Source organism: Denticeps clupeoides, chromosome 18 (genome assembly GCF_900700375.1).
Source record: "Denticeps clupeoides chromosome 18, fDenClu1.1, whole genome shotgun sequence".
NCBI lineage: Eukaryota > Metazoa > Chordata > Actinopteri > Clupeiformes > Denticipitidae > Denticeps > Denticeps clupeoides.
The window spans coordinates 16,608,300-16,723,224 of record NC_041724.1 but is presented as its reverse complement, the minus strand read 5'-3'; the positions used below and the strand labels follow the sequence as shown (position 1 = coordinate 16,723,224).

At 42.9% G+C, this 114,925-nt stretch overlaps 8 protein-coding genes and 6 pseudogenes across 9 annotated transcripts; all 14 read right to left on the bottom strand.

Annotated features, from left to right (window-relative positions):
* LOC114768587 (protocadherin gamma-A2-like) overlaps positions 1 to 2,431 on the bottom strand; it is a 12,037-nt pseudogene extending 9,606 nt beyond the window's left edge.
* Positions 2,432 to 7,170: 4,739 nt separating this feature from the next.
* On the bottom strand, positions 7,171 to 10,134 carry LOC114768586 (protocadherin gamma-A11-like). The gene is made up of 2 exons (XM_028960940.1): positions 8,780 to 10,134; positions 7,171 to 7,217 (listed from the first exon to the last, which is right to left on the bottom strand). Exons 1-2 carry the CDS (start codon positions 9,915 to 9,917, stop codon positions 7,171 to 7,173), a joined length of 1,185 nt encoding a protein of 394 aa, XP_028816773.1. The 5' UTR covers positions 9,918 to 10,134.
* A 2,205-nt stretch (positions 10,135 to 12,339) lies between these two features.
* LOC114768674 (uncharacterized) lies at positions 12,340 to 12,482 on the bottom strand (annotated as a pseudogene).
* Positions 12,483 to 12,659: 177 nt separating this feature from the next.
* LOC114768585 (protocadherin beta-16-like) lies at positions 12,660 to 15,257 on the bottom strand (annotated as a pseudogene).
* A 1,707-nt stretch (positions 15,258 to 16,964) lies between these two features.
* Positions 16,965 to 19,619, bottom strand: LOC114768584 (protocadherin beta-16-like; annotated as a pseudogene).
* A 2,696-nt stretch (positions 19,620 to 22,315) lies between these two features.
* On the bottom strand, positions 22,316 to 22,467 carry LOC114768668 (uncharacterized; annotated as a pseudogene).
* Positions 22,468 to 22,711: 244 nt separating this feature from the next.
* LOC114768429 (protocadherin beta-16-like) lies at positions 22,712 to 29,393 on the bottom strand. The gene is made up of 2 exons (XM_028960698.1): positions 26,812 to 29,393; positions 22,712 to 22,845 (listed from the first exon to the last, which is right to left on the bottom strand). The coding sequence occupies exons 1-2, from the start codon at positions 29,212 to 29,214 to the stop codon at positions 22,840 to 22,842; spliced, it is 2,409 nt and encodes an 802-aa protein (XP_028816531.1). The 5' UTR covers positions 29,215 to 29,393; the 3' UTR covers positions 22,712 to 22,839.
* An 813-nt stretch (positions 29,394 to 30,206) lies between these two features.
* Positions 30,207 to 33,442, bottom strand: LOC114768583 (protocadherin beta-16-like). Its single transcript, XM_028960939.1, has 2 exons — positions 30,849 to 33,442; positions 30,207 to 30,221 (listed from the first exon to the last, which is right to left on the bottom strand). Exons 1-2 carry the CDS (start codon positions 33,258 to 33,260, stop codon positions 30,207 to 30,209), a joined length of 2,427 nt encoding a protein of 808 aa, XP_028816772.1. The 5' UTR covers positions 33,261 to 33,442.
* A 5,601-nt stretch (positions 33,443 to 39,043) lies between these two features.
* On the bottom strand, positions 39,044 to 45,500 carry LOC114768210 (protocadherin gamma-A6-like). 2 transcript variants are annotated; one of them, XR_003743024.1, is made up of 2 exons: positions 41,142 to 42,797; positions 39,044 to 39,212 (listed from the first exon to the last, which is right to left on the bottom strand). XR_003743024.1 is itself a non-coding variant. In XM_028960382.1 (2 exons), exons 1-2 carry the CDS (start codon positions 45,380 to 45,382, stop codon positions 39,207 to 39,209), a joined length of 2,379 nt encoding a protein of 792 aa, XP_028816215.1. In that variant the 5' UTR covers positions 45,383 to 45,500; the 3' UTR covers positions 39,189 to 39,206. The 2 variants fall into 2 exon arrangements, 1 of the variants encoding a protein (XP_028816215.1); XM_028960382.1 differs by lacking the exon at positions 41,142 to 42,797 and adding an exon at positions 43,010 to 45,500 and having other exon boundaries at positions 39,189 to 39,212.
* A 5,962-nt stretch (positions 45,501 to 51,462) lies between these two features.
* LOC114768434 (protocadherin alpha-8-like) lies at positions 51,463 to 105,503 on the bottom strand. Its single transcript, XM_028960706.1, is given in 6 exon segments — positions 51,463 to 54,083; positions 62,445 to 62,530; positions 66,444 to 66,502; positions 102,350 to 102,507; positions 102,510 to 104,024; positions 104,027 to 105,503. Coding segments are annotated over 6 exon segments (2,802 nt in total). The 5' UTR covers positions 104,715 to 105,503; the 3' UTR covers positions 51,463 to 53,787.
* Positions 67,979 to 70,751, bottom strand: LOC114768527 (protocadherin alpha-C2-like; annotated as a pseudogene).
* Positions 88,062 to 90,676, bottom strand: LOC114768437 (protocadherin alpha-3-like). The gene has a single exon (XM_028960725.1). The coding sequence runs from the start codon at positions 90,552 to 90,554 to the stop codon at positions 88,173 to 88,175; it is 2,382 nt and encodes a 793-aa protein (XP_028816558.1). The 5' UTR covers positions 90,555 to 90,676; the 3' UTR covers positions 88,062 to 88,172.
* LOC114768438 (protocadherin alpha-3-like) lies at positions 97,879 to 100,495 on the bottom strand. The gene has a single exon (XM_028960727.1). It carries the CDS (start codon positions 100,375 to 100,377, stop codon positions 98,005 to 98,007), a length of 2,373 nt encoding a protein of 790 aa, XP_028816560.1. The 5' UTR covers positions 100,378 to 100,495; the 3' UTR covers positions 97,879 to 98,004.
* A 441-nt stretch (positions 105,504 to 105,944) lies between the features above and the next one.
* Positions 105,945 to 108,368, bottom strand: LOC114768582 (protocadherin alpha-8-like). Its single transcript, XM_028960938.1, has 2 exons — positions 106,002 to 108,368; positions 105,945 to 105,956 (listed from the first exon to the last, which is right to left on the bottom strand). Exons 1-2 carry the CDS (start codon positions 108,366 to 108,368, stop codon positions 105,945 to 105,947), a joined length of 2,379 nt encoding a protein of 792 aa, XP_028816771.1.
* Positions 108,369 to 114,925: the final 6,557 nt, after the last annotated feature.

Below are 114,925 nucleotides of genomic sequence, written 5' to 3'. Positions count from 1 at the left end.
ATATGTGTGCTGTAGAGTAGCGGTGCCTCCTACATCTGCATAAAGAGGTGGATAATACGGAATAACAGGAAGATTCGCTCCAGATTTATAAAACAAGCGCTCACGTCTCCATCTGTAACACTTCACTGATATTATGGCTATGAGGGACATGATGAAGAGAAATGAAACTGCAGCCAAGGCCAAGATGAGGTAAAAAGTCAAGTCTTCATTGTGCAGTTTGTCTTGTGTAAAGTCAGTGAGATCAGAAAGCAGCTCAGGGAAGCCGTCTGCAACGGCCACGTTAACAGTGACAGTAGCCGAGCGAGGGGACTGTCCATTGTCCTCCACAACAACAGTGAGTTTCTGTTTGACTGCATCTTTATCGGTGACTTGTCGGATTGTTCTGATCTCTCCATTCTGCGCCCCCACTTCAAACAGCGCCCTGTCTGACACTTTCAGCAGTTTATATGAGAGCCAGGCGTTCTGTCCAGAGTCCACGTCAACAGCCACCACTTTAGTGACCAGATAGCCCACATCTGCTGAACGTGGCACCATTTCAGCCACTGGAGAGCCTCCAGTCTGCACTGGGTACAGGATCTGAGGCGCGTTATCGTTCTGGTCCTGGATTATTATTCTAACGGTCACATTGCTGCTTAATGGTGGGGAGCCTCCATCTTGCGCTCTAACACAAAACCTAAACTCCTTTATCTGCTCATAGTCAAAAGAGCGCACAGCCTGGACGACTCCACTATCAGCCAGAACAGAAACATATGATGAGACAGAGACTCCATTTACAGAAGAGTCTTCCAGCAGGTATGAAACATGCGCATTCTGGTTCTGATCTGCATCTCTAGCATTTATTCTGAATATGGACAGACCAGGAGTATTGTTTTCTAGCACTGAAGTTTCATATGAGCTCTTTTCAAAAACAGGAGCATTATCATTAACATCTGTTATCTGTATAGGGATAGTGATGCTGCTGGAGAGTGACGGCACTCCCTCATCAGCACATTTAATACTGATGTTGTACTCAGAATCTCTTTCCCTGTCTAAATTAAGATCTGTCACCAAACTGAAGAAGTTATTAGATGTTGATTTTAAAGTAAAGGGCATATTCTCATTTAATGTACAATAAACCTTTCCATTTTCTCCTGAATCTGGATCCTGAACATTTATCATTGTTATAACTGTACCAGGTTTAGAGTCTTCAGTTATCATATTTAATTTTGACATAATATTAATTACTGGACTGTTGTCATTTCTATCAACAACATCCACTTCAATTTTACATCGATCAGTTAGACCACCTTCATCACTTGCCTGTACAAGTATCTGATAACGATGAGATTTTTCATAATCGATGTTTCCAATTACTTGCAAGTCCCCTTCATTCTCACTTACATGGAATAATTCAGGAATGGCACCTTCTGTATTTTTTATAGAATATGATATTTTACTATTAGATCCCTCGTCAGCATCATTAGCACTGACTTTAATTACTGCTGTACCTATTGCTGTATTCTCGGTGATGGAAGTCTTGTAAACCTTTTGCGTAAAACTGGCGCGTTGTCGTTTGCATCCAGCACAGTTACGTGTATTTGCGCGGTTCCCGTTAACTGAGGATCACCTCCATCCAGAGCTGTTAACACCAAAGTCATCTGCTCTTCATTCTCTCTGTCTAAAGATTTTTGTAGAACCATTTCAACAATTTGCCCACCATCAGCTTGTTTCTGTAGTTTAAGAGTGAAATGATCAGTAGGATCGTAGCGAGTAGCTCTGAAGATCGTTCATTCCAACTCCGGGTCTACTGCTCTCCTCTAACAGGAATATCACACCGGGAACAGCCGACTCACTAATCTTAAATTTTATTTCATTCTTTTTGAAATCAGGAGGATTATCATTAATATCCGTCACCTCCACTGTTACACTGTAAAAATTCCATTGGATTTTCCAGAATGATCTGAAAATGGAGCGCGCAGGGCGTCGTCTGACCGCATAAAGCCTCGCGATCTATCTTCTCTTTGATTAACAGGAGACCTCTGTCTCGATTCAGCTCGATGTGTTCAGCGCTGTCTGTGGTGTAGATTCGAGCTTTTCCCGATTTCAGTCTTTTTATCTCTAATCCCAGGTCCTGCGCTATGTTCCCAACTACAGAACCCTCGGCATCTCCTCGGGAACAGAATAAGTGACCTGCGCGCGCACTGAACTGAAGGAGACGAGCGAGAAAAACAGGACCAGTACTTGCCGCGCCATTGTTCTACCCGACATTATCCACTGCAGCAGGAAACAAGCCGCCAACAAATATCCCCGTAATAAAAGCTGATCTTCACTCAGTGCTGGAGTCCATGGAAGAAATATTCCCTCAGTCTGGATCCTTGAAGTACAAGGCGATACTCGAGATGTCTTTGTTAAAAATCCTCCATGTCCGCGACGTTCCGCAGCGCGGCTGTTTCTGTCTTTAATATGTGGAGATAAGAGGGAGGTCCTGCTGGAAATATATTCTGCAAAACTGCAACCTGCTGATCAACAGCGGCACTCTGAGTCTATCAGCTTAACTACATCTTCTTTTGAAACGTTTAAAGTCTAGCATCCACGTGATTACGTCGTGTTTGTTGCTGAAAGGATACTCAATTTTTACATCAAGGAAACAAATAAGATTTCATGCATAACGATTAATATCACAGGATATATGTAAATATACATATATATATAATTAAAGGATTATCAAGTGAAGAAATATCAAGTATGGCAACAAAGAATACAAATTTCCAAGTATAAAAGTAATGATGCCTGTAGATATTGATCATGATTTTTATGATGAATGTTTTTTTTTTTTTAAAGAATTTCCCGTGCTTGATTAAATATGGACCACAGCAGTGTCATAGTCATCTAGTTTAGTTCTGACAAAATCGAAATGGAGGTCTTTACAAAAAACATTTAATAAAGTAACATAATTTATTTTATGTTTCTTTTTGCAGACAAGATTAGTCAAGTACATTTCAGTTGATTATCAAGAATGTTAACTATAGTAGATTCTTTCACATTGACCTCATGTTTGCCCACCACTGGAAATGGAAAAAGGCACCAAGAAGTGTCATTGGATCATAGGGCAGTCATAAGGTGTCATTGGATACTTTTGGCATCCTTTTGGCATTTAAACGTCATTGTGTTTTTTAGTAATTATTACAAGCACACAAAAACACTTCCAGTACAGAAATAATACTTAAAAGACATCTGTTAAATGGGTTTTTTGATTATTTAAATAAATTGCACAATCAACCCTCACTATAAATTTTTGCCTGCATCAGTGTTCTGGCTTCAGGTTGCGGCATATTAACCACCCGTGTCGTCAAAATTTCAAGATGTTGTTTTTAAGTCTACCATGACATGCATATTAAAGCCATATGCATATTTAACACACTCATGGCAACAATTGATGCAATGGATCTCATGCTTTCTTTTTTAATGTATGACATAAATATATTATAATGAGTAGGACCACAATATCGCTCTATTCCTGACACAGCCTGGCGCGATTTAGCTCATTTCTCCACCTCTTGGCATTTTTTTTACCAAACAGTGGATTATTTCAGTTGAATCAGCTTCAGTATTCAAGACTTATTTGCTAACATTGCTAATTAATTTCTGCATTTTGAATGTATTTTGTTTTCATCATTGACAATTAGCATTCATTCACATTCATTCTTTATGTGCTGCACTTTATGACATTTATCATGTTTTATTTTACCTGTACCTTTATGTAAAATATCACAAGCAGCTGGACACTGTTACATGCATTATCATCCATGAAACCTCACTTCACTAATCAGCATCACCACAGTAAACATTCTCTGAAACTTATATCATAGTGGGACCTTCAGATGACTTTTTTGGGGGGTACTTTTTATGGCAACCTTTTGTCATGAATAGAATAACAACAGGTGCCATCATTATTTTGAAATAAATAGAAACATTGTCAAAATAAATAACAATAAATATACATTTACAAATATTTTAAGATTAACTAAACTGTTTGCAGTATACAGGTGAGGCAAACAATTATTAGCAACTTTTATGTAATTAGACCAGCCTCTTTAAATACCAGCCTCTCAAAGCACTTGTGATGATGGGTGTAAGTGTCATTGGCCAGTAGTCATTGTGGCAGGACACAGTAGACTTCTTTGGCACTTGGGTAATTTTTGTGGTTTTGAGGCATGCAGGTATCACAGCTGATCTTAGTGATGTATTGAAAATGTCCATTAGGATGCCTGCAAGCAGGTCAGCACATTCCTGTAGCAACCGTCTAGGTATGTTGTCTGGTCCAGCAGCTTTTTGCAGCTTTACCCTGTGGAGAGTCAACCTGATGTCTGCTGTGTACAGACAAGAGTACTTGATCGTTGGGTGGGGTAAGCATCTATCTAACTGGCTCTGTGATTGCTGCCTCAAAATGTCAAAATGTGCAAAGAAGTCATTCCAGTCCATCTGGCTAGGAGAAATCACTGTTGCACATCTTTGAGTTTGTCCTTTTGAGTTTGTGAAGTGTGTTAATCTTCTCTGCATACTCCCAACATTATTCTTTACAACGCATCCTTTTCAAGGATATCAGAAACTTTATAAGTGTTCGCAGTCTTCATTATATTAATTCACTAGTAATAATGTAATTAATTCAGTAATCCTACCTCCCCACTCTGGACTTATGGCTAGTGCTTCAGTTTCGCAGTTTCCCAGTTAGGTGGTGTCACATCAACTATTATTTAAATTATATAATGTTATGTTATATGCCACACAATTCACTGACTTGATTATTAATTGACTTGAACAGTGGGTTTGCAGGCCAAGCTCAACATCTTGCCCTACCCATTTTATTGTCCTCATTTGATGTTACAAACCGCAAGCTCGTTTAAGTGAAAAAGTAAATTTTTTTTTTACACATTTAGCTGTGTTTGTTTTCAGAGCATTTCTCTTTTTAATTCTAGCATAGCATTCTCTGTGCAACCTAGCTACTTTCCGTCTTTCAAACACCACTGACCATGTGCTATATTAATGTATATGAAGTAAGAGAGTAAGGGAAAATGCAGTGAAACTCTGTTAATTTCTGTCGAACACAGGACCCACTAACTTACTGAGGTTACACTGACATGTTACGACAGGGTGCGTCTGCCATAAACAAACAAACAAATAAACAAACAACAAACATATATATATATGTGTGTGTGTGTGTGTGTGTGTGTGTGTGTGTGTGTGGATACACACACACCACACACACACACACATATATATATATGTTTGTTTGTTTGTGAGGGCATGCGGTAGCAGTGTTTGTAATCAACCCACTGCTAAGACTGAACACAGGCCCTTGTGGCCCATCAGATAGCCCCACTGGGAATCATCCGGTCCTCCTGATTAGCCACTCTGGGTCTCCTGATTAGCCACCTTATATAGAGGGACTATTGAGAGCATTCTGACCAGCTGCATCACTGTCTGGTTTGCAATCTGCACCCCATTGGACCCTAGAGTGGACAGTGAGGACAGCTGAGGAGATCATCTGAGTCTCTGTTTTCTCCATAATTGACATTTACCACACGAACACACTACAAAGACACCAGAAGGAATCTGCATGTAAACAATAAATTAAAATTTTAACTTCAATTTTACCAGTGTTGTTAATACCACTGTAACCCTAAGCCTAAAATATCTTGGTCATCCCTTATACAATTTGTATTCAGCAAATAAAATCAAGGTCATATGCAAAACAACACCAACATGAAATTACTGAACTGACAATTCTGAGCTAAACAAAACAGATTCTATGAGGGGAATAATGCTTGTTCACTGCCTTCTGTGTGGTGCCCAGATCAATTGCCCTCCCCTGTAAGAACTCTTCTGCAAACTGAACAGGTGGTTGAACATCAGAAGAGGAATGAGAGAGTAGGGGTGCTTTTCGTGTCAGGCAGGAAGCTCCCCCAAAAAAGTCTGCTTCCGAAAACTCTAGTATTATATACTTTCAGAGTATGTTTACTGTATTGAAAGTGATTAAAGGAGTCAGAAATGAGCAGATCTGGGCAGACTGTGTCATGGAACAAGGAGCAATGCTGTTTGTGTTGTTTCTTCTTACTTACTTACTAAGTTTATGTCACAGATTAAAATGGAAGCATGAGATCATTCAGCCATTGTTGCCATGAGTGTGTAAAACATGTGCATGGCTTTAATATGCAATGTGCTGGTAGACTTAAAGCAAATGTCTTGAAATGTACATGCCCGCACAAGGGTGGTGCAATCTGACAACAGAGGTGCTGAATATGCTACAACATCATATTGAGCCCGAATCACACAAGCGCTCTGAGACGTCGTTTGCACTCAACCACACAGGTTTAATCAAATCTGAGTGGGAGCACTCTAGTGTATGTTAATTGTTGTGTGTCATCATTTTAGGTACTCTCGGCACTTTCCCAAGACGCTTCCCATTGCCATGGTCTAAAATAAGTTGTGTTGGTGTAATGCATCTGCACCTCGGTCCGATCCCTTTGTCAACAAAAGCAGACTTTCTGTTTGTGTCATTACACAAGGTAATACATATTTTAATTTAATGTATTTTTCATTGCATTTTTTTTATTTTTGTTGCTATTACACTGATCAGGGTGAAACTTATTATACAATGTATATCAATTATACAATAATATTTTACACTGCACTTGTCAGGATTGGCTCAGCTGGTGGCTACAGCTGGAGCCAATCCTGACCACTGTTTAAAAGTCTGTGACTCCGCCCCTTCTAAGGCTTCAACATTACAGTAAACTCAGTTTGGGACCTTCATTTGTTACCTGGCAACCTATAGAGGTATGAAAACTGCCACAATTGCTGTGGGCTAGTTTTTTGTTTCTCCCCGTTATTCCCCCTGTTTTCGGTCCACTGTGCCTCGTTTATTTTTAGTTAATAATAAAATCATTGTTTCCCTTATGTCCCGCCTCTGCGCTTCCTTCCCCCGTCAGCCCACCGTCATGACAGCACTATAATGCTGCATGTGGCAAGCTGAAACAATCCTTTAATTTATAGCACAGGAGAAGGTGAAAACCACATTTTTTAAACCTAGGGATGGCACCTTGTTCAACTTTACCCCAGTGGAACCTTGATGATATGGAAATAGAATGTGCAACCTTACAGTTACAAATAACTTAATTCGCTGCTAGGCCACTATTGCTCCAAGTCAGGGGAGGAGAGTGAACAGAGTCCATCAAAACCTGAAAGTATTCACATTTGGAGAGTTTTACAGAGATCAGATCCAGCAAAGTGCAAAGGCAGAGCATCGTCCTGAGTGACCACCTGTTGTTTAATGCATCTCCCTTGCCTCTTAAGTATCCTAAACATGATACTGTCTTAAAATGCATCATCCATCAGTTTGTCTACATGTTCAAGTAAAAATGTAGATTGACACAACACATGTACACAGTGCATAACAAATCCTTAACGTTATTTGATGTTCTTCAAAAAATAAATTTGCTACCGTGTGATAAGATAAAAAGCAAAAGGTTTTCTCCTCACCTGATCTTCATGCTCTTCGTGTATCAGTCCCTCTCCATGTACTGTGGAAGAGTCTGAGTGCCACTAGAATCCAGAGTCATGAAACTTTGGCTAGACGGTTTTAAAAAGTTCATGTCGCTCTTTCTGGAGTCGGTTGTTCTACACACATCATAATTATATGTGTTATGTAGAGTAGCGGTGCCTCCTACATCTGCATAAAGAGGTGGATAATACGGAATAACAGGAAGATTCGCTCCAGATTTATAAAACAAGCGCTCACGTCTCCATCTGTAACACTTCACTGATATTATGGCTATGAGGGACATGATGAAGAGAAATGAAACTGCAGCCAAGGCCAAGATGAGGTAAAAAGTCAAGTCTTCATTGTGCAGCTTGTCTTGTGTGAAGTCAGTGAGATCAGCAAGAAGCTCAGGGAAGCCGTCTGCAACGGCCACATTAACAGTGACAGTAGCCGAACGAGGGGACTGTCCATTGTCCTCCACAACAACAGTGAGTTTCTGTTTGACTGTGTCTTATCAGTGACTTGTCGGATTGTTCTGATCTCTCCATTCTGTGCCCCCACTTCAAACAGCGCCCTGTCTGCACTTTCAGCAGTTTATATGAGAGCCAGGCGTTCTGTCCAGAGTCCACGTCAACAGCCACCACTTTAGTGACCAGATAGCCCACATCTGCTGAACGTGGCACCATTTCAGGCCACTGGAGAGCCTCCAGTCTGCACTGGGTACAGGATCTGAGGCGCGTTATCGTTCTGGTCCTGGATTATTATTCTAACAGTCACATTGCTGCTTAATGGTAGGGAGCCTCCATCTTGCGCTCTAACACAAAACCTAAACTCCTTTATCTGCTCATAGTCAAAAGAGCGCACTGCCTGGATGACTCCACTATCAGCCATAACAGAAACATATGATGAGACAGAGACTCCATTTACAGAAGAGTCTTCCAGCAGGTATGAAACACGCGCATTCTGGTTCTGATCTGCATCTCTAGCATTTATTCTGAATATAGACAGACCAGGAGTATTGTTTTCTAGCACTGAGCTTCATATGAGCTCTTTTCAAAAACAGGAGCATTATCATTAACATCTGTTATCTGTATAGGGATAGTGATGCTGCTGGAGAGTGACGGCACTCCCTCATCAGCACATTTAATACTGATGTTGTATTCAGAATCTCTTTCCCTGTCTAATTAAGATCTGTCACCAAACTGAAGAAGTTATTAGATGTTGATTTTAAAGTAAAGGGCATATTCTCATTTAATGTACAGTAAACCTTTCCATTTTCTCCTGAATCTGGATCCTGAACATTTATCATTGTTATAACTGTACCAGGTTTTGAATCTTCAGGTATCATATTTAATTTTGACATAATATTAATTACTGGACTGTTGTCATTTCTATCAACAACATCCACTTCAATTTTACATTGGTCTGTTAGGCCACCTTCATCACTTGCCTGTACAAGTATTTGATAACGGTGAGATTTTTCATAATCAATGTTTCCAATTACTTTCAAATTGCCTTCATTCTCACTGACATGAAATAATTCAGGAATGACACCTTCCGTATTTGTTATAGAATATGATATTTTACTATTAGATCCCTCGTCAGCATCATTAGCACTGACTTTAATTACTGCTGTACCTATTGCTGTATTCTCGGTGATGGAAGTCTTGTAAACCTTTTGCGTAAAAACTGGCGCGTTGTCGTTTGCATCCAGCACAGTTACGTGTATTTGCGCGGTTCCCGTTAACTGAGGATCACCTCCATCCAGAGCTGTTAACACCAAAGTCATCTGCTCTTTTTTTTCTCTGTCTAGAGATTTTTGTAACATCATTCCAACAATTTGCTCACCATCAGCCTGTTTCTGTAATTTAAGAGTGAAATGATCAGTAGGATGTAGCGAGTAGCTCTGAAGACCGTTCATCCCAACATCCGGGTCTACTGCTCTCTCTAACACGAATATCACACCGGGAACAGCCGACTCACTAATCTTAAATTTCATTTCATTCTTCTTGAAATGAGGTGGATTATCATTAATATCCGTCACCTCCACTGTTACACTGTAAAATTCCATTGGATTTTCCAGAATGATCTGAAAATGGACCGCGCAGGGCGTCGTCTGACCGCATAAAGCCTCGCGATCTATCTTCTCTTTGATTAACAGGAGACCTCTGTCTCGATTCAGCTCAATGTGTTCAGCGCTGTCTGTGGTGTAGATTCGAGCTTTTCCCGATTTCAGTCTTTTTATCTCTAATCCCAGGTCCTGCGCTATGTTCCCAACTACAGAACCCCTCGGCATCTCCTCGGGAACAGAATAAGTGACCTGCGCGCGCACTGAACTGAAGGAGACGAGCGAGAAAAACAGGACCAGTACTTGCCGCGCCATTGTTCTAATCGACATTATCCACTGCAGCAGGAAACAAGCCGCCAACAAATATCCCCGTAATAAAAGCTGATCTTCACTCAGTGCTGGAGTCCATGGAAGAAATATTCCCTCAGTCTGGATCCTTGAAGTACAAGGCGATACTCGAGATGTCTTTGTTAAAAATCCTCCATGTCCGCGACGTTCCGCAGCGCGGCTGTTTCTGTCTTTAATATGTGGAGATAAGAGGGGAGGTCCTGCTGCAAATTTATTCTGCAAAACTGCAACATGCTGATCAACAGCGGCACTCTGAGTCCATTCAGATAAATTACACATTCTTCTTGAAACATTTAAATTGTTGCTTCCACGTGATTACGTCGTGTTCGTTGCTCAAAAGTTTTTATTCTTTTTTTACGTCAAGTTAGCAAGTAAGATTCAAGCATATCGAACTAAATCACAGCTTTAATGTGAATACACATATTAATTATTTTGATATATTTCACTCCATAAATGCAATATCAAGTATGGCAACCAAGAATTCGGATATTCAGGATATATAGTGCCTTTATATATTGATCGTGATGTTATGGTTACTGTTTTCTACTGAAAGAATGGGCCCGTGACTGATTAAATATGGATCAATAACAGATGCTTCTATAATATTCTTATTTGGCGTGAATCAGATGTTTCAGCACCATGGTCAGTACACTGAGAGTTTGTTCACGTGATTTTTTTAGGCATTTAAATTCTTTGTGATTTTAGACAGTCATTAGAACAAAAAGCACAAAACATTTCCAAAAACATTTTTAGCTCAGACTTAATTATTAAAAGACATCTGCGTAAACGGGCGGATATACGGAATGACCGGAAGATCGCCGTCGGTTTAAAAGAAAGTGCGTTCACGTCTCTTTGTTTTTGTAATATTTAGCTGACAGTACAGTTACGAGGGAGACCGTGAGGAGAAACGAGAGAACAACCAATGACAACACGAGGTAAAAAAAAGTGAATTGCTATCCGTGTAGTGTATAAAAATGGTGAATTCGGAGAGGACTCCTGGGAATCTGTTCTTTACCAGTATTATAAACAACCGTTTATAAAAAGCGTCACTCACGCTGGTTCTTTGTTTTCTGAAAAGCTGCTGTCTTCATGGAATCACCTCACTGACTATTTTCTCCCGACATCAGCCTGACTTTACAGTTCCACTGTGAGTTAAACTTTAGAAGAATTAGAAATGAATTAAACATGAAGGAAAAATTGAAATAGAATAACGTCTAAGGCGTTCATAGTTCCATGTGGGTTTTGTTTTATTTATTTAAATCACACAATAAATCCTGCAACATGTTTTCATCTGTCTACATATATATGTTCTTATTTGGTTTAAAACATAAGTTAGTGTGAAGTCAGTATACAGAAATGATAAGCGCAAATAATAATAATAATAATTTTGTTCACAGTTACAAGGTGTCACGGCGGCTCCTCCCACGTCTTCGCGCAGCTGACAGGAGTTCCCGAATAAATGTGCGCAGGCCACGCCGACTCTTGATTACACGAATCTGGCTCCCTCACTATAAATGGTTGCCTGCATCACTGTTTCGGTATTGAACCTTGACCACACAAGCGCGCTGAGGCTCAGTTTGCGCGCCACCGCTATCGTTTAAATAAAAGTTGTCATGAGCCGAACGTTACCTGGCATTCCGGGCCAGGTTTCTTGATGTTCCGTGTTCTGTTCCCTGTCTGTTTGCATGGAGTCGTGCATTTGCATCCTTTCTGCTTGTGCTGCGGCGAAATAAGTCTGAGTGGAACACTGGTGTTAAATTGTGTGGTATCTTATCAGGGTCTTAGTTGCACTCTCAGCTGTGTCAGTGGGACTGCAGTGTGTGTGGTATGTCCCCAGTGAGAGTGATATCCTTCCCTTTCCCTGTGTCCAGTTTCTCTTTGTCCAAATGCTATTCCTATATTTGTTTGTTTGTCGCCATTGTGTAAAAGAAAGTGTCTTGGTTTAACATATAGATGCTCCTGAGTCTGACTACTTTTGTCCCTGTTTGTGTCGTAATACAAGGTGAAACATTATTCATTTAATGTATTTTTTATGTATTTCTTCTTTTTGTGAGAACATTTGTTGTTGATTAGATTGATCAGGGTAAGAGTTCTTATGTAATGTAAATCAATTTGTTATAAACATAATTTTTAGCAATCTATTTAAGAGCTGAAGTGAAAAAAGTTGCATTTTACAAGCCCATACCATCCTAAAGTTAAAGTGATTGGTTTGTTAGAGTGATACACAGTATGTCATAGCACAAGGTGCACACAAGAAACTTTTTGTAAGCCTGGAGAGACCTGCGTGGGAACGGTACATTGCTCGATTTACCCCAGTGGCACCTTTATAATTTGTCATTAGAACTTATCGTTTCTAATTATGAGTCCACTTCCTTAGCGGCTAGGCCAGCACTGCTCTACGCCAGGGGAGACAGTGGACACCATCCACCAATACCAGAAATTAGGCCCACTTGAGCAGTTCACAGAGTTCAGATACACCAAATCACAATTGTGGTGCCTGGGAGAACCACCTTATTGATTACTGCATCTCCCCTGCCAGGTAAGTATCCTAAACATGACACTGTCTTAAAATCAATCTCTTATAAAAGTGGCTACATGACAAGGTAAAGATGCAGACAGTCACAACAACTGTACACAGTGCATAAAAAATCCTTACTGATAGAAATTATTAGATATTCTAAAAAGAAGAAAATTCTAGAGTGTGTTGAAATAAAAAACAAGAAATTAACTCCTCACCTGATCTTCAGGTTCTTCATGTATCAGTCTCTCTCCATGTACATGTGGAAGAGTCTGTGCTCCACTAGAATCCAGGGTCATGAAACTTTGACTAGACGGTTTTAAAAAGTTCAGGTCGCTCTTTCTGGAGTCGGTTGTTCTACACACATCATAATTATATGTGTGCTGTAGAGTAGCGGTGCCTCCTACATCTGCATAAAGAGGTGGATAATACGGAATAACAGGAAGATTCACTCCAGATTTATAAACCAAGCGCTCACGTCTCCATCTGTAACACTTCACTGATATTATGGCTATGAGGGACATGATGAAGAGAAATGAAACTGCAAGCCAAGGCCAAGATGAGGTAAAAAGTCAAGTCTTCACTGTGCAGCTTGTCTTGTGTGAAGTCAGTGAGATCAGAAAGCAGCTCAGGGAAGCCGTCTGCAACGGCCACATTAACAGTGACAGTAGCCGAGCGAGGGGACTGTCCATTGTCCTCCACTACAACAGTGAGTTTCTGTTTGACTGTGTCTTTATCAGTGACTTGTCGGATTGTTCTGATCTCTCCATTCTGCGCCCCCACTTCAAACAGCGCCCTGTCTGCCACTTTCAGCAGTTTATATGAGAGCCAGGCGTTCTGTCCAGAGTCCACGTCAACAGCCACCACTTTAGTGACCAGATAGCCCACATCTGCTGAACGTGGCACCATTTCAGCCACTGGAGAGCCACCAGTCTGCACTGGGTACAGGATCTGAGGCGCGTTATCGTTCTGGTCCTGGATTATTATTCTAACAGTCACATTGCTGCTTAATGGTGGGGAGCCTCCATCTTGCGCTCTAACACAAAACCTAAACTCCTTTATCTGCTCGTAGTCAAAAGAGCGCACAGCCTGGACGACTCCACTATCAGCCATAACAGAAACGTATGATGAGACAGATACTCCATTTACAGAAGAGTCTTCCAGCAGGTATGAAACACGCGCATTCTGGTTCTGATCTGCATCTCTAGCATTTATTCTGAATATAGACAGACCAGGAGTATTGTTTTTCTAGCACTGAAGCTTCATATGAGCTCTTTTCAAAAACAGGAGCATTATCATTAACATCTGTTATCTGTATAGGATAGTGATGCTGCTGGAGAGTGATGGCACTCCCTCATCAGCACATTTAATACTGATGTTGTACTCAGAATCTCTTTCCCTGTCTAAATTAAGATCTGTCACCAAACTGAAGAAGTTATTAGATGTTGATTTTAAAGTAAAGGGCATATTCTCATTTAATGTACAGTAAACCTTTCCATTTTCTCCTGAATCTGGATCCTGAACATTTATCATTGTTATAACTGTTCCAAGTTTAGAGTCTTCAGGTAACATACTTATTTTTGACATGATTTTAATAATTGGAATGTTGTCATTTGAATCCATGACGTCTACGTCAATTTTGCATGTATCAGTAAGACCTCCTTCATCACGTGCCTGTACATGTATTTCATAATGGTGAGACTTTTCATAATCAATATTTCTGATTATTTTTAACTCACCAATATTTATGTCGATGTCAAACAGCTGTGAAATACTATCAGCTGAATTTGTTATAGAATAAGATATTTTACTATTAGATCCATCGTCAGCATCATTAGCACTGACTTTAATTACTGCTGTACCTATTGCTGTATTCTCGGTGATGGAAGTCTTGTAAACCTTTTGCGTAAAAACTGGCGCGTTGTCGTTTACATCCAGCACAGTTACGTGTATTTGCGCGGTTCCCGTTAACTGAGGATCACCTCCATCCAGAGCTGTTAACACCAAAGTCATCTGCTCTTTATTTTCTCTGTCTAAAGATTTTTGTAGGACCATTTCAACCATCTTCCCACCGTCGGACAGTTGTTTTAATTTAAGAGTAAAATGGTCAGTAGGATGTAGCGAGTAGCTCTGAAGTCCGTTCATCCCAACATCCGGGTCTACTGCTCTCTCTAAGGCGAATATCACACCGGGAACAGCAGACTCGCTAATTTTAAATTCCATTTCATTCTTTGGAAAAGAAGGTGGATTATCATTAATATCCGTCACCCTCCACTGTGACACTGTAAAATTCCATTGGATTTTCCAGAATGATCTGAAAATGGAGCGCGCAGGGCGTCGTCTGACCGCATAAAGCCTCGCGATCTATCTTCTCTTTGATTAACAGGAGACCTCTGTCTCGATTCAGCTCGATGTGTTCAGCGCTGTCTGATGTAAAAATGTGAGCTTTTCCCGATTTCAGCCTTTTTATCTCTAATCCCAGGTCCTGCGCTATGTTCCCAACTACAGAACCCCTCGGCATCTCCTCGGGAACAGAATAAGTGACCTGCGCGCGCACTGAACTGAAGGAGACGAGCGAGAAAAACAGGACCAGTACTTGCCGCGCCATTGTTCTACCCGACATTATCCACTGCAGCAGGAAACAAGCCGCCAACAAATATCCCCGTAATAAAAGCTGATCTTCACTCAGTGCTGGAGTCCATGCAAGAAATATTCCCTCAGTCTGGATCCTTGAAGTACAAGGCGATAGTCGAGATGTCTTTGTTAAAAATCCTCCATGTCCGCGACGTTCCGCAGCGCGGCTGTTTCTGTCTTTAATATGTGGAGATAAGAGGGGAGGTCCTGCTGGAAATTTATTCTGCAAAACTTTAACATGCTGATCAACAGCGGCACTCTGAGTCCAGAGACCTTCACTACAGACATAAAAATGTAAAACAATACACTTAATTCACGGCTCTAATATATATTTTTCTTCAGAAAATGAGTTAATGATAACCAAATATAATGATCAAAGTTAATATCAGAAACCGCTAATTGATATCAATTGAATAAGTAAATTAGCCTGAGATCAATTAAATGGCTTATGACGTCTGTTCTAACAATAATAATACTTATTTTTTGTTTATTAATAAAAATAACATAATAATTAATTTTATACTACAAGAAACAATAATAGATTAATTACAATTAAATAATTATGATAGTTGCTGAAGTTGTTTCACCAACATCGTCACATTATAGATGTTTCAGCACCACACTGAAACAAAGTGGACACATGGTCAATCTTAAAGAAAATACATATTTTACACCTAATGTTTTAGCATTGTCGTAATGTGAATAAACCCAACAAACCTGCTGTCAGTGGCATTATAATACAGTAAAAACATTTTTTTTTTTTAACATAAATTAGACAACTTAGTTTAAAAGAGTAACGGTAATAAAAACAACAGCTACGGTATACTCTTCTCAGTGCATCTATATACCTATATACTACAAAAAGTGAACAATAATAATCTGTCAAACCTAATATTATAACATTGCAGTAATGTATATAAACCAAACAAACCTGCTGTATCATGTTCAGTTACTTAACGTCAATGTTAAAATACTAAGTGTTACAGATCCCTTCATTTTTTTAGTTTTAGCCAGAGTTCACTTTTTTAACTGAATGTGAAACTTCTGATTAACTTAGTGGGAATCAATTTAAACTATTAATTACAACCAAGAACTGGATACTACTAATATCAGCAGTCATTTTCAATTACTTTGTATAAAAAGTATAATTTATAGTTTTATTTTACTTAAAAAAGGATAATTTATACCTCATACTTATGGTTTTTTTTAACGTTATTTTATAGTGGAAAAAAAGACTGTACTGAAAATATTTGTTACTCAGACGTACTTGCATCTGTTCCGGGATCATACGACATGTACGTGACGTCACTTCTGCTAAATTGCACTTTCAGCAGGTGGGGCATACCACCGACAAACGCAACGTTTATAAAACGAAGAGTAGCAAAATCAGACCAGCCCGATAAATTAAGTCACCAGAATCAAGAAAAAATATTTGCAAAGTCTTATGTTCAGTTTGGCAAATTGTTGCGTCACTTTGCTAACAATGTCAAACCCTACCAAGCAGCCATAAGAAAATCGATTGTTTAAGATAATATATCATCTAACAACAAAATAATACAAAAAAAACATGAATAACAACTTTGAAAATGTGTGATGTGCTGACATTAACTGTTAATGATAAAAATCAGATGCAAATAATATTAGGCAGTTCAACACACTCAATGTACTCTGAACGAAAATATATATAAAAAAAATAACTATCCTAAATAGATTAAGATCTTTAATAAGCATTTACTCTGACTCTAAAGCTCATTGGAATTTTGAAATCTATCAACATGAAATGTAAAAAAAATTAAATGAAAAGCATGCAATGAAACTGTGTATTCAAAACAAAAATGATTAAACATCCAGAATAATATACGAGATAAAAAAAAGTTTTAAAAGTAATTCCTCACCTGACCTTCTGGTTCTTCATGTATCAGTCCCTCTCCATGTACATGTGGAAGAGTCTGAGTGCCACTAAAATCCAGGGTCATGAAACTTTGACTAGACGGCTTTAAATAGTTCATGTCGCTCTTTCTGGAGTCGGTTGTTCTACACACATCATAATTATAAGTGTGCTGTAGAGTAGCGGTGCCTCCTACATCTGCATAAAGAGGTGGATAATACGGAATAACAGGAAGATTCGCTCCAGATTTATAAAACAAGCGCTCACGTCTCCATCTGTAACACTTCACTGATATTATGGCTATGAGGGACATGATGAAGAGAAATGAAACTGCAGCCAAGGCCAAGATGAGGTAAAAAGTCAAGTCTTCATTGTGCAGCTTGTCTTGTGTGAAGTCAGTGAGATCAGAAAGCAGCTCAGGGAAGCCGTCTGCAACGGCCACATTAACAGTGACAGTAGCCGAGCGAGGAGACTGTCCATTGTCCTCCACAACAACAGTGAGTTTCTGTTTGACTGCATCTTTATCAGTGACTTGTCGGATTGTTCTGATCTCTCCATTCTGCGCCCCCACTTCAAACAGCGCCCTGTCTGCCACTTTCAGCAGTTTATATGAGAGCCAGGCGTTCTGTCCAGAGTCCACGTCAACAGCCACCACTTTAGTGACCAGATAGCCCACATCTGCTGAACGTGGCACCATTTCAGCCACTGGAGAGCCACCAGTCTGCACTGGGTACAGGATCTGAGGCGCGTTATCGTTCTGGTCCTGGATTATTATTCTAACAGTCACATTGATGCTTAATGGTGGGGAGCCTCCATCTTGCGCTCTAACACAAAACCTAAACTCCTTATCTGCTCGTAGTCAAAAGAGCGCACAGCCTGGACGACTCCACTATCAGCCATAACAGAAACGTATGATGAGATCGATACTCCATTTACAGAAGAGTCTTCCAGCAGGTATGAAACACGTGCATTCTGGTTCTGATCTGCATCTCTAGCGTTTATTCTGAATATGGACAGACCAGGAGTATTGTTTTCTAGCACTGAAGCTTCATATGAGCTCTTTTCAAAAACAGGAGCATTATCATTAACATCTGTTATCTGTATAGGGATAGTGATGCTGCTGGAGAGTGAAGGCACTCCCTCATCAGCACATTTAATACTGATGTTGTATTCAGAATCTCTTTCCCTGTCTAAATTAAGATCTGTCACCAAACTGAAGAAGTTATTAGATGTTGATTTTAAAGTAAAGGGCATATTCTCATTTAATGTACAATAAACCTTTCCATTTTCTCCTGAATCTGGATCCTGAACATTTATCATTGTTATAACTGTACCAGGTTTAGAGTCTTCAGGTATCATATTTAATTTTGACATTATTTTAATAACTGGCCTGTTGTCATTCACATCGAGAACATCTATTTCAATTTTGCTTATATCAGTTAGACCACCCTCATCACGAGCTTGTACATGTATTTTATAGTGGTGAACCATTTCATAATCAATATTACCTGTTATTTTCAAGTTGCCTTCATTCTGGTCTATTTGAAAAAGCTGCCGAATACTACCAGCTGTATTTGTTATAGAATATGATATTTTACCATTTGATCCCTCGTCAGCATCATTAGCACTGACTTTAATTACTGCTGTACCTATTGCTGTATTCTCGGTGATTGAAGCCTTGTAAACATTTTGCGTAAAAACCGGTGCGTTGTCGTTTGCATCCAGCACAGTTACGTGTATTTGCGCGGTTCCCGTTAACTGAGGATCACCTCCATCCAGAGCTGTTAACACCAAAGTCATCTGCTCTTTATTTTCTCTGTCTAGAGATTTTTTTAGAACCATTTCAACCACGTTGCTGCCATCAGCCTGTTTCTGTAATTTAAGAGTAAAATGGTCAGTAGGATGTAACGAGTAGCTCTGAAGACCGTTCATCCCAACATCCGGGTCTTCTGCGGTCTCCAGAGCGAATTTAACACCGGGAAAAACTGACTCGCTAATCTCAAAATTTAGTTGATCTTTTAGAAAAGAAGGTGGATTATCATTTATATCCGTCACCTCCACTGTGACACTGTAAAATTCCATCGGATTTTCCAGAATGATCTGAAAATGGAGCGCGCAGGGCGTCGTCTGACCACATAAAGCCTCGCGATCTATCTTCTCTTTGATTAACAGGAGACCTCTGTCTCGATTCAGCTCGATGTGTTCAGCGCTGTCTGATGTAAAAATGTGAGCTTTTCCAGATTTCAGTCTTTTATCTCTAATCCCAGGTCCTGCGCTATGTTCCCAACTACAGAACCCCTCGGCATCTCCTCGGGAACAGAATAAGTGACCTGCGCGCGCACTGAACTGAAGGAGACGAGCGAGAAAAACAGGACCAGTACTTGCCGCGCCATTGTTCTACCCGACATTATCCACTGCAGCAGGAAACAAGCCGCCAACAAATATCCCCGTAATAAAAGCTGATCTTCACTCAGTGCTGGAGTCCATGGAAGAAATAGTCCGTCAGTCCGGATCCTTGAAGTACAAGGCGATACTCGAGATGTCTTTGTTAAAAGTCCTCCATGTCCGCGACGTTCCGCAACGCGGCTGTTTCTGTCTTTAATATGTGGAGATAAGAGGGGAGGTCCTGCTGGAAATTTATTCTGCAAGACTGCAACCTGCTGACCAACAGCGGCACTCTGAGTCCATTCAAATAAATTACACATTCCTCTTGAAACTTTTAAATTCTTGCTTCTACGTGATTCCGTTCTTTTTGTGTCTGAAACTTTTTTATTCCATTTTTACGTCCGGGCAACAAGTTTCGAACCATATCAAACTAAATCACAGCATACATGTGAACACATTTATATCATTTATAATTGTTTATACAGAAATTTAAGTCCATTAAAGAAATATCCTGATTTGCAACCAAGAATTCCGATTTCCAGGTAAAATAGCAAGGATACTTATATATATTGAACATGATGTTAAGCGTAATGTGTTCTACTGTAAGAATGGTCCGTGCTTGATTAAACATGGATCAATCACCGTAGATTATTTGATCTCATTCAGGGAGATGAATGTGTTTCAGCACTCTGGTCAGTACACTGAGTGTTTGTTCTTGTGTTGTTCACTTTCGACATTTAAATATTATTGGTGTCTTTAGTAACTCTAATCATTACAAAAGAAAAAAATAGCACAGAAATTGTAATCAAAAGATATCGGCATGAAGGGCGGATAATGCGTAATGTCCAGAAGATGGTCGTCTGCTCTTTAAACAGGCGTTCGCGTTTCTACTTGTAACGTTGATCTGACAGTACAGTTACGAAGGAGACAGTGAGGATAAACGAGAGAACCAATGACAACACGAGGTAAAACTGAGATTTCATGAAATTAAATGGTGAATTCGGAGAGGACTCCTGAGAAGCTGTTCTTTACCAGTATTATAAACGCCGTTTATAAAATATGTCACTCACGCTGGTTCTTTGCATTCTGCAAAGCTGCTGTGTTCATGGAACCACCTAACTGTTTCTTTGGTCAGGTTGTTTCTGCCTGACCAAGTCATACGGTGCGCAACGTTAGTAGAATTAGAAATAAATGAAACATGAAATAAAAATAAAAAAGTAATAGATTAGCATGTGATGCGTTCATAGCTCCATGTGTGTTTTGATTTATTTATTTAAATTACACAATAAATCCTGTGACATATTTACTGCTGTTTACATGTGCATGTCATCATTTGGCATAAACATAAGTTAGTGAGAAGTCAGTGCGCAGAGGTAACAAGATTAAAGAAAGTAAATCATTTTCTTCACAGTTACAAGGTGTCACGGCAGCTCCTCCCACGGCTTCGCGCTGCTGACAGGAGTTCCCGGATAAATGCGCGCAGGCCACGCCCCCCTTGAATAACCGAATCTGACTCCCTCACTATAAATGGTTGCCTGCATCAGTGTTCTGGGTTCCGGTATTGTATAATTGTTTCAGGTCTTCGTTGCGCTCTCGGCGGCAGGAGTGCAGTGTGTGTCCCGCGTGAGAGTGATATCCTTCAATTTTCCTGTATGCAGTTCCTCTTTTCCAACCACTATTCCCATTGCCATTGTGTAAAAGAAAGTGTCTCTGTGTAACATATCTGATCCCTTTTCAGCACAGATAGAATTTCTGAATTTGTCCCTGTTCATGTTGTGACACGTGGTAATACAATTTAATGTATTTTATTCATGCATTTGTTGCTGATCAGGGGAAAATTCCTATGCAATATAATTCAATTAGTTATAAACATTTTACTGTACTTTACTTTAAGAGCTGAAGTGCAAAGCAATTAAATACTGCATGTCCATAGGATTCTGCAGTTGAAGTGATTTTGTGTGAGTGTGTGATTGTAGTGATACACAGTATGGCACAGCACAAGGTGCACACAACAAATGTTTTGTGAGCCAGGAGAGAACCTGGACAAATAACACCACTGCACTGGCCAAGAAAGCACAGCAGCGTCTATACTTCCTCCGCAAACTAAGAAGAGCAAGAGCACCAGCCCCCATCATGTACACATTCTACTGAGGAACCATCGAGAGCATCCTGTCTAGCTGCATCACTGTGTGGTTTGGAGCCTGCAATGAGTCCTGCCAAAAAACTCTCCAACGCATACTCAGAGCAGCTGAGAGAATCATCGGTGTCCCTCTCCCCTCCCTCCAAGACAGCACACGTCTCACAAAAAAAGCCCTCTGCATAGCAGCCGATCCCACCCACCCAATGCAAACCTTCTTCAGCCTGCTGCCATCAGGGAGGAGACTTCGGAGTCTCCAGGCCAGGACCAGCAGACTGAAGGACAGCTTCACCCATCAGGCGGTCAGGAAGCTCAACTTTCTCCCGGCTCTGCCCCCACTCCCCTCACTCCCCTCTTCCACTCCACAAACTCTCTGAACTCTAACATAAACACAAAAACACACACAAACTGACCGTGCACTGTCACTCTGCAACATTGGTCTGCCAACTACCTCACTTTGTCACTTTGTCACTTTCACACTTACAAGCTCTGTTGCACTACAATGTTCACATTGTTTACATGGTTTGCACTCTCCACCATGTGCCCTTATTTGTATAATGTGTTTTTAAAATTGTATTTATACCTTTGTATTTAATGTTACTTGTAAGCACCATGGGTCTGAGAGTAACGAAATTTCAATTCTCTGCATGTCCTGTACATGTGGCAGAATTGACAATAAAGCTGACTTTGACTTTGACTTTGAACTGAATGGGAACAGTGCCTTGTTCAAGTTTACTCCAGTGGCACCTTTATGACTAGTGAATAGAACTAACAACCATCCAATTACGATTTCACTTCCTTAGTGTACTCCTCTTAGTAAGGGCAGAGAGTGAACACAGTCACCCACTGCCAAATATTATGCACCTTTGGGGAGTTCACAGATGTCAGATCAACCAAAGCCCAATGGTGAAGCCTCTCCCCTGGGAGAACCACCTTGATGATTAATGCATTTCCCCAGCCAGGTATATATCCTAAACATGACACTGTCTTAAAATGTATCTTTCATACATGTGCTACATGTCAAAGTATGAACGGAGACTGTAACAACACCTGTACACAGTGCATACAAATCCTTACTGATAGAATTTATTAGATTTTCTAAAAAGAAAAAAATACTAGAGTGTGTTAAAATTAAAAACAAGAAATTGTCTCCTCACCTGATCTTCAAGTTCTTCATGTGTCAGTCTCTCTCCATGTACATGTGGAAGAGTCTGAGCTCCACTAGAATCCAGGGTCATGAAACTTTGACTAGACGGTTTTAAAAAGTTCATGTCGCTCTTTCTGGAGTCGGTTGTTCTACACACATCATAATTATAAGTGTGCTGTAGAGTAGCGGTGCCTCCTACATCTGCATAAAGAGGTGGATAATACGGAATAACAGGAAGATTCGCTCCAGATTTATAAAACAAGCGCTCACGTCTCCATCTGTAACACTTCACTGATATTATGGCTATGAGGGACATGATGAAGAGAAATGAAACTGCAGCCAAGGCCAAGATGAGGTAAAAAGTCAAGTCTTCACTGTGCAGCTTGTCTTGTGTGAAGTCAGTGAGATCAGAAAGCAGCTCAGGGAAGCCGTCTGCAACGGCCACATTAACAGTGACAGTAGCCGAGCGAGGGGACTGTCCATTGTCCTCCACTACAACAGTGAGTTTCTGTTTGACTGCGTCTTTATCAGTGACTTGTCGGATTGTTCTGATCTCTCCATTCTGCGCCCCCACTTCAAACAGCGCCCTGTCTGCCACTTTCAGCAGTTTATATGAGAGCCAGGCGTTCTGTCCAGAGTCCACGTCAACAGCCACCACTTTAGTGACCAGATAGCCCACATCTGCTGAACGTGGCACCATTTCAGCCACTGGAGAGCCACCAGTCTGCACTGGGTACAGGATCTGAGGCGCATTATCGTTCTGGTCCTGGATTATTATTCTAACGGTCACGTTGCTGCTTAATGGTGGGGAGCCTCCATCTTGCGCTCTAACACAAAACCTAAACTCCTTTATCTGCTCATAGTCAAAAGAGCGCACAGCCTGGACGACTCCACTATCAGCCATAACAGAAACGTATGATGAGACCGATACTCCATTTATAGAAGAGTCTTCCAGCAGGTATGAAACATGCGCATTCTGGTTCTGATCTGCATCTCTAGCATTTATTCTGAATATAGACAGACCAGGAGTATTGTTTTCTAGCACTGAAGCTTCATATGAGCTCTTTTCAAAAACAGGAGCATTATCATTAACATCTGTTATCTGTATAGGGATAGTGATGCTGCTGGAGAGTGACGGCACTCCCTCATCAGCACATTTAATACTGATGTTGTACTCAGAATCTCTTTCTCTGTCTAAATTAAGATCTGTCACCAAACTGAAGAAGTTATTAGATGTTGATTTTAAAGTAAAGGGCATATTCTCATTTAATGTACAGTAAACCTTTCCATTTTCTCCTGAATCTTGATCCTGAACATTTATTATTGTTATAACTGTTCCAAGTTTAGAGTCTTCAGGTATCATATTTAATTTCGACATGATTTTAATTACTGGACTGTTGTCATTTATATCAACAACATCCACTTCAATTTTACATTGGTCTGTTAGGCCACCTTCATCACTTGCCTGTACAAGTATTTGATAACGGTGAGATTTTTCATAATCAATGTTTCCAATTACTTTCAAGTTGCCTTCATTTTCACTGATATGAAATAATTCAGGAATTACACCTTCTGTATTTGTTATAGAATATGATATTTTACTATTTGATCCCTCGTCAGCATCATTAGCACTGACTTTAATTACTGCTGTACCTATTGCTGTATTCTCGGTGATTGAAGTCTTGTAAACCTTCTGCGGAAAAACCGGCGCGTTGTCGTTTGCATCCAGCACAGTTACGTGTATTTGCGCGGTTCCCGTTAACTGAGGATCACCTCCATCCAGAGCTGTTAACACCAAAGTCATCTGCTCTTTATTTTCTCTGTCTAAAGCTTTTTCTAGCACCATTCTGACAATTTGCTCACCATCAGCTTGTTTCTGAAGTTTAAGAGTGAAATGGTCAGTAGGATGTAGCGAGTAGCTCTGAAGACCGTTCATCCCAACATCCGGGTCTACTGCTCTCTCTAACACGAATATCACACTGGGAACAGCAGACTCGCTTATCTTAAATTTCATTTCATTTTTCTTAAATAATGGAGGATTATCGTTAATATCCATCACCTCCACTGTTACACTGTAAAATTCTATTGGATTTTCCAGAATGATCTGAAAATGGAGCGCGCAGGGCGTCGTCTGACCGCATAAAGCCTCGCGATCTATCTTCTCTTTGATTAACAGGAGACCTCTGTCTCGATTCAGCTCGATGTGTTCAGCGCTGTCTGATGTAAAAATGTGAGCTTTTCCCGATTTCAGCCTTTTTATCTCTAATCCCAGGTCCTGCGCTATGTTCCCAACTACAGAACCCCTCGGCATCTCCTCGGGAACAGAATAAGTGACCTGCGCGCGCACTGAACTGAAGGAGACGAGCGAGAAAAACAGGACCAGTACTTGCCGCGCCATTGTTCTACCCGACATTATCCACTGCAGCAGGGAACAAGCCGCCAACAAATATCCCCGTAATAAAAGCTGATCTTCACTCAATGCTGGAGTCCATGCAAGAAATATTCCCTCAGTCTGGATCCTTGAAGTACAAGGCGATACTCGAGATGTCTTTGTTAAAAATCCTCCATGTCCGCGACGTTCCGCAGCGCGGCTGTTTCTGTCTTTAATATGTGGAGATAAGAGGGGAGGTCCTGCTGGAAATATATTCTGCAAGACTGCAACCTGCTGATCAACAGCGGCACTCTGAGTATAGAGACTTGTACTACAGAAATGAACTCTACAACTGAAGACAATAAACCAAGGTTTTTAACTTATTTTTTAGAAAACAAGATAATGATAACAAAACAGAATTGTTTAAATTTAAGTCAGATAATACCAATTTACATAATTAGGCTGAGAATGAATAGATAAAACAACCGAAGACATAGTAAATGGTTTATAACTTTTGTAATTATAACGATACCAACATTTTGTTCAATAATAAAACCAAAAACTTCGTCAGTATAGTACTATTTACAAATAATAATAATAATATAACAACAATAAAAACGATTATTTTAGTAGTTTGACGAACATGGCTATTGGTGTTTCAGCACCATGGCCAGCGAACTGAATGTGAACCTTTTGACTACCTTCGAGTGAGGTAATTGAAACTATTTGTCACGACCCGAACGTTCCTGGTGTTGTGTGTCTCTCGTGTTCCTGTTCACCTTGGTTTTTTCTACCTGTATGTTAATAAAAATATACCCTGAATGTGTACAGTCCTCACGCAAGCATTGTACTTGTCACCCGGTTTGTCGTCTTTTTCCTGTCATGTGTGATATCTTCCTATTAAATGCCTGTTTGTTCCTGACTCGAGCGTTTGCGTTATCCCTGCGCTGCGCCGCCGTGACAGTATTCATTTCGGTCAAGAATTGGAAATCACTAATATCAGTACTCATTTTTCTTAACTGGGTATAACCAGTATAATTTACTTTGTTGGTTTTCCTTCCTGATATTTATGATTTCATACGCAATTTTCCGATAACTAGTTAGTCATTTTAAAATCTAACTCAACTGGAAAATGACTGTAACGTGAATATATGTTATTCAAACGTACATGCACATGATCCTCGAGCTTCTGCCCTCTGTGTGACGTCGTTTCCGCTAGAGAATCCATTCGGTGGGCGAAGTCCGTACCACCGACAAACACAGCGTTTTTAAAACAAAGAGTGGCAAAACTAGACTAACAAAGTCTTTTTATACCAGCTCCTTAAAGTAAGTTACCAGAATAAAATTATGTTTGTAAAGTCTTATGGTCGATTTGGAAAATCTTTACATTACTTTACTAACAAGGTCAAACTTTAACAAACAGCCATGCAAAAAAGGATCAATTTAATAGATTAAATGATGTAACAATAAGCTAAACTCTACAGAAGAAGAAGAATATAAACAAAAAACTATGTTTGCGCAGAGATTAAATATTAGTTAGAAAAATCGTATTCCAAGTGATAATAAACAATACAGCACACTCAACCTAGTCTTAAAAATATAGAAAAAAATAAATACCCCTAATGGATTCACACCTTTAATGACTCTAAAGCTCATTGCAATTTTGAGATCTATCAGCATGACTCCTGCAAAAAAACTCAATTTATATCATGCAATAAAGTATGTATGTAAAACAAAAACAATTAAAGAACCAGAAAATCTTACAGCATAAAAGACTACAAAAAAACACCTCTCACCTGATCTTCAGGTTCTTCATGTATCAGTCTCTCTCCATGTACATGTGGAAGAGTCTGAGCTCCACTAGAATCCAGGGTCATGAAACTTTGACTAGACGGCTTTAAAAAGTTCAGGTCGCTCTTTCTGGAGTCGGTTGTTCTACACACATCATAATTATAAGTGTGCTGTAGAGTAGCGGTGCCTCCTACATCTGCATAAAGAGGTGGATAATACGGAATAACAGGAAGATTCGCTCCTGATTTATAAAACAAGCGCTCACGTCTCCATCTGTAACACTTCACTGATATTATGGCTATGAGGGACATGATGAAGAGAAATGAAACTGCAGCCAAGGCCAAGATGAGGTAAAAAGTCAAGTCTTCATTGTGCAGCTTGTCTTGTGTGAAGTCAGTGAGATCAGAAAGCAGCTCAGGGAAGCCGTCTGCAACGGCCACATTAACAGTGACAGTAGCCGAGCGAGGGGACTGTCCATTGTCCTCCACAATGACAGTAAGTTTCTGTTTGACTGTGTCTTTATCAGTGACTTGTCGGATTGTTCTGATCTCTCCATTCTGCGCCCCCACTTCAAACAGCGCCCTGTCTGCCACTTTCAGCAGTTTATATGAGAGCCAGGCGTTCTGTCCAGAGTCCACGTCAACAGCCACCACTTTAGTGACCAGATAGCCCACATCTGCTGAACGTGGCACCATTTCAGCCACTGGAGAGCCACCAGTCTGCACTGGGTACAGGATCTGAGGCGCGTTATCGTTCTGGTCCTGGATTATTATTCTAACAGTCACGTTGCTGCTTAATGGTGGGGAGCCTCCATCTTGCGCTCGAACACAAAACCTAAACTCCTTTATCTGCTCGTAGTCAAAAGAGCGCACAGCCTGGATGACTCCACTATCAGCCATAACAGAAACGTATGATGAGACAGATACCCCATTTATAGAAGAGTCTTCCAGCAGGTATGAAACACGCGCATTCTGGTTCTGATCTGCATCTCTAGCATTTATTCTGAATATAGACAGACCAGGAGTATTGTTTTCAAGCACTGAAGCTTCATATGAGCTCTTTTCAAAAACAGGAGCATTATCATTAACATCTGTTATCTGTATAGGGATAGTGATGCTGCTGGAGAGTGACGGCACTCCCTCATCAGCACATTTAATACTGATGTTGTACTCAGAATCTCTTTCCCTGTCTAAATTAAGATCTGTCACCAAACTGAAGAAGTTATTAGATGTTGATTTGAAAGTAAAGGGCATATTCTCATTTAATGTACAATAAACCTTTCCATTTTCTCCTGAATCTGGATCCTGAACATTTATTATTATTATAACTGTACCAGGTTTAGAGTCTTCAGGTATCATATTTAATTTTGACATTATTTTAATATTTGGACTGTTGTCATTTGAATCAATAACATCCACTTCAATTTTACATCGATCTGTTAGGCCACCTTCATCCCTTGCCTGTACAAGTATTTGATAACGATGAGATTTTTCATAATCAATCTTTCCAATTACTTTTAAGTTGCCTTCATTTTCACTGACATTAAATAATTCAGGAATTACACCTTCTGTATTCGTTATAGAATATGATATTTTACTATTAGATCCCTCGTCAGCATCATTAGCACTGACTTTAATTACTGCTGTACCTATTGCTGTATTCTCGGTGATGGAAGTCTTGTAAACCTTTTGCGTAAAAATAGGCGCGTTGTCGTTTACATCCAGCACAGTTACGTGTATTTGCGCGGTTCCCGTTAACTGAGGATCACCTCCATCCAGAGCTGTTAACACCAAAGTCATCTGCTCTTTATTTTCTCTGTCTAGAGATTTATGTAGCACCATTTCAACAATTTGCTCACCATCAGCCTGTTTCTGTAATTTAAGAGTAAAATGGTCAGTAGGATGTAGCGAGTAGCTCTGAAGACCGTTCATCCCAACATCCGGGTCTACTGCTCTCTCTAATACGAATATCACACCGGGAACAGCCGACTCACTAATCTTAAATTTCATTTCATTTTTCTTAAATAATGGAGGATTGTCGTTAATATCCGTCACCTCCACTGTTACACTGTAAAATTCTATTGGATTTTCCAGAATGATCTGAAAATGGAGCGCGCAGGGCGTCGTCTGACCGCATAAAGCCTCGCGATCTATCTTCTCTTTTATTAGCAGGAGACCTCTGTCTCGATTCAGCTCGATGTGTTCAGCGCTGTCTGATGTAAAAATGTGAGCTTTTCCCGATTTCAGTCTTTTTATCTCTAATCCCAGGTCCTGCGCTATGTTCCCAACTACAGAACCCCTCGGCATCTCCTCGGGAACAGAATAAGTGACCTGCGCGCGCACTGAACTGAAGGAGACGAGCGAGAAAAACAGGACCAGTACTTGCCGCGCCATTGTTCTACCCGACATTATCCACTGCAGCAGGAAACAAGCCGCCAACAAATATCCCCGTAATAAAAGCTGATCTTCACTCAGTGCTGGAGTCCATGGAAGAAATATTCCTTCAGTCTGGATCTTTGAAGTACAAGGCGATAGTCGAGAAGTCTTTGTTAAAAATCCTCCATGTCCGCGACGTTCCGCAGCGCGGCTGTTTCTGTCTTTAATATGTGGAGATAAGAGGGGAGGTCCTGCTGGAAATATATTCTGCAAAACTGCTACCTGCTGATCAACAGCGGCACTCTGAGTATAGAGACTTGTACTACAGAAATGAACTCTACAACTGAATACAATAAACCAAGGTTTTAAACTTATTTTTTAGAAAACTAGGTAATGATAACAAAACAGAATTATTTAATTTTAAGTCAGAGATGACCAATTTACATAATTAAGGTGAAAATGAATAGATAAAACAACCTAAGACATATTAAATGGTTTATAACTTTTGTAATTATAACGATACCAACATTTTGTTCAATAATAAAAAACAACAACTTCGTCAGAATAGTACTACTTACAAATAATAATAGTTTGACGAACATGGCTATTGATGTTTCAGCACCACGGCCAGTGAACTGAATGTGAACCTTTTGACTACCTTCGAGTGAGGTAATTGGAACTATTTGTCACGACCCGAACGTTCCTGGTGTTCTGTGTCTCTCGTGTTCCTGTTCACCTTGGTTGTTTCTACCTGTATGTTAATAAAAATATACCCTGAATGTGTACAGTCCTCACGCAAGCATTGTACTTGTCACCCGGTTTGTCGTCTGTTTCCTGTCATGTGTGATATCGTGTTATTAAATGACAGTATTAATTTCGGTCAAGAATTGGAAATCACTAATACTAGTACTCATTTTTCTTAACTGGGTATAAACAGTATAATTTACTTTGTTGGTTTACCTTCCTGATATTTATGATTTCATACGCAATTTTCCGATAACTAGTTAGTCATTTTAAAATCTAACTCAACTGGAAAATGACTGTAACGTGAATATATGTTATTCAAACGTACATGCACATGATCCTCGAGCTTCTGCCCTCTGTGTGACGTCGTTTCCGCTAGAGAATCCATTCGGTGGGCGAAGTCCGTACCACCGACAAACACAGCGTTTTTAAAACAAAGAGTGGCAAAACTAGACTAACAAAGTCTTTTTATACCAGCTCCTTAAAGTAAGTTACCAGAATAAAATTATGTTTGTAAAGTCTTATGGTCGATTTGGAAAATCTTTACATTACTTTACTAACAAGGTCAAACTTTAACAAACAGCCATGCAAAAAAGGATCAATTTAATAGATTAAATGATGTAACAATAAGCTAAACTCTACAGAAGAAGAAGAATATAAACAAAAAACTATGTTTGCACAGAGATTAAATATTAGTTAGAAAAATCTGATTCCAAGTGATAATAAACAATACAGCACACTCAACCTAGTCTTAAAAATATAGAAAGAAAGAAATACCCCTAATGGATTCACACATTTAATGACACTAAAGCTCATTGCAATTTTGAAATGACTCCTGCAAAAAAAATCAATTTATATCATGCAATAAAGTATGTATGTAAAACAAAAACAATTAAAGAACCAGAAAAAAGACAACAAAAAACACCTCTCACCTGATCATTGGGTTCTTCATGTATCAGTCTCTCTCCATGTACATGTGGAAGAGTCTGAGCTCCACTAGAATCCAGGGTCATGAAACTTTGACTAGACGGCTTTAAAAAGTTCAGGTCGCTCTTTCTGGAGTCGGTTGTTCTACACACATCATAATTATAAGTGTGCTGTAGAGTAGCGGTGCCTCCTACATCTGCATAAAGAGGTGGATAATACGGAATAACAGGAAGATTCGCTCCTGATTTATAAAACAAGCGCTCACGTCTCCATCTGTAACACTTCACTGATATTATGGCTATGAGGGACATGATGAAGAGAAATGAAACTGCAGCCAAGGCCAAGATGAGGTAAAAAGTCAAGTCTTCATTGTGCAGCTTGTCTTGTGTGAAGTCAGTGAGATCAGAAAGCAGCTCAGGGAAGCCGTCTGCAACGGCCACATTAACAGTGACAGTAGCCGAGCGAGGGGACTGTCCATTGTCCTCCACAATGACAGTAAGTTTCTGTTTGACTGCGTCTTTATCAGTGACTTGTCGGATTGTTCTGATCTCTCCATTTTGCGCCCCCACTTCAAACAGCGCCCTGTCTGCCACTTTCAGCAGTTTATATGAGAGCCAGGCGTTCTGTCCAGAGTCCACGTCCACAGCCACCACTTTAGTGACCAGGTAGCCCACATCTGCTGAACGTGGCACCATTTCAGCCACTGGAGAGCCACCAGTCTGCACTGGGTACAGGATCTGAGGCGCATTATCGTTCTGGTCCTGGATTATTATTCTAACAGTCACGTTGCTGCTTAATGGTGGGGAGCCTCCATCTTGCGCTCTAACACAAAACCTAAACTCCTTTATCTGCTCGTAGTCAAAAGAGCGCACAGCCTGGACGACTCCACTATCAGCCATAACAGAAACGTATGATGAGATCGATACTCCATTTACAGAAGAGTCTTCCAGCAGGTATGAAACACGTGCATTCTGGTTCTGATCTGCATCTCTAGCATTTATTCTGAATATGGACAGACCAGGAGTATTGTTTTCTAGCACTAAAGCTTCATATGAGCTCTTTTCAAAAACAGGAGCATTATCATTAACATCTGTTATCTGTATAGGGATAGTGATGCTGCTGGAGAGTGACGGCACTCCCTCATCAGCACATTTAATACTGATGTTGTACTCAGAATCTCTTTCCCTGTCTAAATTAAGATCTGTCACCAAACTGAAGAAGTTATTAGATGTTGATTTTAAAGTAAAGGGCATATTCTCATTTAATGTACAGTAAACCTTTCCATTTTCTCCTGAATCTGGATCCTGAACATTTATCATTGTTATAACTGTACCAGGTTTAGAGTCTTCAGGTATCATATTTAATTTTGACATGATATTAATTACTGGGCTGTTGTCATTTTTATCCATAACATCCACCTGAAGTTTACATGTATCAATAAGCCCCCCTTCATCAACGGCTTGAATATCTATTTGAAAATGGTGGGACTTTTCATAATCAATGTTACCTATGACTTTCAGTTCACCTTCAATCTCATTAATATGAAACAATTCAGGAATCACATCTTCTGCGTTTATTATATAATATGATATTTTACTATTAGAGCCCTCGTCAGCATCATTAGCACTGACTTTAATTACTGCTGTACCTATTGCTGTATTCTCGGTGATGGAAGTCTTGTAAACCTTTTGCGTAAAAACTGGCGCGTTGTCGTTTACATCCAGCACAGTTACGTGTATTTGCGCGGTTCCCGTTAACTGAGGATCACCTCCATCCAGAGCTGTTAACACCAAAGTCATCTGCTCTTTATTTTCTCTGTCTAGAGATTTATCTAGCACCATTTCAACCATGTTGCTGCCATCAGCCTTTTTCTGTAATTTCAGAGTGAAATGGTCAGTAGGATGTAGCGAGTAGCTCTGAAGTCCGTTCATCCCAACATCCGGGTCTACTGCTCTCTCTAACACGAGTTTTGCACCGATCACAGCAGACTCGCTAATCTTAAACTTAATTTCATTTTTCTTAAATAATGGAGGATTATCATTAATATCCGTCACCTCCACTGTTACACTGTAAAATTCCATTGGATTTTCCAGAATGATCTGAAAATGGAGCGCGCAGGGCGTCGTCTGACCGCATAAAGCCTCGCGATCTATCTTCTCTTTGATTAGCAGGAGACCTCTGTCTCGATTCAGCTCGATGTGTTCAGCGCTGTCTGTGGTGTAGATTCGAGCTTTTCCCGATTTCAGTCTTTTTATCTGTAATCCCAGGTCCTGCGCTATGTTCCCAACTACAGAACCCCTCGGCATCTCCTCGGGAACAGAATAAGTGACCTGCGCGCGCACTGAACTGAAGGAGACGAGCGAGAAAAACAGGACCAGTACTTGCCGCGCCATTGTTCTACCCGACATTATCCACTGCAGCAGGAAACAAGGCGCCAACAAATATCCCCGTAATAAAAGCTGATCTTCACTCAGTGCTGGAGTCCATGGAAGAAATATTCCCTCACTCTGGATCCTTGAAGTACAAGGCGATAGTCGAGATGTCTTTGTTAAAAATCCTCCATGTCCGCGACGTTCCGCAGCGCGGCTGTTTCTGTCTTTAATATGTGGAGATAAGATGGGAGGTCCTGCTGGAAATTTATTCTGCAAAACTGCAACATGCTGATAAACAGCGGCACTCTGAGTCCATTCAAATAAATTACACATTCGTTATTTCACGTTTAAGTTCCTGCGTCCCCAAGACAATGTCGTTTTCGTTGCTAAAATGAGACATTTAAGATTCGAAACATTTCGACCACTGCAGATATATGTATACATATATTTTATATAATTAATATATACTGTATTTGACACCAATGAATGAATGTCAAGATCGCTACCGTGGGGAAAATCATAATTCCAGTTTATACAATTTTAATAGCTATATGTATTAATTTAGATGTCATGCTTAATGTATTGTAACGAAACTAATTCCTGTGTTTGGTAATATTTGCACAAATCACACCAGGATCTTCAATCTTCTCATTTATGCAGAATTATTTGTTCCAGTTCCATTATCAGTACAGTCAGTGGTTGTTCTTCTGTTACTTGATTTCGGTAGTTAGAATTCATTGTGGTGTTTAACCTGAATTCATTACAAAAAAGGTTTTTAGCTGAAAAATAAAAATTAAGAGACATCTTTGTAAATGGGCGTATAATACAGAATGCCTGGAATATGGCCGTCAGCTTTATAAAACATGCATTTTGCGACTATGTTTATAACTTTCACGCTGGTTTGACACGGCGAGGAAGGAGATCTGAAACGATGGCTGGACATGACGAGGAAGAAGGACGCATACGCACCACGTCACGAAACAGGGGTTTAATACATGGTGAACAAGACAGGGAAAACATGAAGTACCAATGACCTGACGGCAAGTAGATACGAACCGGGCTTCTTTATACAGGCAGGCAGGTGAAAAAGTTAAAAAGTTACGAGGGAGGCGGTGAGGAGAAACGAGACAACAGCAAATGTTAACATGTTCAGCCCAAGTTCATTGTTATCCGTGTAGTGTATAAAAATCAGAAAACTTTGGGGAGATCTTCAAGGAAGCTGTCCGCTACCAGTACGTTACACGATACGAGCGCTTTGTAAACGGTAAAAGTGTCACTCATCCATGTACATCAGGAACAAATGCGATTTCTACGCTGGTTCTTTTCAATTAATTTTTTCTTCTTCAGGGAAACGTCTCGTTGTCGTGGTGGAGAGCCACCAGTCTGCACTGGGTACAGGATCTGAGGCGCGTTATCATTCTGTTCCTGGATGTAAATAACGACGGCAGTGTTAGTACTGAAAGGCTGTGAACCCCCGTCCTGCCAGCGAAGGTGAATTTTGAACTCTTTGGTCTGCTCTTTATGAAGTGCCCTTGCGCAGATAATCACGCCAAAATAGAAACTTTTTCTCGGTCCAGCCCAGTCTCTGTCACTGAAGTATAATACATTTTTAGATGGTTTTATTGAGAATGACGTGTTTTTTAAGAATGTCTAATCGAACCTGTCCGTTTTTACCAAATCTTGAACGCTCATCAATGCTACGACCGTCCTATTGCTGGACTACTTAAAAATCAAGGTCACCATTCGGCACAATTTCTCCAGAGTGGGGACTGAAACATGCCGGTCACGTCATCTATGTGCGTGAACGAATACGTCCCGTTGGCGTTCCGCATCCACGGCGTTCACTTTAGCAACGATCGAGCCTCGCAAAACATCATCAAAAACAGGCGTGTTATCATTTGAGTCCAGGACCGTTATGTGGACCTTCACGCTGCCTGAGCGAGAAGGTTCTCTGCCGATAGAATTAATGCGTGCTCGTTTTGTTTATCTCATTCCAGAGCGGCATGTGGTGGCCAGTGGTGGCCTAGCGGTTAAGGAAGTGGCCCTGTAATCAGAAGGTTGCCAGTTCGAATCCCGATCTGCCAAGGTGCCACTGAGCAAAGCACCATCCCCACACACTGCTCACTCAGGGTGATGGGTTAAATGCAGAGGACAAATTTAACTGTGTGCACCGTGTGCTGTGTATAACGTGTGACAATCATTTCACTTGATTTCAAGCTGAATGTTTTTTTTTGGGGGGGGGGGGGGGGAAACGCCGGGCTGTGGTCGTTAATGTCTTGGACCGCGATATCTGGCGGCAGAGTTGCTCCCTGTCGATCCTTTGTTAAGGTTCAGCTCGACGTACTGCTTTCTGTCATCAATAACCAGACGAGCCCGTCCCGACTGCAGTCCAGACCTAAATCTTTTCCCACATGCCATAAACAGTCCCCCTGCTTCATTTCTTCTGGAATGGAGTAACGGATCTGCGCACGTACGACTCTCATAATGGCTAAAATCACGATCCCGCGGTTTTCGCCGAGGTATTTTGTTCTTGAATACTATGTGAAAATGTCATCGTAACATAACAAAACACGAAAAAAAAAACCGAAACAAAAACCCAAAGGATTTCTCCGATTGTGCTAATCCCGTTTTCTGAGCCGTCCTGATTCACTCGCCTCATATATATCGTTGCAGGGTGTGTGTCTGTCTGTGTGTATGTGTGTGTGAGAGAGAGACACTAAGGTTTCAAAAATCTATGAAAACAGCACCGCTCCGAGTCTGTCTGAAGAACAGCAAGATTGATTAAAGCATGATAAATGATAGTATAAATACATGAAACTAACTGATGCAGTTATATATTTGTTAACCGCATTGAAATAAAACAGCAAAGTAATCCCTGAAATTAGGAAAAATGGGTTAAGAACTACCATATTATAAAAATATCTGTGATCTTTGTGTGAATTGTGCTCTGGAAAGTCAGGTTGTGGGAAACTCAATATGAAGCTCATTACAAAAGCACTAGGCAACAAGAACTTAGTGGGAATAAATTGTGGTGTGTTAGTGAACAAAAAATTGTACTTCCTAGTAAAAACAAGATAAGACCATGTGGTCTAATAAATGCAGATTTATTCTAATCTGGAGCTAGAAGATTGTGAAAGTGTGGTTCATGGATCAGGAGACATCATAAGTCTAACCCCAATGGAGTCTTACTAAAGAAAATGATAAAAAAAAAACTGAAATAAAAAGTCAATATGACATGTGTATGAGTGCATATTGTAATGAAAGCTAAAGCAGACCAGAGCACTTTATTTCAGCATTCGAAACTAAGAGGTTTATCGTGAAACAGCCTTTTCTCAAATATCAGTATCAGATATTTTGCCATCTCGCTATGCAGTGTTTCTTAAGCATACATTGTTTTCTGTGTGTGACTGTGTGTGAAGGTGAAATGCATGTGCGGATTTACCGACATTCACCAAATAAACCCAGTTCAGCACTGGACAGAGACCAACAGAATATTTCACTCACCGGTGTGGTTATATCCGTGTGGCAGAGTACGTGTGTTCCCAGCGTCTGCGTAAAGCGGTGGGTAATAGGGAAAAACCTGCAGATTTCACTGATAGAATCTGCGTGATTGTCGCCATCTCTGAATTTTTACCAAGATAATGGCCAATATCAATAATATGAAGAGGAACGAGACAATGGCCAAGGCTGTGATCAGATATTTCCACCAGCCAAACTCCAATCATCCTGCCTTCTTCCCCTTCTCCACTCATTTTCCTTGACCAACAACAACATCTTTCCCACACACAAAGGAGGGAATGTCCTGGACCTGGTCTTCAGTCATCCTTCTCCAACTTCTGACCTTTCTTCTCTGACCACCACTTCCTGACCTTCACACTCAGTCTACCTACAGGATCCACAACTGTCCCCTATCCACCCTTCATTTGACACAACCTTCACACTATCTCACTGTATCTGTATCTTCCTGCATTCATTCACATCTCCCAACCTCTGATTCATTCTTCTCCTTACCACTAATTCTTTCCTCACTTCACTTCCATGGATCACCTCTGTCCTCTACATTGTGCAATGTCCAGCGAAATGGCACAAATTGCAGTAAATATTCAGATGTTTGGGGTGTGAAGTGTGGTGGCATGACCACATTTAGCATTCTTTTCATAATAAGTTTACAACTAATACAAAATGCAGCAGCACGAGTGATCTCCAACCTTCCCAAATTCTCCCACATCACCCCTCTGCTACGCTTGCACAGCAAGTACACACACCGGGATTGTTGTTCTCCATTACGCACTTCAAAACGAATGATGCAAATGATCAAAATAGTGAACAGTACTTTGCACACCATGATCTGAGCCGTGTTCAGCAAGCGTCCCTTTTGAATAATCCCTATAATTTTAATTAAGGATCACTTAATAATCCTTAAAACGTGTTTTCTTTCAAGACTGTGCGGACTGTGCCTCGTGTCAATGTCTGATATGATAGGTTCGAAAAGAGCTTTTGTTCGGTGATGAAGCAAATCATCACTTTGGACAACAGTACCACTCAGAGTGTGTGAAGGGAACAGTGCCGGCGGTTTAAACAGAGCAGCTTACATTTCACTGTGTGTATGAGTGTGTGTGTAAAGTGTGTTCAGTGCGTTAAAAAGTATAATGTGTTTAAGCCTTATTATTATTTTTCTAATATTATTTTTTTCATTTCCGGGCCAACCTAGACCTCTGTAAAGTGGTGAGCTGTACTTTTGTTTCTGTTTTCTTGTTGAAAGTATGTTACATGTATCAGCTAGGACACTTTTTATATTTTCCTGAATTGTGTTTTGTTAGCTTTTTTCACTTGTGATTCTAACAGACAAGACCCAAAACCAGATTTTTCAAATTTTCAAAATTCAAATTTTATTTGTCACATACACAGTCATAAACGGTATGATATGCAGTTGTTTGAAAGTGCTGGAGTGTATTAGTGTTCTGACCTATTTAGTGTTGTGGTTGAGAGCCCGTATGGCCTGCGGTAAGAAGCTCCTCATTATTCTCTCTGTGTTGGACTTCAGGGAGTAGAAGCGCTTCCCTGATTGCAGCAGAGAGAACAGTCCATTGTTGGGGTGGCTGAGGTCCTTCACTATCTTCCTGGCCCTGGCCCAGCACCGCTTGCTGTAAATTGATTGAAGGTCAGGGAGCTGCGTTCAGCTGATTGAACCACCCTCTGAAGGCCTCGCCTGTCCTGCATGGTGCTGTTTCCGAACCAGGTTGCAATGTTTCCCGTCAGGATACTCTCTATGGTGCAGGAGTAGAAGTTTGGAGGGCAGTCTAAAGTCTGTCGGGCGTCTGAGGTGGTAGAGATGCTGGTGGCCTTTTTCACCACGGTGTTGATGTGACAGGATCATGACAGGTCCTATGTGATGTTAACACAGAGGTATCGTAAGCTGTCCACTCTCTCCACTGGGCTCCTGTTTATGACAGGGGTCTGGTAGGTTCTCTCCTGCTTGGTACTAGAGTCCAATATTAACTCCTTCATCTTGCTGACGTTCAGGTGGAGCTTGTTCTTCTCCCACCAGTTCTCCAACATCCTCTGGGTAGGCCTTCTCATCGTCAGAGATCAGGCCCACCATGACAGCATCGTCAGCAAACTTAATGACGGTGGTGGAGTTTGTAGTGGCTTCACAGTCATAGGTGTACAGAGAGTACAGCAGGTGACTCAAACACAACCCTGGGGGGCTCCAGTGCTGAGAGTTATGGTGGCTGAGTCGTGTCCACCCATCCTTACTGCCTGTGGTCTCCCAGTTAGGAAGTTGGAGATCCACTGACAGAGAGATGAGCTGAGTCCCAGGTGCCCCAGCTTGGTGGTGAGTGTGGAAGGGATTATCATGTTAAATTGTATAACAAACTGTAGTCAATGAAGAGCATTTTAACATAATTTCCCATCCGACTGTCCAGGTGGGTGAGTGCTGTAAGCAGGAGATGATAGATGGTTGTATGGTCACTTGTGTCCTTAGTCCTGCCAACACAAATACTTTACAAATAACTATGTGTACAGGTTAAGATGTCAAACACAGAAAATACACACAATCTGTTCAACATTTTCAAAATTAGCATTACCATAGCATTCTCAAGAAATGAGAACACTATATCTGTCCTGAGTAATTTTGATCCATTACATTCTTAATGCCACAACTTGCTGAAACCTGGGCTCAGCAAATTAATGAAATACAATGAAATGAAACGAGGCAACACAGCAGGACACTAGGATGCACTTTGGGAAGAATAAATGTGAAGCAGTAATATGCTTCAGGAAATCTTTTATAGGAAAACCACCTAAACAATATTACCTGATGGCAGTGGTAATATACAGGAGCAATGTGCCCTGCCACTGTTCAAGATTGTTCAAGAATGGTTTGAGGAACAAAGCAAGTTCAAGCTGTTGACTTGGCCTCCTAATTTTATGGAGCCCATTCCAATCAAGCATCTTATATTCAATAAAGACCTAATTTTATCTGATCCTGGACATACAATGCAGTAATCTGATTATATCTAATGTTCTTTTATAATTTTTTTCCTTCACAAAAATAACCATTAAGTCATTGTGATTTCGAACATCTTATGTTCGCCAGTGACCCACATTTGAAGTCTGGATAAAAATCATAATCATAATCCAAAGCTCATGTAATCATTTTTCCAAAGCTCATAAAATCCCTCCCGGTTGGGGTGTGGACAGAGGTAAAAATGTGACTTTTCTTTCAATGTCATTACTACTGGCAACACTTTGGCTCACAGCCTTCACAATCACATGGAAACAGTGTGCTTGTATTTTGAGGCAATACTAGAGAAATGCAGACTTTCTAGACCTCTGCTCTGACTTTCAGTCTCACTTTGACTCTTTCTATCTGTCTCGCCATCACAACCTCAGATCCACCAGGTGGAGTATTGTACATACACATGATCAGCCAAACCCTGCTCAGGTTTCTCTGTCTAATTAGTTATGTGTGATCTTTCCACACATGATAAACTACAGAATCCATGTAATTACATAACAGACTGTCTATGTAATTACGTAATTACATAGACAGACATAGACAAACAGCCCTATTTTTTAGGAAATATGTGTCAGATATGTGAGTCAATAGAAAAACAAAGAAATAAAGAAGAAAAAAAAGAGAAATTAGAGATTAAATTATAAATAAAATAAATTACTTTACAAATCATCTAACACATGCATAAGTTATGACACGAGACAGATGAATTAAGTTATGGAGAAATACCATTTCTGAATGCATTTTAGGATTAAATTGTCAGCCAGAACCTAATTTGAATGAAAATATAATTTCTCACAATGCTTTAAAAAAGCAACTCAAGTTCTTGAGTTAATCTGTAGCTCACACAGATATTATTGTCCTCTTCACTGCAATGTGAATGAAAAGTAGGTCTGCCTGCAGCAATGTTTTATTCACACATGGTTTAACATGTAAATTAACATAATGTTGCTGGATTTTATGCACTCTGACTCACACCAAGGTTCATTTATAAACTATTATAAAATGGAAAGTAGCATTTTACTTCTTTTTGTTCCATTTTTTAACTACTAATGATTGGTGACTTCTTACAGAAAGCAGGTCTTTAAATGATTCAGATAAAATGGTACAAAAAAACTTTTTTCTCCAATCCCCTACTCATGGGACAACAGAAATCTGATGAGTAATGGGCAGAAACTTAAGCCAAACAACTTTTTCATTCACATCATAAAAATGTTATGGCCAAAACTGCTGATATGACTTTACATGCACAGAACTTGAGAAAAATCCAAAACACCTTTGCACAGAGTTTTATGTTTCAAAGAGATAATGCTGTGTGTCACGTCCGCACCAGTTCTGCTCCCCATGACACGCTCCCTCTCCCCTGAGTATTAGGGACATTGTCTGTGTCTGCATACCGTGTCGCCTGTAACAGTGGGTTCCTCGGTAAGTCCCAATCCTGTAGAGTGCACTTGACGTTATCTCTCTTGCACTTCTGGGGTGGGGGTTCTTTATCACGTTCCCTTCCCAGGGCTCTTCGGCACAAACAGGGATCCTCCCAGGTGTAACAAGGGTCAGGTGCAGCTAGTTTTGTCTCATGTGATCCCCTACAAAAGCCCTGCGTGATCTGGAGACTATCGATCTATCCTCCAACGCAAACCCTGAGGATTCCCATTGTTCTGTGTGTCCCCACATTGGTATGTGCTGCTGTTTGCGTCAAACAGGATTGTACGTAGCCACAAGGGCCTCCTGACTTCTCAGCCGGTCCAAGGTACTTGGAGTACTTGGGGAGAACACAGTATCTGCCCCCCCTCTTCATGCATGGCGTGGTGGATTATTTCTGCCCTTTGACTTTTTTCCTTTGTATGATAAACTGTTCCATTTAATTTCAACCCATTGAAGTTCATTAAGTCCTCTCCTTCCCCTCTCTGGTGTGACAGAGTGTTTTAGACATAAGTGGTGACATGATTCAAGAACTGTAATGTGTCATGATCTATTTATGTACAGTGGAAGCACAGCTCAATTTATAGGTTTTAAACATGTGGTCATCTAAATGTGGTCTGAGAGCATTGCCTATTACTTTATGTGAAGATAATTATGAAATTCACGTGAAGATCAAAGATTCATGAATGTCATTCCTTTTCATACTTAATGTGTGTAAAGGACCACCTTGAGATATTTTCTATTTATATACATCTAAGAAAGCATTTTTTTTTTAGATAATGTAATTTATTCCAAAGTTCCTATGGCCAAAAATCATTGTATGTGTCTTAATATGGTGAATGTACACTTCTGAAAATTCTGTATATGTGTAGTACACTACAGATTAGATTAAAATATATTTATGTATGTTTGGGCTTTCACAATTTTTATTCACATTATGAGTTGTGACTGTATACATAAGATTAAGACATTTTTCTTGTCTGTTCATGTTTTGTCCTCATACATCTTTCTTGATGCTGTAAGATGATGAGAAACCAATAAAAGTTGCTAAGTCACTGCTGACTTCCTAGCTGTGAAGAAGTAAAATAAAATATATAATAGAAATAGGCCACATTTTATGGTAAACATGTCTAAATCAATATGTCTAAAATTTGGAAATGTCCTTTATTCGACAGATTACTGAATAATAATAGGTAATCTCAAGGGATTATTCATGAGAAAATAATTATTTAAGCATAAAAGAGCTGGTTTAATTTACAAAAGGGTTTTGAATTAAAAATGCATTATTCATTCAATAAATATTTATCTGCTAATGCATTACTGTGTATTCGGTTTTATTGCTTTGTTAATCAGTACAATTGTGTTCAGCAGTAGAAAAATTAGTGAAAGGACCTTGGTGGTAGTAGCCTAGTGTGTAACACATTATGAACCAGAAGACCAAGGTTCAAATGCCACATACCATTGTGTCCTTGACAAAGACACTCTAGGGGGACTGTACCTGTAAATACTGATTGTAAATCGCTCTGGATTTTATTTCCAGTATATTTAATAGGTCACAACCTATTTTAGTTAAAAAAGAGGGTGTTAGTAGCCTAGTGGATAACACAAACGCTTATGAACCAGAAGACCCAGGTTCAAATCCCACTTACTACCATTGTGTCCATGAGCAAGACACTTAACCCTAAGTTGCTCCAGGGGGACTGTCCCTGTAACTACTGATTGTAAGTCGCTCTGGATAAGGGCGTCTGATAAATGCTGTAAATGTAAATATGAGGAAAACTCTACATGACTATTTTAGGAATACTTTTCCCGCGCGTTGTGTTTCCCGTCCAGGCGCACTCACACGAACAACTATTTTATTCTTCGGAGGTGCGACGCTTTTCCCTCTGATGGCGTCGTAATCGATGACGCCCGATCCAAATCTAAAGTCACCTTTCCAAGAGCCGGTTGTCAGAAACCAGTCGGAGCGCGAGTCGTCGTGGAGCGTGGCGCACTGACTGGAGTAACCGCGTCGGCTGTAGGTCGGGGGGAAAACCGGCAGGTTCGATACTGACTCGCGATAGAACGTCGGCTTCCGCCGTCCGAAACAGACCAGCGCGCCTGTGAGGAACAGGAACAGAACGCAGACGGCTGCTAAGGAGATGAGTAGATGCAAAGTGAAATCACTGTCCATCTGCACGCCGGTGCTCAGACCGGAGAGCTCGTCCAAAGCCGCCGCTGTGTCACCGACGGCTATGCGCACGGTGGCCGTTGCGGACAGAGACTTTGCGCCGTTGTCTTTTACCGAGACCACGATAGCGTGTTTATTCACATCATCTTCCGTGAACGGCCTGAGAGTCCTTATCTCCCCACAGTGGATCCCCACGGAGAACAGGTTCGGCTGCGATGTCTGCACGATGCGATACGAAAGCCAGGCGTTGTGGCCAACGTCTGCGTCCACAGCGACTACTTTAGTCACCAGGTATCCTTCAGGAGCAGCTAAAGGGACCATTTCTTCTGCGATGCTCCCATTGGATTGGACAGGGTAGAGGATGACGGGAGCGTTGTCGTTTTGATCAGTGACAAGGATTCTGACCGTGCAGTGGCCAGTGAGAGAGGGGTCCCCTCCATCTGTTGCCGTGACATCTATCTGGAAATAATTCAAAGTTTCGTGATCAAATGGCCGTACTGTGAAGACGTTGCCCGTATCCGCATCGACGGAGAAAAAATCAGCGTGGGATGACAGGGAATATTTAATTTTAGCATTTTTGCCCAAATCTCTGTCCTCGGCGCTCACTCTAACCACCGGCGTATTTCTAGGCTGGTTCTCGGGTACCTCCGCGTCGTAGAAGCTGTGCGTAAAAATGGGTGCGTTGTCATTAACGTCAGCCACCGATATGGAGATCACTTCACTTGACATTAAAGGGGGCGAGCCGTCGTCTGCAGCGGTGACAGTGATGTTAAAGTGCGAGTGCGTTTCTCTGTCTAAAACGTCGTCGGTCACAAGCATGAAATAATTTTTGACCTCTGAGATCAGTCGGAAGGGCACGTTGTCGGAGATGTAGCAGCTGACACGACCGCCGGCGCCAGTGTCCGGGTCGTGGACGTTCAGAAGCGCCACCATAGCTCCAGAATAGGAGTCCTCGGCTACTGAGGCCGAGGCTGACTTTACTGATACAATCGGCACGTTGTCGTTCACGTCAATCACGTCGATAATCAGTTTACAGTGGGATGACTGACCGCCGCCATCCTTGGCTCGAACGTCCAACTCGTGCGCACTTGATTCCTCGTAATCCATTAATCCGGTGACCCTCACCACGCCCGTCACCGAGTCAATCTCAACCAGCCCTCGGGTTTCGTCCGACACGTGACTGAAAGAATACATGACTTCCCCGTACTGACCCCGGTCTGAATCAGTCGCGTTCAAGGCTGTCACCAAAGTCCCCCGGGGGGAATTCTCCACGACCGAAGCTCTATAGACTCTCTGGCTGAAAACTGGAACGTTATCATTCGCGTCCAGCACCCGAACAAGAACCGCCGCCGTTCCAGAACGCACGGGGTCTCCCCCATCAATCCCGCTAATGGTCAAATGATGTTCCACCAACGTCTCGTGATCCAGCGTCCGATGAAGCACTAATTCAGGAGACGCATTGCCGTTTACTTGGTAATTCATTTCCAGGGCAAAATAATCGCTCTTGCTTAGTCTGTATGATTTAACGGCATTGGGTCCCAGGTCGGGGTCCCACGCGCTCTCCAGCGGGAAGCGCCTGCCCACTGCGGTGGACTCTGCTATCTCCAGCTCGATCTCACCGTTGACGAAGAAGGGGGTGTTGTCGTTAATATCTTGAATTTCCAGAACAAGACTATACACTTGCAAAGGGTTCTCCACGAGCAACTGAAACTGTAAGACGCAGACGGCAGCTTGCGCGCACAGCTCTTCTCGGTCCATCCTTTCGCTGACAAGGAGAAAACCAGTCTCCTCGTTCAGGTTACAGAACTGCCGGTCACCCTCGGCTACGACCCGGGCATTGCGCTTCGCCATCTCCGCTACGTCCAGGTCTAAATCCAGCATTAAGTTCCCGATAACGGAGCCTGGCTGCAGCTCCTCCGGAACATAATAGCGGACCTCGCCGCGCGCTCCACCAACAATGAAAATAACGAAGAAGAGATGAAGAGGCTGTGCCGGAGGTACACATCGTCTCTGATCAGTATATGAGTTTTTCAGAGCATACATCATGCTGCCAAAACCAGACGGCGGTGAAAGAGTGATTACTCCACATCAGGGAATTTATCAGGTTTTCTGTAATCCTCTCCAACGGCGCATGCAGCGCACTGTTAGTCTGGCTCTCTCTCAATCCCCCTCCCACCCACACAAAGCTCCCTCTGCCCTTTCCAATGTGTCCCTTAGAATTTGCGAGTCTGGAGATTTAGCGATTCGGCAGAATGATAAACTGTGCTTTATTAGAGTGCCACCCAGAGTGTAAGGGTGGAAACGCAGCATTTTCGCTGTTGCAAGTGAGATCCTAAAGACCTTAGTAAAGGTAATTGCTTGCTGCATTAACATAAAAACTAATTGTATAATTTCAGAAACATGTGATTATGAACTTTTTCCAAATTCCAAGGTACCAAGCCCAAACCCTTAGAGCCATCTGTCACAGCAGCCACACCTGTGAGTCGCCTCATACACACCCACTTTAATTGCATCAAATCTAGAAATGCTTGCGGTTAAACAGTTACTCATATGAAGAGTTAAAACCAAATATTTCTGTAGTAAACATATTCTTACTTTGACTGATCAGCAGGAGCGTACACTCTAAAAAATAAATCAGTAGTTTGACGTAAGTTAAGCCAACTGTTGGCAGAATTGCATTAATTCAAAGCAATGTTTTTGAGCATGGTGAAGTAGCTTTTTGGCCACAACAAAACACATTTCTAAGTATATTATATTTTTTTTAGAACTCCAATACACTCCAGCTCTTTCACTTTCAATCACTCCGGACTCTTTGCACAAAACCACTTTGCACAAAATCTTTGTGCTTTTTTCTCTTTGCACAATCTCTGCTCTTTTTACTTTTTTTATACATTGTCTTTTACTCATTTGCACACCTTCACCCCACCCGTTACACATATTTTATGTTAAAGACATAAAAGTGTAATATTTGGTAATGTTTGCAATATTTGCATATTAGTCTTCATTGTATATTTGCAACATTTGCAATACTGTGGTCTTTAGCAGTCGCAAAAAGCATTTCACTGCATATCATACCATGTATGACTATGTATTTGACAAATAAAATTAGAATTTAAGTTACATGAACTTAATAATTGTCAACAAGAATGCAAGTATTTAAGTTGATCCAACATGATATTATGCATGGTGAAGTAGCTTTTTGGTCATAATAAAATATATTTCTAATTAAAATGAACTTAATATTTATCAACATACATGCAAGTATTTAAGTTGATCCTACATGTTATTCTAGGTATGGTATAGTAGCTTTCTGGTCACAATAGAACACATTTCTAAATAACATGAACTTAATAATTAGTATGATCCCTATATGATCCCTGCAAGAGATAATAAGGGCATTTTCCTGTTTCCCGGAAGGCCAAGTCTCTCAAAACTACAACCTTGGTCGCCCGCCCACAAAGAAGTCAAGGTTCTAAGACAGTTGGATAATTGATGACCAGACTTTGTTCCAAATGAAATTAAGTTACCATGAGCTGTGTCTGCTCTTGTGTCATGACCTTCAGAAAAAGGATCCCCCCAGGAATGAGGTGTAGCTACAGAACCTTGCTGTCTTTATGAAGCAGTTAAAAGATTATAACACAATCTGAGGAAGATGAGGATGTTGTGTGTGTTTGTCTGTTTGGTGGTTTGAAGGTGGCAGAGGGAATCAGCTGACAGCATGGAGATGCAAAATACCTTCTGACAGGAGTATTTAGAGGCATGAGGGCGATGTCAAAACCAAGCACCTGGACAGCAGCTAAGGGACTCTTTCCTGGTGCTCAAAAAGAATAGAAATTCAGATAATATTATTCAAACGAGTTAGACCCATTTATTGACAGTAAAAAACAGTAGGACAATTCTTAAATTTTCAAACCGCAAGATTTGAAGGCTACATTTTTCTGAGACACAAAACATTCTCGAGGTGAGCTTCAAGAGGTCATCACCTGAAATGGTTTTCATAACTCCACATGTGTTCATTCACATCTGTCTGTCTGTCTGTCTGTCTGTCTGTCTGTCTGTCTGTCTGTCTATCTATCTATCTATCTATCTATCTATCTATCTATCTATCTATCTATCTATCTATCTATCTATCTATCTATTTATTTATTTATTTTGTGCAGTGTGTGTGCATGTGCGTGTGTTAGTGTTAGACTCGTCTGAAAAACTTTTTAAACAAGTGGGTTTCCAACTGCTTATTAAAGGTGGTAGTAGTCTTGGCTAGTCGAATGGAGCAGGACAAGTTGTTCCAACAGACAGGGACAACAGAGGAGAATAGAGTTGATTGGGATCGGAGACCCTGTGAAGAGGGAATTTGCAGTCTCATTTCATTTGCTGAGATCTGAGAGGGCGTGCAGGAGTGTAGCTAGCTAGTAGTGTGTTATATAAGAGCTAGTAGTAGTGATATAAGAGGGTACACTTCCATTTACAGCCCTATTGGCAAGCATCAAGGATTTGAACTCAATGTGAGCAGCTAGCGGGAGCCAGTGGAGAGAGGTGAGAAGAGGCATGACATGCGTGTGTTTCGGCTGATTGATGTTGACATTTTGGACCATCTGGAGCGGTTTGATGGTAACTGCAGAGGCTCCAGCCAGGACAGATTTACAATAGACAAGTTTAGAGCTGGCCATTGCCTGGACAAGGAGCTGCATAGCCTGTGAAAGAAAAGGCCTAATCTTGCGAATGTTGTAGAGAGTGAACCTGCAGGATCTGGAGATTGCAGCAACGTGATGGTTCAGACTCAGTTTGTCATCGATCCAAACTCCAATGCTTTTTGCAGACACCATGGGTGTTAACATTAGCAGGCCAATTTGAATTAAAAGGTTTTGCTGAGGGGAGTTGTTGCCCGGAAAGATCAGAATCTCTGTTTTGGATAGGTTCAATTGGAGGTGTCTCTCAGACATCCATGCCGATATGTCCGAGAGACAGGCCGAGATTTTTGTCGCAATAATGGTATCTTCTGGTGGGAAAGACAAAGAGAGCTGGGTGTCATCAGCGTAGGAATGATAAGAGAAGCCATGTGATTGGATGATGTTATTTCTTTTATGGCTCTTTCTTCTTTCTTAAACATTGTAAAAAACTGTAACTCATTTGCACACCTTCACCCTACCAGTTACACATATTTTATGTTAAAGACGTAAAAGTGTAATACTTGGTTATGTTTGCAATATTTGCATATTGGTTCACTGTTTACTTGCAACATTTGCAATACTGTGGTCTGCAGCAGTTGCAGAAAGCATTTCACTGCACATCATACCGTGTATGACTGTGTATGTGACAAATAAAATTTGAATTTGAATTTGAATTTGAATTTGTTATTGAGAATAGAAGGGGGCCATGGACAGAGCCTTGTTGAACCCCTGTGGTTACCCTAGAGAGGACAGATGTCTCACCTCCCCATGATACCTTGAAAGACCTGTCTTGAAGATAAGAGGTGAACAAATTTAGTACAGTTCCTGTAATTCCTAAGTCTGAGTGTGATGAGAAGAATTTCATGATTAACTGTGTCAAATGCAACATATAGATCAAGTAACATCTGCGGACGGCTCTTGCAGCACAAAGGTCCTCCACCATTGCCAGGAGGGAGGTTTCAGTTGAATGTCCTTTCCTGAAACCATACTGAAAAGAGTCGAGAAGATCATGCTAATGGAGAAATGAAGAAAGTTGAGCCAGGACTGCCCTTTCAAAATTTTTTGAAAGAAAAGGAAGGTTGGAGACTGGGCGGTAGCTATCCAATACAGACGGGTTTAGTGGGGTTTTATTGAGCAGGGGAGCAATGACAACCTGTTTGAAAGCAGAGGGAAATGTTCCTGTTGTGAGTGAAGTGTTTAAGACGTGTGTCAGAGCAGATGTTATGGTGGGTTGTATGGACTGAAGGAGGTGTGAGGCGATGGGATCCAGGGAGCAGGTGGTGGGGTGACTAGACTGGAGAAGTTTAGACACGTCCGATTCAGAGAGCGGAGTGAAGGGAGACAGTGTTCTGGTTTCAGAGGTAACAGTGGGATGAGGTCTGGGGTTAGGGGGTGAGAATTGTTTGCTAATGTCAGCCACCTTCTCTGTGACCAAAAAGCGAATGTGTCACAGAAGTCAATACAGCTAAACAAATGGTATAACATATTTTTTTTAGATGAAAATATCAAGATTTAAATGCGTTTTATGCACAAATGTAGTTTTTGAATAGCTGAAATCCTGAGTCTTTTTGGGGCACTGTTGAATGAAGGAGTGAAGGAGTGAATTAAAAAGGCATTAGCAGTCCTGCTTGGATCTGCTACAAAATGAACCCAGCTTGTAAATGTTCCCTTCAGTCCTCACGTCACTTAATATGAGCACCTTTAATATGTTATGATTATTATGATGATTTGTTAACTACTCTGTACATACATGCACAATATGACAATGACAAATGAGTTATTGTCTTTCCAACTTTTAAAAAGAAAAAACAAGTAAGACATTCTCTGCAGTACCTGATTTATTCTTGCTTGACAGCATTAATGGCTCACAGATTTATTGTGAGCTATTAATGGGCTGTTGGGATTTTGCAACCCTGGGAACAAATGCTGATGCTGAGTCACTGTGAGGAAACCTGCAGTGACCCTGAATAAGCAGAATCTATCACTCAGCGTGCATATCTTCATATGTATGAATGTTTTTCTAGAAATCATTAATCATCAAATGCTAATATATCGATTGTATCATGGTTGAATATCTGTGTCCCATCAGTTTGTTGCCACCCTGGGTTACTCTCATGGTTTTACACACATTCATGAACTGATAAAAGGCATACACATAAACACACACTCATTGTACATGTTACAGATAATTTAATGCATCTAAAAAAATGTAGTTTCATCTGCCTAAAATAGGCTTGTGGCTGTGGTCCTTGATACTGTATACCTACTGCTGGGATTGCTGGAGCATGATGTCTTGAATGAAACAGAATCTGTACTTGTCACTTCCACCCGTCTCTGCAGTGATCAGTGGAGGTACGTTGTTAGAATTAGCTGAGGGAAGAGTCAGAACCGCATTTTTAATGTGTAAATTTTATTTGAGCAGGAAAACATCTCATCCATTCTTTGTTTTGGCCTTCAGGAATCAGGAATTGTTTGAAGTTCTGTCCTGCAGAAAGTTTAAATGGCAACAGTAATATTTGTAAATGTGCTTTCACTGCTTCTGCTTAGGGCCTGTTTGTTCTCCACAAATGACCCCATGTTCATTAGCTGCAATTAAAATTACTACAACAGAACAGTAGCCTCTGGTCAAAGAATTGTTCTTGTGTATTTGTATGTGTTTCTTGTGGTGCAGTACATAATCAGGATTAAACCAACATACACAAGTGCTTTAACGATGTAAATAGAGCATAAATAAAATACAAGCAGAAAGGTTAGTGCAAACTCACTTCTTAGGGAGGAGAGAGGATACAGGGCTGCATATCACACAGATGCAATTGAGAATTGTAGACATGCCTTTTACTTTAACCATGCCAGCAGGAATCATGAAGGCTTCATTAGTGAGATAAACGAAAATTAGCATCAAAATGCAGATGCTGCTTTTGACTATCATTTCAGTACAAAATTCAAGGGTTCAGTGAGGATTAATTATTATCATTATCAGACTGAAACTAATGTGACAAACTAAAAACTACAACGTGGAGAAAGTGCCCTTTGTCATTCACCATGATCTTGACATTAGTTAGTGTGATAGGGAGGTGAACATAGAACATGTCGTGTTTGAAATGGATTTTGCAACCCGTTAATCAGCAAAGTGTTAATGTGTAAAACAAAACTATATATACAAGGGGTGCCCTGCCCTGTTCGTTGTGATCTACTGTCCTAAAATTGAGGACCCCTAATCAACCCAACTGCCATGAAGCGTCCCTGAAATATTACACACCTGATGTGAGTGAAGATGTGAGTGTATTCAAGATGATAGCACTCACACCTGAATTTAGTATCATCACCATCCCTAGTCTGGGCTGTGAGAAGAAACCACAATAGTAGAAGAAAAGACTGCAAATTAACCCCCACACACCCAAACTCTAGTCACCTTCTACTAAGACAGTAGAAGCACAATATCTACAAACTGGCATGATCTGCATTTTCAAGGATGTTTTTATTCACAAAGAAGACCAATGGCAGCCATTTGCAATCACATTATTATGAAAGAAAACTTTATTTTTTGTGATTTATAAAGAAAACACATTGCCACGGTATTCATCATACTGAAAAAAAAAGAGGTAAATGAACTTCACTACTTCACCATCACATTTGATGAGCAGGTGTACAAAAAAAGGTTTAACAACAGATGTGCCATGCCTTCAAAGGACAGCATAGCGCCATCTACTGAACACCACCATACATTAAGAAAAATCACAGCATGAAATCTCACTAAATACAAGCATACGCTACATATACCATATTTTACAAGTTTTTTCCCTTTTTTTCAAAGAAGGGGTGAAAGAGAAGAGATAGATCATTGTTGTACATAATAGTTCTGTTACAATATTAGTGTTAGATAGATCATAATGTCAAAGCGAGACTCAAAAGTTTTTCCCCCCATTTCTTTTTTTCTGTAGTTGTTAAAAAATGGACAAAGGAGGAAAATTGCGCTTGAGGGCATCACACTATAGCGTTTACAAATATCAAGAAGGTTAGTTTAACATCATAGTACTCCACTGTGTGAGTGCAGAGGTCATGTCAAATGCAAATGCTTGGCAGAGATGGTACATACACAAATCTGTTGTGCAAGTAAAAAATAAAACTAACTAAACAAATCAAGTTTGTAACAAAAAATATAAACTCATAGCCATATCTATATTTATATATATATATATTTATATAGTTTGTGTTTCTTCTGATTAGTTCATGCAGAAGTCACCAGTGATGTGATTTGGAAGGGTGTTATGACAGAATTGCCAGGAAGGCGATGTGGACCAATTACATCTAGGAAAGTAAATTTAGGGCCAGGAGAATTGATGCACTTGAACAATGTCTGCATTTTTGTTATTAAAGAAAGCCTAGCCCTGTTGAGAGAGAGAGAGAGATTATGGCATTTCTCTCAGCATTGACATCTCACCTGAAACCTTGACCCAGATCCCACAACTTTTTTTTCCTGTCTCAGAACTATGCTCACCAGCATTAACATCTTGCAGACTGGGCAGAGTTGTAGGGCCTTATTCTGGGCTTAAAGGCTTGGCCTATGTTTCTCTATGATGCATGAGCATTCCACAATGCCCAGAGCAAGCCTGTCCAAGGCTCAGAAGACTGCAACTGTCTAGGTCTGATCTGAGACAGACTACTAATGGAAAGACTCCATAAAGCTTAAAAAAGAGAGAGAACCAGTGGTCCTTTATCAGCAAAACCAAACCCCAAAAAGAACAATAGGCCGTGAAAAGCATTAAGAAAGGTGAGGACAGTGTGTTTGTAGTTTTGTGAAAGTGTTTCTCAACATTCAAAGTGATGGGCTTAGGCTTTAACCAGAACTGGGGACATTTGTTCACTGAGGCTAATAACATTCCTAGTGTTCTACAAGACTATCATGAAGCCTGTTAAGATAAAGCAATTTCTGAATGCAGATTACAAAGGAATCCTCCTGCAGTTCTACAGATAAATGGAAAGCTTCCTACTTGGCATCTGCCTGGCTGCACTCTCACAAGGTTAAGTTTGAAATCATATGGAGAAGAGCCTCCCCAAAATGATTAGAAGAATCAGGAACAGAGTAACAGAACTATGCATACTCTTCTCATTCTGTGTGGGTGGAAAATGCGTAAATGTTCTGATGATTAGAGGGCCTAGGACAGATATTGCAGCTATTTAAAAATGAAACATAAAAGTGCTTGCATGTGAATCTTTTTTTTCCAACTCACTCCAAGGTTGAATGAGTTCAATTGTCCATGCTGAGCTGGGCGACTGTCCATTTTGTTTCCTTCTGGAGAACAATGACAATAAAACAAGCAAAAGCTTAAGCTGTGTCATTTTTGTTGTACATAGAGCCAGCGGACTTTTCTATTTACAGGTTTGTGTCCTGCTTCCAAACGCATGCACTTTTTTCTTTCTTTCTTTCTTTCTTTCTTTCTTTCTTTCTTTCTTTCTTTCTTTCTTTCTTTCTTTATTCATAAGTGACACACAACTTTTTCTCTTTTGCTCAATTTAGAGGAACAAATAAGACAGAGGTGCCAACACAGTCCTCCCACTCTGTGGGTCTGTATGGGTGGTAGGGTATAAGGACAATGACAACTCAACTACTCAACTGTTAAAATATAGTCTTCGTAAGGCCAAATTGAACTTGAACAGTCATGGGCATACCTGGAACCACTTCAAACCTAAATATACCTGTGAAAGCATGGTACGAGTCTTACAATATCCTTCAGTGTTTTCCTTTCTAAGTTTTGTTGAAACCTCTGTCTTAAAATTCCTGTCCTATTCATCATCATCCCTTCCTTTCTCCTTCTTGTCTTTCTTTTCCTTCTTCTTCTTTTTCTTCTTCTTGGCCTCCTCTTTCTTTCCAAAGGTGATGAAATCACTCTTGTCATCGCCACCATCTTGGCCTTGGCGGATGGAGATGATGGCAGGTGAGCCCGGGATGATGAACGCCTCGGGCGGCACCTCACCCGGCTTCAGATGCTGGGGAGGACCACCCGGTCCATAGCGAAAGTGCCAGCTGTTACTGTCCATGCCTGCACCCACAGGAGGAGATACCTCTCCGCCCTCACCATCTGAGTCCCAGAGAAAGAAGAAAAGAAAAAAAAGGAAAGACAGGAAAAAAATAGAGAATTAGCATGATGACCTACAGCATTTGTGTTCCACTCACAATCTGATATATAAATCATAAATAACCATATGAGCTGAAAATCAACCATATAAACTATAATACAATGAAACTGAAACCAAAATATTAAATAAAGAATATTGGACATTGAGTTTGTAATGTCATTAGGATGTCATGGGGAGTTGTCAAGGGAAGTTATGTCTCTCCTAAAAGGCATCTTTTATTTCCATTAAAAAAAAAGAATATTTGTGAAAGTGAAGTAATTGTCACTTGTGATTCACAGCAGCACAGCACACGCTGCACACAGTGAAATTTGTCACCCTGAGGGAGCAGTGGGCAGCCATGACAGGCTCCCGGGGAGCAGTGTGACGGTGATTTGCTCGGTGGCACCTCAGTGGCACCTTGACGGCAACCTTCTGATTACAGGGGCGCTTCCTTAACCGCTAGGCCACCTCTTTTTTTTTGTTGTGTTTTTTTTTTGGTTTGTTTCTTTTTGTTCATGGCAAATATGATTTATTTCTAGTTAGTACTTAATTACCTTTTATATTTAAATTACAATAATAAATGACCTTATAGAAGATTTTCTGAGATGCAATAGATGTGGAAGAAATCAAAACATAACACTATTTCATGGATCATTTGCTATTCATGCATGATTACACTTCAAATAGTCCATTCACCAAAGAGCAATGGAGAGTCACACTAGACATGAGTGGCCTTTTAAATGAAAGTTAACCGATCATAAACGGTTTCACACCCATTTGCAAAGATCATATGATTCCCCTTCATGGATTTGCCGCTGTCCAATAGCATAGCTCATGTGTCCTGATAAATCCTCTTTGTAAAAGTGCATGGGGTTGAGAATGCTGTGTAAAAAGCAAAGTAGCAAATGTGTGCATGTGTGCTTGCTTTTACTCAATTTTCAATCTTCCCCAGCATCTGGCCCTGCTTTGTCAGGATTCTGCCCAGTTCAACAAATCAAGCAGTCTTCATTTATTAATGAAGTAACTTCTGCACTAAAAAAATATACCTGGAATCAGCAAGCAGAATTAGAACAGAGTGGACAGCTGATATGAATCATGCATCATGCCCAGCATGGCTGGTGTGAGATCTAGACTGTTTCATTATCATTCGTATGCACTGGCACAACAATGACTGGGTTCTCTTGAAACCTGGGTCCTATGGCTCTTATAGAGGATCTACACAGAATTTACACAGAACAGTACACAGAACTTTTGTAAGAGTGTACATTTTTACTTGTTTTCTTTTACACTGACTAACACCCATCATGCCAGACCCTGATAGTTCTGACCTACTTCCAACTCTGCTCTCTCTAATACACTTTCTTTATTGCTCCTACTTTCTTTTCACAAGTTCCCTGAAGAAGGGAATTTATGAGAATGTGCAGTGAGTTGTGAGTGAGTGTGTCTGGAAGGGGACACTGTCCTCAGATAAGCCTCAGACTATGCACACTGCACGTCCCACTGCAGCAGTCGGATAGCTACACCAAGACTCGTCTATCTTACTTTCTTACTTGTAAGCTAAAAGTTCCCAGCAGCCCTGGACAAAGCTGTGACCTATATGTTCTGGTCACAACTGAAAGATCGAGGGACACAGAAAACTGGATGCTGAGAGTAAACAGCCAAGGCCAAGCCAAGTTCTTCTAACTGAAGAGGTATGACGTGAATGAACACACACAACCACAAATGAAAAAACACATTAGCAACATTGAAAAAACATCAATTAGCATGAATTGAAAGGTTAAAAAAAGGTTTAAAAAAAAGTCCCTAGGCACGTATTCCATATGTGTGCTGGGACCATATCATACACAGGTGTGGTATGAGGGCACAAATAATTAAGGTCCTTCAGAATGCTATGATGTCTCAGTCATTGACCTGGGGAGAGCCTATGTTATGCAATACTTTCGATTGTTACCCATTTTGTTTATTAAAACTCCTCTTTTGAATCTGTGCTTTACCTTCCTTAAGATGACAGTCAGATTGTCAGCAAGTCACAGATTAGAGGATTATAGGAACAAAGCAGCCCCAAATGTGATGTGCACTGCATGCCATGCCCCTGACCTTCGGTGACCAGGTAAAAGCCCAAAAATCCAACTCTGTCATATCACTGAAAGGTCATCAGGATGAAACACTTCCCACTCAGTCTTGAGTGCTTAAGTGGATGGCAGAACATATGTCTGGTCATAGTGAGCTGGCAGGAAATGTTGGCCAGATTAAATAAATAATTCAGGAAGACAAGCAGGAGAGGTCAGGGATAAGAAATAGAAGGAAACACACTGAAACCTTTCTTCATAATTACACTGTACCATCCATCATAGCCCTTCTCTTTAATTAACATACTCATCCTTGACAGAAGCCACACCTGTCAACAGAAAGTCACATTAAATTACAGGTTGGCTCGTTTTCTCCTTGTAATGAAATAATATGTATTTTCTTGATCTATTGTAGAAAATTACTGAAAGACTTTCACACTCACCTTAAAAAATCAAGAGTATTTTATACACCCTGTATAGCAACTTTTACTGAATGAATTACTCTGTCACACAAAACCTGTCAATATTAATTATTTTATTTATAAAATAAATTATATTGACAACATTTTGAGCAGAAAGAAACTGTCTTTATATACCTGCCTGATTCCTCTCACTGTCTCTCATCCTTTCCTTCCTGTTTTATGCCTTTGTGGGGCTTTCAAACCATCATATCTCTTTGTCCTCACCCACTGTTCCCTCCCTCCATTTCTCTTGGCAACACTCCTGTCAGAACAGTAACAAAGACACACATGCACCTTGGCTGGAAACAACCACTGCCACTTTCTGATTTATTGATGGGTGTCACAGAGCAAAAACATTTTTCCCACCCCGTACACATCTGCCCTCATCTCTCTCTCTGACCTTTAGTATAATATACCATGCAAGGACTGGTTGTGGGCAGGCATGCACATGGTCATAGTCAATGTGGAAGAAGGAGAAAGAACAGGGATGTGGATGTAAAACCTGATTCTTACAGCCCACATACAGACACACACAGACAAAAAAATGTGCATAATCTCCCGTCACTCGAACTCTGCAGTACTAGGGAATTGTTTTGGGAATTATGTTTTGATGGAGAGTATGAGAGCTGTGACCACGCCCTTTTTAAAATCTCTTTGTTCCTAGAGGCTTCTCTTCCTGTACCAAAATGCATCTCATCCTGATCTCCACACTGAATAAATTCTCATTATAAAGCAGGTCTGTGTGTGCTGAAATCATTATTGCACCTCACCATTATCATGATTATTGTGTGTGTGTGTGTGTGTGTGTTGAGGTTTTTGTGTGCAGCTTCTGTTTCCTACGCCAGATGAAACATGTGACAGATGGTGGAGACAGACCTCCCTATAACACAGCAGCCACACAAAGAAAAGAGGCACAGAGAGACAGAGAGAAAGAGAGAGTTTTTCCAAATGAATGTGAAAACTGAGTAACTATGACGGAAATGGCAAAATTCTGAATCAACATTTATTAGGATCAGTCCAAAAATGAAGTCCTTGTCAAAAGGATAATGTCAAGGATAATCACATGCAGAAGAAAGAGAGAGAAACAGAAAGAGGAATGAAGAACATGCTAATGGGGAAAATTGAGTTAGAGGCAAAGCGAATCAGCAGACAAAGGCTGACAAAAATGTATGAGAGAAAATGAGGAAGTGAAAAAAGAGCGAGATTGACAGTGACTGAATGAGGAGAAGCGAAGTCATGTGATGGGACACTTAGATATGGATCCGTCATTAGGAGAAAGAGTATGGCTGAACAGCGGGAACAGCTTGCCCCAGAGCTCATGAGGTGCCTGCAGGGCCCTGGACAGCATTGGAAATTTCTGACACCTTCACACTTCTCATGCATCACGCCATGCCAGCCCCTCAATGCCAAAAATGCCAAACCAAATTTAGAATCAAGCTACTCTTTCCTACTCTTCTTTCCAACTCCAGTGCAGTAAATGTAGACCTGTCTCCTTAAAAGCCAGAGGGTTGAACATAACAGTTTCCTTGTGATTCATTTGAACTAAAAACAAGATCGGCTAAATTTAGTAGTTCCTAGGACACATAGGACGGTAGACATTGCATATTTTTGTTTCATGTAATTACACTATTAATCATATGCAGCTAATGAATTATGCATAGGAGATGTCTATGGTGCTGATCTCTGCAGTTTTATTAACTCACTTGGCTCTGTGTTAGCAGTGCTGCTTTTTCAGCAATGATTCACTTCACCTCTATGGTTCTTTACTGTTATATCACTGTTACTTCAGACCTGATATTTTTGGCTCAGCTGAGAAAAATGTTCTTACAACAATATTACAATTACAGCTCCAGAAGCCCTTCTGTTTGCTAAATTTCAACACCAACACTCTTTATTTGATTTTTAGTTGATCACCTCAAACTCCTGCTATGAACTCCTACTCCATGCTGTTATTACCCATCATGTAATAGCCCAACATTATTACAACTGCAGTAATTTTAGAACAACATCAGCTAATAAATTGTTTATTCAAATATGATCAATAGTTCACTGAAGAATATAAAGAACATCTCACAAAGAACAAATGCCATCAATTGAACAACAAGTCTCTTAATTTTTTCCACAGTTGTATCTTCCAAAGCTGTTGTCAATTAGCATGGTAATCTGTTCTGCTGTTTAAATGGCCATGCTGAGGAGCAGCTGAATAAGAGTTTGAAGCATTTATACATCTTGTAAAAAGACATCAAGCTAAAGCTCAGACGGTGTTATAACTGAAATAATAGGTTATTTATGACACTTACTAAGAACACATTAGGGTGGGGAGAGTTCCTTGAATAGAGGGCTGATAGACCTGCAGAGGGGCTCTTTATTATCAGCTATTCTCCTGTCATCCATTCCTCTCCTTCTCTGCAAATGAAAGTTGTTGTTGCCTCACGGCAGACAGCTGGGGCAACGCTGCAGAAAGACCTGCACTAAAACCAGCCTCTGCCTCTGCAGCACAGTCACATAATTGATATGTGGGTCACTCATCCTCATCCTGTCTGTTTCTGTCTTTTGTCAGATTTCCTCGATATAAACAGGCCGATTTTTATACATTTGTCAAGGCTTTGTTTTGAAACTACCTCCAACCTGAATGCCACTCTGGGTTTTTTTTTTTATCTCTGTACTTGTTTATTTCTGTACTTGTGTATTTTAGTCTTGTGTGTCCAATGCTGTTAATTTCCCCTTGGATGCTTTCATTGCTGTCTTCTTACTTGTCACTTTAAACACCTTGTTTTTGGCTATGAATGGTTGTCGTGGAAACTGCCTCTTCCACTGAGGTGGTTGGACTCTAGTTGTGGTGGAAGCACTGATAGAAAATAATGCTGGAAGCTCTGTCTCGCTCTCTCTCTTAAATGGTCTCTCTCTAAAACACCATTCTCCCCTAGCAACAGCAGCCCGAGACCCCCCTCCTCCCTTCCTGTCTGTCTCTCCATATCTGTTTCTTCTCCTTGTCCTTAAGCACGCTGGTTCATTTCTTTCATTCCTTTGATTTGCATGCTGGCCTGGATGAAGAAACATTACAGGAAAAGGAGAACTGGAGCAACACAGAATGGGTGACAGAAATGAAAGAGAGAGAGTGGAATGATTTTCATTGAAGTGATTTGAATTCGTCTGCTCACATTCTATCACACCGTGAGTGGCAATCAGCTAAGCTCAGTTGTGTTTATCTTGCAGCAAAATCGTGAGTGGTTTTCTAAATTAATAGAATTCAGACTCTAAATACAGTGAAGATGAAAAAGCGCTTTAGCTGCACTGGCTCAAGAAAAAAATCCTGATTTCTCATCCCCCTTTTTATTTTTTATTATTATTCCTTCACCTTTTTATAGTTCCATAGTTAATAATGTTATCAGACCTTTCTTACAGTGGCAAAAAATCCCACTGACCAACTGTTTAATCAAATAATTGACAGAAAATGTCCACAATCCACCCACATACCCATACTGCTTCTTTCTCCCTAAAACATAGAGGGGACCTGCTGGAATCCATGAAGTGAGGAAGAAATTGATGATCACAGAGGAGAGGACAGAAGAGGAAAAGGATAGATTGGGAGAGAGATACAGACCAAGAGCGAGATGGTTATTTGTCTTGAAACTCTGGTGCCAGTAAGGACGCCACTAAAAGATGCATGTATGCTGATTAATTAGAAGAAATTGCTCACCAAGCCTCACCACAACCTTTTCTTCTCCCATATCACACATCACAGCCCCATCCCCACCCACCATATAACACATTTGTACCTTGCCCTGTCCATACACCCATGAGCCACGTGGAAAGAAGTGATTAGCAACATGACAGGTTAACAGTTTACAAGGGTGAAAGTCAGCAGACTGCATAGTCCTCACTGAAAAGATTATGATCTACACAGAAAAAAAAGCCTTACCAGAAGACATTGTAATACATGTAATAAAAATTGAGTTATGGTGTTGTCAAAAAATCGCATGGCCCATAAAGATCTAATGAGGTAGATTATAGTTAATAAAGCTCCTAGAGATTAAAATGTTTACTAATATTACTGCAACTATATCAATAACAATAACCATTAACCAATAACAATAATTAATAACAAATTATGTTTTTCAACATTAAAAAAGGCATTATTTAAAAAATAAATCCCCTTATTACCAAAAAATCAAAGATAGAAACAAAGAAAGTCACAGCTAGAGCCCAAAGAACTATTTGTTCCAGCTCCTGCTTGTTTCATGTATTTGAATGCACCTTGGATCACAGAAAATTCACATATATTATTGGGAATCACAAAGAGAATTCCTTCACAGAAAACGCATGAAAAACAATCAGTTGCTGTATGAATCTCCAATTAGTTGCCTCTAGGATTCAAATATCTGCTTTCTGGATGACTCTAGCTATCTAATTAATGACTGTCTCAGTATTCTCTGTGTTATGCTAAGTGGAGAGGTAAATTCTTATGGAGAGATCCCATAGATTTAATCCAGAAGTTAATGACCACATCTGACCAGCCTCTGAAAATGGGTGTATTAGGCTAAGGCTGTTCTGTCATAGTGTTCTTTTTTTCTGACCACTTATTCTTTTATCCTGTCGTACCTGTTTCATTTCCTGCCTTGCAGAGTGATAAGGGAGCAGCAGATCAGATCCAAGGAAATTGGTCCACCTTTCTGCATCAGTGACATAAATGTAAGGTAACACCACAATTTCTTTTGCTGGTGAAATTATATGGGAGACTTCACACTGAACTGAATTTAATGGATGCACTTCATTGTCACTTCAATGGATGCTTCGATGTCTGATCTGCTTATCGTTGGATGGGTGTGCCTAGTGTAGATATCCCAGTCAGGGTTTCAGCTATTTGATAAACCCTTTTAAAGTGACTGTCATGATCCGGACCGGCAGGGGTTACTCCGGATCCAGAGTTAGTCTTGTGTAATGTTACCTTATCATATTCACCTGTTGTATATTTATATAATTGTATAAAGCTATCCTGTTCATGTCTGTTCCCTGTCTGGTCATTGCATGTTGATGTTCCCTTGTCGTGTGCAGTCTGTATTAAACCCCTGTCGTGTGAAGTTGTGCGTATGCATCCTCACTCCTCGCCATGTCCAGCCCAACGTGACAGTGACAGACTTGCATGAGCTAACAAAGAATTCTGTTGGAACTTAAAAGTTGGTGTTGGTATTGTGGTGGTATATTGGTGGTATATTGGTTGCATGTATATGTATTCTTCCTAAATGGTCCACTCCAAATTCTAATACCTTCAAATGAATTAATCTTTTTCAGTTCATCATTCACACAGTATAATAGAAATCTAAGCACAAAATTAAATAAAAAAAAATAAATATTATGTATGATCTATAAAGACTTTGTATGTAAAGTGTGGTATCGGGTATCGGTTCAAATCATCCAGAATGAGGAAGTATCATGAATGCCATGAACAGCTGTCCACTGTTAATGGAACCCCATATGTAAAATGTAAAAAATTGCAAATATCTAATTTAAATTCATTTAAAAATTTTAAAAACCTCACTTATCAAAAAAGCAATAATTTTTAACAAAACCAACGTGCTACAAAATAGTTTTTGTTGCATTCTCTTTTGCAAGCATCATACACCATGTTTTTTTAGAATTATTAATGCATTCATGACAAAATTTTTCTGGATATCTGTATATATATCTCCACATGATACGTTGTCATGAATTCATATTTTGGAAATGTAACATGTTAATTTGTGAAATAGTACTCTTTCCATCCTTTTACTGTAAATAATAATGGCTTTCTTACCAGCTGCACTGGACACGGTGGGCCAGTTCTGAACTAGAACTCCCTGGGCACCCTGCATTACAGATGACTCTTCCATGTGGACTGAGCTGCAAAACACACATGTACATAATTCAGAAAACACACCCATAAACAGACAAAAACATGTACTTCTTCCACGCCCTACAGTCCCTGACAAAAGTCTTGTCGCTTATCTATATTGTAGAAACACCTGCTATTAACCTGACTTTTAATTAATCAATTGTGTTAAAAAAAGCTCATATGAAAAGCTAAAACCCTACCAAATGATGTTTAATGCATTTAAATGAAAAGATTTATCATTTAATCAAGACAGAAAGGTCGAATTTTGGCAAGACAAAGGTTATGTCGCCTATACAGAAATTAAACAAATTTACTGCAAATACAAAAATATGTCAGCAAATTAAGTAGTTGTGCTGTGAGATCCAAATGTAACATCTTGTATGACTTCCATGAGCTTGAAGGACAGCATCCATGTGGTTTGATAAGGATTCATACAAATTATTGATGAAGTTCATCAGGAATAGCAAAGAAAGCAGTCTTGCATGCCAATATTCTTTAGTTTCGTCTTCCATGCTTCCTCCATCATCCTACCCCACACATGCTCAACGATGTTCATGTCTGTTTTCTATGCTGGCCAATCTTGTTGCAACTTGATATTCTTCACCTTGAGGAACTTTGATATGGAGAAGGAATTACCATCCTGCTGCAGAATTTGGCCTCTTTTATGGTTGGGTAGATCAGATTTCTTGGTATTTCAGACTAATGATGTTGCCTTCCACCCTGCCGATCTCTCGCACACCCCCATACTGGATGTAACCCCAGACCATGATTTTTTCGCCACCAAACTTCACTGGTTTCTGGATGAATGTCAGATCCATGCGGGCTCCAGTAGGTCTCCTGCAACATTTTCGGTGCAACATCCACCTTCTGCCATTTTTCCAGCGTCCATCCTTTTAGCAGGCTGTGGCTGCTGGTTGCTGGCAAATGCCACAGTTTTTCAATTGTCTTTTGTTTAGTGCTGGTTTCTGGGCACTGATTCAACCATGGAGGCCAACTTGAGACAGAATCTGACAAACTGTTCTGGTTGACACAGGGACCAGGTCTCGCGGAGCTCTGCTGCAGTGAAAAATGGGCTGGCCTTGGATTTTCGACCCAACAAACGGTCCTCTCGAGCAGTTGTCTTGCAGGGTCTACCTGACCTGGGCTTGTCAAAAACATCTTTGTACACGCCTGAGACCTAACTGATCCATTATTAGTTACAGGTGAAGCTTTCCAAAAATGTACTCAAAGGGGTTTACCAAGCTTTGAATATTAGAATACTTTTTGACAGTATTACAAAAGCTGTTGGGAATAAAATGAGCCAATTCTTGAAAATATTTTTTTGATTAAAAATATATTTCAGCACCACTTGAGGTGAATTTGTGCACAAGCGACTTTTGTCAATGACTGTATAACTGACACAGGACAACTTTCAGTTGAACAAATAATACTTGGTGAGCCTGCTGCTCTCTAAGAATGCACAGCATTGTTTACAACAAGTCTGTACAACAGTATAAGACTTACCGTCCAATCAGATTTGGAGTCTTTATCACAGTTTATTGCTCTAATTAAGAATTATCTTGGAGGGAACCCAGACTGCCACCTTAAGTATGTGTGTTTGTTTGCTATGCTTTTGAGTGAAAAAATGCACGGCATTTAAGCTCAAACGTCAAAAACTGTCTCATAGGTGATGTAATGATATCGTTGTTTCCTTTGTTCTGGTGTCTTATAAGCTTTCCCCCATACTCAACATTTAAAAAAAAAAAGTCCTGGTGACACTCTCTTTATTCTCCATGAATCCTCTTTCAAGAGAGACTCATTCATTTTAAGCTTGGTCTAATTAGAAATGCTTTGAGAAGGTTTAGCCACATTTCAGAAATGACCTGTGCACAGTCAACTCCTCCAAGTGTTGCTCAGAGGGGCAGAAGGGATCTTTTAAAGGGATTACTGATTGAGTTTACAGAGAAAAGACATAGAGGACCAATCTCAGATTTTGTGCACGCTTCTAATTCAACTGGTGCTGTAATTATTCTGTAGCTCCTCTAAATCCCATTTGTAGTCATTTGTCCTATTTCCCCAAAAAACGCACTCAACAATCATTCAGATTTTAAAATGATCGTCTTTCTTCTTTGTGTCTCTCAAAACAAAAAAAATAATACTTTAACTAGCCACTTTAGTGACAGAGCTAAAAATGATGTCTGATCAGCAGTTGAGTGAAGTACACAAAGTTCACAATGACTGTACATCTATTTTTACCATAACCTGTGTCTGACTGACCTGGAATGATGAATTGCACATATTTCCCCATCTTTTCAAATGTTTTATATTATTGTAACTTAATGTAAATAACAATTCATTTAAACATTTTTAAAGCAAATCTTTAGGAGGAAAACAAGTAATGTTGTGCTGAACGGCAAGAAAAAAAAGAAAAATTTCAAAATGGAGAGAGTGACTGGGGGAGGGGTGTTGGCTGGCCACCATTTTAGCTACTGAACCCCTGTTACACTCTCGCTCTCCCTCTATTTGCTGATGATGATGATGTATGCTTGTGCTGCCAAGGTCACGCAATTACCGATGCTATCAAACGCTCATCCCTGCACCATTCTCTCTTTTCTCAATGTTTTTAATGCCTCCTGTCTCAGATTATGCAATCAGTTTTAGAAGTAACATGATAGTGGTCTGGGGCCATTTTAAGAGTATTGGTTAAACTGGAGTAAATGAAATAACAATTTTCACAAAACATTAAATGCATGATTGTAGAGACAATTAATATATTTTATCATTATCCATGTTATGGAGCATTTTATGAATGCTTTACATAACTTCTTGTCTTGGGTGTGTCCAGATGTATCTTCCAAATATATATGAATTAGTGTGCCAGAGCTCGATTAACAATCTAGTACTGGATTCAAAAGGGGAAAATATATAATAATGTCTGGCAACTGAACCAGGAAATTATTGTATGCTGAGCACAAGTAGCCAAGTGGATGCGGCTGATTTCAGCATACATGATTTGCTGAGCACTATCAGCTCCATTAAAACTGCAGTAAGAGGGAATCAGTGTGACACTAATGACACTGAGATGTTACACACGAACAAACAGACAGACAGACGTTTGGGCATGCAGACACTAGAAATAAAAGCTTTCTATACTCAGAGATGCACCATTCAATGGCCTGGTCAGTGGCTAGCAAAAATCTGCCCTCATCTGCAGACAGTCCAGAGCACAACACACACAATGATCTGTGAACGCATGTCGTCTGGGAGCTGTGAAATCTCCATACTGTCTGTTGGCCCAAGTGCCGAGCCTTGCCACTGAATAGCCGCCATGGCTCTAGGGTGCAGTTCTTTCATGGCAGATGACCTCAATTTGTTTGTACTATGACGCCAAGGGCTGCATAGCAGGGCAGGCTGAATGCGACTGGGCATTTTCTGAATCAGCTGCAGAGTACAGCTCACTGTCTCTGCTTGTCCAGGTATCCCTTGTTAGGGACACCCTGGACTCGTTACGGCAGACCTCATTTATGTGGGCATGTCTGATCCAAAGGCAGCTTGTGGCCCCTGTGGCTTGTAGGTAATCTGAGTTCCACCATGCTTTTACAGCAATACCCAAATAGGCCATTTTGAATTTTTTCCCCGGCTAAACCATGAATTCATAAGTCAATTGACCAATTTACAAATGCCAGAGTCAAAAGTGTATGTTTGTAACATGATGTATGATTAGTTAATATACAACCAGATCTAAAATGTAATTGTAAATGTAAATAACTAATGTAAAGATAATAAATCTAACTTTATTATCTAACTTTAAACATATCTATTGAAATGTCATTTCTACCTGATATCTACCATATTATGCCAGTATAGCATTCCTCTGCTACTGTTGCCATTAATTATTTAGAGGCATGATATTTATCTGGCTTGCACTGGGAGCAATCCTACCTTTGCATCCCCGCCCGGAGGGAGGCTGAGTATCTCCAGTCTGCATTAGGAGCTTTGGGCTACAAGAGAAGAAGGGAGGGGGAAAGAGAGGGGTTAAAATTTAGTCACTTTATCACTTCAATTAATGAATTACGGCAAGTGAATGTCAGCAATGTGGCATTGTCTGTAGAGTGAGAAAAGGTAAGCGAATCATGACATTTCATCTCAGCTTTGCAAACTGATCTAAGCAAACACCACCTGGAACATATGGGGCACATGAATGTCCTGGTTTCCTCTCTCAAGGACAAAAATGCCCCCAAGAGAGAAAGGTCACACTTAGTCTCCAGCCACTAACCAACGTTTGCCTTAATCAACTTCAAATGGATGACTGAACTCACAATAATCATGGAAATATTATAGTGAGAATATTTTTTGGCAAATAATATTACATATAACAGCACACAGGCTTCTGCAATAAATTTCTCAGTATCAATGCATAAGACAGCACTGCTGCTGTTTCACAGTAGGTGTATGCTTGATGTAAAGCGAATTATTTAAAAAAAATACAATTGTTTTACTTTTAATTTATCAACCTGTCTCAGGACTCTTACTTATTGAATGTGAGTAAAAGATAAAAAGGGATAGCTAAAATAAGCCCTTTGATCAAGTCTGAGATGATAACTGCAGTTCCTTGCTCCTTTTTGTCTCCTCAGTCTGAAGTGGTCTCAGCTGAGCGACACACCTCGCCTGGAAACAGCACAGGCTTCTCACTGGCCAGCCAATCACAGTGCTTCCCCAAGCCTACCCCAAGCCAAATCACCCAATCAACTGCCATTAAACAAGGACTGCTCACCACAGCTACTTAATTAAATGCAGAGCATGACTAGCATTTAATGAGGAAACAGAATAACAGGGAGATATTTACTCAGCCTTGTGCTCTCCCTGTTCCATCCTGAAGGGGAAGAGAATTATTCACACCCCATTTTACGTTCCATCATTTATATCCCGTTATACTCCCACAAGGCAGTGTCAATGGTGATTATTATTAAAATGATATGATATTATTTAAAATATCATATCACTGACAATACCTTACATGCTTTGGACCAGGGATTTTGCTTTGGCCCTCTCCATGGAGTCCATTGTGCATAAATGCGGTTAAAGAAGATGCGGGGTGATAATTTGATAATTCTAAATATAAAAGTGCTATGTTTTGCAAATGTACTGCAAGTGCAGGCTGTTGTGCCAAATGAAGTGAGTAAAATTAAGAAGAGGACATTTCTTCACCACCAATACACCAACGATGAAAAGAGATTTCACAGCAGCTGTAAACCAGTGTGAATAAAGAAGCATGAAGACCTCTGCTAACCTGAAGCATCAGGCTGCAGCACGAGATGAAATGGAACACAAAATAAACAACACCAAAATAGCAAGAGGTTGATACCAAAATCAATGTAATATATATATTGTAATACAATAGTAATGTATAATATGTCGTGTGTATATGTCTTTCCCATGTAAAGGGCAAAGTAAAACAAACAAAGCTGGACATGTCTCTATACCACAGAGATGGAATGGATAGATGGAGCAAAAAGACGAGAGCACAGGACGGAGCCCACCTGAATGGCGGTGGCATCAGGCATGCTGAGCCGGCGCACAAACTGACCACTGTGTCCCGTGAAGAAGCGTTCAGATCCCCAGGTGCCACTCAGGGGCCGTCCCGTGTTGTAGAACATGAACGTGTCACTGCCAGATGTGGCAGTCAGACATGTCTTGTAGCAGTAAGTCTTGGTAAGCGAGCCATTACCTCGCACCTCAATGTAGCGAGGCTCCACTTTCAGGTCCCGGCGGGCACCGGCATTTTGACCAGACTGCTGTTGCTGCTGTTGGTTGCCCACACTATTGCCTCCTCCTCCTGATCCACCTCCACTCCCTCCCCCTTTCCCAACACTCTCCTGGGGCTTCTTATTTGTGCTGCAGCAGGGCGAGCACAAGCAGGTCCCTGGTTGACTGCAGTAGGCATGGCACTGTACAATGATAATAACCATGACAGTCACCAAGAAGACAAAGGTGGTGGCACTCAGAGCCACAATCAGGTAGAGGGTCATACCTGATAGTGGTATACCAGGTGGCCGCATGACGCGCTTGGGGTCAGGGGTAACTTTGGGTGGCAGCTCCAAAATGGCCACATTCACAGTGGCGGTAGCCGATAGTGGGGGCATGCCATGGTCTCGCACCAGCACAGTCAAGCTAAAAAGGGTGGAGTTGTCCTCTACAATCCGTCGTGTGATGCGGATCTCCCCATTGTGCTCATGCACCTTGAAGAGGTCTAGGTCCATTGGGTGCTCCAGTGTGTAAGTGAGCCAGGCATTCTCCCCACAGCCCCATCCCAAGCCACGAGACGCGTCACCAGCATCCCCGCCTCAGCATTTCTCAACACTGTCTCTGTTGGCCGGGTGCCATTGGGTGCTGGGTAAACAAAACGGGGTGTGTGGTCATTCTGGTCCATGACATAGACATAGACTGTGGCCACACGGCTCAGATGGGGAACCCCACCATCTTGGGCTTTAATCTGGAAGTGAACTCGCGCAACTTCTCAAAGTCAAAGGAGCGTAAGGCATACACCTCCCCAGTGTTGGGTTTGACAGATACATATGATGCAACTGAAATTCCATGGTTGTTGTCACTGAGGACTGTGTAAGTGATGCGTGCATTTTCATTGGCGTCAGGATCTGAGGCCTTGATAATGCACAGAGCAGCACTTGGTGCATTGTTCTCAGTGACATAAACGGTGTAAGACGTTTGCTCAAAGCGTGGTGGGTTGTCATTCACGTCGCCACATCTATGCGCACTGTTATTTGTGAGGAGAGGGACGGAGTGCCTCCATCAACGGCTGTCACCGTGGCGTTATACGATGGCACTGCTTCCCGGTCCAGAAAGGCAGAGGTGACTAAGGTATAATGGTTTCGAGAGGATTTCATCTTGAATGGGAGGTTCGGTGGTACAATGTCTAAAGTGACCTGTTTGTTTTGGCCTGAGTCACGGTCGTTCACACTTATCAGAGCCACTACCGTGTCCCCGTGCGTCCTCCCTTACCGGACTGGACAAGGAGGTCAGCACTATCTCTGGAGGATTATCATTCACGTCTAGAACCTCCACTACAACTTTACAGTGCACTGCTACTGCCCCAGGGCCTCTGTCCATAGCCTGGATGTACATCTCATAAGTGCTGGTCTCCTCATAATCAACGTTGCTTTTGACCCTGATATCACCACTGTCTGAATCCATGGAGAACATCTGGCGGACTTTTTCCGGGGTAGCTGCTGAAGGAATAGTACACCTCCCCATTTGTGCCTTCGTCTCTGTCTGTTGCGTTCAATTTGATGACCAGCGTGCCCGCAGGCGAGTTCTCCCACAGTTTTACTTTGTACACAGAGCTGTCGAACACGGGCGCATTGTCATTGGTGTCCAAAACGCGCACGTTGATTTTAGCTGTGCCAGTGCGGGAGGGCGTGCCCCCGTCCATCGCTGTTAGAATCAGCTGAAGGGCTGCCGCCTGCTCTCGGTCCAGGGGCTTTTTTAAAACGAGTTCAATGTGCTTTCCACCTGTGGGAGGCTTGTTGGAGTCCAGCGCCAGGTGCTCGTTGGGACTGAGGCGGTACAGGCGCACGGAATTCGAAGTGTCGTCCGCGTCCTGAGCCTCCTCAATGAAAACCGAGAGCCGGGGGGCGCGGATTCGAGAACCTCCAGCTGGTATTCGTCCCGCGGGAACTGCGGTGCGTTGTCGTTTGTGTCCAGTACCTCCAGGTCAACGTTGTGCACTTCGAGGGGGTTTTCGACGACCACCTCGACGCTGAGCAGGCAGGGACCACTGAAGTCGCACAGCGTCTCACGGTCAAGCCTGTCGCTCAGTACCAGCTTGCCGCTCTTGTGATCTATGTTGAAGTACCTTCTGTGGTCAGAGGAAATACGGATCCTCCGGGTGGAGAGCTTCCTCAGCTCCAGCCCCAAGTCCCTAACAATGTCCCCAACAGCAGTCCCGATTTCCAGCTCTTCTGATATGGTGTAGCGAATTTGTGCATTTGTAAGGCCACTCAGTAAAAAAACGATCAAATGGAAAGAAAGAGGCACATACTCCCTTGTGTTGCTACATCTCCCGCAACAGCCATCGCAAGCCGGCAAGATCCGCAGACGGATTGTGAACAGCTCGCCGTGAATGAGCCGGATCCTCCCGCCAACGCATGAAAACGACCGCGCCGGACTAGTGCAGGACGACCAAAACCTCTTCTCCGCGTCCTCGTTAAACGGGCTTTTCCCTGCCGCATCCATGACGCCTCCTTTGTCCGCGACACCCTCACTCTCCTCCGCTCGGCTGACTCCCGTTTCCCATCGCGCTGGGTGCTGCCTGTCGGTCTCCTCCTATACCGCTATCCCTCCCTTGCTGTGTGCTGCGGGGGAGGGAGCTGCTCTCCTTCCCTCTCCCTTCCTCTCCTCTCCCTCTATCGCAGAAAGACTGCCGACTGCATTTTATCACCTTCGAATAAAAAAAAAAAAAAAAAACAGCTACGGATGGAAATGAAAGCCAGAATGTTATAAGGCTATGAAAAAATGACTGATTATCTAAAACAATGAAATTAAAAATTTATTCGATATTATTTGGCCATTTTATTAGATGAAGCGTGCTGGGAGAAAAAATATCAACGGCGCGCCCTGGCGCCACCGCCCTTTCCATTGTGTGGAATCGGTGCTTAAAAAATGTCAAAAGGAGTTTATTTTCTCGTTTTCTTGTTACTATGTCATTTATAACACGCTTAAAATAACGTCATGTGGTCATTTTACGTATTAAAAAACAACTAATAAATCGTTAATTAAATCGTTTTTTTCCTCTCTTCCTCGCTGCTAAATTTTTCCCTGGACCGATTCATTGTCTGTTCCATCGTCCCTAGACCCGCGCTGACAAGTCGTTCAGGGCAGTCAGTGCGAGTGATCGCTGGCCGCTCCTTCATCCCCAATCTCTCGCCTCCAGACTGACTGCCGCGACTACTCTGCCCTTGTTCCTGTTCCACAGAAAAAGCGGAATTTTCTATAATAAAGCTGAAGGGGTTCGTGACCCGAGCAACAGTGACAACAGACCACTTTCGTGGTCATCAGTGACCATGGAGCACACAATGCCCATAGAAGTGCTTTTTGAAAGTATAAATTCAGATTGTATAAAGTAAATATACAACTTTACCTTGCATCTCAAACCAAAGGGTTATAAAACATGCCACAAGAATTCTAAAATGGCCAAGGCTAGTGGACAATTGTCCAGCTTTCAGGATACCTGACAAGAGACTGCCCACATTCATGCCTGCCCAAAGCTCATAGGTTAAATTTTTTTGTATGCCTGTGTTATGTGCTTTGTACCCCATTGTCAATAATAATTTAACTTTAAGACATTTTGAGCTTAAATACATTAAAGACAAGACAAGACTTGACATTAGAGTATATTATATTTAGTCCATATATCTTATGTCATACTGAATGTAAACAAATTCACAACGTTTAAAAACGGTTATGAATAATGTGTATCTATTAAAAGAAATGTCCCGCAACCCTGTTGTAGATTAATTGGATATGGATGGAGAGTCTGTGAAGAACCACATCTATAAATGTTGGCAACTTAGTTCAGAGTTTATAAGCTATAATAAATCAGCTTGTTATTTATGCCTTTCTTAATGACTTGATGAGTTTAATACATTTACTCTTCAATATAACATCCTTACTGGATGCTGCTCCACAGTCCTAATTTGAATCAATGTTTTGGCACAGAACCAGTCCTCTACAATAATTAAATCTTGGTGTGACCAATGTGCATTAGGCTCTGACCAGTAATTACTCAATTAATGTCTATAAAATACATCTGGTCTCATGTACCCTAGCAACGTCTGCCTAATTACACCAAATGTGTCATCAGACATACACTGATGGCCATAAACACTCTATCCTGACCCAGTCTTGTAAAAAACACTCAAAATGTCTATGTTCAGCAGGCCTGGAGCAGGCAGCTACTGCTATGGTAGATGATGTGATGTCTTGCACTTTTAAATTCATAAATGTATGTGTTTTAATATATAATATATAAATATATAATTCAGGATTCAAACCTATATTTATGACATAAATAAAGGTTTGAATCCAGTGTCCATGAGCAACATACCATCCCCACACACTGCTCCCCGAGTGCCTGTCATGGCTGCCCACTGCTCGCTAAAGGGTGATGGGTTAAAAGCAGATGATACATTTCGTTGTGTGCACCGTGTACTGTGCTGCAGCGTTTCACAATGACAATCACTTCACTTTCACTTAATGCATTATATATGTATGTATTCATATACGTTTGTATGTATGTATGCTTTTCATGTTTTGTACAGCACTTTGGTGCAGTGGAACTGCTGTTAAACTTAGAGTTTTTTTTAACACACATACACATTTTTTTGGTTGTTTTGATTGTTGTTGCAGAATTTTGCAGTCGTATGGAACATAAGGCTTGTGGATGCAGCAAGACACTTTCTGTTAAAAAAAACATACCTACTTCAGAAAGTAGTTCACTTGGAGATAACACTAGTTTTTTTGTCAGGACACATTCTGACAGGAGGTTAGAATGGCATTAAATTTCAGCACTGGTGTAAATGTGGTGACAGAAACTGTAGGCCAGGAGCAATATAAATCAGTTCTGGACATCTGCCTAGCTCCCCAAATCCAATCTCATCCTCTATCATCATGTCCCAAACATCGACAAGAGGTTACCTTCAAACAAACATGGTTTCAATACACTAATGCCTGAAGTATGACTGAATGGTTATAACTTCTTCACATCCAATAATATATATAATGTTAAATTAAAATGAACAACTCATTAATGATGAAATTAAATAGTGCTGTAATAATTTTGTAATAATAGGTTCTAACTGATTACAAGGTGAACCGCAGGCAGAACAGTAAGTAACATTAAACAATAGAAAATGTATGATATAGCTGCTTCATTTATGACCTCATGGAAATTCTTTGTGCAGATGCTGTTGTGACACACTGATCCCGTTTTTAAGTAAGTGTGACAGGATGCTCCTGCAATGCAGGACCTTTTACTTTTACACCAGAGGCCTATTTCACAAGGAAAGATTTCTCACTTCTCTAACTGTGAAATTCTGTGGTGGCAAGTGTCTCCTGCCCTTGTCTGTCCCAGTCACTGTCATCACCGATGCAGTCCCCCTTCCAGCCAACATTATTTTATTGACCCTTTTGTCTATTGTCTGTTGAAGAGTGACATCTTTCTTTCTCACCTGTTAGAATAATGCCCATCTGTTCCTGGAACTAATTGTTTTCACTCCAGGGGCTTAGGATGAAGTTATCACAGCTCTTTACTTACACAGATGCCTGTCTAGCCCAGAGAAAATGGGATACAGCTAATTGCATTCATGTTTATCTTGTCAGATGCAGCTTGTAGAGTTTATTTATTTATTTAGTTTTATTTCAGATTGGACTAGTCTGTCTGTCCCTCTCTGTTGATTTACTGATATGGCTGATTTACTGATTTACTGATACCAATTATTTCAATCAGTCTCTCCATGCACATTGCTTCACATACAGTACAGGAGAAAAGTTTGGACACACTTTCACATTCAATGTGTTTTCTTTGAATTCATGACCATTTAAATTTGTAGATTCTCACTGAAGGCATCACAACTATGAATGAACACATGTGGAGTTACACCTCCGGGAACTGTACTGTATCCATCCTCCACATTACCAACGTAAATGATCATGAAAATAAAGAAAACAATGAGACGGTGCGTCTAAACTTTTGGCCTGTACTGTATCCATCCTCTCTCTCCCTTTCACTCCTCCTCTCCAGCTGCAATCTGTGTCTGCACCATACGCTTTTCCAGCTGAGATGGTCTGCCCATGGGATGGTAACATGTCCTAAGTGGAGCTGCGAAACAAATGCTCGACGCGGTTTTCTCCACATGTTTCGCTGTGGTAGTCTGACACAAGAAAGAGAAGAAGATCTGGTGATTGATACAGTTACATTAACAGAACACATTATGAACTTATGTCATAATATGGCCTGATTGGCTCCTGCCTAGCCTGCTTTGTTTGATTATACAAGGGTAAAGACTGATGGCAAAAGGGAACCAGAGCATTGGCTAAAAGAAAAGAAACATGAATCAACAAATTGTCCAATACATTGTAATCATTAAGATACCCTGAAATATTTTTTCTGAAATATATGTAAAGAAAGGTAAAAAATAAATAAAATTCCATGCTACTGATCTAAGAATATCTATTTGGAATGGGCTCAGGCCTCTTGTGGCCCTCTAACCCCAGAGCCAAGGCCTGAAAAAAAAGGCGGTGAGAACCATCTGTACAATCATCTTCTTCCAGCTGGGGATATGCTCAACAATATTAATATGCACCCACATCTATTATACATAACCCTGCAATATTAACGTAGCTCATGAACACTCACTTAACAAGCCATTCATTAGAATGAAGAACTTCCCGTTGTGTCACATATGCTTTGGACAAAGACTGTGTGCTAAATGATCATCTTTTGCAGCTTTCACTCTCTACACATCAGATGCAAGACAGATGAATGTAGTGCTCAAAGGACAGCTCAGATGAGCAATGCATTTAAATGCACATGCAACCAATTTACATATGATATTTTATCATTTGCAAAGAAAGTCCTTTAAAAGTAGAAAAAGTGCAAAGATATTTTTAAAAATGTAGTCACATAAATAAACTTATTTAAGTGAGTGAATGATGATTCATTGAGCAGAGAATTTGATATGCAGTTGAAGTAAGCCCTCTATGGCTCAGCACTGGTACTGCATGGGCAGGACACTTCCGTACATTTTTTGTCTCTAATAGTGTCTCTGACAACAAGACTCAAATGTAGGTGACAGAATTCTGTATCAGTATTATTAGTAAGTATTAAACAATAACATCTGACAATCATCAATGACTACAACAATCACAAGAGACCTTGCTTTCAAGAATTACAGATTATATCAGGTCAAAATGCTATTTCATTTAATAACCATTGCTTACTGCACAGACCTGCTGAGACCATTGTCTTGAACTGAAGTACAGCAACGCAAAAACACAGACCATGAACATATGGAACATATTATTATATTATTATTACGGAAAATTGTATATAGAACATGTACGTGACTTTAGATACAGTATAGTCGGGTTACCCCCAAATTTATATGGAATACATAGCTAAATGGTAGTGTGGTAGCCTTTTGCAGAAATTGTGTACACACTAGGAAACAAGCAGCTTGTTTCCCATCCGTTAAATCCTCCATGTCCATTTGAAGGACATGACTTGACAGAACAAAACAAAATAGCTTGCCTGGAGTGTAGAGCACTGCTGTTTCATTGTGGGAAGTGCTCCAGATGTCTGAAAAAACCCACACAAAACCATCAGAACCGCACAGAGGTGAAACAAAGCTATCTGGATGAGCAGGCATGCAGAAGCTTTCTCTCTTTTCTGCTCAGGGATCCTAGTTTTGTGTTGACTCTTCGCTGCACCAAAACAAAATTGACAACAGCCCTCATCTATTCCACAGAGGAAATTTTCTCACATGTTTTATCACTGACATTGCACATGACTTGTGTTTGCATTTGTGTCATATGGACTAAAGTCACTGAGTTTTTCTCCATTTTGGTCACATTTCTCTCCTTGTCCAATTTTACTGTCTGAATCTTTATTTTATTTTTCTACACCAGCGACTCCCTTTATTCCCCCCTCTCTCTCTCTCTCTCTCTCTCTCTCTCTCACACTCACACACACACACACACACACACCACATCTGTGGAAAGAGCTTTGTGGTGGTTGGGGGTAGGGAACTCATCCATGGCTTTGCTGGGGCTGGACAGCAAAATCTGCAGCAGCAGTTGGCACTGAAAAGCTATAGCAGCCTTAGTTGCCATGGTTACCTAAGGGTGACAACCTCCACATTTACACAGTGGTGCAGAGCACTGCATACTGTGTAAAACTGTTCTGTAGCTTGAGTGTGATAGAAGGCACACAGGCACATATAACAATCAAGCACTCACATTCATTTGCTTACTGGCTTCTTACGTAAATCTGAGGGACTAATGTCCCTCTGAGAGGGGAAGGCAGGTGGGGGAGGGATGTGGTGTGAACGGTGGTCTGGCCCATAGTGATGACATCAGCACCATGAGCTCAGCCTGCAGACAGAGAGCTCCCTGCTGCAGAGCAAAGCAGAGTGGAAAATTACCAGCCCTTCCCCCACTGATAACACACACAGCTTTCTGAGACTCATGCCTTTAAGGCTGCACTGTACAGATTGCAGCCACAATATCACACTTCCCTGTGCAAATGTGAGGTCCTGCCATGTCACACAACACAGCTCTACATTTCAAAGGCCATTAACAAATAAATATTACAAGGATTTGCGATTTTGTCTATTATGCTATATAAAATATGATTAGATGAGTGAGTTAAATGACTGAAGGAGCACAGACCACAGGGAGTGATCAGAAGCAGAACAGAAAAAAAGAAAAAAACATTTTAGAAAGATGACCTTTCTCATGCTGAGCTGAGCTGGTTCTGTGGAACGCTTCAGATTAGATTTTAGAACGCTAATGTTTATCTCCATTTAAACCCTGTAAACACCAGATGAAGCTGCCCTCTTGGGAGAAACCTCTTAATGGGGCATTTTAGGTCTCTTTAGTATTAACAAACACGCTGGGTAGGAAGATCCAAAAGAGTCCAAAAGAGAAAACAGGCACAGGAGGGAAAGGGCAAGGAAACAACTGGGTTCATTTTAATTCCATTACATGAGACCTCATTGTAAAAACAATAGAGCACAATGAATAAAGAAACCAAAATAGAAATCTGACTAAAAATGCTGTGTTAAACAGGAAAATCACCAATCACAAAATGCTGTCACCAAAACAGGACAGATCATTCTTTATGGCAATGCATAATACACTTTTCAAATTTCACCAACCCATCAACTGAACTAGCAATTACCCAAACAATACCCCTGGTAACCTTCTAGCTCAGGTGATTCCCAGGAGGCGGGCACATGAAAATGACCCTGCCCTATTCTTATCCAATGACACTTCCTGGTGTCATTGGATAAGAATTTTTTCCATTTCCAAACGTGATTAAATTCATTTCAGGTTATCAATTCAGTCAATGTGAGAGAATCTAATACATTCAACATAAACAAATGAAATGTACTTGACTAAATTTTTCTTACAAAAGAAACATGTATTAATTGTGTTAAATTGAATAAATTCATGTTTGTTAATTCAAATAAAGGCAGTGCTCTATAATTTTAAAGGCAGTGGTGGACTAGAGGGTAAAGAAATTGACCCATAATCAGAAGGTCAACTGAGGTGCCACCGAGTACAGTACCATCCCCACACATTACTTCCCTGGGCACATTCCATGGCTGTCTCTGCTTACTAATGTGATGGGTTAAATGCAGAGGACACATTTCATTGTTCATTGTGTGCACTGTGTGCTGTGCTTGTTGTGCATCATAAAGACAATCACTTCACTTTCACTGAAGAAAATCTCAATACAGTCAAACTGAAAAACTGAACCATCCATCAAACTGCCCTGTTTCTCCTGTTGTTCAGTTGTTAAATTATATGTTTAATATGTTAATATTTGTTGTTAATATTGTATTGATAAGTAATGTGATGTGATGTTGCGCTCATGTTTATATATGCATAGATGCAACAACAGAGTCTTTCATTTCATGCATTCAGGACCAAGGACAGAGAATCTCACTGCTTGTTGGAGGCATTTAAAAAACTGAGATTAAAAAAGTTTAGAAAAGAAGGGACCTTTTCTTTACTGGGGAGTGTCTGTGTCCTACTAAAAATTTCACTTCCATTAATACTGATCAGTTCGGCATCTATGGGACAAGACAGGGCAGGAAAAACCATGACGTGTCTGAGCCACACATGTCGTACTTCCATGTGAACTTTGAACACGACCAGCTTCTGTCAGTGTGAGTGGTGATCAACCCGCTGCTGTACTTGCTGAAGCTGCAATTCCCTCCTCCATTCCCACCGGAAAAGGTGTCCTCTGACCACAGGAACGTGTCTAGAGTGTTTGCATTTCCCCGGTGCTCATGCTCACGTTGCTGCTGAGTGGAGGGACGCCAGGTGAAAGTTTTGAACATAAAGTTTTTGGTGTCCTCATAATTTAAAGGCCACAGGGTGTACACGTTCCCACTGACAGGGGACTCATTATATCATTTAATATGTTCAATCATGTGGTGTTTAAAAATAGAATCTGCATCTGTATATGAGTGCTGAATTTGTGTTTAAAATATTCCATAATAACTGAAAATATCTTGCCATTATAGCGCTACTATGCAGACAAATGGCACGCTACAAAATGTTATTCCATATTTAGCATTGTTACATCACCAAGAGATAAATAAATGCCGTTTAATGGCCGTAAATTCCAAAACAACAAAATCTTTGCATATGTCCACGTTCCTTAAAGACACACATCCCTTGTCATGGCACCATGGGTAATATCACGAGACTATGTACCTGCCAGGTGAAGCTCTTCATTTTACAGGATTTTTGTGGCTATGGCCTACCCCCCCTTCCAGTCTCCTTACTGTCGAGCCAGACAGCAGGTATAAAGATGACTGATAATTACAATAGAAAATGATTTTGGATATGTTAAATGTTTTCCTCATTTCATAGTAATTGCCAGTGAATATGGAGAGCATGTTTAAAAAATACTGAGCACACTGTATCAAAAGATTCTCACTATCACATAACTTTCAACATAATCTAACATCATTATTACATCTAGGCAATAAAATTGACAAAAACATTCCTACAGAAATAAAGGAGAAGGTGGGGGGGGGGTCACATGGCCCCAACCTGAAAAGCTCGCAACAACCCCCTCCCCTTAATGATTGGGCACTGAGACCACAACCATTCATCTGTAGACTCTGTATTAAATGTTTGAAATTTTAAATTCTTCTACAGATCATCTTTTTGAGGCATTTGGTAGAGTCATCAAGGAAGGGAATTATATGTTTACACATTGTTCATTTTCTGCATACTTCTAGTACTAAAAAGGGCAGTGGTGGCCTAGCAGTTAAGGAAGCGGCCCCGAAATCAGAAGGCTGCCGGTTCGACTCCCGATCCGCTAAGGTGCCACTTAGCAAAGCACCGTCCCCACACACTGCTCCCTGAGCGCCTGTCATGGCTGCCCACTGCTCCCTCGGGGTGATGGGTTAAATGCAGAAGTCAAATTTCACTGTGTGCACTGTGTGCTGTGCTGTGACAATCACTTCACTTTACAAAATGGAAAAAAATATCTGTTAACGTCTGTTTCCATGCCTGTCTGGTCAAGTGCATTTTGCAAATATACAAAAGAACTTATACTGCAAACATCCTTACCTTCTCTTTATTAGGGAGAGTCTGAGTTCGGTTAAAAGTGTCTCCTCCGTTTATGCTGATCAGCTCCGAGTCAACAGGCGGAAACGGGGCGGGGAAAACCACTACGTCACTCTTCAACGTGTCGGAGCTAAAACACACGTCGTACTGCTGAGTGGATTTGGAGTAGGACCAGGTCCCGTCAGGGTGGGAGGTGATCACTGGCGCGCTGTACTTGCTGAAACCGTTTTTAGAAGCGTGGCACTTTACAGCGATCAGACTCACGAGGCTCAATAAAAAGACGACCGACACCGAGACCACGGCGACCAGCAAATACAGATTTAAATCCGAGAGGATTTCATCCTTACTGGGAACGTTTTTGAACTGAGTTTGTGTCTCTCCGGTGTTTTCAACCACCACGACATCGATAGAAACGGTCGCGGACAGTGAAGGTTCTCCGTGATCGGAAACCATCACGACCAGCGGGTGGGATTTCAGGTCGTTGTCACTCAGTCTCCTCTTAGTCCTGATCTCCCCGCTGCTGGTTCCGATGCGGAACAGGTTGTTCCCCTTCGGATCTGAAATGTGATAAGAAAGCAGCGCGTTGTAGCCCGAGTCCGCGTCGACAGCCCGGATCTTGGCCACAAAGTACCCCGCCTCGGCGGAATACGGGATATTTTCGCTGTTGACGGAGCTCTGGTCGGAATAAGGCGCTAGGACGCTGGGCCGGTTGTCGTTCTCGTCCAGAACAAACACGTTCACCGTCACGTTGCTGCTGAGTGGAGGGACGCCAGAGTCTCTTGCATGAACCTTGAACTGAAACGTTTTAATCTCTTCATGATTGAAAGACTGCAACGCAACGATCTCCCCGCTTTCTGCATCGACGCTGACCGCAGACATTGAAGCAAAACTCTTAGGCGGGCCCTCGACCAAAGAATAGGAGAGTTGGGCGTTTTCTCCCCGTCCGGGTCAAATGGCGACCAACTTGCATATGACAACTCCAGGCGGGCTGTTCTCTTTAACGTACGCGTCGACCACTGGCTCCGGGAAGCGCGGCGCGTTGTCGTTCACATCGGAGACGCGCACGGCAACGACGCTTGTGCTGGACAGCGGCGGCGACCCTTCATCTGTCGCGATCAGAGTGACAGTGACGCGTCCAACGCGCTCCCTGTCCAGCGGCCCGTCCACCAGCAGCGTGTAGTAGTTCTTGTACGCCTTCTGTATTCTGAAGGGCGCCGCGTCCAGGAGTTTTAGGCCCACGTGTCCATTTTTACCCGCGTCTTCGTCTGAAACGGTGATCATACCGACGGTCGTGTCCACCGGGGCGTCCTCCTTCACCGCCTCCACCAGAGAGGTCATAGTAATTTTGGGGACGTTGTCGTTAACGTCCATGATTTCGACAAGGACTTTGCAATGCGCGGCTCGGGGTTTATAACCTTTATCTTTAGCCTGGACTCGAATCTCGACCGCGCTGTTTGTCTCATAATCCAACTCCCCTACAACAGTAATGGCGCCCGTGTCCTGATTAATGGAAAACGCCTCGATGTACTTGTCGCTGTCGTGGTTAATGAAAGAATACACGACTTCACCGTTCGGACCCTGGTCCGAATCTGTAGCGTGCACGGACACCACGGGCGTGCCGGGCGGCGCGTTTTCGGCCACGCGAACTTTATAGAGCGATTTGCTGAAAACCGCTATGTTGTCGTTTACGTCCTCCACGTTTACAACGATATTCATGGTTCCGGACCTGGGGGGCTTGCCGCCGTCCACGGCTGTAAGCGTGAGCCGAATCATGGACTGTTTCTCCCGGTCCAGGGGGGTCTGCAGCACCAGCTCGGCCGACACGCTGCCCCCGATGCTCTGCACGTCCAGGGAGAAATGTCGCTCGCCGTCAGCTTGTAGCTCCTCACCGAATTGCTGCCCACGTCCGGGTCGTGCGCCCTCGGTAAGCTGAACCTCTCCCCAGCAGACGACGACTCGGAAATATTCAGCTCCGTCGCGGGGGTCCGGAACGCGGGGGCGTTGTCGTTTACGTCCAGCACGTTCACCTCGAACCGATAAATATGCACTGGCGAATTCACAATGGCTTCCAGGGGCAGCGCGCATTTCGCGGAGTGTCCGCACAGCCCTTCCCTGTCAATCCTCTCCTTTACATGCAGCACGCCGGTCTTTACGTTGACATAAAAATACCTCCGATAAGTGCCCGCCACGATCTGGAACCCGCGAGGCACGAGCTCCTTCACATCGAGATTTAGGTCCTTCGCCAAATTGCCCACTGTGGTATCAGGATTAACCTCCTCCGACACGGAGTACACGGTCTGCCCAGTCGCCACGCTCCAAAAATGAAAACAGGCCAACAACACCCAGCCACGCGTGGAAGCCATGACGTCCGATTAGCACTGCCCAAGAAAAACCTCCGACCGCATGATTGCAGGTTATATTTTCATCATCAGAACCCGGCGTTATTATATCCGCACCGCGCCCGCGTCCCGAACAAAGACCGCAGTAAAAGCGAAGCGGCTTCGGTCGGGGGCGGAGCGCGACGCTCTGTGGACTGATGCTGACACCATGTGGATCGATTCTGTCCAAACACGCAGGACACACGTCGTACAAACTAACTGCAAAGTATTTTCTTCCTTTTATGACCTAACACAATCTTCAAGGCAAAAATAATGCGTAAAATAGACAGTTGAAAAAGTCAGCAAAACGCTATTTCATTTCCACAACCTTTACAAATACAAACCCCAAAAAGTTGGGAAACTAAGCAAATTGTGAATAAAAACTGAATGCGATGATGTGGAGATGGAAAATGTCTATATTTTATTTGTAATAGAACGTAGATGACAGATCAAACGTTTAATCCAAGTAAATGTATCATTTTAAAGGAAAAATATGTTGATTCAAAATTTCACGGTGTCAACAAATCCCAAAAAATTCGGGACATGTAGCAATATGTAAAGTAAATTTGAGCATAACGAAGAGCTGGAAGACCAATTAACACTAATTAGGTCAATTGGCAACATGAGCTTCTCAGAGTGGCAGTGTCTCTCAGAAGCCAAGATGGGTAGAGGATCACCAATTCCCACAATGTTGCACAGAAAGATAGTGGAGCAATATCAGAAAGGTGTTACCCAGCAAAAAATTGCATCATCAACTGTGCACAACATCATCCGAAGATTCAGAGAATCTGGAACAATCACTGTGCGCAAGTGTCAAGTCTGTAAAACCATACTGGATGGCCGTGATGACCGGGCCCTTAAACGACACTGCACCACATCCAGGAATGCTACTGTAAAGGAAATCACAGAATGGGCTCAGGAATACTTCCAGAAACCATTGTCACTGAACACAATCCACCGTGCCATCCGCCGTTGCCAGCTGAAACTCTACAGTGCAAAGAAGAAGCCATTTCTAAGCAAGATCCACAAGCTCAGATATTTTCACTGGGCCAGGGATAATTTAAAATGGAGTGTGGCAAATTGGAAGACTGTTCTGTGGTCAGACGAGTTACGATTCAAAGTTCTTTTTGGAAATCTGGGATGCCATGTCATCCGGACCAAAGAGGACAAGGACAACCCAAATTGTTATCAACGCTCAGTTCAGAAGCCTGCATCTCTGATGGTATGGGGTTGCATGAGTGTGTGTGGCATGGGCAGCTTGCATGTCTGGAAAGGCACCATCAATGCAGAAAAATATATTCAGGTTCTAGAACAACAGATGCTCCCATCCAGATGTCATCTCTTTCAGGGAAGACCCTGCATTTTTCAACAAGATAATGACAGACCACCTTCTCCATCAATCACAACATCATGGCTGCGTAGGAGAAGGATCCGGGTACTGAAATGGCCAGTCTGCAGTCCAGATCTTTCACCTATAGAGAACATTTGGCTAGTGTGACAAAGAAGGCCCAAGACGATTGAACAGTTAGAGGCCTGTATTAAACAGAAATGGGAGCGCATTCCTATTTCTAAACTTGAGAAACTGGTCTCCTTGATCCCTAGACGTCTGTTGAGTGTTGTAAGAAGAAGGGGAGATACCACACAGTGGTGAAAATGGCCTTGTCCCAACTTTTTTGGGATTTGTTGACACCATGAAATTCTGAATCAACATATTTTTCCCTTAAAAATAATTTTCTCAGTTAAAACTTTTGTTGGAATCCGGTTTGTAATTCAGAGCACTGTCACTGCAGAAATTTAACTTCAGCATATGACTAAAAGTTCCAAAGATCACGCAAAAGGTAATGAGTATGATCAAACTATGTTCAGTATGTCCACACACAAAAGAAGCACAGCTTTAACACAATTTCCTATGGATTCCACAGCTGATAATTAGAATTCAGTACCATGGACAGCGATTTTGTAGCAGTAGCGTTCTTACCTTCTCTTTATTAGGGAGTGTCTGAGTTCGGTTAAAAGTGTCTCCTCCGTTTATGCTGATCAGCTCGGCGTCAACAGGCGGAAACGGGGCGGGGAAAACCACTACGTCACTCTTCAGCGTGTCGGAGCTAAAACACACGTCGTACTGCTGAGTGGATTGGAGTAGGACCAGGTCCCGTCGGGGTGGGAGTGATCACTGGCGCGCTGTACTTGCTGAAGTTGCTGGTTAGTCCTGTAGCATTTAACAGCTATCAAGCTCACCAGACTCAAGGAAAACAGCTGAAACCGAAACAAGAGCAACCAGCAAGTAGAGGTTCAAATCCGAAAAGCTGTCCTCCTTTAGAGGAACGTGCCTGAACTGTGTCTGAAGGTCTCCTGTATTTCCACAACCGCAACCTCGATAGAAACGGTCGCCGATCGAGCCGGTTCTCCGTGATCGGACACCAAAATGACCAGGGTGGGTTTTGAGGTCATTGTCGCTCATGCGTCTCTTGGTCCTGATCTCCCCGCTGCTGGTGCCGATTCTGAACAGGCTGTTTCCTCTGGGTTCAGAGATGTGATAAGACAGCAGCGCGTTGTAGCCCGAATCCGCGTCTACAGCCCTGATCTTGGCCACGAAGTAACCCGCCTCAGCAGAGTAGGGCACGTTCTCAGAAACCACGGAGCTCTGCTCCGAATACGGAGGCAGAATCACGGGGCTGTTGTCATTCTCGTCCAGAACAAAACCTTCACGGTCGCATTGCTGCTTAATGGAGGAAGACCAGAGTCTTTGGCTTGGACTTGAAACTGAACGTTTTAGTTTCTTCAAAGTTAAAAGCCTGCAGCGCGAGGATCTCGCCAGTGGCCGCGTTTATGTTAACTGCGCTTTTATTGTCGATTAATGAATAGGATATTTTTGCGTTTTCCTCGGCGTCCAGGTCAGAGGCCGCTATGGTGTAAATGACAGCACCAACCTGGCCGTTCTCCTTCACATAAACGTTCATGACGGGCTCGGGAAGCGCGGTGCATTATCGTTCACGTCAGAGATGTGGACCGTGATGACGCTGGTGCTGGTGAGGGGCGGGGTTCCCCCATCCGTCGCACTGATGCTGATGTTGAACTCCGCTGTTTTCTCCCTGTCCAGACGACCCCCCACGGCTAACGAGTATTTATTTTTATACGTGTTCTCGATCTTAAACGGCACCGCTTCCGCGAGCTTTAGCTCCACCGCGCCGTTTGGACCCGCGTCTGCGTCTTTCACGGTTATTAAACCCACCATAGTTCCCACCGGCGCGTCCTCCCGGACCACGTTGACCAGTGACGTCACCGCTATTTCCGGAACGTTATCATTAACGTCGAGTATTTCTATCAGCACTTTACTGAATGCTGCACGAGGATTTTGTCCTCGGTCCTTCGCCTGCACGCGGATCTCAAGCGCAGCGTTTGTCTCGTGATCCACGTCCCCGGTCACCGTAATCTCGCCAGTTACACCATCAATGGAGAAGTGTTTTATGTCGCTTACTTTATTTGTGCTTACGAATGAATATAATATTTCGCCATTTAACCCTTCGTCTAAATCGGTGGCTTGTACAGAAATGACAGGAAAGCCGCGCGGGACATTTTCCCGGATCTGCGCTTTGTACAGCGCCTTGCTGAAAACGGGAATGTTGTCGTTCACGTCTATTACATGGACTAGTATTTTAGTTGTTCCAGATCTGGCCGGTTTCCCCCCATCTAAGGCGGTGAGGGTGAGCTGGACTACAGGCTGCTTCTCTCTGTCTAAGGCTTTCTGCAGCACCAACTCGGCAGACGCGCTCTCCGCTCCACCCTGTACATCCAGGGAGAAATGTTCATTCGGGCTCAGCTTGTAGCTTTTAACCGAGTTGCTGCCCACATCTGCGTCGTCGGCGGTCGGTAAAGAAAACCTCTCTCCCGGAAATGCCAATTCGGAAACATTAAACACAATATGGGATGATGGAAATATCGGCGCGTTGTCGTTTTCATCTAAAATGTTGATTTCGAACCGGTACATATTAAGCGGCGAAGTAACAATGGCTTCTAATTCTAGTGGACACTTGGCGCTGCGTCCGCAGAGCCCGTCTCTGTCCAGTCTGTCTCGGACATGAAGAACACCGGTCTTTACATTCAGATCAAAATACCTCTTATAAGGTCCGTCAGCGATCTGAAAGCCGCGATGTTCCAGATCCTGTACTTTAAGGTCCAGATCTTTCGCCAAATTTCCAACGGTTGTCCCAGGGCTGGTCTCCTCCGAAATGGAATAAACAATCTGCCCGGACGCGACCTTCCAGGCGAAATGCAGCGTGAAGAAAATCCACGGAAACAGCCCACGAATCGAGCCCATGTTCCACTAACAGCAAATAGCGACAAACACAGAGGCATTTATCCACATCGTCCTGTAAATGTTGGTCAGTCAGCGCACTCCATGCCCGAGTCCCGACTGAACGCGACTTGAACAAAGACTTGCTAGGCCACGCAATGCCTTTATAAACGAGGTGGAGCCTTCAGAACCGACCAGAGACTTTAAACATTGTCGGTCTCTATCGACACCACGTGGAAAAGCGCAGCAACTGCAGATAATAACGTCCAAGCTGCACAAGATCATTCCGACATTCTTTCGATTATACTACACTGGTCAGATACTGTTTCATATTAGTCGTAATTATTAAACTGGACGGTTATTGCACCTACGTAACGAGTTAGAAAAAACATAATAGTGACTGTAGATACACAATCTCAGTGCCACAGACGAGCTCCTTCTTCAAAATGTACTATAGTTAAAGCATGTGCGCAAATATCTAGAGGTGTTTTTCTGACAGCTGACTTCTAATGTTATGAATAAATTATATCTAAAACAGATGTTCTGAATGAAAAAATGATGTTGTGGTCAGTGATGGGAACAACCGCGTTTTAATAACGGTGTTAGTGTATTGCTTGTTTTTTAGACACGGGTATACTGGCCATCGTTATAATGCCGTTAATGACAATAACATGGGGGCGTTACTGTAGTTTAGCTATTTTTTTATCAAACCAGGCTCTCTGCCACAAGATCGGTAAAGATTTGTTTTAATTTGGTGAGGGGCGAATTAACCGCATAAGTGATATTGGGTACGTTTGAGTTAATCTTCACGATAAGCCAACCGGAGGCAGAGGTGGGCGGGTCTTTACACAAAAACACTCGCAGAAAAAACACTGAAATTGCGAGTTCAAAAGTGACGTTTTCACAAAGGAAATTCACATGTGACTTTGTACATATTAAATTTACACCATATCTTTAAACTAAGTCTTTACAAACCTGCAATTCAAGCAATTCAAACCTGCTGAATAACCTCTCATCGGAAGTAATCCTCCAGTGGAAGTTGGTAGCACAAACTCAGAAGCCACTCAATAGAAATATTAACAAATTTAAACATTTTATTTTACTTTCTTTTGATAACTACTTACTTTTGTGATTCTACAACTTTTTAAAAGAAATAAATAGTAGCTATAACTAATTACTTTTTAAGTAATGTGCCAAAAACTGGTTCAGAAGGGTTTATATTACATAAACTGAAAGTGATTTGAAAGTGTTATGTCTGTACGTAACCATGGATCAAGGATATGAGTGTAGACGAATTGTTAAAGATCAACCCACTGAAGCTACAAACATGTTCTTAATAATACACCCAATTCGTTAAAAACATTTATAAGTCATTTAAATGATGAACGACAAGTCTCATTACAAAAACGAACTTTTCATCTTCAAAGAAATGTTTCAAGACAGATACATGCCAGTAAGATCAGCAAGCTTCTACTGAGGAACAGAAGAACATGAAAACATTATCCCTTCTGCTTTTTAGCCCCAAACTCAACGTTCAGTACCATGGACAGTTCCAGATCATCTGGTGTCAGACCAGATAAATTTCGCTGAAATAAAAAGTTGCAAGAACTATTTTCAAGAGCAATTGTTTAACGTTCTTACCTTCTCTTTATTAGGGAGTGTCTGAGTGCGGTTAAAAGTGTCTCCTCCGTTTATGCTGATCAGCTCGGCGTCAACAGGCGGAAACGGGGCGGGGAAAACCACTACGTCACTCTTCAGCGTGTCGGAGCTAAAACACACGTCGTACTGCTGAGTGGATTTGGAGTAGGACCAGGTCCCGTCCGGGTGGGAAGTGATCACTGGCGCGCAGTACTTGCTGAAGTTGCTGTTAGTCCTGTAGCATTTAACAGCTATCAAGCTCACCAGACTCAAGAGGAAAACAGCTGAAACCGAAACAAGAGCAACCAGCAAGTAGAGGTTCAAATCCGAAAAGCTGTCCTCCTTTAGAGGAACGTGCCTGAACTGTGTCTGAAGGTCTCCTGTATGTTCCACAACCGCAACCTCGATAGAAACGGTCGCCGATCGAGCCGGTTCTCCGTGATCGGACACCAAAATGACCAGCGGGTGGGTTTTCAGGTCATTGTCGCTCATGCGTCTCTTGGTCCTGATCTCCCCGCTGCTGGTGCCGATTCTGAACAGGCTGTTTCCTCTGGGTTCAGAGATGTGATAAGACAGCAGCGCGTTGTAGCCCGAATCCGCGTCTACAGCCCTGATCTTGGCCACGAAGTAACCCGCCTCAGCAGAGTAGGGCACGTTCTCAGAAACCACGGAGCTCTGCTCCGAATACGGAGGCAGAATCACGGGGCTGTTGTCATTCTCGTCCAGAACAAAAACCTTCACGGTCGCATTGCTGCTTAATGGAGGAAGACCAGAGTCTTTGGCTTGGACTTGAAACTGGAACGTTTTGGTTTCTTCAAAGTTAAAAGCCTGCAGCGCGAGGATCTCGCCAGTGGCCGCGTTTATGTTAACTGCGCTTTTATGATTATTGTCGATTAATGAATAGGATATTTTTGCGTTTTCCTCGGCGTCCTGGTCAGAGGCGGCTATGGTGTAAATGACAGCACCAACCTGGCCGTTCTCCTTCACATAAACGTTCATGACGGGCTCGGGGAAGCGCGGCGCATTATCGTTCACGTCAGAGATGTGGACCGTGATGACGCTGGTGCTGGTGAGGGGCGGGGTTCCCCCATCCGTCGCACTGATGCTGATGTTGAACTCCGCTGTTTTCTCCCTGTCCAGACGACCCCCCACGGCTAACGAGTATTTATTTTTATACGTGTTCTCGATCTTAAACGGCACCGCTTCCGCGAGCTTCAGCTCCACCGCGCCGTTTGGACCCGCGTCTGCGTCTTTCACGGTTATTAAACCCACCATAGTTCCCACCGGCGCGTCCTCCCGGACCACGTTGACCAGTGACGTCACTGCTATTTCCGGGACGTTATCGTTAACGTCTAGTATTTCTATCAGCACTTTACTGAATGCTGCACGAGGATTGTGTCCTCGGTCCTTCGCCTGCACGCGGATCTCAAGCGCAGCATTTGTCTCGTGATCCACGTCCCCGGTCACCGTAATCTCGCCCGTTACACCATCAATGGCGAAGTTTTTTATTTCGTTTGCTTTACTTGTGCTTATGAATGAATAAATTATTTCGCCATTTAACCCTTCGTCTAAATCGGTGGCTTGTACAGAGATGACAGGAAAGCCGCGCGGGACATTTTCCCGGATCTGCGCTTTGTACAGCGCCTTACTGAAAACGGGAATGTTGTCGTTCACGTCTATAACATGGACTAGTATTTTAGTTGTTCCAGATCTGGCCGGTTTCCCCCCATCTAAGGCGGTGAGGGTGAGCTGGACTACAGGCTGCTTCTCTCTGTCTAAGGCTTTCTGCAGCACCAACTCGGCAGACGCGCTCTCCGCTCCACCCTGTACATCCAGGGAGAAATGTTCATTCGGGCTCAGCTTGTAGCTTTTAACCGAGTTGCTGCCCACATCTGCGTCGTCGGCGGCCGGTAAAGAAAACCTCTCGCCCGGAAATGCCGATTCTGATACATTTAATACAGTAATAGATGATGGAAATATCGGCGCGTTGTCGTTTTCATCTAAAATGTTGATTTCGAACCGGTACATATTAAGCGGCGCAGTAACAATGGCTTCTAATTCTAGCGGACACTTGGCACTGCGTCCGCAGAGCCCGTCTCTGTCCAGTCTGTCTCGGACATGAAGAACACCGGTCTTTACATTCAGATCAAAATACCTCTTGTAAGGTCCGTCAGCGATCTGAAAGCCGCGATGTTCCAGATCCTGTACTTTAAGGTTCAGATCTTTCGCCAAATTTCCAACGGTTGTCCCAGGGCTGGTCTCCTCCGAAATGGTATAAACAATCTGCCCGGACGCGACGTTCCAGGCGAATTGCAGCGTGAAGAAAATCCACGGAAAAAGCCCACGAATCGAGCCCATGTTCCACTAACAGCAAATAGCGACAAACACAGAGGCATTTATCCACATCGTCCTGTAAATGTTGGTCAGTCAGCGCACTCCAAGCCCGAGTCCGGACTGATCGCGACTTGAACAAAGACTTGCTAGGCCACGCAATGCCTTTATAAACGAGGTGGAGCCTTCAGAAGAAACCAGACACTTTAAACAATGTCGGTCTCTATCGACACCACGTGGAAAAGCGCAGCAACTGCAGCTAATAACCTCCAAGCTGCACGAGATCATCCCAACATTCTTTCGTTATTATTACACTGGTATAAAAACTGTTTCAGATTAGTCGTAAATATTAAACTGGACTTTTATTAATTTTTTGTCACGTCATAATGGGATTAGAACCTAGCTGGTTTATTTTTACACAATTTGGTGGAATTTGACTTTTTTCTATGCTGTATTGTTTCAATAGCAAAACAGTAATGGCCAAAAAAATCTTCCATTTTTGTCCTGGCCAGCCGTCTCTGATACATTGAACACAGGCTTTACAGAAGAGATTGGTGTAAAGCTGCACAGAGTTTTATTTTGAGAATTGTTGTTGACACTAAAACTGTAATAAATTATGACATTCCAAACGGTTTTAAATAAAACATTTAAGTCCCTGTACGTAAACAAACTCACAGCACCAACACATGAGCCCGTACTTCGAAACTTCTTCTAGTCATTGCATGTGCTCAAAAATCTTGAGGTGTTTTTCTGACACCCGGCGTCTCATTTTATGAAAAAAAAATATCTAAAGTAGACGTTCTGAATTAAATATAATGTTCTGAGCAGTGTTGGGAACAACCCTGCATGGAACAACTACAGGCATGATTTTTCATTTGCTGAAAATAAGGGTCAGAATGTATTTGTTAAATGTACATTATGCCATGGAACCAAGTCTTAATTCACGTCGGTAGAGAAATTAAAATCTGATTAATCGCCTCTCATGCTTCATCAAAACTAGTGGCCAAGAACGTGGACGTTCATAGCAGCACAAACCCCCACAATTCAGGCCATCCAATTTTTTTTTCACATATATATATATATAATTTTAAGTTACTTTACTTTGATAAGTAACTAGTAACTATAACTAATAACTTTTTTAAAGTAACTGTCCAACACTGGTTCTGAGTGATAATTATTATAAAAACTGATATTGGTAGAATCCCGGGTCTCATTACAAAAACCAACTTTACATCTTCAGAGAATTATTTAAAGAATCATACGTCCAAGTCAATGCTGCACATTTCTAATGAGGAACAAAAGGGAAAAAAACATGATCGCTTCTCCTGTTTAGCCCCTCCACATTCAGTACCATGGACAGTTCCAGTTCATCTGGTGTCAGGAAAGAGCGATTTGAAAAAGTTCGTTCAGAGCACTCCAAGCCCGAGTCCCGACTGAACGCGACAAGAACAAAGACTTGCTAGGCCATGCAATGCCTTTATAGACGAGGTGGAGGTTCAGTTAATCTTTATTATAAGCCAAACAAAGGCAGACGTCGGTGGGTCTTTACACAAACACACTCGCAGAAAAAAACACTGAAATGGCGAGTTCAAAAGCGACGTTTTCACAAAGGAGATTCAGACGTGACTTTGTATATATTAAATTTACACCAGGTATTTAAACTAAGAATTTATAAACGTCAGTAATAATCAATTCAAACCTGCTGTATCACCTCTCATCGGAAGTAATCCTCCAGTGGAAGTTGGTAGCACAAACACAGACGAAGCGACACAATAAAAGTATTCACAAATGTAAACCTTTTAAGTTACTTTTTTTAAAACCTACTTGCTTTTGTGATTATGCAACTTTTTAAAGAAATAACAAGTAACAATAACTAATTACTTTTTTAAGTAATATGCCCAACACTGGTTCAGAAGGGTTTTTATTACTAAACTGATAGTGGTTCCAAAGTGTGATGACTCTACATAACCACGAATCACCGAGATGAGTGTGGACGAAATGTTAAAGATGAACCTACTGAGGCTCCAAACATACACCAAATTCGTTACAAAAAAATAAAAATAAAAAATGATCTTTTTATTAAACGTTCTTACCTTCTCTTTATTAGGGAGTGTCTGAGTTCGGTTAAAAGTGTCTCCTCCGTTTATGCTGATCAGCTCGGCGTCAACAGGCGGAAACGGGGCGGGGAAAACCACTACGTCACTCTTCAGCGTGTCGGAGCTAAAACACACGTCGTACTGCTGAGTGGATTTGGAGTAGGACCAGGTCCCGTCGGGGTGGGAGGTGATCACTGGCGCGCTGTACTTGCTGAAGTTGCTGTTAGTCCTGTAGCATTTAACAGCTATCAAGCTCACCAGACTCAAGAGGAAAACAGCTGAAATCGAAACAAGAGCAACCAGCAAGTAGAGGTTCAAATCCGAAAAGCTGTCCTCCTTTAGAGGAACGTGCCTGAACTGTGTCTGAAGGTCTCCTGTATGTTCCACAACCGCAACCTCGATAGAAACGGTCGCCGATCGAGCCGGTTCTCCGTGATCGGACACCAAAATGACCAGCGGGTGGGTTTTCAGGTCATTGTCGCTCATGCGTCTCTTGGTCCTGATCTCCCCGCTGCTGGTGCCGATTCTGAACAGGCTGTTTCCTCTGGGTTCAGAGATGTGATAAGACAGCAGCGCGTTGTAGCCCGAATCCGCGTCTACAGCCCTGATCTTGGCCACGAAGTAACCCGCCTCAGCAGAGTAGGGCACGTTCTCAGAAACCACGGAGCTCTGCTCCGAATACGGAGGCAGAATCACGGGGCTGTTGTCATTCTCGTCCAGAACAAAAACCTTCACGGTCGCATTGCTGCTTAATGGAGGAAGACCAGAGTCTTTGGCTTGGACTTGAAACTGGAACGTTTTGGTTTCTTCAAAGTTAAAAGCCTGCAGCGCGAGGATCTCGCCAGTGGCCGCGTTTATGTTAACTGCGCTTTTATGATTATTGTCGATTAATGAATAGGATATTTTTGCGTTTTCCTCGGCGTCCTGGTCAGAGGCGGCTATGGTGTAAATGACAGCACCAACCTGGCCGTTCTCCTTCACATAAACGTTCATGACGGGCTCGGGGAAGCGCGGCGCATTATCGTTCACGTCAGAGATGTGGACCGTGATGACGCTGGTGCTGGTGAGGGGCGGGGTTCCCCCATCCGTCGCACTGATGCTGATGTTGAACTCCGCTGTTTTCTCCCTGTCCAGACGACCCCCCACGGCTAACGAGTATTTATTTTTATACGTGTTCTCGATCTTAAACGGCACCGCTTCCGCGAGCTTCAGCTCCACCGCGCCGTTTGGACCCGCGTCTGCGTCTTTCACGGTTATTAAACCCACCATAGTTCCCACCGGCGCGTCCTCCCGGACCACGTTGACCAGTGACGTCACCGCTATTTCCGGAACGTTATCATTAACGTCGAGTATTTCTATCAGCACTTTACTGAATGCTGCACGAGGATTTTGTCCTTGGTCCTTCGCCTGCACGCGGATCTCAAGCGCAGCGTTTGTCTCGTGATCCACGTCCCCGGTCACCGTAATCTCGCCCGTTACACTATCAATTGCAAAATTGTCCATTTCGTCTTGGTTTACGAATGAATAAATTATTTCGCCATTTAACCCTTCGTCTAAATCGGTGGCTTGTACAGAAATGACAGGAAAGCCGCGCGGGACATTTTCCCGGATCTGCGCTTTGTACAGCGCCTTACTGAAAACGGGAATGTTGTCGTTCACGTCTATTACATGGACTAGTATTTTAGTTGTTCCAGATCTGGCCGGTTTCCCCCCATCTGAGGCGGTGAGGGTGAGCTGGACTACAGGCTGCTTCTCTCTGTCTAAGGCTTTCTGCAGCACCAACTCGGCAGACGCGCTCTCCGCTCCACCCTGTACATCCAGGGAGAAATGTTCATTCGGGCTCAGCTTGTAGCTTTTAACCGAGTTGCTGCCCACATCTGCGTCGGATGCACGAGGTAAAGAAAACCTCTCTCCCGGAAATGCTGATTCAGATACATTTAATACAGTAATAGATGATGGAAATATCGGCGCGTTGTCGTTTTCATCTAAAATGTTGATTTCGAACCGGTACATATTAAGCGGCGAAGTAACAATGGCTTCTAATTCTAGTGGACACTTGGCGCTGCGTCCGCACAGCGCTTCTCTGTCCAGTCTGTCTCGGACATGAAGAACACCGGTCTTTACATTCAGATCGAAATACCTCTTATAAGGTCCGTCAGCGATCTGAAAGCCGCGATGTTCCAGATCCTGTACTTTGAGGTCCAAATCTTTCGCCAAATTTCCAACGGTTGTCCCAGGGCTGGTCTCCTCCGAAATGGTATAAACAATCTGCCCGGACGCGACGTTCCAGGCGAAATGCAGCGTGAAGAAAATCCACGGAAACAGCCCACGAATCGAGCCCATGTTCCACAAGCAGCAAATAGCGAGAAACCCAGAGGCATTTATCCACATCGTCCTGTAAATGTTGGACAGTCAGCGCATTCCAAGCCCGAGTCCCGACTGAACGCGACTTGAACAAAGACTTGCTAGGCCACGCAATGCCTTTATAAACGAGGTGGAGCCTTCAGAACAAACCAGACACTTTAAACAATATCGGTCTCTATCGACACCACGTGGAAAAGCGCATCAACTGCAGCTAATAACGTCCAAGCTGCACGAGATCATCCCAACATTCTTTCGTTATTATTACACTGGTATAAAAACTGTTTCAGATTAGTCGTAATTATTAAACTGGACTTGTATTTCATATATTGCCACGTCATAATGGGATTAGAACTTAGAGCTGGTTTATTTTTACGCAGTTTGCTGGAATTTGACATTTTTTCTATTCTGTCTTGTTATAATAGCAAAGCAGTAATGGCAAAAAAAATCCTCCATGTTTGTCCTGGCCAGCCGTCTCTGAGACATTAAACACAGGCTTTAAAAAAGAGACAAATTTTCTCATGTTATGAACAAAAATATCTAAAGTAGATGTTCTGGATAAAATATAATGTTCTGAGCAGTTTTTGGGAAAACGGTGCTTTAATAATGTTGTTACTGATTTTTTTTTCAGTAACAGGAAATCCAACCGTCATTACAATGCTGTTGATGACAATAACACGTGGGGCCTTTCTGTAGTAAAGATATTTTCATAAGACTATGCTTTTGGCCTCAAGAGCGCTAAAGATATTTTTCTGTGGTGATGGGCGAGACAACTGCTTAAGTCATGATGATTGGCTAAAATGGAGTTGATCTTAAGAAGGGTCAAGTGTTGGGGGTGTCAACTGTAGGGCCTGTCAAAGCCCATTGAGACATACTGTATGTGATTTTGGGCTATATAAGAAATAAATGTTGTTGTTGTTGTTATCTTCACGATAAGCCAACCAGAAGCCCAGATGGGCAAGTGTTTATACAAACACACACACACGAGAGACCAAGTAATGGCCAGTTTAAAAGTAGTGTTTTTACAGTGGATATACAGGCATTACTTTTCACTTGTTAAAATTAAGGGTCAGAATGTGTTTGTTAAATGTACATTGTGCCATGGAACCAAGTCTTAATCCATGTCGGTAAAGTGAAATAGAAGTCTGATGAATCGCCCCATGTTTCTTCAAACCTAGTGTCAAGTACATGGAATTGTAGTACTGTGTTAATGGCTGTTGATATGTTTAGGTTTTACTGGCTGGTGCTCATTAGTGGTTCCCAGACTAATTGAACCCTAATAATGACTGGCTATGTTCCTATCAGGGACTGGTGTGTTGCATCAGCATGACTTTCAATGACTCTGATGGACCGATTGGTGAAGACTGGGTATTGGTTGTGGGTAGGTATTTCTCATAAATAGGGCCCACCTTAAGTCATTGGGGCGGTCGGGGAGAGCAGTGACAAGGACCCGGACCCGGAACCGGGACACATGACCTCACAGATGACAGCGGTGCGAGCATCGGCGACGCACCAAGATGCCGGACTGTGACCAGCAGCGTAGTGGAGGGCGGAGCTGCCAGTGACAACAAAGCGAGCTAAGTACCCCTGAAGGGACATCAGAGTTGTAATTTCCGGTTGCCGCGTCATTGTCTGTGGACTTGAAATATTCCTTCCTTTGGCCCTACAGTGTTTGTGTTGCAGCTGGATTGTCGTACAGCAGCTGAGGCCAACGGCGGAAGGCAGTTTGGACAGAGTGGTACAGTGTCTACACTCCGGTTGCAGTTTCCATTCATACGGCCTGGAAAGGAAACTGGGCGGAGTTGTTTCCGAGCACTCAGGAGGATGACTTGGGTGTATTCGTGGGATTCTGGACTGTGCGATCCGGCCCAGCTGCAGAGTGGAACGCCTCGAGACCGATGTGTACGCAACTCTGGTTTGACAATATGTGTGACCATTTGGTTCGTGGATTGGGGGAAACTGGTTTCGTACTGGTCAGGGGGGAGCCTACCAGGACTGACTGTTTTTAGGATCCTTTCTTATTAAATAGGTATTTCTATATATATGCATGTGCCACTGAATATTCAGGATTGCTGTGTGTGTATAGGGGTTAAGATAACAAGCCTGGCTCATTTACTATGCTGATTTTATTACCCACTCAACCCTCTTAGAGTGTGAATTTGCGGTGCTTTACTTGCGGTTTGTAATGTGTGTTTTGTGTGGTTTTCGATTTTAACGATTTGTGGGTTTTTACATATGTTCTGAACTTTGTGACTATTGGCTGTATGTGTTTTGGGGAAGGTGACATCAAATCGGCAGGACTGGTGATGTGTAACAGCTCCAGTCAGTGTTTTATTCTGATACACACCCAACGTCCGTTTTATCTGGTTGACTCAAATAACAAAATGTACTGTTTTAAATTGTACTTTGCGTGTTGCCTGTGTCTGGGGTGAACAAAGTTTGGGCATAAAGAAACCTCACGATCACGACACAAGTAGCCCAAACCATGGACGTTCATAGCAACCCCCACAAGTCCTTACATTTAAAATTTTCACATATCTGAAAATTTTAAGTAATTTTCTTTTGATAAGTAACTAGTAACTCTAATTTCTAACTTTTTTTAGTAATGTATCCAACACTGGTTCTAAGTGATAATTAATACATGAACTGATACTGGTTTAAAAGTGCAATTTCTGTACATAACCGACGAACAACCATGGACAGGAGTGTAGATATCATGTTAATAAGCAACCCACTGAAGGTACAAACATGTTCTTAATATTATTTCCAATTCATAAAAAACAATAAGTCATTCAAATGATTATTTAGAAACCCGGGTCTTATTACAAAAAAAAAATATTTTACATCTTCAGAGAATTATTTCAAGAAAGATCATCCAAGTCAATGCCGCACGTTTCTTCTAAGGAACAGAAGAATATGAAAACATGATCCCTTCTGCTGTTTAGCCCCCAAACTCAACATTCAGTACCATGGACAGTTCCAGATCATCTGGCTTATATAAAATGTTGCAACAAATATTTTTAAAGCTCAATTTTAAACATTCTTACCTTCTCTTTATTAGGGAGTGTCTGAGTTCGGTTAAAAGTGTCTCCTCCGTTTATGCTGATCAGCTCGGCGTCAACAGGCGGAAACGGGGCGGGGAAAACCACTACGTCACTCTTCAGCGTGTCGGAGCTAAAACACACGTCGTACTGCTGAGTGGATTTGGAGTAGGACCAGGTCCCGTCGGGGTGGGAGGTGATCACTGGCGCGCTGTACTTGCTGAAGTTGCTGTTAGTCCTGTAGCATTTAACAGCTATCAAGCTCACCAGGCTCAACACGAAAACAGCTGAAACCGAAACAAGAGCAACCAGCAAGTAGAGGTTCAAATCCGAAAAGCTGTCCTCCTTTAGAGGAACGTGACTGAACTGTGTCTGAAGGTCTCCTGTATTTTCCACAACCGCAACCTCGATAGAAACGGTCGCCGATCGAGCCGGTTCTCCGTGATCGGACACCAAAATGACCAGCGGGTGGGTTTTCAGGTCATTGTCGCTCATGCGTCTCTTGGTCCTGATCTCCCCGCTGCTGGTGCCGATTCTGAACAGGCTGTTTCCTCTGGGTTCAGAGATGTGATAAGACAGCAGCGCGTTGTAGCCCGAATCCGCGTCTACAGCCCTGATCTTGGCCACGAAGTAACCCGCCTCAGCAGAGTAGGGCACGTTCTCAGAAACCACGGAGCTCTGCTCCGAATACGGAGGCAGAATCACGGGGCTGTTGTCATTCTCGTCCAGAACAAAAACCTTCACGGTCGCATTGCTGCTTAATGGAGGAAGACCAGAGTCTTTGGCTTGGACTTGAAACTGGAACGTTTTGGTTTCTTCAAAGTTAAAAGCCTGCAGCGCGAGGATCTCGCCAGTGGCCGCGTTTATGTTAACTGCGCTTTTATGATTATTGTCGATTAATGAATAGGATATTTTTGCGTTTTCCTCGGCGTCCAGGTCAGAGGCGGCTATGGTGTAAATGACAGCACCAACCTGGCCGTTCTCCTTCACATAAACGTTCATGACGGGCTCGGGGAAGCGCGGCGCATTATCGTTCACGTCAGAGATGTGGACCGTGATGACGCTGGTGCTGGTGAGGGGCGGGGTTCCCCCATCGATCGCCCTGATGCTGATGTTGTACTCCGCTGTTTTCTCCCTGTCCAGACGACCCCCCACGGCTAACGAGTATTTATTTTTATACGTGTTCTCGATCTTAAACGGCACCGCTTCCGCGAGCTTCAGCTCCACCGCGCCGTTTGGACCCGCGTCTGCGTCTTTCACGGTTATTAAACCCACCATAGTTCCCACCGGCGCGTCCTCCCGGACCACGTTGACCAGTGACGTCACCGCTATTTCCGGAACGTTATCATTAACGTCTAGTATTTCTATCAGCACTTTACTGAATGCTGCACGAGGATTGTGTCCTCGGTCCTTCGCCTGCACGCGGATCTCAAGCGCAGCATTTGTCTCGTGATCCACGTCCCCGGTCACCGTAATCTCGCCCGTTACACCATCAATTGCAAAATTGTCCATTTCGTCTTGGTTTACGAATGAATATATTATTTCGCCATTTAACCCTTCGTCTAAATCGGTGGCTTGTACAGAGATGACAGGAAAGCCGAGCGGAACATTTTCCCGGATCTGCGCTTTGTACAGCGCCTTACTGAAAACGGGAATGTTGTCGTTCACGTCTATAACATGGACTAGTATTTTAGTTGTTCCAGATCTGGCAGGTTTCCCCCCATCTAAGGCGGTGAGGGTGAGCTGGACTACAGGCTGCTTCTCTCTGTCTAAGGCTTTCTGCAGCACCAACTCGGCAGACGCGCTCTCCGCTCCACCCTGTACATCCAGGGAGAAATGTTCATTCGGGCTCAGCTTGTAGCTTTTAACCGAGTTGCTGCCCACATCTGCGTCGGATGCACGAGGTAAAGAAAACCTCTCTCCCGGAAATGCCAACTCAGATACATTTAATACAGTAATAGACGATGGAAATATCGGCGCGTTGTCGTTTTCATCTAAAATGTTGATTTCGAACCGGTACATATTAAGCGGCGCAGTAACAATGGCTTCTAATTCTAGTGGACACTTGGCGCTGCGTCCGCAGAGCACGTCTCTGTCCAGTCTGTCTCGGACATGGAGAACACCGGTCTTTACATTCAGATCAAAATACCTCTTATAAGGTCCGTCAGCGATCTGAAAGCCGCGATGTTCCAGATCCTGTACTTTAAGGTCCAGATCTTTCGCCAAATTCCCAACGGTTGTGCCAGGGCTGGTCTCCTCCGAAATGGAATAAACAATCTGCCCGGACGCGACGTTCCAGGCGAATTGCAGCGTGAAGAAAATCCACGGAAACAGCACACGAATCGAGCCCATGTTCCACTAACAGCAAATAGCGAGAAAATCAGAGGCATTTATCCACATCGTCCTGTAAATGTTGGTCAGTCAGCGCACTCCAATCCCGAGACCCGACTGAACTCGACTTGAACAAAGACTTGCTAGGCCACGCAATGCCTTTATAAACGAGGTGGAGCCTTCAGAACAAACCAGAGACGTATAAGTATGTGGATCATTACTGACATCACGTGGATATATGAAGCAACTGCAAGCAATGAAGTCCAAGATTTTCGCTTTTATTTCAATGTCTTGTTGCAATTTCCTTTACCCCAAGGGCCAATATATGAAACTCAAATGACTGTGGTGTGACAATTAATCACTTTCACTCAATCTAACATAGTTTCAGTTTATTCACAGGATTGTTTCACACGGTTATTTGATCTTTTCTTTCACGATGAATATGAATCTTCTCTTTTTTCTGTCATTTTATTCCTTTCTTGGTGGTATGCAATTAATGTAACGTCTAATCTGTAAATGATTAAAGCAATTTTCGTCTTTAAGAACATTATTTAAATGTATCGCATTAACGACATTCTATAATTTGTTACATTTAAATATTGTTCTTAAAGCCGAATAGGACTTTAATCATTTGCAGTTTAGACGTTACATTAATTGCATACCACCAAGACAGGGATCAAATAAAAAAAACTCAGCACTCTGGTCTGACACACACACTACCTCTGTTATCTAAAACAATTGTATATTTAATTTTATCTATTAATGCACTGTTCGACTTTGCACAGCAATATTTGCACTTTTTACTTTGCACATTAAGTTTGAAGTAATTGTCCCTTGTGATACACAGCAGCACAGCACACGGTGCACACAGTGAAATTTGTCCTGTGCATTTAACCCATCACCCTTAGTGAGCAGCGGGCAGCCATGACAGGCGCCCGGGGAGCAGTGTGTGGGGACGGTGCTTTTGCTCAGAGGCACCTTGGCGCATCGGGATTCGAACCGTCACACTTCTGATTACGGGGCCGCTTCCTTAACCGCTTATCCGCTGCCCCGTTTACTTCAGCGCTGTCTGTCTCATGTTTACCAGTTCTGCAAGTTAAATGTTACTCTTGCACTGCCTGTGTCCCCTGTTTGCACTTTATGCAGCCCAGTTTGTCTGAGTCGCACACGTGCACTTTATGTCAGTATGTAACTTTGTTTAATTGTTCAAATGTTACATGTAGCACCAGGTTCCAGAAAAACTGCCTAACACGTGCTGCCTAACAGCACGTGCTGCCTAACACGTATGTAGCTGAACTGAGAATAAAGTCAAATTCAACTTTAACTTCAACATCAGGTGAGCTGCCCAGACACCGATTCCACGCAGCACCACAGCAGAAGGAGCGCGAAACACGCCGCCCCGGATTTCCTACTACACGCGGAATACTTTTCTCTAGAAAAACGCCGATAAATCCTTAAGACCGAGAGAATGTAAATCGCTAATCATTAAAATCATTAGAAATTGACACGACATTGAAGAGACGGTTAAACTGCTCGAGAAACACCAGGAATGTCTTTGTAACAAAGGCTGCGTAACTCTCCACATTCTAACACCGGGAGGAGCTAAACGGGCATAACATCATATTTCCACATATCAGTGCACAAATATCATCTTATGGGCATTAAATAACCATAACCTGCACATTATAAGTACATATGGGTAGCTTTGCAACTTGACGACTCAATGTAAAAGGGGCAAGCCTCAGGACCCTGGACAGCACACGATGCAAGAAATGATCCATACAAGATTCAAAAAGTTCACTACAATGACGCCAACTTTATGAATTAAACTAAAGAATGATTTAACTGAAGACGTGTTTTACTGTTGATTTCTACATCTAATAATGCAGAGAGTGCGATAGTCACAGGCTTTTCTTCCTTATATTAATTTATTCTTAAAAATTAAATGAAAAAAGAACAACGGCATTTAAGAGATATCTTGTTTCTATCTTACCTTTTCCTTGTTAGGCAGCGTTTGTGTTCGGTGAAAAGTGTCTCCCCCGTTTATACTGATCAGTTCTGCGTCTACTGGCGGAAACGGAGCTGGGAAAACCATGACGTCACTTTTGAGCGTGTCTGAGTTAAAACACACGTCGTACTGCTGAGTGGATTGGAGTAGGACCAGGTCCCGTCCGGGTGGGAGGTGATCACCGGTGCGCTGTACTTGCTGAAACCCCCGTTAGTCCTGCGACATTTGGCGGCTAATAAAACAACGAGACTTAATAAAAAGACTCCTGAGACGGAGACGATGGCGATGAGCAGGTACAAGTTCAAATCAGAAAACGTCTCGTCTTTGGTTGGAACATGTCTGAACTGAGTTCGGGTTTCTCCCGTGTTCTCCACAACCGCAATGTCAATAGAAACGGTCGCGGACAGCGACGGTTCTCCGTGATCGGACACCAAAATGACCAGCGGGTGGGTTTTCAGGTCATTGTCGCTCATGCGTCTCTTGGTCCTGATCTCCCCGCTGCTGGTGCCGATTCTGAACAGGCTGTTTCCTCTGGGTTCAGAGATGTGATAAGACAGCAGCGCGTTGTAGCCCGAATCCGCGTCTACAGCCCTGATCTTGGCCACGAAGTAGCCCGCCTCCGCGGTATACGGGACGTTTTCACTGTTAACGGAACCCTGGTCTGAATATGGGGGCAGGATCGCGGGCCTGTTGTCGTTCTCGTCCAGAATAAATACATTTACAGTCACGTTGCTGCTTAGTGGCGGATTACCGCCGTCCGTGGCCTGGACCTTCAATTGGAACGTTTTCGTGTCCTCGTAGTTGAAGGACTGCGAGCTGTAGAGATCTCCGGTTTGCGAGTTCATGCTCACCAATGCGTTGCTGTTGACGTCCAGGAACGAGTACATCACCTGTCCGTTTTCACCGAGGTCCGCGTCATGAGCAGACACCCTCCTCAGAATCTCCCCTACGCCGCCGTTCTCTTTCACGTAAACGTTCAGCACGGGCTCGGGGAATAACGGCGCGTTGTCGTTGACGTCAGAAACACGCACGGTGATAACAGCGGTGCCGGACAGCGACGGAGAGCCTTCGTCTACGGCTACGACTGTGATATTATAGAGAGAAGCGCGTTCTCTGTCCAGATGATCGTCTACAACCAGGGAGTAGTAGTTTTTATAACTCGACTCCAGTCTGAACGGAACTTGATTTAAAACCGCGCATGTCGCCATCCCGTTTTTACCTCCGTCCCGGTCTGAAACGGACATGAGCGCGACGGCTGTGCCTATTTTCGTGTCCTCCCTAATCGTGTTTAATAACGACGTGGTGGTCATTTCTGGAGCATTGTCGTTGAGGTCCAACACTTCTATCAGCACTTTGCAGTGGCCCACCATGGGCGGCTGGCCGCTGTCGCTCGCTTCCACGCGGATCTCGAACGCGTGATTTTCTTCATAATCAATATTCCCTTTTACCGTGATCGTTCCGACATTCGGGTCGATGTGAAACACGTCCAGTATCTTATCTTGGTCTCTTTTGCTAAAAGAAAAGACGACGTCCCTGTTCGGTCCCTCGTCAGCATCCGTGGCATTGAGCGTGATAACCGTGGTGCCGGGAGCGACGTTTTCCGCTATTCTGGTCTTGTACAGAGGCGCGCCGAACACCGGGGCATTGTCGTTATTATCCAAACGCGAACGACGATCTGAGAGCTGCCGGTCCTCGGCGGACTGCCGCCGTCCAACGCGGTTAGTGTCAGGTGGAGAACGGACTGCTTCTCTCGGTCTAGAGCCTTCTGAAGCACCAGCTCGGCGGACGCGCCCTGCTCGACCCTGTGCGTCGATATGGAGAAGTATTCGTTCGCGCTCAGCTTGTACGCGTTCACGTCGTTTTTCCCGATGTCCGCGTCGCTCGCCAGGGCCACGGGGAACCTGGACCCCGTCAGGCTGCTTTCGGCGATGGCGATGGTCTGCGACTGCGCGCTGAACGTCGGCGAGTTGTCGTTAACGTCCAAAATGTGAATTTCTATGCGATAAAGCTTGAGCGGCTCGCTGATAACGGCCTCTATACTGACAGTGCATTTAGGCGCCTTGGCGCAGAGCTGCTCTCGGTCCACCCGCTCGTTCACGAACAGTAGGCCGGTTTTCACATTCACCTCGAAATACCTTCTCTTTTCCCCGGCCACAATGTGAAAAGCGCGCGACTCCAGCTCCTGGACGCCGAGGTTCACATCCTTGGCGATGTTGCCCACGCTCGTACCCACGCTCAGCTCTTCCGACACGGAGTAAGAAAGCTGACCGGACACCGGGCGCCAGCCGCACTGCATAACGGCGAGAGCCAGGCACGCCGCGAAGTGCGGCTTTACCTTCCACGAGCGCATATTTCCCACAGCCACGAACCCTCCACAGAACTGACCGGCTTGGTTCTTCGGAAGGCTATTCCGAAGTGAATCGGAGATATAAATCCCATCGATGATTTCGAGAAGAAAGGCTGGTGCGGGCCTCTTCTGTTCTCCGCACCCATGTAACAAAGCCCCTTAATTCTCCCCACCCACTGAAACAGGGGTGGTGGGGGTGTAGAAACGTAAAGGAAAAAATCTCACGCTGTAGGTCTGCAGCGCCACCTTCTGGAAGACTGCAGGCAACAATCTAAACACGCGCTCTCTCTCTCTGTATATATACATATGTATATATCCACACATATATATATATATATGTGTGTGTGTGTGTGAGCTGAACTAATCGACATTTTTCCGCTCACATTGTGAACATAGCTGCTTTTCTGCATTGAGTGAAAGTGAAGTGATTGTCATTTTGAAACACAGCACGTATTACAGCAAAATCAGCACAAAACATATGATTCAAACTGTCTTTTCCACAAAAAAACTGCTGGAAGACTGGCATTCAAGCAATATCCATATAAGGTTATTTAATCAATTTCCATATAATCATTTCTACTTCTGAAACAATATTTAGGTGGAGGGTCGATGCATATTTATGGTCTGTTATTTGAAACAAATTCTAGTTCTTTGTTTCCCGGTTATGTAAAGTGTTTAATTAAATATACTGAAAAGTAAAATCTAAGTGACAAATCTTTAGAGACGTTTAGAGAAGACGTATTACAAACCTGAACCAAAAAGTGTAATTTTACTTATTATGACTTATGATGATATAATAATAATGTTAAAGAACACGTTTGTTATATACAGTGAAAGTGAAGTGATTGTGATACACAGCACAGCACAAGGTGCACACAATGAAATTGTCCTTTACTTTTAACCCATCACCCTTAGTGACAGGCACCCGGGGAGCAGTGTGTGGGGAGGGTACTTTACTCAGTAAATAATAATAACGATAATGTGAAGTAAATGTGATTTTGATCAACGGCAGCACAGCACACGGTGCACACAGTGAAATGTGTCCTCTGCATTTAACCCATCACCCTTAGTGAGCAGTGGGCAGCCATGACAGGGGCCCGGTGAGCAATATGTGGGGGACGGTACTTTACTCTGTGGCACCTCAGTGGCACCTTGGCGGATCGGGATTCGAACTTCTACACAAATGTTACAGTACATTCTCACAACCTCACAAGCATAACGTGATATGACCGTTTATACGTTACACTAAGAAAACGAAGCATAAAATAAAATATTATGAGTAATTCTTACCTTTTCTTTATTAGGAAGCGTTTGAGTCCGACTAAAAGTGTCTCCCCCGTTTATACTGATCAGTTCTGCGTCTACTGGCGGAAACGGAGCTGGGAAAACCATGACGTCACTTTTGAGCGTGTCTGAGTTAAAACACACGTCGTACTGCTGAGTGGATTTGGAGTAGGACCAGGTCCCGTCCGGGTGGGAGGTGATCACCGGCGCGCTGTACTTGCTGAAACCCCCGTTAGTCCTGCGACATTTGGTGGCTAATAAAACAATGAGACTTAATAAAAAGACTCCTGAGACGGAGACGATGGCGATGAGAAGGTACAAGTTCAAATCAGAAAACGTCTCGTCTTTGGTTGGAACATGTCTGAACTGAGTTCGGGTTTCTCCCGTGTTCTCCACAACCGCAATGTCAATAGAAACGGTCGCGGACAGCGACGGTTCTCCGTGATCGGACACTAAAATGACCAGCGGGTGGGTTTTCAGGTCATTGTCGCTCATGCGTCTCTTGGTCCTGATCTCCCCGCTGCTGGTGCCGATTCTGAACAGGCTGTTTCCTCTGGGTTCAGAGATGTGATAAGACAGCAGCGCGTTGTAGCCCGAATCCGCGTCCACAGCCCTGATCTTGGCCACGAAGTAGCCCGCCTCCGCGGTATACGGGACGTTTTCACTGTTAACGGAACCCTGGTCTGAATATGGGGGCAGGATCGCGGGCCTGTTGTCGTTCTCGTCCAGAATAAAAACATTTACAGTCACGTTGCTGCTTAATGGTGGAACTCCCGAGTCCGTGGCCTGGACATGACAGTGAAACATTTTGACGTCCTCGTGGTTAAAAACCTGCAGACTGTGGATGTCTCCCGTGACGGAGTTAATGTTCACCATCGTGGACACCGGCGCGGCGTTTTTACTGTTGTCCGAGAACGAATACGTCACCTGTCCGTTTTCATCAATGTCTAAGTCGCTTGCGGACACCGTCGCTATAAGCGCGCCGACGGGACTGTTCTCTTGAACGTAGACGCTTATTACGGGCGCAGGGAAACGTGGAGCGTTGTCGTTGACGTCAGAAACGCGCACGGCTACGAGGGCGGTGCTGGAGAGAGGTGGGGACCCATCGTCCGTGGCAGAGATGGTGATATTGTACCCAGACACAAGCTCTCTGTCTAAAGGCCCACTCACCACTAGTGAGTAGTAGTTTTTATAGTTCGTTTCCAGTTTAAACGGCACGTCTGCGAATATCCCACAGTGCACCGCGCCATTCCTCCCGGAGTCCCTGTCCAGCACTGACACGAGAGCGACGGCGGTGCCTATTCTCGCGTCTTCTCTCACTGTGCTCATCAGTGACGTCACGCTGATGTCCGGCGCGTTGTCGTTCAGGTCAATGACTTCGACCAGAACTTTGGAGTGGGCCGATATGGGGGGTTGGGCGTTATCACGCGCCTCTGCTCTGATCTCGAACGCGCTGTGTTGCTCGTAGTCAATTTTGCCTTTTACCGTTATGGTCCCTGTGCTCGGGTCGATCTTAAACACGTCCAGCACGTGATCCTGGTCCGTTTGCCTTAACGAATACACGACCTCGCCGTTCGCGCCGTCATCTGCGTCTGTTGCGTTTAAAGTCACTATCGTTGTTCCCACGGGAGCGTTCTCGGAAACGTGGGCTTTATACAAGGCACTGCTGAACACTGGGGAATTATCGTTAGTATCTAATACATGAATGACTATTTGGGACGTGCCGGATCTGGGCGGCTGTCCTCCGTCCACAGCCGTGAGGACGAGATGGACGACGGGCTGCTTCTCTCTGTCCAGCGGCTTTTGCAGCACGAGCTCCGCGGACACGCCGCGCTCGCTGCCTTTGTGGACCGCCAGCGAGAAGAGGTCGTTCGCGCTCAGCTTGTACGTGTTTACCGCATTTTTACCCACGTCGGGGTCGGACGCGTAAGACAAGGGGAACCGCGCGCCCGGCAACACGTTCTCTGCGACATTTAAAGTCTGCGACATGGCGCTGAACGACGGCGGGTTGTCGTTCACGTCTAAAATGCTTATTTCTAGTCGATAGAGCTTTAAAGGGTTACTAACGACCGCCTCGACGCTGACGGAGCACTCGGGCAGCTTAGCGCAGAGCTCCTCTCTGTCGATCCTCTCGTTCACGTACAGAACGCCCGTCGTCAGGTTTACCTCGAAATATTTTTTCTTGGTTCCGGCGACAATCTGAAACGCGCGGGACTGCAGCTCCTGAACATTCAAGTTCAGATCCTTGGCGACATTCCCCACCGTCGTCCCGGGATTCGCTTCCTCTTGCACAGAATAGGACAGCTGCCCAGACGCATCTTCCCAGCACAACTCTACGATCACAACGAAAAAATACGCCGCGGCCGAGGTCATTTCCCACCGAAATACCATCTTTCCACGTGGCATCGACTCATCAAAAAAAAAAAAACAGAATCAAACCATTTTTAACACAACGCAGTGAACAATAGTCCGGCCTGGTGAAGGCAACGCAGAGTCCCTGTATTCCACGTAACAAAGCCCTGACAAACCCCCGCTCCCCCACTCCCTCGAACCGGGAGGAGCGACTGGGAGGCGCAAAACAAATCCTGTCGGTCTGTAGCGACACTGCGTGGGTCAAGCGAGGAAACGCATTTCATATTTTAAATAATCCGTCACAAATACTAAATAGAAAAATGACATCAGAGTCAAACGTGAGAATTATTTGTACAAACACTACACCACTCCTAATCATAACGATAATGCATACATACATACACATTACCAAGAATATAATGTATATATGGTACAGGCCAAAGGTTTGGACACACCTTCTCAGTCATGTGTTTTATTTTCATGACCATTTACATTGGTAGAGTCTCGCTGAAGGCGTCAAAACTATGAATGAACACATTTGGAGTTATGTATTTAACAAAAAAAGGTGAAATAACTGAAAACATATTCTAGTATCTTTGCTCTGATTACTGCTTTGCACACTCTTGGCATTCCCTCGATGAGCTTCAGGAGGTCGTCACCTGAAATGGTTTTCCAACAGTCTTGAAGGAGTTCCCAGAGGTGTTTGCCTTCACTCTGCGGTCCAGCTCACCCCAAACCATCTCGATTGGCTTCAGGTCCGGTGACTTTTTTTTAAGTACATAACTCCACACGTGTTCATTCATAGTTTGATGCCTTCACTGAGAATCTACCAACGTAAATGGTCATGAAAATAAAGAAAACTAATTTAATCTGTTGTAATAATATGCTAATGTGACAGAGTGGTAACGCGCGCGCACATACACATTTCAGCACCAAGGAGAGCTCTTTCTACCGACATAATGAGGACAGACCCTTGTATGGTTTTCTTTGTTTTCTGCTATTAAATTTTTGACGAACTAAACGTTGGATGTTACCTATCATCAAATCTTCAGTTACATACTTCAGCATATATTACATAAATATAATAAATGGAAGAATTACAATTGCTGGAACAGCCATATAAAATAGTTTGCCATGAAACTTGTGAAAAAACAAAAGACCTCTAAAAGATCCAAATGTCCCCCAAATACATGGCCAAATCACAATCCCTGATAAAGTGGAAATTACACATTATACTCATACATAATTCCAAAGTCCTTACCTTCTCTTTATTAGGGAGAGTCTGAGTTCGGTTAAAAGTGTCTCCTCCGTTTATGCTGATCAGCTCCGCGTCAACAGGCGGAAACGGGGCGGGGAAAACCACTACGTCACTCTTCAGCGTGTCGGAGCTAAAACACACGTCGTACTGCTGAGTGGATTTGGAGTAGGACCAGGTCCCGTCGGGGTGGGAGGTGATCACTGGCGCGCTGTACTTGCTGAAACCGTTTTTAGAAGCGTGGCACTTTACAGCGATCAGACTCACGAGGCTCAATAAAAAGACGACCGACACCGAGACCACGGCGACCAGCAAATACAGATTTAAATCCGAGAGGATTTCATCCTTACTGGGAACGTGTCTGAACTGCGTCTGCACGTCTCCGGTGCTCTCCAACACCGCGATGTCGAAAGACACCGTGGAAGTCTGTGAAGGCTCTCCGCTGTCAGAAACTAAGATCAGCAGCGGGTGGGTTTTGAGGTCATTGTCGCTCATGCGTCTCTTGGTCCTGATCTCCCCGCTGCTGGTGCCGATTCTGAACAGGCTGTTTCCTCTGGGTTCAGAGATGTGATAAGACAGCAGCGCGTTGTAGCCCGAATCCGCGTCCACAGCCCTGATCTTGGCCACGAAGTAGCCCGCCTCAGCAGAGTAGGGCACGTTCTCAGTACTGACCGACCCTTGTCCGGAGTAAGGAGGCAGAATGACAGGACTGTTGTCGTTTTCGTCCAGAACGAACACGTTCACCGTCACGTTGCTGCTGAGTTGGGGAACACCGGCATCCGTCGCCTGAACGTGGAGCTGGAACGCTTTAATCTCCTCGTAGTTAAACGACCGGGAGCTGTGAATTTCTCCGGTAACGGGATTTATGGTCACCGCCGAGTACGCGCGTCCCCCCTCACCCTTGCTGTCCACTAATGAATAAGTAATCCGGCCATTCTCGTTCATGTCGGCGTCTGAAGCAGACGGAGACGTTATGAAGGTGCCGGCAGGGCTGTTCTCCTTCACGTACACGTTCACAACAGGCTCGGCGAAGCGCGGCGAGTTGTCGTTCACGTCAGAAACGTCAAGCGTAACGACGCTGGCGCTCGAGAGGCTCGGGCTCCCGTCGTCGGCCGCCACGATAGTGACGTTGTAAAGAGGAGCGCGCTCCCTGTCTAAAAACCCATCGACGACTAAAGAATAGTAGTTCTTGTAGTTCGGCTCCAGTTTAAACGGAACTCGGTTCGCCACGGCGCAGCTCACCGCACCGTTTCTGCCCGAGTCCTTGTCGTCGACGGACACGAGCGCGACAGCGGTGCCGGGCCTCGCGTCTTCTCTCACGCTTCTCAGCAGTGACGTCACGGAGATTTCGGGAGCGTTGTCGTTCAGGTCGAGTATTTCGACCAGCACCTTGCAGTGGGCTGCCATGGGAGGCTGTCCTCTGTCGCTGGCTTGCGCACGAATCTCGAAAGCGGCGTGCTGCTCGAAGTCCACGTTGCTCTTCACCGCGATCGCGCCCGTTGTCGCATCTATGAGGAACAATTTCAGGACGTCGTCTTGGTCCTTTGTGCTCAACGAATACGCAATGTCGCTGTTTGCGCCCTCGTCAGCATCGGTCGCATTTATAGAGACAATAGTTGTCCCCACGGGAACATTTTCATAAATGCTGACTTTATATAAAGGTTTGCTAAATACGGGAACATTATCATTAATGTCCAAAATATGAATGATGATCACAGACGTGCCCGATCGTGGGGGGTTTCCTCCGTCTATGGCGGTCAGCGTTAACTGTAAAGTAGGTTGTTTTTCCCGATCTAACGCTTTGTGTAAGACTAACTCGGGGGACATGCTCTGTTCGCCTTTATTGGTGAGCAGAGTGAAATGCTCGTTTTGGCTGAGCTTGTAGGCGCTTATTGCGTTTTTACCGACGTCAGCATCGGCCGCGGTGAGTAACGGGAACCTGACCCCGGGCAGCGTGCTCTCGGCGACATCTATCGCCTGCGTTTTCGCACTAAATGCCGGCGCGTTGTCGTTCACGTCCAAGATGTTCACCTCTATGCGATAAAGCTTCAGCGGATCACTGACCACGGCTTCTATGTTCACCGCACACTTGGGGGATTTCGCGCACAGCTCCTCCCTGTCTACCCTCTCGTTCACGAACAAAGAGCCGGTCTTAACATTTACCTCGAAATATTTTTTGCTGGATCCGGTGACGATCTGAAAGAGACGGGATTCGAGCTCCTGGACGCTGAGGTTCAAATCTTTGGCGACGTTCCCCACGGTCGTGCCAGGACTCGCCTCCTCTGCCACGGAATAAGAAAGCAGGCCGGACGCGGCTTTTGCGACGCACACTATCAGCGCGAACGCTACACGCCTCCGAAAGTGTTCCTTTTCATTCGACAAAAACATATTTCTACCACACGTGTTCCGATCATAGATCCATAGTCGTTTCGGTACAAGCGTTGAAAAAAATCGCAGCTTTAACATAAACGGCCAAGCGGTCTTGTCCACATCCCAGTCTCATCCCGTGTCTGTCTCTAACAAAGCCCAGTAACGCTCCCCACCTTCCGAAACTGGGAGGAGACACGAAATACATGAGGGCACATCTCATTGTGCAGGACTATAGAGACACCAATCGTTAAACGTGAGGTGGTGCACTTATGACGAGGAAATATTATTTCTTTAAACACATGACAGTATGACAGTAGGTCTATACATTTCATGCACACAACATTTAGGGTTAAGTCCATTTTTTTTGTTCATAACATCATTACAAATTTATAAATATCCCATCGCCAGTAAATAGGCACATGTGATTCTCACTTAATTCTCACAATAATAATTCTAATTTATTAGCAGGCATTTTACTTGGATGTTATTCATTAAAAACTGAAATTGATATTAATTATTGACGGGATCTATATTTATATTACATTGTCTTTGTATTATATTAGTTTTTGTGTTTACAAGAAATGTACACAGCTTATTCGTGAGTTAAATGAAACAGATTGCAATACCAAAGTCATCGAGTGATAGTATCTTGTCTAACAGCAAATGAAGAAAATTATTGTTTTTTCCTTTTCGAAAATGTATTCACGCATTCCGCGTGTACATAATTAGCCATCATAACCAATATGGGACAGAAACAACCAGTATTGGTGAATGTAAAGCAGTAGTAGGAAGACACGCCCCTTACCTTCTCTTTATTAGGGAGTGTCTGAGTTCGGTTAAAAGTGTCTCCTCCGTTAATGCTGATCAGCTCGGCGTCAACAGGCGGAAACGGGGCGGGGAAAACCACTACGTCACTCTTCAGCGTGTCGGAGCTAAAACACACGTCGTACTGCTGAGTGGATTTGGAGTAGGACCAGGTCCCGTCGGGGTGGGAGGTGATCACTGGCGCGCTGTATTTGCTGAAACTGCTGTCACCGTGGTGGCATTTAGTAGCCAGGAACGTGATGATTGTCAGAATAAAGATGATGGATACCGAAATGACCGCAATCATCAGGTACATATTCAATTGGGAAAATGTCTCATCCTTACTAGGAACGTTATCAAATCGAATCTGAACTTCACCCATGCTTTCTAGAACCACGACTTCAATAGACACCGTGGAGGACAACGGTGGTTCTCCGTGATCAGAAACCAGGACCACTAAAGGGTGGGTTTTCAGGTCATTGTCGCTCATCCTCCGCTTAGTCCTGATCTCACCGCTGCTGGTTCCGATTCTGAACAGGCTGGTCCCCTTCGGGTCGGAGATGTGATAGGCCAGCAGCGCGTTGTACCCGGAGTCCGAGTCCACGGCCCGGATTTTTGCCACAAAGTAGCCCGCTTCAGCGGAGTAGGGGACCGTCTCTGAGTTCACCGACCCGTGTTCAGAATACGGAGGGAGGACCTGCGGGCTGTTGTCATTCTCATCCAGAATAAAGACACCCACGCTGACGTTGCTGCTCAGAGGAGGCGCGCCTGAGTCCACTGCCTGGACCTTAAAGTGGAACGTCTTCATTTCCTCGAAGTCAAACGACCTCAACGTCTCAATGTCCCCCGTGACCGAATTAATTTTGACCATGGCAGAAAGCGGCGGGTCGTTGCTGCCACTTATGAACGAATAAGTGATGCGGCTGTTTTCACGAATGTCCGCGTCGGTGGCGGTTACCGTCTTCAGACGTGTCCCCGCGGGGCTGTTCTCCTTCACGTAAATATTTACTGCGCCTTCAGGGAATATCGGCGCGTTGTCGTTCACGTCGGACACGTCTAACGTAATAACACTGGTGGAGGACAGGGGAGGGAGCCCATCGTCGGTGGCGACGATAGTGACGTCATAGCGACGAACTTTCTCTCTGTCCAAAGGCCCGTTCACTACCAGCGAGTAATAGTTTTTGTAGTTCGGCTCCAGTTTAAACGGGGCGCGGCTCAGCACCGCGCAGTTCACCGCGCCGTTCCTCCCGCTGTCCCGGTCCTGGACCGACACAAGCGCGACGGCGGTACCGAGCCTGGCGTCTTCCCTCACGGTACTGAGTAACGACGTCGCCGAGATTTCCGGGGCATTGTCGTTCACGTCTAACACCTCGACCAGCAGCTTGCAGTGCGCGGACATGGGGGGCTGCCCGCGGTCACTCGCCTCCACCCGTACCTCGAAAGCGCCGTTTTCTTCGAAATCAACGTCGCCCGCGACCGTCACAGCTCCCGTCTTTGGATCTATGTGAAAAATTTCCCGGATTCGATCCTGGTCCCCTTCACTAATCGAGTAAACGACTTCACCGTTGCTACCCTCGTCGGCATCCGTCGCGTTCACGGTCGCGATCGTTTTCCCCAACGGCGCATTTTCTGCGATGCTGGTCTTGTACAACGCCCTGCCGAACACCGGCGCGTTATCATTAATATCCAGAACGTGGACATGAATCTCCATCGTCCCTGACTTGGGCGGGTTCCCTCCGTCCACGGCGGTCAGCGTGAGCTGGATGAGGGCCTGTTTCTCCCGGTCCAGAGCTCTCTGCAGGACCAGCTCCGCAGACGCGCTGCGCTCCCCGCCCTGCTGCGTCGACAATGAAAAATGTTCATTCGAACTGATCTTGTAGGTGCTCACGCTATTCTTTCCGAAATCTGCGTCTGTCGCCACGGGAAGTGGGAATCTCACGCCCGGCAACGCGTTCTCCGCCACGTTCAGCGTTTTCAGTTGCGTGCTAAACGTCGGGGAATTATCGTTAATATCCAAGACGGTGATTTCTATCTGATAAAGCTTTAACGGGTTGTTGATAACCGCCTCGACGCTGACGGCGCATGTGGCTTCTTTGGCACAAAGGCCCTCCCTGTCTATTCTTTCGCTCACGTACAGTGCCCCGCTTTT

What these genes read in the sequence shown, in the direction of transcription:
- LOC114768586 (XM_028960940.1), bottom strand. Translation starts at nt 9,917, where the DNA reads ATGTCGATTAGAACAATGGCGCGGCAAGTACTGGTCCTGTTTTTCTCG. An exon ending in AGAAAATGGAAAGGTTTACT is followed by an intron (nt 7,218 to 8,779) that starts GTACATTAAATG and finishes GAATACTTTCAG; the next exon opens with GTTTTGATGGACTCTGTTCA.
- LOC114768429 (XM_028960698.1), bottom strand. Translation starts at nt 29,214, where the DNA reads ATGTCGGGTAGAACAATGGCGCGGCAAGTACTGGTCCTGTTTTTCTCG.
- LOC114768583 (XM_028960939.1), bottom strand. Translation starts at nt 33,260, where the DNA reads ATGTCGGGTAGAACAATGGCGCGGCAAGTACTGGTCCTGTTTTTCTCG.
- LOC114768210 (XM_028960382.1), bottom strand. Translation starts at nt 45,382, where the DNA reads ATGATGTATGCTCTGAAAAACTCATATACTGATCAGAGACGATGTGTA.
- LOC114768437 (XM_028960725.1), bottom strand. Translation starts at nt 90,554, where the DNA reads ATGGGCTCGATTCGTGGGCTTTTTCCGTGGATTTTCTTCACGCTGCAA.
- LOC114768438 (XM_028960727.1), bottom strand. Translation starts at nt 100,377, where the DNA reads ATGGGCTCGATTCGTGTGCTGTTTCCGTGGATTTTCTTCACGCTGCAA.
- LOC114768582 (XM_028960938.1), bottom strand. Translation starts at nt 108,368, where the DNA reads ATGACCTCGGCCGCGGCGTATTTTTTCGTTGTGATCGTAGAGTTGTGC.